Here is a 144,179-nt window from a genome sequence, read left to right as displayed (position 1 = left end):
ACCGCCGGCGCCCATCATGCCGTGGCGCGCGCAGCTGCGGAAGACCAACAGCAAGCTCAGCCTCATAGACTGAGCGACTTCCTTCCCCCCCAACTCCCCCCCCCCCCATGTGCTACTCAGATGTGACTGCTCTCCCGCTTTGGACGATTGTTCGTGTATTCACCCACGTCGTCAGCAGCATAGTGTAAAGAAAAGGGACCGCGTGATAAGATAATTATACAAAAGATTTCGATAAGAGACATCTTCGAACATAATAAATAAACCGTTAGGATCTTTGGTGATATTTATGAACACTATACAAAGGTATGTTCTGTATACCCTCTGATGTTTATTGTATGGACTATATTGTATTTATTACTGTATGCTGGTGTGAGTATAGCTGAGTTTCTACTTCGTCTCATGCTAGATTTTGTTGATAACGAGAACATTTCAGGTTATTTTCAATTTCCCCGATTTTGTTAAACAGGAAAGTGTTTCATTTTAACCATAGGTATAATAGACAGATAATCAGAAATTTCTTACAATGAAGCTAACACACCTTGTTGGAATTTATTTCAATACTAACATAAATTTATACATCAAATTAATTATACAGTCTATGTATTGTTCTATCCATTGTTACTATATTGTGCATAGTTTAAGTAAATAAAAGAAACAAATTGCGTTATCATTGAAGAGATCCAGCACATTAATTCTGCTGAAATACTGTGACTATACCATTCCAAGATTATTTTTATGTGCCTTACACTACCTTATAAGAATAGTTACTCCATACTTTGTTAGTTAATTCATTAATGTATGAGTTCTTTATTCAGTATAAATGTACAAAATTATTTGGTACATTTACAGTTTTCACATGCATTTATCAGAATGGCAGTGGTATAGGCTCTTACACATAAGACTTTATGGGATTGTGTACTATTTCAAATGACTCGTAAATAGAATCTCTAACTTTTACCCATAATAATAATAATAATAATGACACTTGGATGTGAGAGTATTAGATCTCACATCAGCTCCAAATGTGAGAATCATACCTCCACAATTATTTATTACACACTACCACTGACAGATTTTCTGAAGTCTAGTGTTCTGCAATAAACTGTAAGAGGATTCTGTGCATGCTTCAGTAAGTCTGTTTCTTTCTAACACATTTCTGAAGTATAATTTAAGCAGTTTTCTTAGAAACATTCTCATTTTGGTTTCTGTTATAGTTGTTCAACATACGAACATGACCATAAAATATATCATTTACTTGCAAATTATATGTGATACTATGTTATGTTTGGGTGATGGTGAAAAGGAAATGAGGCAAATGTATGTGAGCAGTATACATGGGAACTAACTGATATAAAGTGTAAATTTTCGTTATTCAGCATAGTAACTTGTAAAATTTCTGTATATTTTGTTGTATTGTTATAAAATAAATCTTTGCTGCATGAAAGACACATTAAACTTTTTGGCTGTTTTATGTTTCCTAATGTCAACGATCAGTAATAGATGCTGTGGAGATTTTGACAAAGTATGATGTCAAAATCGTAATACTGCCTGCAGTCACCTTTACCCTTTATTCTCAACCTGAAGCATAGTTTCAAATCAGCACAGCACTAAAGAGACATGGTCCTACTGGGTATTATATGCTCTTATATTACTCCATCCTGAGAACTTACTCACTAAACCAGCAATACAGTGAACTACAGTTCAACATGAATCCAAAACATTCTAAAGCCTTATATTTTTTCACATTCACAAAGAAATGCCAGAGGGGAACCTTTGATGTCAGTCTGATACTCAGCGGGCAACCAAACTATATATATATATATATATATATATATATATATATATATATATATATATATATAATAAAACAAAATTAAACTTAAAGTTAAATAATAGTTGATTCCACATTTTACAAATATGACTCAAAATATTTAAAGAACCCCTGAAACACACTTTTAGAAAGTAGGGGAACCTATGGCAGACTGGAACACTTTATTTTCAACAGTCATTTTGAGATTCAAAAGCTGTAATAAACCACTAAATTGGTGTAAGCCACTATATTGTAATATTAACTTTATAAAATCCACACTATATCGACATTTACTACTACCTAACTTCGCATTTTATAGAAAAATTTGAGAAATGGTAATTTTTTGTATTTTATCCCCTGCAAAAAATAGTTGGAAACGAAAATCTAACATATTATAAATATTTTACATAGCAAAATTAGATTTATCGTTTGCATTATGTGCATACATAGATAACCTCATCCTCAATGCCGACACCCACACACGAATTGTAAGCCCACTTGAGGCACACAGTGTATTGATATATGATCCTGCCCTCTGCAAGATGGTCAAGATAAAGAAATTCATCTTCTTCTTCTAATTTACCAATATCAGTGGACACTAGATTTGATGATTTTTCTGAGCTTGGACTACACTCCTTAGTTATTTTCGATCCAGTTGTAGCTCTGTTTTTTGCTTATTTCAGACTTTTCCTGTAATAATTCAAGATTAATTTTTGTAGACTTAGACCTTTTTGGCTTGGTGTTCTTCTCCATCTTATAAAAGGAAAGTGTCAAAATAACTGTCTTGGCTCTATTTTTGATTCCCTTTTGTTGTTCTGCGTTACTTTTGAATCGTTAATATGCTCGCTGGTCTGACAACCTGTGAGCTACATTCTGTAGATACCGCCCCTCCACAAGTAGGCACGTTCAGTGAATCTGGTGTAGATGTGGCTAGCTGCGCAGGAATTTCCAGCCCTGCTCTGCTGGACGAGTGTGGCGCACTGCTCAAGTTTCCTTCAGAGTTTGCAGCTCAATATCAGTGATTGTTGACGATAGGAAATCTTTAGTTCTAAATATAGTCCTGTCAACAGGCCAAATTCCAGATTTTCGAAAGCCATTAATAAATATAACATCGTTGAGGACTGTAAATATACATTGTCAAACAAGGTCACAGTTCAAAACAGTGTGATGTAAGCATGGGAAAAATCGACCGGTTAAAACCGATACCGGTATTTTAGTTCTGAATAAGCGATATTTTTTATATTTATTTGCCCTCCATTATAACAGGTGTTCCTGTTTCTCACTAATAATCGGTAAAAAACGGAAATATCAACTAGCCATAGCACCAGTGCTAAAATTTTTCGTTTTTAAATAAACCTTTTTAAAGAACACGTATTTTTTATTTTCAAATTTACATTAATTTGATTGCATCATTATAGCAAATGGCAAAAGCGATCAGTGCTGTTTTAATAACAATGCCAACAGAAACGAGCAACACACACATGGCATTAGAACTGGTACAGCATTGTTGAAATAACAATGTACATATACGTGGTACATGTGTAAATGCAGTGTGCAAGACTTGCTCCATCTTGTCTACATGGTAGTCTCTCGTTGTCGTCGTCGTCGGACATCAGTTGTATTACAGAATGGCACCATCTCTAGTCTGGAAGTATCAATGAAGTACAATGATCCATTTACTTTAAAAGATTAAAAACGAGAGGAGACACTACAAACTTATTACATATTATGAGGAGAAAACTGAAAACTTAACATTTCATTCATAGTTTATAATAAAAAACAGAAAACAGCTAATCTGCTATCTGTGTCTACATAACATGCCTTTATCGGCTTGTACCCCTTGAAAACGGACAAATTGACACGAAAAATGGAATCCAGTTATCACTCTTGTGAAATAGCTATTCGTAATAGCGGTATGATTCCCGAATACAACATGATTTTTGACCTGAGTTTAAAAAAAAAGTAGAATCAATAGAGGAATACTAATGATTTTTTGTAGTAGTCAACCACTTACCACTTTTCAAAACAAAAAACTGCGAATGCTGGACGAACTAATTTTTCTTTTATTTGTTGTTTAATTTATTACTTTGATTCTATGTATCTGAAAACTGAGGTAGTCAAAAGTTTTCGATAATTGTTCGATTTATAAGTTTAATACAGGAAAAAACGGAAATCACTTATTACAGATACCGTTTATTTTGAGTGGTTTTAATAGTCCGATTAAAGGGAGTTGGAAAAACCGATATAATCTAAAACCAGTTATTTCAGTGATAATGCTATCCCTAGCGCGATCCGAACGATTTACGAACTTTATTCTTTTAATACTTGTTAAGGGGTTCTATGTGGGCTAAATCCAATGGCTGGAGCCTGTGAAATTAGTTCCTAACTTTTTCTGTGAATCAAATGACCGTTAGAATGAGAAGAACTGGATTTTGTTTGTCACTCCAGTGAATGGTAGAAAGTGTTTGAATCATTCTAAAAAGAGCTCTTTTGTCTCTGCCCTGTTTCGTGAATTTCTCACATAGCAGCAGCTGGAAGACCAGTATGAAACTCGTGCCTTATCCGTTTCCTTGGGGAAATTAACACTGGTGGCGAGGAGATGTACAAACCAGACGTGGAAAAGCAGTTCACCACTGTCGCAATGTCGCCGCTTTCAACTGATGTTGGAGCCCCTACTTGTCAGCGCCCATTCAGAGCAAGTATTCTTGATCCACCATTAGGATTCGTTGATATTTGAGTCTCATCATCATTAAATATCCGGTTTCGGTTAAACTTCTATTCGTCAACAACATTGCTCACGAAGTCAAAGAATTTGTCAAATGGTGCTATAATATAGCCAATAGCTCGAGCCATTGAAGTAGCTTCTAGTTTCCATGAAATCAGTGGCTGACACTACCTCTAAAATCTTTTTACCCACTCTAATTCTGCTTTTCTGTCACTTCCAAATCGATGAGGCAGTATTTTACACTTAGCTAGTTCATAAGCTGATTCTCAAATTTCATTAACTGTTAGCCCAAATAACAGACTTCCATTTTAATAAAATTTCCGACTAGTTCAGCCTCCTGTTATACAGTAAAGACACAATTATAAAATTTCTTGTAGAGACCAAGTCTGTCTGTTAGGTTTTTTGTTGTAGATTCGAGCCATTCTGTGCAGGAAACAAAAATCATTCTTGCACACAATCCAAAACAATAAATAAGTAGAATAAAATGGGATGGAACAGGTACCCGTGGGACAAAAGGGGTAGCACAGCACTCTACCCTATCACTTTCTACCATGAAACCACACTTTCAGGTTACATAAAATTCAGTGACTACCATTAAACGTAACACATATTTGAACTACGCAAGAATTAAACTGAGATTAGAATCAAGAGAATGTTAATGATTTTGTTTAGACGTAACTAACATGTTTACTTATTTGTGAGATATTAACAACTGAATAGTGCAGAAAGTTGTAGGAAAATCACATCGACAGATAACAAGGGAGAACACATCACGTTATGGCATCAATGCATTGTTAGATACTTCGCCTCTACCTCTCGACATAGTTCAAACAACACCTAAGAGATGTCAGCATATCATAAGGCAAAAAACACAGTTATCTCAGTCTGCCCGACTACCCCATTCTGCCAAACTTGTTGTTTGGAGCAGGCGAACAGACTGAAGAATGACAAAAATTATTATCACGTTCCAAAATTAATAAAAAAGCGAAGCTACATCTACATCTACATTGATACTCCGCAAGCCACCGAACGGTGTGTGGCGGAGGGCACTTTACGTGCCACTGTCATTACCTCCCTTTCCTGTTCCAGTCGCGTATGGTTCGCGGGAAGAACGACTGTCTGAAAGCCTCCGTGCGCGCTCTAATCTCTCTAATTTTACATTCGTGATCTCCTCGGGAGGTATAAGTAGGGGGAAGCAATATATTCGATACCTCATCCAGAAACGCACCCTCTCGAAACCTGGCGAGCAAGCTACACCGCGATGCAGAGCGCCTCTCTTGCAGAGTCTGCCACTTGAGTTTATTAAACATCTCCGTAACGCTATCACGGTTACCAAATAACCCTGTGACGAAACGCGCCGCTCTTCTTTGGATCTTCTCTATCTCCTCCGTCAGACCGATCTGGTACGGATCCCACACTGATGAGCAATACTCAAGTATAGGTCGAACGAGTGTTTTGTAAGCCACCTCCTTTGTTGATGGACTACATTTTCTAAGCACTCTCCCAATGAATCTCAACCTGGTACCCGCCTTACCAACAATTAATAAGGAAAAAATGAGTTCCTGCTTTATTTTACTGATATTCATTTATTCCCCATTTTTTAAAATAATTTTTGTCAAATATTAATGGAAACTGTAAATCAGTTTTTGAGCTATACGTAAATGATTTATAAGGTTACATATCTCTTAGAATGGACTTTATTATATACTAAATAGAGTAATCATATTTATAAGACTGTGTTTCACTTTTCCATTCTAATTTCACAGTAAACTGGTTACCTTGATTATATCTGGCGATTCAAATGCTTCATAATGATATTTTTTTGTACTTTCTCATTACAACGTATTTTTTTAACAAGTATACATACATTATACACTGAAGAGCCAAAGAAACTGGTATAGGTGTGCGTATTCAAACACAGATACATGCAAACAGGCAGAATACGGAGCTGTGGCCAGCAACTCCTATATAAGACAACAAGTGTATGGCGCAGTTGTTAGATCGGTTACTGCTTCTACAATGGCATGTTATCAAGAATTAAGTGAGTCTGAATGTGGAGTGACAGTCATCGTACGAGCAATGGTCCACAGCATCTCCGAGGTAGCAATGAAGTGGGGATTTTTCCGTAAGACTATTTCACGAGTGTACCGTAAATATCAGGAACCCGGTAAAACATCAAATCTCTGACATCTCTGGGGCCGGAAAAAAAATCCAGGAAGAACGGGGCCAACGACGACTGAAGAGAATCGTTCAACCTGACAGAAGTGCAACCCTTTCGCAAACTGCTGCAGATTTCGATGCTTGGCCATTAACAAGTGTCAGCGATCGAACCATTCAACGAAACATCATTGATATGGGCTTTCGGACACGAAGGCCCATTCGTGTATCTTTGATGACCGCACAACACAAAGCTTTACGCCTCGTCTGAGCCCGTCAACACCGACATTGGCTGTTAATAACCGGAAACATGTTACCTTGTAGGACGAGTTTCGTTTCAAATTGTATCGAGCGGATGGACGTGTACGGATATGGAGGCAACCTCATGAATCCGTGGGCTCTGCATGTCAGCAGGGCACTGGTCAAGCCGGTGGAGACTCTGTAATGGTGTGGGGCCTGTGCATTTGGAGTGATATGGGACCCCTCATACGTCTAGATACGACTCTGAGAGGTGACACGTACGTAACCATCGTGTCTGACCACCTGGATCCATTCATATCCATTGTGAAATCCGATGGATTTGGGTAGTTCCAGAAGGACAATGTGACACCTCACACATCCAGAATTGCTACAGAGTGGCTCCAGGAACACTCTTCTGAGTTTAAACACTTCCGCTGGCCACCAAACTCCTCAGACATGAACATTATTCAACATATATCATATATGGTATGACTTGCAACGTGCTGTCCAGAATAGATCTCCACCCCCTCGTACCCTTACGGAATTATGGACACCCCTGCAGGATTCATGGTGTCAGTTCCCTGCAGCAGTACTTGAGACATTTGTCGAGTCCATGCCACGTCATGCTGCGGCACTTCTTCATGCTCGCGGGGACCCGACACGATATTAGGCAAATTTAACAGTTTCTTTGGCACTTTGATGTATAATGCAGTAGTGATTACAAGCCACAGCCACAGTGTAAACAGGATTAATCTTATTCTTCCAACACAAAATGGATGGCGAGAGAATATATTAACAAACTGCAGTATTATGTTGAATGGAGACAAAAATGAGCCGGCCGCGGTGGTCTCGCGGTTCTAGGCGCGCAGTCCGGAACCGTGCGACTGCTACAGTCGCAGGTTCGAATCCTGCCTCGGGCATGGATGTGTGTGATGTCCTTAGGTTAGTTAGGTTTAAGTAGTTCTAAGTTCTAGGGGACTGATGACCACAGCTGTTAAGTCCCATAGTGCTCAGAGCCAACAAAAATGAGATAAGGCATTGTTTCATATAAACAAACATTTCTAAGATTAATGTAAGTGTAAATGATAAATACAACTTGAAGCTTTTACTAGAATCGCATCAAGATATTCTTAAACTCATTCCTTTATATTACAGTCGGCATGGGCCATCGAGAGTGGAGTATCGATCAACATAAATACGCCACCTGGTTGGATGAATCACCTTTCTTGTTGCATTGGTCCACGGTTAACTGTTGCCATGGATGTTGACCGATGGGGACGGTATTATGCTACAGGGACATTTATATGGTCTTCCATGTGAACCACATACATACAGGGCTATTACAAATTATTGAAGCGATTTCATAAATTCACTGTAGCTCCATTCATTGACATATGGTCACGACACACTACAGATACGTAGAAAAACTCATAAAGTTTTGTTCGGCTGAAGCCGCACTTCAGGTTTCTGCCGCCAGAGCGCTCGAGAGCGCAGTGAGACAAAATGGCGACAGGAGCCAAGAAAGCGTATGTCGTGCTTGAAATGCACTCACATCAGTCAGTCATAACAGTGCAATGACACTTCAGGACGAAGTTCAACAAAGATCCACCAACTGCTAACTCCATTCGGCGATGGTATGCGCAGTGTAAAGTTTCTGGATGCCTCTGTAAGGGGAAATTAACGGGTCGGCCTGCAGTGAGCGAAGAAACGGTTGTTCGCGTGCGGGCAAGTTTCACGCGTAGCCCGCGGAAGTCGACGAATAAAGCAAGCAGGGAGCTAAACGTACCATAGGATGGTGCTCCACCGCACTTCCATCATGATGTTCGGCATTTCTTAAACAGGAGATTGGAAAACCGATGGATTGGTCGTGGTGGAGATCATGATCAGCAATTCATGTCATGGCCTCCTCGCTCTCCCGACTTAACCCCATGTGATTTCTTTCTGTGGGGTTATGTGAAAGATTCAGTGTTTAAACCTCCTCTACCAAGAAACGTGCCAGAACTGCGAGCTCGCATCAACGATGCTTTCGAACTCATTGATGGGGACATGCTGCGCTGAGTGTGGGAGGAACTTGATTATCGGCTTGATGTCTGCCGAATCACTAAAGGGGCACATATCGAACATTTGTGAATGCCTAAAAAAACTTTTTGAGTTTTTGTATCTGTGTGCAAAGCATTGTGAAAATATCTCAAATAATAAAGTTATTGTAGAGCTGTGAAATCGCTTCAATCATTTGTAATAACCCTGTACTTGAATACCTCATGTCCTCCCTGACGGCAACGGCATCTTCCAACAGTATAACTGCCCATGTCACATCCCAGAATTGTGCTACAGTAGTTTGAGGATCATGATAATGAACTCACGTTGATGTCTTGGATACCAGATTGGCCTGATCTGAACTGGATGGAACATATCTGAGATGCTATTCTACGCCATATCCGCGAACACAAGTCTCCAGCCCGTAATTTGCAGGACTTGTGTGACTTGTGCGTAGACATCTGGCGCCACAGACCTCTGGAAACTTGCCAAGGACTTGTAGGAACCCCAACACCCAGAATCGCTGTTGTATTGCCTTCCAAAGGTGGACCAACATGTTGTTAAGCAGAGGTCATTATGTTTCGCCTATGCAATCTATAAGCTCGAATTTCCTGAGGTACAATGCATATTTTCAGTAGATATGAACAAAAGTAAGTAAGGTACAAGTTGTTGAAGGTGTTGGGTGAAACGACAGCTTGTTAAGACTACATTTGCCAAAGAAGTTGTAAGCTACTTACTTTACTTTCAAATTCTATGCAGTGGACAAGCTATCTGGAATGTTGCTTACATGTAACAGTTCAACAAATCTTGAACCCACAGTGTGTTTCACTCGCAGTCAGTATGAGACAGTTTTAATTACCTAAAACTCAAGACAAAGGTGCAAACCAATGCAATTGTATATCAATGTTCGCAACACAAAAATACATTTCAGTTTCCAACAATTGTAATTTCTAGTTCTCAGAGGTCCTAAGGATGTACTTACATTGGTACTAATAATTCAAGAAAATTTAGAACTAAAAAGCATCTCAACACAATACATGATGGACACTGGTGAAACTTACCCAAGTCCAGGAGATATCAAACAGCTTCAATAAAGAACGAGTCACACTATGTAGAGACAGACAAATGATTACAACTTCAGAAAAAAATGTTTAACTTGTTCAAGAGAAAGAGCTACACAAACTGAGCGAGTCAATAACGTGTTGGTTCACCCCTAGCCCTTATGTAAGCAGCTATTCGGCTTGGAATTAATTGACAGAGTTATTGGATGTCCTGAGGGATATGGTGACAAATTCAATTCATCTAGCTCATTAGATCGTCAAAATCCCGAGCTGCTTGGAGGGCCCTGTCCATAGTGTTCCAAACATCCCCAATTAGAGAGAGATCTGGCGAACCTGTTGGTCAAGGTAGTGTTTAGCAACCTCGAAGACAAGCAGTAGAATCTCTCGCCGTGTATGCATGGGAATTGTATTGCTGAAATGTAAGGCCAGGATGGCTTACCATGATGGGCAAGAAAATGGGGCATAGGATACTGTCGACTTATTATAATGGTGCTGCGTATGACAAACAAAGGGTTTCTTACTATGAAAAAAAACGTCACCTCCGACCATCACTCGTGGTTGTCGGGACATATGGCGGGCTATAGTCAGATCGGTACTCCATCGCTATCCAGGGCGTCTCCACCACATACGTCTTCGACCTGGAATCTCATTGACTGGGGTAGAATTGTTTTCATTGATGACTCCCGCTTCGGACTAAGGCCCATGACCATCGAAGACATGTCTGGAGATGCCTTGGATAGTGGTTGGATACCAATATGAATGTCACCTACTATACTACCCGATGACCAGGAGTGGTGGTCTGACAGTCCACACCATTTCACAGCAGGACCCCTTCTGTTGCCATTCGTGGTATCCTTACTGCACAGCGGAACGTCGACGATATTTTACTCCCGATTGTGTTGCTCATCATAGCATGTCAACCAGGGTTACATTTCACCAAGATAATGTCCGCCCTCAAGTAGCGAGAGTTTCCACTGCTTGTCTTCGTACTTCCCAAACCCTACTTCGTTCAGCAAGGTCGGTAACTCTATCCCCAATTGAAAACATTTCGAACATTATCAGCTCTGTATTTTGATGATATAACACACCAGTTGTCTAGAATTATGCACGATATCCTTCAGGAGGGTATCTAACAAGTCTCTCAATCAGTGCCAAGCCGAATAACTGTTTGCGTAAGGTCTATAGGTGGACTATTGTCTTGCTCAGTTCGTGAAGCTGTTGCTCTTGAATAAGACATCTAGTTTTTCTGAAACTATAACAATTTGTTAGTCCGTACATGTACATCACATCTACCGATTGCAGCCTCATTTGGATGATTCCTTCATAGTGTGTCATTTTTTATCTTTGATAGTATAATAAATGGATCATTTTGTTGTAGCACAAATGACATCAATGTCTGACATAATTACCTTGAACAATAATGCAGAATATACAACAGTGAGTTACACAGTGAACAATAACATCTCTTAATTCCAAAAGAAACAAATGCCAGTCTTCTTACACAAATACTCTTAGAGTGCCGAGGATTTCATAATAATTGCTAAGATTTTTAAAGCATCTAAAATTACACTTTGGGACTGATGCTGGAAGTTTCATCTTGGCTCTCTATGTGGTGAGTGGTTTGCTGTTGAAGATGTTTGTTTGTGACACATGTGCTGTATGTCCACCATTGTCATCTTGAGCTATGACAGATCATCCATTACACCAGCTCAAAAACATTTATAAACATCTAAAAAGTCATCTCTGGACCTGTATGCATGCACATCTACACATGTGAAGCTTGATGTTCTGCACAACCACTCAACCATATGAAAGATTTCCCTGCTGTATGTAAGGAAAGTTCCAATAGTGGAGATCAGATATTTGTGAGCGAACAGTTTTTTACTGTGACTGAACGATAGAAAAGCGTGACTGCACAGTCACATGCTCCACAGCACACTGAAGTCTTTGTTTATCAGACAGATATTCGTGTTCAGAGTGTATTCCACCAACTCCATTACACATTATACATGCTAGAAAGTTCAGTCTGTACACTTATGATTTACATCTCAATATCAATGCCTCACCTCTTATGTTTGCTGATGATACTTCACTGTTTATTGAAAAAGAAGATGGGAAGACGTTCTAGATAGTGTCATATACACAGTAAACCACATAGAACATGCTTTCTCAAAATGCTCCTAAATTTAAAATTTCAAAGACTTTTTATACAATTTCACCCCAAAAAAAAAAATTACTGCCATCAGTATCATACATAAAAATCGAGTTAGGGGAGAAGTCAAGTCCATCACATTCTTGGGACTAAACTTGGATAAAAATATAGACTGGCAAGTACATATAGATTACTTAGCTATTAAATTTAACATTCCTGTTTTCTGAAGTGGGCATATTGTCTGAGGTAACACATATAAAAAGCAAGCAGGACATTGGTATAACACAATTGTTTTAAATCTATAATTAGATTTGGTATAATTTTATGGGGGAATTCAAGCCACATGTAACGAATCCTGCTGCTTCAAAAAAGAATCGTTAGAAAAATGGGTGCTGCACCTCCAAGAACAGTATGTCAACCATTATTCAAGGATCTAAAAATATTATCTGTCCCTGCATTGCACATTTGAGATTATTATCTTTTCTACACAGAAATACTGATCTAACTCAAGAGAATCATTTTAGACAAGTTGAAAACACTTGCAAAAAGAAAATCTTGTGCTTCTGAAACACCACTGAAAACTCTAGCACAATATACCCCTGTACATTGGAATGAATATATATAAGAAACTCAAATGCCTAGAGACGTACTGAGCATGGAGATAGTTTTACTGAAAACATACATGATCTTCTGGTGGAAAAATGCTACTACACAAAGGAGTCATTTATAGATGATGAGATGATCATTTGAACAGCATGGATATTAAATATCATAGTGTGTATATAATACTGTATTTGTAAAATAATATCTGCATAATTTAGAAACTAAGTACTGGTACATGATAAGAAAAACGTTTTCATGATGTTACTGTGTTCAACACAAAAATTTTCTTGTAAAAATAGTACTAGAAAATTAAGTAACTATCATAAAAACTGACATGTCTCCTTCACAGCATGATAACATGATCAATAATATGCATGTTGTGAGATTAATAATACACAATACAATAAAATAAACAGACAGTGAAATAATGTTTAAAACTGAAGTGAAATAAATACTACTTGACAATCTTTTCTCTTTCATAAAAGAACTTCTCAATAAATATTGTCTTTATGTGGTTGGATTAAATTATTAAATTTTATGGCAAGTAAAATTTAAAATAAAAACCCAATTATGTACTATCAGTAACAGATATGGCAAGACCCCGCCTTAGTGTTATGCTGAACTGCACAACTCTACTGTCTGATGACACACCAAGAAGACAAAATACTATCAACGTATTTTCTGTATGCATGAAGTCAAAAAACTGTGTGAATTCTGGGAGATTGCATTGTTGCTGATTTATTGATCTTTTACGTTTATCTGCTGTGTTAAATAAAATAAAAAAACCGACATCTAGCATTAACACAAATGAATTACAACTTACCATGATAATGTTACGAAAAATGTATGTTTTTATAAAACAGAGTATCCCAAATTGTCATGAATTAGCAAGATAAAATGCATCTTCGGTTTCGAAACGGTCTTTGTCTACGTTCAGTCCATATTCATATTGAAGTAGCCTTACAAGACAACCACACAAGTATGCAAATATAGCAGTAGGGCTATATGCAAAACAAAATCAAGTTAATATCTCACTTAGTGCCTAAGTTAAGTCAATACAATTGACAGACACAGAAAAAGTAGACAATAACAGTCGAGCAGTTCAGCAAGTTTTTCACCTTTAGATCTATGGGGTACAGAACTGACGTAGCGAGAGAACTTCTGGGAGAGAAGTTGTCTTAGGATTTCTTTACTGATTGTCGATCTGACTGCTGGTGACTCTTTCATATATGAGGTGAAAATCTTCTTGGCATTGAGATTAGAATGGGATACAGATACACTCTTCCACTACAAGGGCGGAAACTTTAGTGCTAAGCTAGCATATATCTGCATCAAACAGCGCTCTCTTGTTAAGACAAATAATTCACAGTGTGAGTGGTGAAGTAAGCTGCAATTTCTGCTGTAACAAGCATTCTGGACTCAACACAATAAATTTTCTGCTCTATGTATCCCTTATGTTAAATTAATTCAGATAAGAAAATATCGAGTAGACTAGTGACAGGCAGAATACAGTTGCTCAGCTGATGCGAAGTTTGAGATTGTTTGCCCCAGGGGAACTCGCCTTTTGAAGACACAGTGCTGCTGGCTGCCACTGCATTCACTGGGAACAGAAAGACCTAGTATAGGCCAATGAGCTTTAATCACATTTCTGTAACTATGCTTTGGGTCTAAAGCAGTGGCAGTCAACCTGCTTCCTACTGCTCACTACTGGACATTCCAGCTTTCATAGTGGCAGTAGGTGGTAGAGGTTTTAAAACTGTTTCATTACGTTTCCAAAATATTTTGCCATAAATTATTTGGTAAATAATTATTCTTACACGTTTTATAAATTTTATAAAAGTGAAGTTACACTCTTATTTCATTAATCACCATTCCTGTAGAAGTGGTGGGTGGGTAGAAAATTATACTAATAACACAGATAAAAAGTGGACAGTAAAAAGAAATTGACCACCAGTGGTCTAAAACATAATTACAGATTATATTCAGATACAATGACTGCAACTCAAACATCATAAATAAAGAGAAGGAAATATTATTTCAGTTGTTCTCCTCTTCTGTAGTTGACATAGGTATTTTTGTTTTCTGTCTTAAGCAGTCAGCAAACTAAAGCACTCATTCACAGGAAGCGACTCACCTTTCTAGCATCACCAGACACTATTCATGTTATGAGTAAATAACGTTTATTTCAATAATATATACTTGAAACCAATTTTCCTTCTGAATACATGCACTGGCACTGCCTCTAATACACAATAACACAAATGAAAAGCCAACATAGCACTGCTTCTAGATGTTCACATTTGGTAAACAAATTTCATATGTTGCGAATAACATACAGTTTCAAATAACGAAAGTAAACCATGCAAGGGAGATTTACGTAATAACCGAAAAATAGAAGTCACAAGCCACTAAGATAATTAAGTAATTGATTTATGGTCGATTCTAGATTTTGATGACATAAAAGGAGAAACAGTCGTGATGAGAACGTACAAGGAACAAAAACTGCAGTCAGTAATGTGTCGAATATATCATTCTTAAGAAAAACTGGCGGTAATAACAGATTTTGATGACACAACAGAAGAAGCAGTTGTGATGAGAATGTACAACAAGGCACAAAATCTGCCATCAGTAATGTGTCGAATATGTCATTCTTAAGAAAAACTACCATTAATAGTTTAAAAACAAAAGAGACAAAATATATCATTGACTCGTAATGATTACAATATAACTGATGATGAGTTTTTGTCAATAAAAGCGAGAAGCTCCTGATGAGTGAGCTTCTCAATTTTCTGAGAGTTTAATGCACTGAGGAACCAGAGTAACAGGATAAAGTTATCTAGATGAGTATGGGACAGAATTTTTTTTGGTAGTATTCCACAGTTGAGCATTTTTCTCGTAATTTATTTCCTGGTTGTTTCACATTAATGAGCCCTCTATTACAACATTGATATGGGAATCATCGAGGTGTAATTGTTAAAAGAGACTGCTGTTTTAAATACTGAGGTACTTTTGGCCAGATCCAACTCAGTGAACAACTGTAACTGTAATTGCATTTTAACTTGGAGTCTACTGGAAACGCTTAACAGTATTTTAAAGATTATCACTGTGCACATGAACTTGTCCCCGAGCCAATTGCTCATCAGCTCTTGCTTAGCCAAAAAGTTGAGGGTCACATAAGTAGGTTGAAACCAGAAGGACAAATAGACATGGAGACTAGAGAACCTCACTCTTTACATCACTGTGGAATAACTTTAAAAGTTAAGAATTGGTAAGGAAACTAATTTAGATAAAGAGAGGGAAATGAAATAAATTAACCATTTCGAAATGAAACCTTTGTCATTCTTTCTGTAAGTGCTTAAAATTTTAGATCGTCCCTGTACAACTAGCAAACGCCAAAAACGTCTAATTGAAGATCTCTTCGAGTCGTTTTAAACACTTCTGCAACTCGAGGTTGCAGTGGGGAGTGTTTACCATCTAAACTGTCGTCATCCCAATCCCAGTGCGATGCAATCTCCAAATAGCACTCTATAATTTAATCGGAAAGCTCAGGAATTATAGGGTTTGAAGAAGAGGGTCAAGAAGAGAGAATAAAAAAATCCACAAATCACTCGAAATTAAACACATCAGTGTCCACAGAATCAATACAGTTAATCTTACTTTAACAAGTCTAATGACATCATAGTAGTCTTGAGGGATGCAAGACATAATGATTTATTTCGATAGTGTTTTAGTTTCTCAAGACCGACATTTGGGGCCCATAGGGACTGGCCAGGCTATGTTTCTGTTGCAGAAATACTGCAAGAACTTCATTTTCCATTAGTGGACATGGAGCTATATAAGCAGTGGGCTGAAACTATATCTTATAAAGAGAAGCTGCAACAGGTCGCCCTCTGACACAGTTGAAACTTCGCTTGGTGAAAGAAGGGTGAAGAAAATTGACACTTACTTTGTCTTAGACGCCAATATTCAATATTTTCCAAGGAAATCACAAGGTTTCGACACTACTGAGTCAGTTTGCATACACGATGTTATACCAAGCGAGATGGTGGTGTAATTACTAACAGTATAGGCTCGAATATTAGTGCTTCATTTTCAAATTCACTTTTATGTTGTTGTTTTTTTTCCTTTTGTTATCAAGGGAGTATGTGACGTCAATGACATCAATATTTTTGTGATACTGAGAAATACAGCAGAATTACTTCCAAAATAAGTAAGCATTTCGAATATTATTAAAATTAGATTTTATCATCACAAATCGTCTATAACCGTAAGTAACTCACAGCAATTGAAAATGAAAAAAGTACAATTTCTAGTAAACCTATTTTTACTTTGATTTTTACTCTTATACTAAAGGAGAACCAGTGTACAGTATTCCCCAGGATGATTTACATCACAAAAACGTACAAAGTATAAAACATCAAAGCACTATCAACAACATGCAAAGGCTTGCATGCCACAGTCATAGTTTTTAATTTTAATACCGATTAGGAAAAGCAGTATCGTTAACATTCTAAGTATCTCGCGATTCGATGATAACTTCACGGAAAATCGAGCATATCAAAGTGTTTCCTCGAAAGCTGGGGCCTGCAATTGATTATGAATTCAGGCCTATATTTCATCGATTTCATCACTTCTAATCCTGATTTCTGTTCTCTGTGCGATGATAGCAGGGTACTTTTGTAACAGCCGAATGTAATTCTCCACTTGTCAGTGAAGCTGTACATCGTAGGGTTGACAGAATGGCATACACTTTGGCGGAAGCACTTTCAACACATTATTGTGTAAGAAGATAAAAGATCACAAAAGATACCTATAATCACTCTTTGGACAAAGTTTTGTGAACTTACATAAGAATGGAACCGGTTCTTTAGATTACTAGCTCATGTGAGGTGGCAAAGTTTATCCCTCTTTATACAATGGCCTGGTTGTCGATGAAATCGGAATATCGACATGTTTAATAAAAGTTTACGCCATTCTGTCAACCCTGTGAGATACACTTTTAGTGACAGGTGAAGAATTACACTCGCTCAGTAAAGAATTGCCCTATACCCATTGCTCAGTAAAACAAAATCACGAGGAGAGGTGATTAAATTAATGAAATATATGCCTGGATCTCAACTCAGCTGCTGACTCCTGCTTTTGAGAAAATGTTTTATCTGCTTGGTTTGCCACAACATTATTGCCTGATCGCGAAATATTTAGAACGTAAACGTAATTGCTTTTTCTAATGATAACCGCATTAATGAATATGTCTGTGACATATGTGCCTTCACATGTTGCTGGTGGTGCTAAGATTCTTTGTGCTTTGTTTCTTTTTTTATGGTAGAGATCGCCCTGTGAAATTCACTGGTTCTCTTGAAGTATAAATGTAAAAATCAAAGCAAAAACTGACATTCTAGAAAAAATATGTTTTTCATTTTCAATTACTATTAGGATACTTATGTCTATGTAAGATTTGTCATGAAAAAATTAGTTTTCATAATATTTTAAATGCTTATTTATTTTTTAAATAATCCATTGTAGTTCTTCATGTCACAAAGATATTGATTCACATACTTCTGTGACAACAACAAAAAAATAACAACATAAGGTTGGATCTGAACACAGATCACAAAAATTCGATCCAGTGTTGCTAGCCACTATGCTAGCAACTCGCTTGGTGTAACATAATGTTTGCAAATTGATGCAGTGGCATCAAAACTTTGACTGTCATTGTCTTGAACACTATTGAGTGTTGGCACCTAAGACAAATTAAGTATCCATACATTTTCACCCCTCTTTCAGCAAGCAAAGATTCGACTGTGTCAGTGGCCGACCAACCAGGACTCATCCTTGTAGGATATAGCGTCAGGAAACTGCTGATATAACTTCACACCTGCACATGGATCAGAGAGTTCTTGCACTACTACGAAACATAAAGATAGCTTGGCCAGTAACTATGAGCTCCAAATATCGGTCTTGAGAAACTGATATCGAAATTAAACGCCATGCCCTACATCCCGCAGGTTTATTACAATGTTATTACGCTTGATTAAGTAAGATTAAACTATACTTATTCTATTTCAACTGACATATTTAATTTCTTGTGATTTTTCTCCCTTTTTGACTCTCTTCCTGAAACTATATCATTGCTGAGCTTTTAGATGAAATTGTAGGATGCTAGTTTGGGATAGCATCACAGTGAGACTGGGATGATGGTTAGGTTAAATAATATGTACTTTTAGTTCCAATTGATCCAATGTGAGGAGATCCCCTGGGATATCGAACATGTCAGAAAACTGGAATACACGACAAATATTTACAAAATAAGAATGGATATGCTAATTTGCCTTTCACATATTCCAAATGAAATTGCCCTTCTGAATGTGAAATCGGTCAAAAAAAGAAATCTTAAGCACATTAACATTTAAAAGGCTATCAAACTTGTTACCAAATGTTACAATTAGGTGCAGATGATAATTCTTAGGCTATTGTAGCCACACACCATTAGATTAAAAAATAAAATGAAAATCATTTTACAGCACTTATCTACAACGATGGTATTACTGGACAAAATATGTACAGACGTCAGACTGTATTCAATATTCACGTTATGGGATAGTATTAATAACAGTGCATGCAGCAATCGGTTCTGCTAGGATATTCGTCAGTGGAGTACAAGGAGTTGGCCACCAATAAATCCTTTATGCTCTTCTCAAACTGAGCTTTATTATTAGTTAATTTTTATGGCTTCTGGCATGTAATTGAAAATGTGTATTGCTGAATATTGGTGAATAGTGGACACCTTTCTGAACCAAAGTAAGCACTTTAAATTTTTGTAAAAGTTGTTCTTATTTTTAGTGTTGATTTCATGAACTGAGCTGTTGGTTTGAAAAAGATATACTCTTAATGACAAATTTCATAAAGGAATAAATATATTATGAAGCAACAGTTACTATCCCCTGTTCCTTAAACAGCCCTCTGCAGGACTCATAACACGAATAAATCTTAGGGCACGTTTTTCGGCTCAGAAAACTTTAGTTTGGCTTGATGATTTACCACAGAAAATAAAGCCATATGACATCACGGAATGAAAGCAAGCATAGTGTTTTTTTTAAATGTCTGACAACTTTTGCATAGCAGGTAGAGATTTGCTTTGGTGGTTCTGCATTTCTGTGGTATGCACATTCCAGTTTAATTTATTATCAAGCTGGAAACCCAAGAATTTAACACCATCAACTTCTTCTGTCCGCTTGCTGTCAAATTTTCGGCGTATACTTGCAGGAAACTTTTTACAAGCTCTGAATTGTATACAGTATGTTTTTTCAAGGTTTAGTGATAGCAACCATTTATTAATGTCCATGAAACTTTCATTACCTGACTTATCTAAAGCTACACTAGATTTACTATTTATGGCAATGTTTATATCATCTACAAACAAAACAAATTTGCATCTGGTAATGTTTCTGATGAAATGTCATTGATATCCACAAAAAAGTAAGGAACTAAGATGGAACCTTGAGGGACACCTCATGTTATAAGTTCCGCATTGGATGATGTCTGATAACTTAACACATGTCTCTTCCATATTAACTCCCTTTGTTTTCTGTCAGAGATACAGGATATGAACGATTTTGGAGTATTTCCTGTTGCACCAGGATATTGTGATTTACACAGTCCAATGTCTGTGACAGATCTGTCTGGCATGTTGTGTATTTGGAGTATTTCCTGTTGCACCAGGATATTGTGATTTACACAGTCAAATGTCTGTGACAGATCTGTCTGGCATGTTGTGTCATTTCCTCACTGAAGACCCATTCGTTGCACTATCATCATAAACATTCTTTATTTGCCTATAAATTTCAATAGGCCGAAAATTTTTTGCATTCAGATAACGAATGATACTTCGCATTCGGCGCAATTTTTTGTGGGTACTGCCATTTCGAAGAGTGCAGAGCGGGGAAAGGAGATAATTGGCATGCCTGCCACTCTGGTGGTGGGCAATCGTTTTGTACTTTCTTGATGATGCTCGTACATTATCATGTGAGGTCCAGCAGTAGATTTCCGTCTTCAGGAACGTTAATCTGATATGCAGCATTGTTATGGCCCAAGCGACAAGTTTTTGCAGTACCTTCCACAGACAGGTGTGTGAGGCAGCATATAATTTCACACATGCTATCGATATTCGTGCTCATCTTTGTGCTTTTCTGACACATAGTAAAACTTTCGAAGTACGAGCCTGCATATCCATATCATTAGTTACTCCCTAATAGTACAGTTTGCATTCAACAACTACTCTGCTAAGCCGTGATGGAGATTTAGCATTGCATACAGAGAAACTGTGTGTTGCAGTAGACTTTGAAATATTTCTGTAAACCCAATTCTAGATATAACTCGACAGCTGGATGTCAAATTGATGTAGAATTCGTGAAAACAGTCACACGTCTTGTTGCAGACAGACTTTCATCTATTTCAAATATTTCTATAGCTGTGTACAAAATAGTAGATAACTATTTTCCAGAGCAATCTACTTCTATCATTTAAATACAAGTGTAAAATTCTTAAACTACAATAAACTCCATTCAGTAGATTTAGAAATTGATTACAATGAAATTATGAAAACCTTTGGATCTAGAGTATCATTTATGTAATGTAATGCTCAGTAAGTAGTGAAAACATCAATATAACTAGTAGGCTTCACTAATCTAAATGTCTTGTATCTTCATTGAAATAATGTCCTATAAACTTGGCACTAGAATCATATATTCCGCAACAATTTGTGTATTTATTAGGAAACAAAATAAAACAATATGGAATATGATGATGATGATGGTGGTGATGATATGCTGATTTCGGAACAAGAGGTATACAGAAAAGGTGGAAACTGCTAGAACTAGAGATGAGGAAGGAGATATGGCCTTAAGAGTAGGTAACTGCTTGGTAACTGACACATACAGTGCAGCAAAACATTTTAGCAAGGATTTTGTGTCTGTTCCAGGTAATGTAGGGTTATCAGGTTTAGAAAATGCTGTCCTGGAGACCAGGCATTAAAAATAACTTCAGGACATTACTATAAGCCTCACTATATGGAAGAAATAATATTCACCCTAAAATCAAAAAAATCAACGAATGGTAGTGGTTATTACAAAATATCTATAAAGTTGATTAAAAAGAAATACTTAAAGATTTGTGTCATATTAAGTTATTGGAGTAAGTAGTCCTTGATTACTAGAAAAGTTCTCATTTGAAGTGGACCTAGAATTTTTTAGGCAAAGGACAATTGCAACAGTAAAGAATTGTCATCAACAATTTCTTATTTTCAACTGTAGTCTTTATTGTCTGTGCCATAATCGTCTTTTCGAGGAACCTTCGATTAAATTACTTAGTTAAGTACTTCCTCTAAATATTACTGACAGTTCAGGACATACAACGGAGAAATGGGATGGATGAAAAGCCATTGTACCCTGTTTTCAACATCTTCAGTGTGCTGTCACCCGAAGGGATGTGGCGCGAGCATGCAATGAGGGAGCTTAGTGTCGTAGTGTTCTGCCCACTGCAGGAAACCAATATGCTAAAGCAGTGCAAAGATATGGTCTCTGAAGTGATGTGAAATGGGAGGCCATACAGCTCTTTTATGTTTAATAACACGGGATCTGCAGCCGTTAGGCTGGCACCAAGTTAATTGCCTTGTTGTTCACTCTACTAAGAAATGGCAAGAGCAGTTACCATTGAATAATGTGAAAAAAGTCTATAGTGTGAGATATGAAATCAATGTGTGTGTGTGTGTGTGTGTGTGTGTGTGTGTGTGTGTGTGTGTGTGTGTGTGTGGAGAAGGCCTAGTTGGCTAAAACATGAAACAGAAAAGATGGTGGAGACAGGCTATCCCCATTTAGGTTTTCCGTGATTTCCCTAAAATCGCTTCAGGCAAATGCCGGGATGGTTCTCTAGAAAGGGCACGGCCGATTTCCTTCCCCATTCTTCCCTCGCCCAATGTGACCGATTTCCTCGCTGTTTCATCCCCTCCCCGAAATCAACCAACCGACCACCAGAAATATAGAGAAAAAAACTTGCTTCTGGCTGAGACCACTTTATGAAACCACTTCCTTCTGAGACTCGCCAGGGGACCTTTCAACCGAGAAAGGGACTTCGATGTCGGGCTTTGAGAGAGAGCAGCCTTTGGTGCAGCCCAGATGACTTATATCTTTTAGTCATCACAGCCGCTGCTCACAGGCACTGCTAACACAAAGACACGGTTCACACTGAGACGATATGATATGCGTAACGACATGCTCCAATAAATGTTGCGCGATGCGATGCTCCTCGGTGCTACACTCGTTTTCCCACTGCGACTATACAGTATGCTATGTAACTTGCCGGATGACATAAAACAAGACAACACGGATCACGTTTCTGTTCCTGTTGCACTTGCAATCATGAACTCGTCTGAAAGGACGATTTGTGGCTTATCATTATTTAAAGCTCAAGAAATTGAAAAAGAAAAGAAGTTACACTATAAATATGAAACACTGTTCAGCTGTGGTTTCTTGTGACCGCTTCCAACACGAACACATATATCATGAGTTCTACAGAAATAATCAACAGTTTCCACTTTTAGGAGCAACTAGTATCAGCTACTCTAACAAAGCAGTGCGCAAATTCTCGACTTACTACTTCTCCTGTTGAGAAGTTACTAATTACAAAAGGTTTGAGTGATGTTAAGAAGTCACTATTTTAAGTAAGACCACCTAGTAAGGTACTTCATACATTGTGGTACATATGTAAATAATCGTTACAAGTTAATAAACCTAGGATTGTATTTTCACAACCGTTCAATTTCACGAGGTTGTATATAAATAATCTTGAGGAGTACTGAGAAGAAAAGTAGTTGGGTTTTAGACAGATCAGCCACTATCAATGGTGTAGCGGTGGGTTGCGAATTCCGCGTAGGGGTAGAAAATGTGTTTGGAAAAATGGAAGAAGCCCATAATTGTAAGGAAAATCACATATCCTTCTCGGTTTCGCCCAGTTAATCATTCAGAAGTAAGAGGAATACAGCTTTCTGAGCTGTTTCACGCCTGTCACAATGCCTCCTAAAATCAGAGAGCATTGACTGAAAGACATGCAATGGACATCAACAGCTGATTACTCCTGGAGCCTTTTTCATTTCAGTAAGTTTTTCATTTTCATTTTCGGTTTGTATCGGCAGCATACAAAGGAGAGCAACATGAGGCAGCTCCACACTCCGAAAAACAGGCCATAGCAAGCGGCAATTGCCGCGTTTGTGGCATGTAAGTGCCAACCTCGTCATGGACAATCACCTTCATATCTCGCATTTTTTCTCACGAGTTGAAAGAAAGATGTATGGCTCTCCTTACACTGTTAAAAACAGTTTCGGTATGTTAGCTATATTTTGCATGGAGTAATGTATGGGATAAAAGACAAACGTAAACTGGTCAGTAACTACATTTTTCACTGAAAACTTCTCAAGTTATGCGCAGTGTTGTGCGAGCGCTTTACTTTTAAGTAACAGTATCACTATAACTATGGACGATAACGAAAAGAGAACCAGTTATTATGTGAGTGCTTTACTTTTAAGTACCAGTATCCCTATAATTATGGACGATAAATGAAAGAGAACGAGTTATTATCAAGGCGCGATATGTGGATACAAGGTGCAGAAAACTTTTTTTTTTTTTTTTTTTTTTTTTTACCGAATAATGTCCTCAGAATCGAATGAGAAAGATCGCATAGCAGAGAACATGCGCGAATTCCAAGATTGTGGTTTTTGTTTTTGCACACGAAAAGTAAAAGTATTAGTGCAAAACAAACTACAGAGACAGATTTACATACAACTATTTTTGAGGCAAGTAGGAAGACTTGCAATTTCTCTCTTCATGTATCATACGATACATGTTATGCATAGCGCCCAGCCCGGCAAGTTGTGCTGAGCAATGCTATAGATGTACGTATCGGTGTTGTATCGCTGTTTTCCCAGTGTGAAACAGTTAAGTCGCTTCCAGTACGTTTCTATTCACTCTGTCAATGCAGGTTGCTTCTGCTTCGTACCGCTTATCATACTGCATTTCATATAGTCTCATTGTGAACCGTCCCTAAGTATGGTGAGCAACTGCAGTGTACACAAACCAAATGGTAGGATGTACATGGAGTTCTCATATTGACATCTGGGCTTCTACGTTTCTAATTAATGTATGTTTATTAGCAATTTCGAACTCAACACGTGCTCAGTCAAGATAGAGAGTGCATGTATGATTATTTCTGTAGTTCTTAATTTCCTGTCTGATTAACATTCGGTAATCAATGTGCGATATCTGGAAACTTAATTGTTCTCCCAGATGCTATGTTCACTTTAACATATTCACCTTCACCTCATTACCTGACCTTCACGGAGGTGCTGCTATTTTAATTCCGTTCTAAACTTGTTTTAATACTTAATGAACATGACGATTTCATGTTCTTGTGCATTTGTGTTTAAATTCAAGTCCACAACAAATTGTAATAAATAGGGTTTTATAATGTGCGCAGCCATAGCAGAGTGGTCAACATGACAGACTTTCATGTGGAGGAACCGAATCCCAATTCCCAGTACTGCCAAAGAATACTCCTTGGTGAGGAAGACTGGACCAGGATGCACTCAGCCTTGTGATGCCAGCTGGGGATACTGAGAGGTAGTGGCTCCAAGGTCCACAAGCTGACAACAGCCGGGAGTGCTGTATGCTGATTCCATGCCCCTCCACACAATATCCAATAACAAAACCTGAGGATGACATGACGATCGGACGACAATCAGGTGGTCTTCAGGGCTTGAATGCAGGATATCATTTTGCGTTCTTAGGGTTTTATAATGACGATTATTTCATTCAGTAGTCTGATGAAACTCCCTATTTTATTTATTTGTTAGTTACAGCTGTGTGACACCAGCAATTAAATTCACGTGGTTCTATGGGGAACAAGCTTATTATTGGTAAGGTCAACCAATACAGCTCTTTCAGACATTCCCAGAGGTATATTGATGGCTCATCCTTAACAACACATGGAAAACTGGCAAACCTGACCAGGATTTCGCCCACTTGCGATCTTCGGATTTAGCAGTCAGAACTTTTAGTTTCAGTTTTGTGTTTTCCTTAACAGTCATTGCAGTGCAAAAGAACCGTTAGTTCAATTGAAGACATGTGCGGAAAAAGGGCTAACCCTCAAATGTAAAAGCTTAGAGATAAGTGTTACTATCTGTTGTTGGGTACGGCAGCTATCAAATCTAACATTGGCCTCACCCCTAAATATCTTATTAGAATATTTAGGGGTGAGAGAAATGTCAATTTTGATAGTTCCCGTACCCAGCAACAGAAGGCAATACATATCTCTAAGTTTTTGCATTTGAGGTTTAGCTTGTTTCTCTTCAGTTTTAACAACTGAAGGATTTGGGAGAGGGAACCAAACATCTAGGTCATCGGTCCCATCGTATTAGGGCAGGATGGGGAAGGAATTCGGCCGCGCCCTTTCAAACCAACCATCCAGGACTTTGCCTGAACGATTTAGGGAAATCACAGAAAACCTAAATAAGGTTGACCGGATGTGGGTCCAGTGTGCTAATCACTGCGCCACCATGCTCGGTGAACTAAGGAATTTCAAAATACCATCAAGTTGGTGGTCCACAACTAACCCCTGTAATTTCTTTCAGCAAAGAAAAGAGAGGCACGGAGACCTGGACAATTAACCTGAAGCACATTAAAAAGTTAGAAGCTCTAGAGATGGACTTCAAAGGAGATCGGCAAGAATATCCATGAAAAATAAGATAAGGAACACTGAAATAATAAGGAGAATGGAAATAAGAGAAAGAATATATGACATAATGGATAAGAAGAAATTGCAGTGTTATGGGCATGTACGACGAATGGAGGAAGCCAGAATACCAAAATTGATACTGGAGCCGGAACCGGAGGGGATAAGAAGAAGAGGACGACCTATGACCACCTGGCTCCAAAATGTACAGCACACAATGAGGAGAATGGGCGCAGAGGAAGAGGACCTACAAGATCGAAACAACTGGAGAAATATTTTGAAAATATAGCTTAAAACGTTTGTTCTTTGTATAGTAATTTCCGAGTAAATTATTATGTTGGAGATAAGCCTCTGAAAGAGGAAAAGCTCAAAATTAAATTAGAAAAAAGATTTTTTGTATCAGCCAGTTGTTGTCCAGTTTGACGATCGTCATTGAAGTTTTGGAGGGTTTTTATCTTTGTAAATGTTTATTTTGGAGGGTTTTGCTGTGTTGTGCACGTAGGTTTATCGAATTTGGTGATCTTGTGGGCAGTGGTGAAGTGTTAGGAATATTTAAGGTTAGTTTTATGAGAGTACGCCGAACGCAACGCATGTGTGGGCGAGAAATCTAGCAATTACGACCGAAATTGGGAGACACTTGTCTGTTAATTTAGAAACAGCAGATAGTGGATTGAACATGAAGATTCAACAAGAAATTATTCAGCGGGCTAATTTTAATGCTCCAAAGGGAGAAAGCTCACAGTGTGGATCAAATATAGAAGAGTAATAGAACAACAGGCAGAACAGCAGGATCATCTTAGAAACAGAATATATGGGCGAGGATGGTGTGACAATTTATCAGGCGACGGAAGCATCCAAAGCTACCGGTCACGAAACTGCACCACAGATTGTGATAAATTGGGAATCGAATCCTCACGTTCCAGTAGCATTTGTTTTGATAACTTTTCTGATACAACAGGTAATAAGAAAATAATGGAAAGGAAGAGAGATGAACAGTTCAAAAAGCCGCACAAGTGCGATTAGGACTCACGCTCTGAGGGTTCCATAAAAGCCTACTTTGTCTATCGATGATGATGATGATAATAATAACAATAATAATTCTGAGTTTCTCAATGGCCTGGTGCAAGTCTTTCTAATGTACTGCAGAATCTTTTTTCTTGTTAAATTTTATATTTCTATATCAACAGGAAGTACACTATAGGAGTTCATGAGTGAGTTTGCAAGTATCAAAATATGTGACGTAAATGGCAATATTTTTTGATTGCCTACACTTGGAAGCTTAAACCTTACACATCGCCAAGAGGCCAAAGAACTTAGAAAGTGACACGTAATTTCAAAGTGATACATGTGCCAGTTCCTTAGAAAAACGAGTTTTAACAGTCTGACAGACAGACAGACAGACAGATGGACAACAAAATGATCATGTAAGGGTTCCATACTTACCGACTGAGGCACGGAACCCTAAAAATTAGAAGAAAAGAACAGTTCAGAGAAATATCAAAGAAGGAAGCTGAGAGGGCATAAAAGGTCACTGAATGTCTAAAAAAGTGAATGAAAAGATAGAGACCAATACAAAAAGAGTGAAGAACAGCACAAAGAAAATGTCGAGAAATTAAAAAGATTAGACAAGTAGGCTGAAGATCAAGTGAAACATTTGCAGGTTCAGTTAATGCAGAATACTGACGAACATTTGCTTGGGTTTCATAATAAGTTAGAAAGCTGGAGCAAAGCACTAAAAAGACTACCGATGAATTAAGAAAAGATGTTGACAGTAAGATGAAGAGTACCAAAACAATTTATGCATGGAAACGAGAAGTCATGGAGGAGGTAAAGGTGTTAAAGCAAGTATTAAGCAACATAACGATGAAATACAGAAAACAGATGATTAGTTGAAGTTTTGACCACATTCATAGAACAGCTGTCTATGCATAGTGATTCGTCCTCTGATGGAATCATTCCAACCAATTTGTGCAGTCGTGAAGAGATCAGAGCCTTATTACAATTTACAGAAATACAGGCTCACATCAATAGGCAGAGCAAGGAAGCGTTGGTTGTGTTACAGGAGGAAAAAGATAGGAGTGGTAACTCTGAAAACAATGGAAAAGACCGTTGATACGAGCACTTGCGGAGGTGAAAAAAGGCGGGAAGAAGAAGCATTATGAGACATAACAGACAGCCACAGTCATATTAGAAGGCTGTGTACATATTCATCTCCAGCCACAACTAAACTGCAATGAAAGCCCGTTCCATAATTTGGACAAAACAGTTTCACAAGGCACTGCTGCTGTCGTCGTCACACACTAAAAAATAAATTTTGTTTGTGCGTGTTTTCGTTAGAAGCAGTCATGCAGATGAGAGTAACTGAAGAAGAAGATTTTAAGTATGCATTCTTGAACTGGTCGAAGGCTAAACAGGGTCACGTAAAGCTACAGACTCTCATGATGGAGACAGATGTAGATTCTAGAAGACCAGATCCGATTCAGTATTTTAAAGACACTGTTAGCCATAATCAGTTTTTAGGCACACCATATGAAGCGACAGAGTTCATTAGGATATCTTTGACTAAGTTTCCCTACCGCCTACAAAGAGAGATTACGATAGCAGGCAGAAACGTGTAAGACATGAGAGCATTCCAGTACTTACTTCAGCCAGAAAGAAGTGAACAAAACAATCAGAGCTGGAGAGCAAGCCATCCATCTCGATGAAGGAGAAATTGGTGAAACTATCAGAACCAGCATGACAATGGGGCATAATATAGGCCAGATGAATAAGGAAATAACGGGAAAATGACGAACAGCACAGACAAAGAGACGAAATAGTAGAGATCCAAAACATTGGAATAATCAGCAGAATGGAGAACAAAGAAATGAACAACAGAGCTGACTGGTAACAATCATTCCAGGGAGGACTGTCTGACGTACGAGGACAAATGGAACATTCTATGTAGACTTCCAGGAGCTTCAGAAAGCATTATTAGAGGAAGAAAGTGAAGTAGGTAGTTGTCGTTATCCCGTGTGTAATGTAAACATAAATGGTAGAATAGTTCAGTGTGTGTGAGACACAGGTGTTGGTGCTAGATTAATGTGTATATTATGAGAGTAATAGGGGGTCACCATGGCTGGTGTTTAAGACAAATAGTGTAAAAATATGAGGTGCCATGAGCAGCAAAAGCGCCTACGTCAGTGAACACATTTGGATCGGTTTCATGTGTCAGAAGCAAGGATTTAGTGCAAATTCATGACTGTACAACGTCTCACAGTTGAGGCAATGCTAGGGCTCGTCTTCATGAATAAATTCGAAATGATTGTGCGTTTTACCAAAAGATACATTGTGGCGAAGATTGTGAATGAAAAAGTGAGAATGCGTCTTGATGACCATGTAGAGAGGAGTGATGGACAAGACTTGGCTATTCTGTGACTTGTGGAGACGAACGGAAGTAATATGCAAGTAATCTATTGCGAAATAGAACTGAAGGTACGACAGCTGATGCGACAGTAGGCTTAAGGAGAGTACTACAGCCACGTGCAAGCCTGTTTTTGGACACACCAGGGACAACCCGAACGTTTTTGAGTAAGTTTAGAGTGAAGAAATACAGAAAATTTTTTGTTAAACTGTTCTAATTACCATTAAGCTTAAAAGAGAAGGTGCAAAATGAAATCAAAGGAATGGTAATAGAAGGTGTAATAGAAGAAGCAGTCAGCTCATATAACAGTCTGGATATATCTGTTTGGTGGTTGTTTCTCATCAGATTAACACCCAAACTGAAAGACAGACCGATACGCTGTAAAAGGTCAAAGAATTTAAGTAGCATTTTTATGGTGCATGGATCCTAACATCTGTGGACTTGTGAGTGTATTACTGGCAGGCTGAACTGCATCCTGTGACCTGGCAATGCAGAATAGGTGGTACTCTCAGTTTAAGAAATTACCATTTGAACTAAATGTGTCATCGACTGCCTTTATCATGGGGCTGGGTTCCCTGACTCTGGAAGCACTAGAAACAAAGTTTCAGTGTATGTCAATTATGTACATTGACATACTCATTGCAGAAGAGACATGGGAAGACCATAATACCGTTTCAGATCAGTTAATGCTTTCAAGGAGCAGGAAGTCGCAGTCAGCTTAACGAAGTCAGTTTTGGACAAAATTCCTGGGTCACATAATATCTGCTGATGGTATCTGGCCAGACCTGGAAAAACTGGGGCAAGTTGGATATGGTAACTGTCCCTTTCACGAACGACTTATAAAACATGTGCCGATTGATGGGTAAGAATGTGACATGGAACTGGATTGAAGTAAAGCAGTGCGAATTTGAAGAATTAAAAGAAGCTTTGGTGAAAGCACCACTCCTGTTCCATCCAGACTTAAGCAAGGAGTTCTCCAAGTCAACTGATACATAACGAACTAAATTTGCCCATCTGTTCCAGGAGATCAAACAGGTAGTGTAATTAGTATAACAGATTATCACATTTGGCAGTTGCATCTTGAGTAATGCCAAAAGGAATCACACAGTGAATGAACTTGAGGCCTTGGCAGTTGTACGGTGATTTATTAATTTCAGTTAGTTTCTAATGGGAAGATTAACAAAAATACACAGTTATCACAAGGCTCTAGGATTCTAGATGATATCAAGACTAGCCTGTGAACAACTTAGCCGCTGAACCCTTTATCTACAAGAATTTGGGGTCTCTGTTGTGCATGTCCCAGGAACAAAAAACATTGTAGCACTTATGTTGTTCATGAGCACCCATACATCTGACACATGAGAACAATAACGAGCTAAAGCAGACTAAATTTTATGTGTTGTACACAAGGGGAGTAACATTTATGAATTTTGTAGAAACCACACTTGCTAATATTAGCAAGGAGCAGAACAAGGATCCTAGCTTGAGAGAAGTTAAGGTAAAACGGTAAGATGGTGATGCAGTATATATCCAAAACAGTTATCTAATTAGGAATAATGTACTGTTCAGGCAAACCAGTCCTAATGAGAACAGTTGACTCGTGTGTGCTTTAGGTTTCCAGTAGTAAATTAATCAGGTAAACACATCTGAATCAGGCCATGGAAGTGCTATAATAAATTAAGGGAACAAGTTCACGTCAACAACATAGATATATAAGAAAATTATTAAGAAGTTGTGTACCTTATTAGAAGGCCAAGCCTACAACAGTCACACCCAGGGGACCCATGTTTCCAGATGTAATGAAAGGATTACAAGACAACACTGCCATGGTGATCTTCATACCACTTCTAAATTTTCCTTCATTAGTTTATCATGAACTGTTTTGTAATAAGAAACTTAATAGTTTACAACTGCCCAAGGATCAGTGACTATTTTTCTTCCTGTGATAACCCAATACTTGCCATGTCTTGTTCATTATAAGATCCAGCACAGCTTTCCACATGGACATTATTCTGTTGGATGACATTAACATATTTGTCATTCTCCTTCATTTTTGCCCCTTTCATGACATATCTCAGAAGTAACTTGCATTTTTCGAAGTAATTTAGAAATTTTGCGTGGTTTCTTGTCTCTGAATGCAAGAAAGTTCCTGTTTTATATTACAAGAAATACCAATACCAGTAACTGAAGTAATCCAGTTTTCCAATGTGTCTGTACTCTAGGGAACTACTTTGTTTCTTGGATATCTTATTTCAAAGTTATGCTTGAAAATATTCAAAAACTTTTCCATCTTTATATTGCTAACAGTGCTATGATATAACTTTCCCAAGACCCTTCACTAAGTGCAAACCAAAAGTGTTCAACATATTTCAGACATTAACTCGTTTTATAGGTAATAATATATATACTGATCAAACTGAGATTTACATGTTGGTTAGTAGTTGCGAGAAGTCATTGGTAGAATGGGATAATTTTTAACATGTAACATCGAACAGGTTTTGATGATCCACTATAAGGCAGTCACCATTAGTGAGACATATCTTACACAACCTGCTGTTTGCAGATAGCGCCTTCTGCAGTATCTGTACTCAAGGCTAGTTTGTATCTTGGTACTGAACAGGAACCTGTACTGCCTCTGCCGCAATGTCCCAGAATTTATAATCTATATGTTCCTCAGTTTTGAAGAAAATATTAGATATTAGCAACATTTCAAATGTTTCTCAAATAATATCTTTTTCTTTCTGTTGACAATAAATTGAACATCATTTTAGGTTTATAGTCTATAATTTTCAATGTTATATATATACATATATATATATATATATATATACATAGTTGTGGTCGTCAGTCCAAAGATTAGTTTGATGCTGCTCTCCATGCTGCTCTGTCCTTTGCCAGCCTCTTCATGTCTCAGTAACTATCACAGCCTGCATCCATCTGAATCTTAGTGTATTCATCTCTTGTTCTCCCTCTACGATTTTTACTCTTCACACATCCATGCAGTACTAAATTGGTGACCCTTTATGCTTCAGAATGTGTCCTACCAACCAATCCCTTCTTCTAGTCAAGTTTTCCTATAGATTCCTCTTCTCCCCAATTCTATTCAACCTCTTCATTAGCTACGTGATCTACCCATCTAATTTTCAGCATTCTTCTGTAGCACCACATTTCAAAAGCTTCTATTCTATTCTTGTCTAAACTGTTTATCACCCGCTTTTCACTCCCAAACATGGCTACACTCCACACAAATACTTTCAGAAAAAGATATTTCGCTTCTTCAGAAATGCTTTCCTTCCCATCGCCAGTCTATATTTCATATCCACTCTACTTCGACCATCATCAGGTATTTTGCTCCCCAAATAGCAAAACTCATCTACTAATTTAAGTGTCTCATTTCCTAATCTAACTCTGTCAGCATCACCTGATTTAATATGAATATATTCCTTTATCCTCGTTCTGTTTTTGCGATATTCATCTTATATCCTGCTTCAAGACACTATCCATTCCGTTCAACTGCCCTTCAAAGTCCTCTGCTGTCCCCTGACAGAACTACAATGTGATCAGCAAACCTCAAGGTTTCTTCTTCCTGGATTTTAATTCCTACATCAAATCTTTCCCTCGTTTTCTTTACTACTTGCTCAATATGCAGACTGAGTAACAACGGGGATAGGCTGCAATCCTGTATCACTCCATTCTCAGCCACTGCTTACCTTTAATGCCCCTGAACTCCTACAATTGGCCTCTGGTTTCTATACAAATTGTAAATAGCCTTTCACTCCCTGAATTTTACTTCTGCCACCTTCAGAATTTGAAAGAGAGTATTCCAGACAACATTAGCAAAAGCTTTCTCTGAGTTTACAAAAATGCTATACACGTAGATTTACCTTTCCTTAATCTTTCTTCTAAGATAAGTCGTAAGGTCAGTATTGCCTCACATGTTCCAATATTTCTACGGAATCCAAACTGATCTTCCCTGAGGTCAGCTTCTACCAGTTTTTCCATTTGTCTGTAAAGAATTTGTGTTAGTATTTTGCAACTGTGACTTATTAAACTGATAGTTCGGTAATTTACACACCTGTCAGGACCTTATTTTTTTGGAATTGGAATTATTATATTCTTCTTGAAGTCTGAGGCTTTTTCACGTGTCTCATACATTTTGCTCACCAGATGGAAGGGTTTTGTCATGGCTGGCTCTCTCAAGGCTGTCAGTTGTTCCAACAGAATGTTGTCTACTCCCAGGGCCTTGTTTCGACTTATGGCTTTCAGTGCTCTGTCAAATTTTTCACACAGTATCATGTGTCCCATCTCATCTTCATCTACATCCTCTACAAGTCCGTAATAACCTTGCATGGACTCTCTATATACTCCTTCTAACCTTTCTGCTTTCCCTGCTTTGCTTAGGACAGGTTTTCCATCTGAGTTCTTGATATTCATAAAGTTGGTTCTCTTCTCTCCAAGCTGGCTGGAGTGGCCGTGCGGTTCTAGGCACTGCAGTCTGGAACCGTGAGACCGCTATGGTCGCAGGTTCGAATCCTGCCTCGGGCATGGATGTGTGTGATGTCCTTAGGTTAGTTAGGTTTAAGTAGTTCTAAGTTCTAGAGGACTGATGACCTCAGAAGTTGAGTCCCATAGTGCTCAGAGCCATTTTTTTCTTCTCTCCAAAGGCCTCTTTAATTTCCCTGTAGGAGGCATCTATCTTACCCCTAGTGATATATGCTTCTACATTCCTGCATTTGTCCTCTAACCATTTCTGCTTAGCCATTTTGCACTTCCCATTGATCTCATTTTTGATCCGTTTGGATTCCTTCCATCAGTTAAATTCAATATCTGTTCTATTACGCAAGGGTTTCTATTATCCCTCGTCTCTTTACCTACTTCAACCTTTGCTGCCTTCACTATTTTATCTCGCAAAGCTACACATTCTTCTTCTACTGTATTTCTTTCCCCTGTCCTTGTTAATCGTTCCCAAACACTCACTCTGAAACTCTCTGCAACATCTGGTTCTTTCCAGTCTTGATCCCATCTCTTTAAATTCCTGCCTTTTTCCAGTTTCTTCAGTTTAAATCTACAATTCATAAACGATAAATTGTGGACAAAGTCCACATCTATCCATGAAAATGTCTTACAGTTTAAAACCTGGATCCTGACATTCTGTCTTATCATTATGTAATCTATGTGAAACCTCCAGTGTCTCCAGGCCTCCTCCACATTTAAACCTTCTTTCATCATTCTTAAACCAAGTGTTAGCTTCGATTAAGTTATGCTCTGCCCAAAATTTTACCATGCGACTTCCTCTGTCATTCCATAGCCCCAGTCCCTATTCACTTTTCCTTCTCTTCCATTTCCTACTATCAAATTCATGTCCTCCATGACTATTAAATTTTCGTCTGCCTTAACTATCTGAATAATTTCTTTTATCACATCATACATTTCTTCAATCTCTTCATCGCCTGCGGAGTTAGTTGGCATATAAAGTTTTACTGCTGTGGTAGGTGTGGGCTTCATGTCTATCTTGGCTACAATAATGGATTTACTATGCTGTTTGTAGTAGCTTATCCGTGTTCCTATTTTTTAATCATTATTAATCCTACTCCTGCATTACCCATATTTAATTTTGTATTTATAACCATGTATTCGCCTGACGGGAAGTCTTGTTCCTCCTGCCTACGAACTTCACTAATTCCCACTACATCTAACTTTAAACTATCCATTTCCGTTTTTAATTTTTCTAACATATCTGCCCAATTAAGGGATCTGAAATTCCATGCTCCGACCTGTGGAACACCAGTTTTGTTTGTGCTGATAACGACATCCTGCTGAGTAGTCCCCACCCAGAAATCCAAATGAGGGACCATTTTACCTCAAGAATATTTTACCCAAGAGGGTGCCATCATCATTTAACCATACAGTAAAGCTGAATGCCCTCGGGAAAATTACGGCTGTAGTTTCACCTTGCTTTCAGCTGTTCGCAGTACTAGCACAGCTATAGTGTTTTGATAGATGTTGCAAGGCAAGTTCAGTCAGTAACCCAAACTATTGCCCCTGCAACTACTGAAAAGGCTGCTGCCCCTCATCAGTAACCACACATTTGTCTGGCCTCTGTATAAGTACATGATGAAAGGCCCTCAGGATGTCATAAAATTAAGATTTATTAAAAAATAAAAACTGAGACACTGAGTAATCGGAGGGTTGGCAAAGACATCAATTATGAATGCATGGTAAGGTGCAGATAAACGAAAACATTCAATTTAACGTACAGTTTTTTTTGTTTTGTTTTAGACTGACACAGTGGTCAGACTCTCTCGTATGTAGAAGGAAGATATGGATGTGCGATTTTAGAGATGAAGTATTGCGATCTCGATGTATTATATGTGGGAGTGAATCATATAATGTTAAAAAACCGTATCAAGCATTTTATTTATTGAACTGAAGAGGATTTTCGTGATCACGTCAAGAGCCGGTTTCCTGGAGTCCTCTGCTGCCTGCAGCTTCAACTAGGTCAGCGAAGTCCGATCGCCAAGAAAAATAAGATAAGCATAAACATTTTAACAACGCAACCATATTCATATTTACTTTTCAAAAAAATTTTATGCATATATTAAAACTGTCGAGCTGTGTGCCAGGACTTATGGGCACCAGTCATGAGTAGTGTTTCTTAACTATTGTTATAGTAAGAAATTTCTATGACATTGTTATGAATTATAAAAACTAATTGCCTGTATTTTCTGTTTGCATGAATCACAATGGGAGCAAGTATTACAAATAGGTAAAATCTGAGGAGAAAAATTTTTAACGAATAAGAATTGGACCCAGGCCATGTAAAATTTGCCATAGTAAGATGTTTTGTTCTGCGCAGCAAAGGAAGGATGGCTACGGAATTTGCTTGCATGGTTACGCTTGGTAGCGCCTCTTTTGATGTAGATAGAAACCTTTTCCTCATTATTTCATTCCCTGAATTTTACTGGCGAAAAATTTACAGGAATTTTTCAGCATGATACACATTGTCAGTAAAACACAAGGAATTGTGAAGCAATAGTTTGCACGTTATAATAGAAGTAAAACAGGGTTTGACATTATGTAAATTACATTTATCAAGTAGCGTATGGAATTTTTAACATTTTTGTGAATTTTCAATTTTTTGCGAATTCATATAAAATGGCCGAAAAATAGATGCCCATTGTTGATAACAATAGCAAAAATGCAATCAGCCAAGATGGCGTAGAATTGTGAGATCGAACAATTGAAGTTCATGAGCCATGCATTTCTACTCCAGAAAGTTTAAGTAGATCAGAGATGAGTGTCGCAGGAGTGATAAATGATAACGACGCTCCACAACAGAATAATCTTGACGACAGAATGTTTACAACTGACAAGACAATGTCATGCATCTCCCAGAGCGACAAACCGCTCATGAATGAAATGTCAGAGAACGACCTTAATGTGAATCTTGACAACACATTACAACCACCACTTGGCCACAACACAAGCATTAACTTGGGAAGTACAGCTGACAGCAACCACAGTAGTACAACTAACACACTGCTATGACAGTTACTATCTAACATGAACATGAAATTAGATAGTATCAATACCAATTTCAGTAATCTGACACAAGTGTTGTGGATGGGTGCCAGGAGGTGCCGTATTAAAACTCGTCCGAGTTTTTCAAATGATTTATTTTTTCCCCTACAGAGCTTTGTTTACCTCGGTCTGCATCACAGGCCCCGCATTGCTGAGGTAGCACCCAAGCGGCTTGTGCAGGCACTGTGTTGAGCCGGTCTTGTATGCCAACTGTAGAGTTCCAATTACATCAGTATGGCTGCGCTAGCAGCCGACTCAGCCACACTGTCCCCGTTGACTCCAAACTGCTCTGCCAGGAGCGGTAGGCCGACTGCGCTGCTGCTTCTTCCTCGGCTGGCATAGCTGGGAATGCGGCGGCAATGACCACTCCCATTCCGGCGTCCGAACCTGCAGCCATTACCTTGTAAGTCTCTGGCATATGTCGGAAGCTGAGACGACTGTCCGCAGTAGCGAGCTGAAGAGTGGCCCACCCTGGCTGGCTGTGGACCCCGCGTCGGCCTCAGAGGGTCGAACCAACGACCCGCCATGGACTGGGGCGCTGTCGCCCCATCTGTTGCCATGTGTCGCCGGTAGTCTGACACACCCCGCTGTCCAGGAGAGCTGCCACACTTGAATGAATCTCATTGGAAAAGAACACCTATTTATACTCGGCTTCGTGGCTCTGTTTCGCTAATGCGTCGCTCCGAGTCACGTCTGCCCCACACCCTGGTTGTGCCATTGGGCCCCTTCTGCCTATAGCTTGCGACATGTGAACCGCTGTGTTTACTCTTTTCAATGGTTCGATGGCCCCTGTGGCGTCCATTCCATTTCGCAACTGCTGGTCAGCGAATCTTACTGCAATCTGGCCCACACCTGGCTGTAACTTGTGCACTCCGAAATACTGCACCACATCTAACTTCCCTATCTTAAACTGTGGTGCCACTACACAAGATATGCACATGGTAAAACGGCGACAAAACACTGTTACACAAGATCTAAATGCAAAGTAGCAAAAGCAAAATTAAGTATTCAAGGATTTGAAGACACAGACTTAGCCAAAAATTTTCGCACTGAAATCGACGAAAAATTTAATGATATGTAAACACAAGTAAAGCATGAAGTAGTTTATGAAGTTAATCGTAACATTACGGAGTTAAAACAGAAGGTAGATTCTTTTAATGACCATCATGATCAAGTAGAGCAACAGATAAGAAAATCACAGATGCAAACACAAACATTGAGGTCACACAAAATCAGTTGTGTCCGACAGTAAAGAAGGTAACCACTGTCGTTAACAAAATAAATAGAGACTATGAAGGTGTACCTCTAGCTGTAGACGAGCTTACGTTAAGCGTAGCTACATTAGAAGTTGACTCAGCATGTGCTAAGAAGGAGAGAGAAAAGATTAATGAAAATAGTACGCTAGATAAGGGTAACACCATTGCAGAGAAGTTAGTAACCAGTGGTTAGTTATAGACAGATGTAGTAGAAAAGGCCATTCGGAAAAAAGAAAATGAAATCGTGAACGAAGTAAACATTATCCTACAAGCTGCGGAAAATAGGACTCGCAGTCATTTAGAAGAAAATATTACCGGATCTCGAAATATGAATGTGTATAAAACACAGGCTGCAGTGAAAAAACCACAATCTGTTGGTATATATTCACAAATTGTCACGAGTCCCACAGTAGGTACCAGTGACAGTTGCAGATTGCAAAATGTAAACATACCCACAACTCCAATACCTGGACAATTACCAGCCGGAATTACAGGTAACAACAATTAGAACCGAAATACGTCCGAAAATGCCAAATGTCTAACAACTATTTTTGCAGACGAAGGTTTGCTGAGACTTCGACAATTTCCTAAATTTACTACCGAACGTAAAAGAATGAATCTCGTAGTACTTATTAGTGTTTTTCGTCATGTATTTCCACGCAACTGGACGGAGGTACAAAAAATCAGATTTGTTGTGGGATATACGCAAGGTGATGTGCTCTTATGGGCAACTGAAACGGCCGAACGTTGCAGTACTTACATCCAATTTGAACGAGCTTTCCTCGACTAATACTGGTCTGAGGCAGTGCAAGAGAGACTCAGACGCGAGTTTTTCTACCCTGCACCATTCAATGGCAAATACGGTAGTCTATGTGGCTACTTTGAAAAATACCTGAACAAGACACGCTATTGGACTAGCCCAATATCACTCGTAGACGTGTTAAAAATTTTGAAAGTTTATTTACCATCGCACATTAGAGAAAAACTAGTCGCAACACCCGAGCACGATAATGAATATTTTCAGTCAGTACTCGATTCCACCCACTTAATCTATGGGGAAAGACCTGTACCCCATAGAGCACCAGAAAATCAGACACAACAATAACATAATTAAGAAAATCAGTCATTAAAACGTGATTTAAAAACACAGCAAGATTGGTACACACAACAGCACAATTACATACCCAGAGGTAATGAGTACAGCAACAGAAACGAAAAAACAAACGATTTAAAAGAAATTTCCAAAACAACAGGGGTAATTTCAACGCACGAGCGAATTACAATTCACTATCACAAGGCTCTATGCGAAATATGAATAGAAACAGTCAGCTGCAGCAGTGGCCGACGCGCGGCAACAATGCCATGCCGTATGCTATACCGTAGCCGATCTTTGGCCAGCAAAATAACTGCACAGAGCTAACGACACAAACTGGCGAAGTACACACACAGTGCAACTCACTGAAATTTCTCCAGGTAATAACTAGCTTACACTATGCCCTCGGAAAACATCAACCAATTGTAGTTAACCCCCCAGGCTATTGACCTCTCAGGGAGTGGGGGCAAGGCAGAACTACAAACCTGTTTCATAAGGTTTGACAAACGAAGTGATATCAAGGATGATTTGTATAAGTATGAGTTAGATATAGCAGATAAAGTCAAGGAATAACAAGTACAAACAATCATTAAGGTGAAAATCTTTAACATTGACACACAGGTTGAACTACCAACCTGATGTCAAATGCATTTTCTTGTGAATTGAAGAAGAGAGGCAATTTTCCATCATTTCCTGTGCAAAATTGCAAGGTGCAAACTGCTACAGGTAGTAAGACTAACTTGGTTAAGCATCAGGCACCAATTCCAGTACAAACTGAACATTTTACAGTGAAGTGCAACTTTCTTGTAATTGACAAATTTATTGTTAATTGTCTTATTGGCATGGACACGTTTAGAATTTACAAAACACAGATTGACATAGGTAATGGTAAATGCCACTTTTATGTAAACGATCAGATCTTTTCTATTGATTTAGTGAAAACACCTGATGAAAGTAAGAAAAACAAACCACAGTCAAATGTCGTAGTACAATATTCCTTTCCAGCTGTGTATTTCACAAACAAATTTGATACTGAACTAGAAGAAAACACTGAGGTTAGTTACGAAATGGTAAAGCATAAACTAAGTGAATCACAGGTACTCAATGAGATGCAATGCCAAGAACTTTCTAACTTGTTATTTAAGCATGCCTATGTTTTCAGTAAAGAGACATGAATTATCAAAGACTATGAATATAAATTTGAAGTCTATCCACATGAAACATTTTGTGGAATGTCATATCCCATTCCATGGGCAAAACGAGAGGCAGTAAGGGAACAGATCAATCATATAACTAAATGGGGAATTATACAATCTTCATTTTCATCCTGTTGTAGTCCAATGTTACCAGTAAGAAAACTAGATGGTTCTGTAAGATTAGTTCTAGGTGATAGAAGTATCAATAAGATTATAGTACCAGTATGCATAAGACCTGAAAACTTGGATGAACAGCTTCTAAAGTTTTATAATACAAAATATTTCAGTATACTCGATTTCAAAATGTCCTACTGGCAAATATAACTCCATGAAGAAAGTCGAAAATATACTGCATTTTTTTGTGGGGGCAGAAGTTACGAATTCTATGTTCTACTTTCTGGACTGAACATTAGTGCAGGAGTGTTTATATCGGCATTGGACAAGGTTTTAGGATCAGAATGGCTTAACAAAGCCATTGTCTATGTAGACGACCTGCTAATAGCCACACTCACTTGGTTAGACCATATCAGGCTCATTGAACAGGTGCTTCAACTATTTGCAGATAATGGAGTATCAGCAAGTTTAAAAAGAGTCTAGTTTTTGTAAAGAGCAAGTCATACTTTTAGGACATGTTGTGTCAGAACCAGGCATATTACCTGACCTGAAAAAAAACTTGATGCCATACGTAAATGTCCAGCTCCTAGGAATAAAAACCAACTAAAACCCTTTTCAGGACTAGCTTCGTTTTTTCGTAAATTCGTACCACAACAACTGATGAACAGTGGTGCATTGCTCAACTTGTTACGAAAAAATAGGCTTTGGTTGTGGGGTGATAAGTGTCAAGAGGACTTAAATAACATTAAGCAGACATTGGTAAATGCAAACATTCTTAGCCACCCTGACATGTCCGAGGATTTTTGTCTATGCACAGATGCCTCATCTCAAGGACTGGGGGCATGCTTATTCCAGACGCGAGAGGAGGAAGGTGAGGAAGTACCCAAGGTCATCAATTTTACTAGTCGCACATTATCTGAAGCAGAAAGATCTTACTCTGTGTCAGAATTGGAAAATTCAGCGGTAATACAGGCATTTAAAAAGTTCAAATATTTTTGTGGGGTAAGAATAACAAAGTTTACTGTGGCCACCAGTCACTGTCATTTCTTTTAAGATGTAAGCTATTGCACCAAAGATTAGCTAGGTGGTGTCTATATTTACAAGAATTCAGTTTTGAGATTGTTTATATTAACGGAAGTCAGAATGTTATTACAGACACCTTGTCTAGGCTACCACTAGGTTTAGAGGAATTTAGTGAATTAACAGAGCAAGATACAGAAACCAAAACGTTATTAATGCAAGGTACAACACAACTGTCTGATTATCATACGTATTGTAAGCAGATGAAAATTATACAATACCAAGATTGCAGATGGTGTAGTCATGCAAAATCTTAAGCAAGATCAAGGTGGAAAGGTAAGTAAATGGTATCTGGAGTACAAGGGCGTTTTGTTTCATAGGAAACAGGAAAAATCTTAACAATGGTATGTGTGTATCCTGGAAGTTTATATTGACGAATTTATAAGGCACACACATGAAGTATGGGGACATTATGGAGTAAGCAAATGTACTGAAAAAATTGCAACCCTTCGTAATTTTCCAAATTTGAGAAGGCGAGTCCTACAGGTACTAAGAAAGTGTGCAATATGACAAAAATCAAAACAGTTCACTGTGTCACCATATACTGAGCTACATCCAATACTCACATAAAAACCCTATAGATATTTTATCCCTGATAAATAGGTCCATATCCAAGAAGTAAAGGGGGAGTAAGGTACAAGGTAGCACTACACGATATTTTCATGAAACATATCAAAATGTATGCCATTAAAAATGCAACAACCACAAATATCAGAAAAAGAATTGAGGGAGACTATTTGAGAAGAGTAGGTAAATCAAAAGTACTACTAACTGATAACGCTTCATATTTCATTGGGCAAAATTGGAAACAATTTATGACCTCACAGGGGATAAAGCACATATTAGTAAGCCTTTTGCACCCAGAAGCAAGCTCACTTGAACAAGTCTTTAAAGAATTTAACCGGTTTATTAGGACATACACCCCTCACAAACATACCCAAGGGGTAGAATACGTAACTCCTTTCATGTAAATTGTCAATAATCTTCCACATTCTTCAACAGGTTTCACACCAAATGAACTGATGTTCTGGACAAAACAGACGAATGAGTGGGAGTCGCCCATACCAAGGTACCCACTACAGAAACGATACTATAATACAAATTGAAACAAGCCATAATTACTCTAGAAAACAGGGCCAAGTATAGAAAGAAAATTTATAACAAGAAACTGAATCGTTTTACACAATTTTTTAAGGGCAGCGCGTCCTCTTACAGACTCACCCTAAATTGAGAAAATTTGGCAAACTGAATAAGAAGTGGCAATTACTCTATTCAGGAGCATATGTAATTTTCAAAATATCATATCCTGGGACATACAGGTTAGTTTAGGAGAAAACAGGAAGAGACAAGTGTCTCTACCCTAACGAAGATATAAAAGCCTTTACAGTATGAGGAAGGATGGTAACATTTTTTTTATTGCAAGATAGTTGTACATAGTGTACATAATTCTAAGTGTAATTTTTCTTCTGGAGTGTGTGTTAAGATAAAGTAATGTGTATAGCCATAAGTGATTCTTTTGATTTGTAAACATAGGCATAAAATCAGCAATGAGAAGAAACACATTGCTTCCTTCGAAGCGAAAGTATAAACAAAATTAGATTATGGCTCAGCTGTCCTCGCTCAAGAATATGTGCTGACATCAGAATCAGGAGAGGAGACACTGACCTGTGTGCATACGCAACAGACTGACTGAAGACGCAACCAAAATAGGAATGCAATGTGTACTTAACCTAAATACAAAGTAAAAATACTGTGCAATTACATCTACTGTCTAAGAACTAAGGAACCTGTTGATATGTGTTCAAGAATACGAGATATGTAAGCTAAGGACTAACGACAAAATACTGTGAGAGATGTCAGATAATTTTCTTTACAGAGTAAACGATCATAATGGGTAACAGAATAAACGAATGCCTACGAATTTACACAAAGAATGAAAATGTCTGCAGACGTATGCAATGACCAAATGTATCAGTGGCTACCGAGCAACGAAATGCAATCAGTTTTAAGTTTTTTCTTTCAGCGACCAATGCATCGTGCAAGGACAGAATATGATGGTTAAAACATCAAATTTCACACTAAGCTACTTGTGAATTGAAGTAAACAGCACTAGCACATAAAGAAACAACCTGACACTTCGTCAATGATTAGTCAGTAAACTTTATTTCAATGAAGCAAAAGTTCCTTGAAACTAGTCCAAGTTTGTAGGAGTAACATTTCCTTATAAATCTTTGAATCAGTAGATGAGTATTTCCTTTCTTCCCTTCCAAACAAAGGAGGTTGTGCCAAGTGTAGTTAGGTTAGCAATGTGCAATTTTTTAGTCCTATTTCGAATGTTTTTCTCCCTCCTCTACCTAAGAAACAAATGAGCTCCCGTAAGTGATAAAAGCCTGTCTATAAAGTGAAGCAAAAATGTATCATATTCTTGTATTGTGTCATAAAATGTGATATGTAATTAATTTGTATATTGGATGTGAACAAAGATAAGTTGAAGCTAATAAACAAACTGTAGTGACAGAACCCAGTTAATGAAAATTTCATAGCGTTTTAAAATTTAGGAAATTTAAGTTCTTAATATAACCAATGGATGGAATGTCAGCAATAGGTATAAGCTATCATGTTATTTATATTGTGCAATTCAATACTTGTATGAATTTTCACTGGAAACCAAACTCTATATGAAGAAAGTGCAGTGAGTGTGTGCTTTCTTCAAAGACAAGCACAGTGTTTTGGATGCCTATATGTGTCTTTCAGCGAGTGCACGGTCAAGTGTTTTGATAGGAACATGCATGTGGAACGAAATAACTTATGAATATCGTGGCTCACAACGTTTGATATATGGACAAGTCAACGATAGTTGTTTGAGCAGGTACTCACCTCATCGACAGATGCTGTTGGTCAGGGTTCTCTCCGCTGAAAATGATAGTACGACGAGTAGTAATGATGCCTAGGCTGTAAGAGTGGAGATCTTCTGCCACAACGTCGGATTTTGAAAAATACGCACACGCTCACTGCACCCAGAATTAAGACAAACGCCACAGCAATTCTTCGGTACGTGGCACACATGTGAAAGTCTGACGTGAACACCAAGAAAACGAGTGCACACAAATGCAACGGTAGCATATAGCATGATGACCATTGGCAACTACTTCTTTCCGCCAAATCATCCAGTGTGCGACTGTGAAACCCGACAGTAAGAATGAAGCAAACTGGACATTATTGTTAGTGTGCCAAATTTAAATATGTAATGAACTCACATATTTTAACTTCTTCTAGAGCTTTAACATACATAGGATACGCTGACACGTCCATTCCACTAAAAAAATTCCTGACAGTAAAGGGCATTGACCCCTATTGTCAAATATAAGTAAAAAAACACTGTACATCTCCATAACATGTCAACATGCAGTGTGGGGGCAATCGAATAAGTACATGATGAAAGGCCCCTAGGATGCCGTAAAATTAAGATTTATTAAAAACAAAAATTGAAACATGAGTAACCAGAGAGTTGGCAAAGATGTCAATTATGAATGCGCAGTAAGGCGCAGACAAACGAAGACATTTACTCATTCAATTTGTTGTACAGTTTTTGTTTTAGACTGACGCAGTCAGACTCTCTCGTATGTAGAAGGATGATGAGGATGTGCGATTTTGGAGATGAAGTATTGCGATCTCGATGTATTATAAGTGTGAGTGAATCATATAATGTTAAAAATTTGTAAATTTGATTTATTTTGAAGCAAATGTATCACATTTATAGTCGATTTATCATATCATTTGTAGTGGACTGTGTCCTATGGGTCTATCTCTTCTTTTATTCAGATTATGCTGGTACCCCCTTTTTCTGTGTGCTATTTTTGCTTCTTTCATAGTCACTGCATACAGAAACATGATGTTTTCATTTTTGATGACTTGTACTTCATTACTTGGATTGTATTTATTTTAAATACAGTTTTGCGCTCCAGTTTTATAATAGCTATGATTATATACGGCAGAAAAGTGTGGAATTTCCATCTGTTTTTCTTTCAGTTTTTATGATGAAATTATAATATCCCACCTTAATTCTGTGCTTGTTGTTGTTGTGGTCATCAGTCCAGAGACTGGGTTGATGCAGCTCTCCTTGCTACTGTATCCTATGCAAGGTTCTTCATCTCCCAGTACCTACTGCAACCTACCTCGTTCGGAATCTGTTTAGTGTATTCATCTCTTGGTCTCCCTTTACGATTTTTACCGTCCACGGAGCCCTCCAATACTGAATTGGTGACCCCCTGATGCATCAGAATATGCCCTACCAACCGATCTCATCTTCTAGTCAGGTTGTGCCATAAATTTCTCTTCTCTCCAGTTCTACTCAATACCTCATCATTAGTTATGTGATCTGCCTATCTAATCTTCAGCATTCTTCTGTAGCACCACATTTCGAAAGCTTCTATTCTCTTCTTGTCTAAACTACTTATCGTCCATGTTTCACTTCCATACATGGCTACACTCCATACAAATATTTTCAGAAACGACTTCCTGACATAATCTATACTCAATGTTAACAAATTTCTCTTCTTCAGAAACGCTTTCCTTGCCATTGCCAGTCTACATTTTATATTCTCTCTACTTGGACCATCATCACTTATTTTGCTCCCCAAGTAGCAAAACTCATTTACTACTTTAAGCGTCTCATTTCCTAATCTAATTCCCGCAGCATCACCCAATTTAATTCTACTACGTTCCATTATTCTCGTTTTGACTTTGTTGATGTTCATCTTATATCATCCTTTCAAGACAGTGTCTATTCCGTTCAGCTGCTGTTCCAGGTCCTCTGCTGTCTCTGACAGAATTACAATGTCATCGGGTGAACCTCAGAGTTTTTATTCCTTCTCCATGGATTTTAATTCCTACTCCGAATTTTTCGTTTGGTTTCCTTTACTGTTTGTTCAATATACCGATTTTATAACATCGGGGATAGGCTACAACCCTGTCTCACTCCCTTCCCAACCACTGCTTCCCTTTCGTGTGCCTCGACTCTTATAACTGCTATCTGATTTCTGTACAAATTGTAAATAGCTCTTTGCTCCCTGTATTTTACCCCTGCCACCTTTAGAATTTGAAAGAGAGTATTCCAGTCAACATTGTCTAAAGCTTTCTCTAAGTCTACAAATGGTAGAAACGTAGGTTTGCCTTTCCTTAATCTTTCTTCTAAGATAAGTTGTAAGGTCAGTATTACCTCACGTGTTCCAATATTTCTACGGAATCCAAACTGATCTTCCCTGAGGTCGACTTCTACCAGTTTTTCCATTTGTCTGTAAAGAATTCGTGTTAGTATTTTGCAGCTGTGGCTTATTAAACTGATAGTTCGGTAATGTTCACATCTGTCAACACCTGCTTTCTTTGGGATTGGAATTATTATATTCTTCTTGAAGTCTGAGGGTATTTCACCTGTCTCATACATCTTGCTCACCAGATGGTAGAGTTTTGTCATGACTGGCTCTCCCAAGGCCGTCAGTAGTTCTAATGGAATGTTGTGTACTCCTGAGCCCTTGTTTCGACTCACATCTTTCAGTGCTCTGTCAAACTCTTCACACAGTGTTGTATCTCCGATTTCATCTTCATCTACAACCTCTTCCATTTCCATAATATTGTCCTCAAGTACATTGTACTTGTATAGACCCTCTATACACTCCTTCCACCTTTCTGCTTTCCATTTTTTGCTTTGAACTGGGTTTCCATCTGAGCTCTTGATATTCATGCATGTGGTTCTCTTTTCTCTCTTTAATTTCCTGTAGGCAGTATCTATCTCACCCCTAGTGATATGCGCCTCTACATCCTTGCTTAGCCATTTTGCACTTCCTATCAATCTCATTTTTGGGACGTTTTTATTCTTTTTTGCCTGCTTCATTTACTGCATTTTTATATTTTCTCCTTTCATCAATTAAATTCAATATCTCTTGTGTTGCCCAAGGATTTCTGTTAACCCTCGTCTCTTTACCTACTTGATTCTCTGCTGCCTTCACTATTTTGTCTTTCAAAGCTGCCCATTATTCTCCTACTGTATTTCTTTCCCCCATTCTTGGCTATCATTCCCTAATACTCTCAGTAAAGCTCTTTACAACCTCTGGTTCTTTCAGTTTATCTAGGTCCCATCTCCTGAAATTCCCACCTTTTTGCTGTTTCTTCAATTTTTATCTACATTTCATAACCAATAGGTTATGGTCAGAGTTCACATCTGCCCCTGGAAATGTCTTACAATTTAAAACCTGGTTCCTAAATTTCTGTCTTACTATTATATAATCTATCTGAGACCTTCCAATATCTCAAGCCTTCTTCCATGTAAACAACTTTCTTTTATGGTTCTTGAACCAAGTGTTAGCTATGATTAAGTTCGGCTCTGTGCAAAATTCTACCAGGCAGCTCCCTTTTTCATTCCTTACTCCCATTCGATATTCACCTACAACATTTCCTTCCCTTCCTTTTCCTACTACCGAGTTCCAGTCACTCATGACTCTTAAATTTTTGTCTCCCTTCACTATCTGAATGATTTCTTTAATCCCATCATACATTTTATCAATCTCTTCGTCATCTGTGGAGCTAGTTGGCATATAGTTTGGACTACTGTGGTAGGCGTGGGCATCTATCTTGGCCACAATAATGCGTCCTGTACTTATTGTTATTAATTAATTAACAGATAGATTTCTGTTTGTCACTTTCTTGTTTGAATATTATGTTACTTGCCAGCTTTTTTGTTTTTTTTCTGTTACTTACTAGATTACTCACTACATTACTGCACTATGTTTTGATGCTGTTTTCAACTTTCTAAGGGTTGTCGGTAGTTCGTTATAAGTGCACATAACTTTACATAAATTTTATTTTTTGGAAAATCTTCTCGCTCTTCCAATCGGTCCCAATCGCTTCCCAAGAGCTTTCGACAGAGTTCTCGTCAGACATTGTCAAGTGGTTAATGACTGCCATGTCGCCGTGGCTAGCTATAGCTATGACACACTGTATTCGAATGATCAGCGTCAACTACTTCCGAAAACTATAATAATGCATTTTATTAGCAAAGGTCCAAGCGATACCCTTTATTGGCTTTACATTAAGGAAACTGCTAAAAAAAAAAGTAAATGATGCTAGCAGTATACAGTTATTGCAGAAAACATCGTATTTTGTCCTTCATTCTCCTAATAGGAGACAATTAGCATTTCACTCCGAAGATACATAATGCACAAAGACATACATGTATGTATGTCTGTGATCTATGTACAAACTCAAAAGTCATAGAGTACATATAAAGTTCGTGATGCAGCCGAAGTTGTGTATGTTCTTTGATAATTTGAAGTTTTAAGCGGGTACTAGTTCTCGTGTTTAACCAAATGTTAGATATCAGTTGTTCCTGTTTGGGGCTGAACTGATTACATTCGCGTGAACGAATTAACACCGCCTGAAACCGTTTTCAAGCTAAACAAACTTGCGTCATGGTATCTATGAAAAATTTTCCGAATCCTGCACCTGTTGGCCATGTGACAGTTTGTGAGGTCGATGGAAAATTACAAACAATGACAATTGAAAATGCTAATTTTTCGATATTTAGCAATACCGTAAGTTGAAAATGTAAATTTGCAAATATTACACTTGTCCTGCTGTAAATGCATTGCAGTGAAACAGTTTTTTTTCTGTTACCCAAAAATCTATATTGTGGAGTAAGTGGCTGCCGTGCTTAATCAAACGAGTTTTGGAGGCTGAAATAATATGTTGCACTAGTATTAACCGAATATAAACCCGTAGTTTAACTGAGCTCTGTACTGATAAGGACATATAAAAATTCGGCCTTGTGTATGCGACATGTATATCAAGAAAAGTACGGCTTCGACGATTCACAACTTTGGCATTCATAATTCATGTATGAAAAACTGTCATCATATGGGTTAGAAGAAAATTTACACTGGTAACAGAGAAACACTGGTAATTCACGTCCATGCAAATTTGAAAGAAACATGTCTTTATCATGTGAATGTATTGATAGTCCTTAGAACGTTGTGGGAATTACGTTAATAAAAGGATTGAAATCGTGGTAATGGAACTTTTGCCGTGGTTAATTCTCAAATATGTGTTGTTGTTTCTCAGTGATATTAAACCCTGGACTTCCATGTGTGACTGTCATTACCTACAAGATGATTCATGCTTGAAATGACATGACATGGATTTCCAGATCACGACATTACACCGTATATGAATTGAAAGTAAATAGTGCCACAAAATTAAGCTTTGGTAAACTGGAGAGGTGATCTCCCATGACAACACATTGCGTTGTAGTTAATTTTAATTGTACAGGTCGATAAATTTTGGTACAAAATTTTATATAATGCAAATGTAGTAGTTATGTCATGGACAGATAAAGGAACAAGAAATGTGAAGCAGATTTGGTGAGAATTCTGACACAAACGTTATTAATTTTTTACTTGTTTTCATTGTGAATACTAATAAAAAATAGTAAAAGCAACTGGTCTTCCTTAAACTGTTTTTGTTGTGTGCCTATATTCTATTAATCATTCAGATTATGTTCCATTTCAACACACTACAGTATGTATTTGCTTTGTTGCGATCACACAATAGCAGCAAAATTGTTCAGACTAGGCCTATAAATTTAATTTGACAGTAGCTATTTCCGTGTTCTCTTTTTCCCTTACTATCAGCTATATACATTTCCTGTCATGGTTGCAAGAAATGTGGCTGTTCATGGAATCTTTGTCATGATATTCTGGTGGGAAAGGGAAATGATTCGCTAATGCTTTGAATAACTTTTTATTCTCATATAAAATTTTTGTGTGTTACGGTGACAAACAGTAATTTAATGGAAAAAAATTATAATGGCAACCTGTAGTTTAATTTTTCTTCTAAATACAAAATTCTATTTTGTTCCATTTTTCTTTCACAGTGTTTATAGCTAATATAGTTCACCTTCGTATACATCTCATGTTGCATGATAAATAGGCCTAATGGTGACAGGGCCATGATATTAAGTCTAGTAAAAATTATGTTCGTATAATGAGCCCTTTGTGCCATGTTGTGTCTTGTCCTCATAGTTTCTTTTGCAATATATACAGTTTGGTTGCTTTCTTCAGTGCCCCTCTTAATCTAGTGCTCTGTGCTGTATTGCCATGTGAATCGGCATAATAAATGACTGAGCACAAGAATATTAACACAGATGTACAGTACAGTTTCACTATAGGCCTACGCACTGTTACTGATACTGTGCGCGCTTTCAAGGCGGCTTTTGCTGAGAGCTAAATGTGCAACAGTGTTTTCATTGTGCCTGTCTGCAACTCAGTGTGTCATTTTTACAATGAGTAGCACTCTATCCTTTTTCTAATATTTTAGACTGCATTCATAATTCAATTATTTTGCTGGTTCAAGCTTCAACTTCTTATAACTGAAAAAAAGTGACTGCTGTCAATGATTTTTTTACTCTTCTTAAGCATTTTTGTGTTGGATTATTTCTTCAGTTATCCACAGTTCTTGTAGTTGCAGTAGTTGCTCCAGTATCAATTATATTGTTCTTTATTAAATTAAACTTTTTTCTTTGCAAACTACAGGCATGTTTACTGTTTTTTCCTGTATTCTGTTGGTCATGGCATCTGAAAGTTTCAGATCTGTCTTCTCGTCTGTCATGGTCCAGCTTCTTACAACTCTTGATATGTGGACCACTTAAGCATGGCCTAGGAGTAAATAACCCGATGAAAAGAGACAAGTGTTTCAGTTGAAGAGCAGTCTGATATTTCAAGAACAACAGAGCAAAAAGTACAAATTTGTACTTTCAGGACATGACGGTATACAAAAAAATTAAAAACTGTATATTTTCAGATTATTTACAAAACCTTATCCCCTTTGGAATACTCTCCATTGCAAATAATACAATTGTCACACCAGTGTTTCCACTGGTCGAAACATTTTTTGTAGTCATCTTTAGAAATGGCTGGCAGATCCTCAGCCTCCTTTTTTTACTACTTCAGTGTTGTCAAATTGGTGTCCTTTCACACCTCCTTTTCATGCATGGAAAGAAAATTTGAGAAAAGAGTCACACACAGCCAAGTTAGACAACTCTCTCTCTCTCTCTCTCTCTCTCTCTCTCTCTCTCTCTCTCTCTCTCTCTCTGTGTGTGTGTGTGTGTGTGTGTGTGTGTGTGTGTGTGTGTGTGTGTGTGTGTGTGTGTGTGTAGTTGATGGACATCCAGAATGAGGTCTGTCATCAGTTGACATGTTGCCATTTTTAAATCGAACAAACCACACGTACACTTGAGGTTTTCCCATACTGTTTTCTTGGTAAGCTTTTACGACATTAAAACAGTTTTAGCATAATTTTTACAAACTAGAACATAAAATTCCACAGCTGCGCATTGTTCACCTGAAGTTGCCATCATAGAAAACAAAACAGTGCTAGCAAAATCAATCACTGCTGATGAACAGAACAAGCCAGGCCAACAACACAGGTAGGACTGAACTGGCAATAAGTTGTGCTAAATGGACCTAGCGCTAGAAATGTGAACTACAAAAGTTCTGCCTACTGCAATGTTATTCTCTTTGTTTTGGCACCCCCTTGTATTTTGCCAAATAACTGCCTATTTTAGTATCCGTTGGACTAGCTTTGGTGGGGAAATTTGTGGCAGTTGTCTGAAAGTCAAAATTGTGTTTGATAATTTCCTTGGGTCTAAAAAGACAAACTTACACAAAAATGAAAATAATGGTGGTATGTCATTGACAGACACATTGAATAGTACCCATTTTATACATTGAAAGTTCCTTTACAGTGACTTACAGTTTTTCAGAGTTTATGTATCAAATGTTTCATTTTATGTGCTACAAGGTGATATTGTTAAAGTATAGAAATTTTCACGTCCCTTGCCACTGTTATGCAAAGACAGTTTGATTTACTCCTGTGCAAGGACAGTGTCATATTTTTGTGTGTGTCAGCATTGTGCTTTGTGTACAGCTAGTGATGAGTGAAATTGAAAAGATACACCACAAACTGATATTTCACCAGTATGGACTTAAACTTGTCTAATTTCTTCTGTATGTTGTGCCATAATATTAACAATTCTTTGCTCATTTTAAAATGTATTTCTTTATAGGTTGCATCATATCCAACAATAGTAGTGAACAGGGACTTGCTCCGCCCTTCTGTAACTTCTCATGACGATATAAATGCTGTCTTTCTGCCTGTTCGTGAAGGTTTAGTGAAGAAAATATTAAATGTGTGGTATGTATTTCTGCATTGAAATTTTTTACACACACACACACACACACACACACACACACACACACACACACACACACACACTTGCTTCATTGTGACAGCTAACTAGGAAGTGCAACTTGGCTAAGGTGAGAGATAGTATCAGGTGGGGTTGGCAAGGGGAGAAACAAGGCAGACAGAAGGATAGAGGGTTGAAGGGAGGGTGGCTGATGGCTCCGAAGGAGAGGCAGCAGGTGCACAGGCTAGGAATATGGCATAGACACCCCACCAGGTGAGCTCGTGCAGTGCACAGTGATGTAGAGTAATGGAATGGGGGAGGGAGACTGAGGGGAAGAGGGTGTGGCATTGGATGGTGCCAGTGATAGAGGAGCTGCTCCTGGGTCTGACACCAGAGAGGCAAGATGTTGCAGTGGCTCACACTGACGGCTTGGTGCTGGTTCTGGAAGAAGTTGGGGTCTGATATCAGTTGAGACTGCGGGTGTGGGCATCCTGTGTATCATCCAGATCCTTATCCATAGGGGGGATGGATGAAGGTTGGAGAACCAGGAATGCCAGGTTCTCACAGCATGGGATGTGATGTTGGTGCCCAACTGCACATCTGTTGTTGTTGGTCACCAGGACCAGTTGGAGTCCTTCATGAACTGTGATGAATCCATGTGTACAGCGAGGAGTAAATCCAAATGTGCGCACCCAGATAGGGATGGCCACCTTAAAATGTGTGGCTGCCTCTTCTTCATGTACCAATGGAGGCTGCAATAGATCTAACAAGGCTTGAGGGAATGCATACAACAGTTCTGCCCAGCTTCAGTCACAGATCAGTGTAGGCAGTATGTGGATAAAAAGGAAAGCAGTGCATAATCGATAGATGGGGATGCAGGGTCATTCCATTATCACAGTGCATGATAAGGTGACCATTTCAGAATTTAGTGATCTTTGGTAAATGAATACGTATATGTCTTAATAATAAAACTGTCAAGTAGCACAGTTCTAACTCAAACCATTTTTAATAAATTGGGGGTTAAAGACTCAAGGGCATGTACCCGGTATTAGTCGGGCACCAATTTCCCTATTTTCAGAGATCTACTAGCATACAGACCTTAATTTTTAATGCATCTAGTACGTAGGCCTCTAAGTTGAAATAGTGCATAAAAAGTAGGATACATCATATAGATATACTTTGCTTTAAATTAGTGATTCTCTTAAAAAAACATAACTTCGTACAGGAAAATAGTACACACAGTGCACAGTAACAATTTAGTATTAGTATTATATAGACATTGCCTACAGGAAAATTAAAGAGACCTTTGGAGAAATGAGAACCACTTGCATGAATATCAAGAGCTCAGATGGAAACCCAGTTCTAAGCAAAGAAGGGAAAGCAGAAAGGTGGAAGGAGTATATAGAGGGTCTATACAAGGGCGATGTACTTGAGGACAATATTATGGGAATGGAAGAGGTTGTAGATGAAGATGAAATGGGAGATACGATACTACGTGAAGAGTTTGACAGAGCACTGAAAGACCTGAGTCGAAACAAGGCCCCAGGAGTAAACAACATTCCATTAGAACTACTGATGGCCTTGGGAGAGCCAGTCCTGACAAAAGTCTACCATCTGGCGAGCAAGATGTAAGAGACAGGCGAAATACCCTCAGACTTCAAGAAGAATATAATAATTCCAATCCCAAAGAATGCAGGTGTTGACAGATGTGAAAATTACTGAACTATCAGTTTAATAAGTCACAGCTGCAAAATACTAACACAAATTCTTTACAGACGAATGGAAAAACTGGTAGAAGCCGACCTCGGGGAAGATCAGTTTGGATTCCGTAGAAATATTGGAATACGTGAGGCAATACTGACCTTACAGCTTATCTTAGAAGAAAGATTAAGGAAAGGCAAACCTACGTTTCTAGCATTTGTAGACTTAGAGAAAGCTTTTGACAATGTTGACTGGAATACTCTCTTTCAAATTCTAAAGGTGGCAGGGGTAAAATACGGGGAGCAAAAGGCTATTTACAATTTGTACAGAAACCAGATGGCAGTTATAAGAGTCGAGGGGAATGAAAGGGAAGCATTGGTTGGGAAGGGAGTGAGACAGGGTTGTAGCCTATCCTCGATGTTGTTCAATCTGTATATTGAGCAAGCACTAAAGGAAACAATAGAAAAATTCGGAGTAGGTATTAAAATCCAGGGAGAAGAAATAAAAATTTGAGGTTCGCCGATGACATTGTAATTCTGTTACAGATAGCAAAGGACTTGGAAGAGCAGTTGAACAGAATGGACAGTGTCTTGAAAGGATGATATAAGATGAACATCAACAAAAGCAAAATGAGGATAATGGAATGTAGTCGAAGTAAGTCGGGTGATGCTGAGGGAGTTAGATTAGGAAATGAGACACACAAAGTAGTAAAGGTGTTTTGCTATTTGGGGAGCAAAATAACTGATGATGGTCGAAGTAGAGAGGATGTAAAATGTAGACTGGCAATGGCAAGGAAAGCGTTTCTGAAGAAGAGAAATTTGTTAACATCGAGTATAGATTTAAGTGTCAGGAAATCGTTTCTGAAAATATTTGTATGGAGTGTAGCCATGTATGGAAGTGAAACATGGACGACAAATAGTTTGGACCAGAAGAGAATAGAAGCATTCGAAATGTGGTGCTACAGAGGAATGCTGAAGATTAGATGGGTAGATCACATAACTAATGATGAAGTATTGACTAGAATTGGGGAGAAGAGGAGTTTGTGGCACAACTTGACAAAAAGAAGGGACCGTTTAGTAGGATATGTTCTGAGGCATCAAGGGATTACAAATTTAGCATTAGAGGGCAGTGTGGGGTAAAAATCGTAGAGGGAGACCAAGAGATGGATACACTGAGCAGATTCAGGATGATGTAGGTTGCAGTAAGTACTGGGAGATGATGAAGCTTGCACAGGATAGGGTAGCAAGGAGAGCTGCACCAAACCAGTCTCAGGACTGAAGATCGCAACAACAACAACATTAAGTGTAAATAATAATAAAATGTGTTCAGCATTACAATTAATGGTTCTTACTTTCACATAAAGATAACTCCATTGGAAAAAATGTCAAATTTGGCAAACTCCGAAGTCCTGTGGGGGTTATGTAGACAACTGAATCTCATCTCGATTTTTTGCTAAAATGTTTACATATCTGGTATCAATCTTAGATACAAAAAAGAATATCCTAAGTCACTTTATTTATTGGCAAAGAATAAAATGAAAATGCCACTTAGGTGTACCACCCACATTCAACACTACAGGGAACTGTTAAATAAAAACCACGTGTATTCCTTGAAAAGCTGTATTTAAAATATTGTAGTTGACTTGAAAGTCAGAACTGTAAACAGGTGACAGCTGAAAACAGTTACCAATCAGTTTTCTTAATGTACAAGGTGTACAACTTTGCTTCTGCTGTTTTTGCTTCAACATTTGAGGCTTTAATGAAACAAATTGGTTACACGTGTATCATTCAAAGTATTTTCCATCGCTAGACACTACTTTCTCCCATCTTCCAGGCAGTGTACGAATCCCACGTCGAAAAAATTGTTCAGCTTTTGAAGCGATCTACGAATCGATCCAATTCGTGACTTCTTCATGAGATCGGAGGTGTTGGTCAGCCAGGCCATGTTCCATTGATCTAAACAGTTGATATTCAGAGGGAGCAATGTCTGGAGAATACGGCGGATGGGTTAGGACTTCCCATTTTAATGTTTCCAAGTTTGACCTCTTTTGCAATGTGGGGTCGAGCACTGTCATGCTGCAAAACCACTTTATCGTGCCTCTTGCTGTATTGCAGCCGTTTGTCTTTTAATGCTCTGCTCAGACGCATTAATTGTGTTTGATAACGACCACCTGTGATTGTTTCACTTGGTTTTAAAACCTCATAGTGCATGATGCTGAGCTGGTCCCATCAAATGCAGAGCATGATCTTGGAGCCTTAAAAATTCGGTTTGGCCATCGACGTGGAAGCATGGCCGGGATATACACATGATGTTTTGCGTTTAGGGTTATCGTAATGAACCCTTTTTTCGTCCCCAGTCACAGTGTGATGCAGAAATCCCTTCCCTTTTTGCCTATGAAGCAACTGTTCACAAACAGACAAATGCCGTTCAACGTCTCTTGGTTTCAGCTCACACGGGACCCAAGTTCCTTCTTTCTGAATCATGCCCATAACCTTGAGACATTTTGAAATGGCTTGCTGTGTCACTCCCATTAATCTTGCCAATTCATGAGTTTGACACTAAGTCTTCATTCAGCAATGTCTCCAATTATGTATCTTTGAAAACATTCTCTCTTCCACCACTATGCCGGTCTACGGTATTAAAATCACTGTTCTTGAAGCGTTGAAACCACTCACAACACATTCTTTCACTAATAGTGTCCGTACTGTATGTGCTTGAGAACATTTGATTGGACACGGCTGCTGTTTCTTTCATATTGAAACGAAACAGTAACATATCCCGTAAATGTCGAGAATGAGGCTTGTAAACTGACATTTTCAATCAAGAACAACTTTATGATGCAGACACAAATTGACTTAATGTTTGGATGAGGATATGTTGACCGAAGTCCAAGCTAATTGCCTGAGGTCTTGGATGTGTTTCTTTTGACTGCTACTACCATTGTCACCACCTATCGGCAAGCGGCAGAAGCAAAGTTGTACACCTTGTATATGTTCCATTTCACTCTTCAGTGTCTTTTCAGTGTGAAGCATTACGTGAGATAGTTTGTATGAACAAATGTGCTGACATATCGTTACTCTGTTACTGTAAATTAAAAAGACAACTTCAGTGAAATAAACAAAAAGGGGCAAGGCAATAATGAGACATACAAATAATTTTTTATACGTACATACTGATGCGCATAGACGTAAAAATTCTGCAAGGAACAGTCTCATAAACAAATTCAAATATGAAGAAGGAAATTGTATTTTTAAATCTCTTCCACCTTGCCGTATAACATTGTATTCCTTGAGATATTGAACCAAAAACAGAGTAGGTTCACTCAGATGTAAAAGATACAATCTTTCATGCCACTTATTGTCGAGTTTATATAACCGTGCACTGTGACTTTGTAATGATGGAACATTCATCTTACATATAACACTGAAGAAGGGGACCCAAACAGCATCCTTCCCATTGTACCGTGGAAGGGATTGTGATTCAGCAGGAGACATGTAATTAATTTCATGATCTTTAAATTAATTGTCAACTGGGAAATGTGTCATATGTACCAGTTTTTGTCGTATTTGAAAGTCACATACTGCCTCCATTCGTATCTATCCCAACAAAGCATTTTCACAAACAGCCATAGCAGTAGTGGTCCCATTTGCTTTTGTTGAAAGTCTGTTCATTAGAAAGGTGTTAACAGTTGTGATTATAAGTCCACGGTGAGATAATGTTCTGCGCTATACCTGTGTTCCAAGAGACCTTCATATGACTTGATCCCCTGCAAAGAAACAAAGAACATATAACAACCTGTATTTCGTAGGGTGACAATGTGAGCAGTGTAACTGAGCGTGGTGGCGCAGTGACTAGCACACTGGGCTTGCATTCAGGAGGACGATGGCTCAATCCTGCATCCGGCCATCCTGATTTAGGTTTTCTGTGATTTCCCTAAATTGGTCCAGGCAAATGCCGGGATGGTCCCTTTGAAAGGGGACGGCCGACTTCCTTCCCCGTCCTTCCCCAATTCGATGAGATGGTGACCCCACTGTCTGGTCTCCTCCCCCAAACAATTCAATCCTGAGCAGTGTAAAACATTTCTCTGGTGTAATGGAGCTCCTCACAGTGTGAAAGTTCAACTCACAGTGAACAGATTCATGTTTTAATTTTTGCTCCACCTTCGTGAAACAGTCAGAGTAGCAGCTACATTTGGTGTCGCAGCAAAAAAAGTTAAAGCCCTTAGTGGTATAATTGTTTCTCCAGAATGCAGGAATGGTCAAAATATATTACCCTGGAGCTATGAAACAAGATGTAGAGGTGTTTTATGAAAATGACAGTTTCTCAAGACTTTGTGCAGGAAGGAAAGGTTGTTTCCACCATGATATATGACAAGGATGATGACACCAGGAAAGACTTATTTTATTTCATCTTAAAGAATTGTACTCAAAGTACTGAACAGTAATAAGTTCTTTGTTTCTTTGTAGGGGATCAAATCATATGAAGTTTTCTTGGAACAGAAGACATGAGCACACCATGTATTCTAGTCACTGCTATTAACCCTTTCTAATGCAGACACTGTTGCTGTGGCAAATTGTGAAAAATGCTTTGTTGCAACAGCTACAAGTGGGGCAATATGTGGCTTTCAAATGCAACGAAAACTGATACACAGTACAATTTTTGCAGTTATCACATAAATTTAAAGATGATGATAACATTTGCACTAACTGTATATCTTCTGCTGAATGACTCTTCCTTCTATGGCACAGTAGGAAAGGTGCTGTTTGGGTTCCCTTCTCCAATTTTATATGTAAGGTGATTGCTCCATCATTACAAAGCCACAGTGCATGATTGTATAAACTTGCCAACAAGTAGCTTGAAAAGGTTGTATCTCTTGCATCTGAATGAATTTATTTTGTTTTTGGATCAAGATGTCAAAAAATTTTATTTTTATTTATTTGTAACCAACAGTGTTGAATGTGGACAGTATGTGTAAGTGGCATTTTCATTTTATTCTTTGCCAATGAATAAAGTGAGTTAGGATATTCTTTTTTGCACATAAAATTGCTACCAGATATTTCACCGTTTTTTTCCGATTGAGTCATCTTAAAATAAGGTAAGAACTACTAAGTGCAATGCCAAATGCTTTTCATTATTATTTATATTTAATACTAGGAATAAAGAGCTGCAGTGCACAATCTGATGTTTATAGGTCAAGTCTTTACTAAATAGATAATCTGTGAATATAAGGAAATTGATGCCTGATTAATGACGAGGTACGCACCCTTGAGCCTTCAAGCCCAAATTCAACAAGAACGATTTTAGGTACAACAATGCTGTTTGGAAATTTTACTATTAAGACATGCAGGTATCCATGTACCAAATATGACAAAATTCTGAGATGGTAACTTTAGGGTCCACCAAAATATCGGATAGTTCACATGATATTTGTTTTTCCAAGTGTGTTTTAAGTTTGTCCATGCCATTAGAGGGAGGCTGAAATGGAGGTGCAGTAATATGATTGATCCTGTTGTGGTGCAAAACTGTTGAAAACTGGGAGACGAAAACTTGTGCATTATCAATGACAAAATCTTGCAGGGCGCCTTCAGTAGGTGCGGGGAGGGAGGGTAGGGGGAAGTGGCCAAGGCCTTAATGGTGTTCTCCAACATAGTCATTTGTGTTTTGATGACATTATGGAAAATGACAATACACACCTATAAAAAATCAGCCACATGGCCCCATGGAATGGACCCGCAAAACACATGCACCTTACCCAATGCTGACTGGATGTACGGCTCAGGTGATAGGCTGAGAGCAATGCTGGCTGATGCATCTAATAAGCTTAACAGTGCTGAGCCATACACAAAATGTGCTCGTCAACCAGTGGCCAGTACACGTGCCATTGGGCCAGATTCTTTATTCTGGGAATGCCCCGGTGGGACTGATACAGGAGTGAAGAACATTTGGAATTCCCTTTTGACACTAAATATTATATTGATTCAATAACAGGGCACCTTTGAAAAGCTGAAGGGCTCTCAAAGGAAGGGTCTTGGCTAGCCGGTTCATATGAACTGGCAAACCAGTCTTGAGAGTGGATCCTCACATGTGACTACTGCAGCACCTCTGGAATGTTTGGGGAACCATACTGCCAACTTTTCCTGCTGTCTATGAAAATTCCTGATGGGAACCGAAAGGGAAGCGTTTAAACACGTTTGTATTTGTATTCTGGGCCAATTTACAATAGTTAATGGAATACTGATATTTTGATAAGGAAAGAGTCCAGTGTTGTAACCTTCCAGGTGTCCATTTAGGCAGCTTTGACTTAGGGCCAAATATGGGCAACAACAACTTACGATATGTGGTCAGATGAAGTTGGTTGCCATTGTAGAACTTCTGGATACCAAAGATAATTGCCAATGCCTCCTTGTCAAGCGGGGAATAATTTTCTTGTACCATTGTGAGTGTCTTAGATGTAAATGCAATAGGCTGTTCCGAACCACTGAGGTACCTGTGTGATAGAATGGTCCTGCCGCTGTATGGTGACACACCTGTAATTAACAGGAGAGGTAAGAAATGCTTGGTGAAAGCCATGCCGACCACTGAAACTGGACCCCTTTGAGTCAGTGAATGGGGTATCAATGCAATTTGGGTGATAGATCATGTATAGTATGTAATCTTGTCCATAAAAACCATCACATTCCTTAGTTTTTGGTGTAGGAATGTGGAAATCGGGTGCTGCATTCCCTGATTTCAGTTTAATGTCATCCCAGCTAAAGATACGTCCTATGTACTTAATGGAAGTCTGTAAGAAGTACTTCAACAATTTAGATTTTAACCCGGGTTGCAAAAGGATAAAAAATACTAAGCAGAGAATTGACCTCTATGACAACTACATCATCCACATAATTGACACACTGTGGAATATTGGCAATAGTTTGTTCTAAAAATTTCTGAAAGATAGGTGTTGCACTAGCAATGCTGAAAGGTAATCTGCTATATTGCTAGAGGCCATAAGGAATATTTAATATCAGAATGACTTTGGAAGTTTATCCAAAGGAAGTTTAAACTAACCTTCCAGAAGATCAGTTTTGAAAATAATTCATCAGGATGCCAAAAGGGGTATGAGACCACAATTGAGTGAGCATATGCCATATTTTGGACATCTCCACAATGACTAAAAGTGATTTTTATCTGCTATAACGGATTAGGGACAGCACTTATAACTCCTCTTTGCAATACGTTTCTACATTAACCTCATCCCACAAGTCTAAAGTTGTTGGGCAGGCTTTGAAAATGGTCAGTACAGCCAACTCTTTTGACATAATGTTGGTAAAAAAAAAAAAAAAAAAATTGGATGCCGTTTCCAGTCCTGAAGAAAAAAAAAGGGGGCCATAATGCAGACACAACTGATCTTTCTGCACATGGAACAATGTTCTGAATTACGTGGGCAAAGTTTTGGATGGAAAATGCATCACGGCCAAAAATAGTTTCTGCTGAGGGGTCAGCTACTACAAGGAAAGGAAGGATTCTGTTTACTTGGTTATACGTTAATTCCAGAACTGTCAGTCATTGTCTTGGAATTTCGTGATGAGGGTGAGTCCACAGCTCAGATGCTACTGATCATAAATGAGACCACCTTAACTGGACTTATGTGGCTGATTAAAATTGAGACTAAGGCCCTTGTATTGAGAAGAGGAATACAGTGAACCATTGCTGACAGCGTAAGACAGTGGGCTGCTCTCTTTGGCTGTGTGTTGTTTATTTACAGCAGTGCACTCTGCTACTGACTGTTCAGCTGGCTCGGACAAATGTTGTTATAGTGTGGGCAGGAATGTTAAGCAGGTGCAGAGCAACAGTCAGAAAAACTGGGAAAACTGTGAAAATTTTGCCATAGCCAGTTGGAAAAACTGATACGTTACTGGAATATCATCAAATAAGGAAAAAATAGGTTTCTACTCACTGTATAGACGACATGCTGCAATTACTAGTTTTCAGTTACACAGAACTGGGATGGAGTAACAACTGGTCATGGCTGTTTTTCTGCATGTTATGCTGTGTGCCAGGCACACTTGATCAGATTCGCACAAATGATCTAGTTTAACATTACTGTTCGCTGTAAACCTGAAATGACAAAGGGCTATCAGAAATTATATTGTCCAATAATTTTCTGAAAAATGTCCTAAGCTGTCGAAAAATTTCTTTATTGAGGGGCAGACTTACATTTAGTTCAAGGTGGAATTCAAATTTGTCCAGGTGTTGTTATGTCCAGGCCAAAAGTCCAACAAAAGCAATTAATTATTTTCTGGTAAGAAGACATTTCAGATGTAGTATTGAAAAGTGTTTTTCTTAATTTTTCAAGGTTTTGCTGCATCGATTAAAAGATTTTTGTATCTGAACAGTCTTTTTTTAAGTTTTGGCTCTAATTTGTCTTGAGTTTCCTTAAGACAGACATAAAAAAACAAAAAAAAAAACTGGTACTTAACACTGGCATTGTTTTATACGAATGTGTCATATCATTCATTGACTACACAAGTGAGTCTGTCCTTTTTTGCACTTGAAATGATAATCAGCAGTTTGCACTCGGTTCTTGCATGAAATATGACTGGCTGGTTTTAAACACAGCATTTTGGGGAATAGCGAGAAACAATGAATTTGTCAATAGTAGTACCTGTTAATGACATCTCATCTACACATAAGTAAACTCCATAATTTTGCCACTTCCTTTTCTTTATAATTCTTTGAATCTGTTTGACCAAGTTGAAGAAGCACGGGAGTCAGTAATGTTCATCTTACTTGCAATTCAGATGGCCTAGTCTAGTAGATCTCCCTTGGTAACTGTGCATAGACTGTCATAAGCAATTCTAAATCTTTTGAATAGTTTTTCCTTCACACTTTTGCAAGTTTCATTTTGGCCCATATTTTGTACTGCATGTAAATCTTTCTCCCATTTATACACTTCATGTTCAGAGTTTACAGAATGAAACTGGCTTTGCTGACAACTTAATTTTAAACTTCTTTCCCTCCGTCATTTAACCAAAAAATTTACAGCCTTCCTTTGTCACTGAAAACTCTCCATGTTTTCTTTGGGATAGGAAGGTACTGTATTTTTTCCATGGGTTTTTAGTTGTACAACAATCATCATTGGAACCACAATTTATGGAATCATTAGAGTTATGTCCTCTTTCTTCTAATGTTTGCACAATTCCTAATGAAATGTCGATATCATTCAAACGAATGTCCAAGAAATTAACTAACAACTCATATGTAAGTCTTCAGGAGAAGTAGATGATTTCAGTTGCAAACCACATTCTTCTTATTCTAACTTTGTGAGGTTCAAAACTGTAATTTGATATCATGGTATTGTGAAACCCTGAAACCTGCACAAAGATAGATGCTGTTAGGAAGCATATACGAGTAAATTAATTCAGTTTTACCTCCATTTTTAACACATATATAAGCAAAAAGTAACTGTGAATAACTGTGTCTGTGAAACTACCAATGAAAACTGAATTCTCTTGAGAAATTGCAGTTGTGAGCTGTGTTATTTGCTTACTGTGTTGCACATGTGCTGTCTGCTACAGTTAAAGTGAGGGGTATACATTTCACCATCCACATGTTGACTTATTATTTTGGCAGCTTTCAACATTTTTTTAAAAAGTTTATCTTAGCAGCTAAAATTTTGATATAGTGTTTCTTTTGATGTATTTTTCATGCATAAAAAGCTTCAGAAGAGGCTTTTACTAGTCATATTGGGGCATTCCCTTATTAATACATGCAACATACTAGTCAAAGATTGCTTGTCACTGCAGATGTGTCATCCATGGGTGCACAGACATGTTTAATTACACCATTGTTGAATCCCTCTATGAATAAGAGAGCAAGAGATATATCAGTAACCAGCTGTCAATTTTACACATTATTAGGTTGGGGATTTTCTCTGCCCAGGGACTGGGCGTTTGTGTTGTCCTCATCATTTCATCGTCGTCATTCATGACAGTGGCTAGATTGGACTGTGTAAAAATTGGGAATTTGTATGGGCGCTGATGACCGTGTAGTTGAGCGCATCCCCAAAACTCATAATCATCATCATTTACACATTATTAAGGTACTGGTGAGAATCCTGTATGCAAGAGGAGTTGCATAACACTCCCAAAATAGAATTTCCAGTTTATCGCAGTTTGAATTTTGACTAACAAACCGCAAAATGCAATCAATGCATGGAAAGATACACAAACATTTTTGGTATTTTGTACAACTAGTCTAAAGCACTGACATGTGGTTTTCATAGTTTTAGAAATACTCAATTATTATGGTCGTAGGAATGTGGTACGGAATGGTTTTTTAAGCAGTTCTGGGGGAGTGTATACTCAGTGAGAAATTGCTGTTGGTCAGCCAAGCTCATTTTCGTTATTGTTACATGTAAATTTATGCCTGAATACAAGGAGAAGTAAGTGACACATTGTAGAAAATTGGGAGTTGATTCTGTGTTCTTTCTGAAGCTAGCGAAATACGTTTTGTTTAATTTGGTATCACAAAAAATGTGGACTTCCTTTAACAGTAATATGTGAGGAAATATGGATAAATAAAATCCACTTGGTAAGTTATTTGGGTGAGCGTGTTGAAAAGTACTTAAAGTGAAAATGATTTACAGACCTTAAATTCTGATGTGGTGAGGTCAGAAATTAGCTTAATTTTCTGTTTTTATCCATTAATGTCTTAATTATGGCATCATAATTTGAAACAACTCATTATAATGAATGTAATTTATTCCAGAATGAATTTTTCACTCTGCAACAGTGTGTGCACCATTATGAAACTACCTGGCAGATGAAAACTGTGTGTCGGACTGAGACTTTTGTGAAGTTTGGAAGGTAGGAGATGAGGTACTGGTGGAAATAAAGTTTCGAGGATCAGTTGTGAGTCGTGCTTTGGGTAGCTCAGTTGGTAGAGCCCTTGCCCGCACACAATTTTAATCTTGCCTGGTAGCTTCATGCAATTTATTAATTGCTTAGTCTCTTGGAATAAGGGTTTTATATTGTCTAGCCTCCAACATCTTGTAAGCAGGAATTTTTAAACAGCTGCTCATGGCAACAACAGCTCTACGGTACATTTATTCACTTATGAGATTTAATGTGACCAAACTGTCAAACATCTCTATCACTAGAAAGAATAACAACCTACTCTGTATCTCAATCAGTGTTAACATGAAACAAATAAAAGTGAACTGTGTAGATATAAAAATCATTTACAACTTAGCCACTGATCTGAAGGATCTTAGGTAATAAAAAAATTTTAAAAATTGAATAATATCTTTAGTTCCTTCTATTCCTTAAAAGAATGTTCTATAGGTAATCCTTTAGTGCAAAAAGTTTCAAAACTGGATGAATAAAAAAAAATAAAGAAAATTTAAGATAGTAGTTTTAATACTTCAGGTATGCTACATAGTCTACCCCTGCTTGAGTACAATGCACAGAACATTCATACATGCATATGAAATGGTCAGAAAAGTTTGTCTTTGGGATGTTGTTCTATTTGCATCTCACATTGGCTTGAATGTAAGTTTCGTTGTCAGATGACCTTCATGTGAATATCTTTAGTCTTTTGGTGGAAGGTTCATATTGATAATCATCTGTGATCATTTTCTTCAGAAAAGAATTGTCCATGTTTTGCATTTCAATTAAGTTTTGGCAGATATCAACACATGATTGTTTTTCGTTCAGGTGTCAAAGTGTGGAGGACATGCTTTGCATGTAGTATTCTATTCTTAAAAACATTATGGAGAATATTTTTAACACTCAATTTAGAGATGTTGCTCCATTGCAATTTGTGTCACAACAACTGCCACACTACAACCACAAGTCCACTGCTTAACACTGCCTGCTCACAACTGACTGATCAAATGCACATCTGTTGTTTAGAGTTATTAGTTCTAGCTGCTACCATGGCTACTGCCCTGACATCCCTTATAAGCCAGGAATAAACCAGTCTAAACTCTTTGGATGGACAGTGTATACACTGATCAGATATAATATTGTGATCACCTGCTTGATAGTGTTTTTCTACCTTTTGATGCAATACAGCAACAATTCTGCATGGCATGAGTGTGACAAATCCTTGCCCTGTTTCTGGAGGTATGTGGCACCAGATGTCTAAGCACAGTTGTTGCAACTCCTATAAATTACAAGCTGGTGATTTTTTGACATGGAGCTGGTGCCCAATGGTACCCCCAGATCCACATGTGTTCCATTGGGTTCAGATCAGGCAAATTTGGTGGCCAAGACATAAACATGTGTTCAGTATCGTGCTCCTCAAACTACTGCACCACAATCGTGGCCTTGAGATACATATATTTATCGTGTTGGAAGTAGTAAATAGAACGGAGGAAATGCACTGTCATGCCACATGTTAACACTGTTAATATAGGGCAGGTGGCTTTCCTGTAAACGTCAAACAACTCTCTCAACAGAGACTCATGTTGGATGATTTTATTTAATTGGGTAAGTCTGTTGAAATTCTCAGTGGTGTTTTTGTTTACAGTGTTGTATATGAACACTGAATATAAAAAGCTTGTTGTAACAAAGTAACTTAGATCTTCTAGTTACATTTAAAAGAGAATAATAATAATAAAAAAAAAAACACACATTTCATTCCAACCTGCAGATGGAATTACAGAGAAAGTAAAGTCTCAGGTCTCAAATGGAATTTTTGAAATGGCTGAGAGAAATTCTGTAAAAGGCAGATATCTAACTCAATTGTTTTGTGTAAAATTCTCATTTCACAGAGGAAACTGTAAAGAAAGCAGACTTGTTTATCATCAACGGTAAGCAGGTTGAAATTCCAAGAGAAAAATTGTTTCTAAAAGCAGGAGCTCTTTCTCATTTAAATCTCAGTTTGCCAAGAAAGCCTATTGAAAATATTACAGAAAGATAATCTCCAGCAAAGTGTAAAATAGATCATGTCACAGAGTATGTGATACACCAGAAACTGCGGCGTCTGCCAGTATTTCTTCTGCCCAAGAAAGTGTACAGGTTGAACTTGTACTGGATGCAGCAATAATTAAAAAGCGTCGTTGAGATGTGACAAACTAGAAGTTTTGTGATTACAAAATAAACAGAGAATAGCCCGTTCCAAAATAACTTACAGTAAAAGCAGCTCTTAGAAGGAAAGTGTAAAATTCTTCAGAGAATTACAAGCTATAAGACTGTACCACACACACACACAGAGAGAGAGAGAGAGAGAGAGAGAGAGAGAGAGAGAGAGAGAGAGACTGCTGCATGTGGTTTTTATTTTCCTTCCACTGTGTGGCATGACCTTCCGGTAGGGAGGAAAAGCATGTGTGGGCATGTGTAATTGGTGTGTATGAGATAGCACGCTTGGCTGCTTTGCGGTTAGGCACTAGATGGAATCATTGATAAGGGATTATTAATATTCTTTTGTCAGAAACATACATGAAAATTGGGCATACCCTGGGCTTCAAGAAATAACGGCTAATCCTGTCACATGAGAAACGTCCATATTCATAAGGGATATGAATGGTTTAGTGGAGACACCTTACTCTTTTTTCCTAAAGCACTTTGTACAAAAATTCAGACACCCACAGAACAATAATGAAATCTATAGTCATCCTGCCAATAAAATGAACACCTTGCTTCAGAGAGAACTTAGAGTAATTGTTAAAAGTAGTTTATAATACCTAAATAACTGTAGAAAAAGAATTCAGCTATTTTCTGACGACAAAATTTAGTCAGGCTTCACTTGCCTGTAATTTCACATTATGTGATCTCTGATCACCCATTGCGTCAGTTTGTGCATGCGTTCTCGCTTCCCACGCCCGAGTTCGATTCCCGGCGGGGTCAGGGATTTTCTCTGCCTCGTGATGACTGTGTGCTGTGTGCTGTCCTTAGGTTAGTTAGGTTTAAGTACTTCTAAGTTCTAGGGGACTGATGACCATAGATGTTAAGTCCCATAGTGCTCAGAGCTAGAGTTTGTGCACGTTCCTGTAATTTTTGTGGATATCATATCTGAGCCACATGTTGACGTTAATAAGACTTTTAGCAAAAGAACTGAGAGTTTTGGAACTGGAAAATAGAATTAAGAAAATGCTGCGTGTTCCAAGTATCGCCGCAGAAGCTCAAACCAATACACAACTGTCACTGTAGATTTTTGAAAGCAACTCAGCAAAGGAATGTTTGGTCTTCCATCTGGCAGGTTATGTGGTTCATCAAGAGAAGAATTGCAACATGCCCTTTTAAAGTGAGAATTCATCTGATATGTCACTGTTAACTATGTCTATTAGAGGTTGTGGCTCGACTGCAGGAAATACATTACTCATGTAGTCACTGAAAAGCGTGTCCGATAATCGCATGCAGAAGAAAATGTCATATTAAAACGTGTATCAACAGTTCTGAAAGTCTAAACAATTTGGAACACATTGATGTTGAAAATTTTGCCATAGTATGTTGTGAAGATCATGTGATGGGCATTGTTACTTAGCTGATTTTCATTATATTAAATGCCGTCATTCTGCCTTTGATTACTTCTGCAGGTCCAATGGAAGCCCAAGCAAAATTTATTTATTTATTTATTTTACTATTTTATTTATCCACCCACAGACAATAAATATGTTATGGATGTCGCTCCCAATAGCATAATACTGCCTGACCGGGCTGCGTCCATGGCATAGTTCGTGTTCAGAGTAATCATTTGCCTGGATGTTGGCATATCTGTATGTGACCATTGACTTGGTGCATTAAGGAATGTGATTCGTCCTACCAGGCAACGCGTTTCCATTGATCCCTGGTCCATATTGATCATCCCATGGCCATTTCAGTCACAATTCATAGTGTCACTGGGTCAGCATGGGAACACTCGTGGGTTGTCCCCAGGGGGGCCCCATGTTCATTAATGTGCACTGAACAGTGTGTTCCAAAACACTTGTGCCTCCACCAGCATTGTACTTAGTCTTCAGATTGGTCATAGATTGCTACCTATCCTGCTTTACAGAGCAGACAAGCCAACAAGCTTCACATTCTGTGATGAGATGTGGATGTCCAACACCTTGTTACCTGCTTGTTGTTTCACCATCCTTCCGCCCCTTGCCATTAGACACACACAACAGTAGTAAATGAACAACTGGCCAGCATCTCTATTTTTTAGATGCTTGTTCCCAGGTGCCAGACCAACAGAATAAGCAGGACTAGAAATCGCCTTCAAAACAAAAAAAGTCAGAGTAAGGTTACAAGATAGACCCCACATTTCACTCGAGAGATGTTTGTAATAGAAAGTCGATATAAATACAAATATTCATAACTAACAGACAGCAATATGGCCAAAATACACATATGACTAAGAAATATTAAACATAAAATCAGTAAAAAAATGAAGGTATCACGAAAATGGAAAAAAAAAAGTATTAGATCAATGCTGAGAAAAATTGAAAGGCAGGCGTAACTGCACATTTAAGCAATATTTGAAGACAAGACAAAATACTGAAAGAAAATTAAGAAGGAAAAAAAAGAAACTGAATTGGTGATGCAGTCTTGCAGGCACTGTAAAGGTAACTGACAAAGGAACGTCATCAAATGAGCCTCATATTTTAAGAAGGAAAAAAAAGCACACTTGCAAGACATCAGTTCCAGTAATTGATCTCTCACAAAAATGTAGACCATATTTCTGATAGTACCCAGTAATTACTTGAAAATACAATTTGTAAATTGCTGTGTGAAACAGTTGTTCGTAACACCACTACAGCCAGTTAATGCTCGAATGCCAAGTACTGTACACTGGAGTGACAACCAGAGCTCTCCTATTTGTGAGAAGAGAAGGGGTAGCAGTGGTCATGTCTGCCCATTGTGTTTTGAAATCCTGGTCAAAAACACATTATTTTATGCAAAAATAGTAAGTAAGATGAGTATGTAATATATCAACCTGACCCACATATATGTTCAGCTTTATTTTAACGATGTTCTCGTACTGATATTCTGCAAAATATATATATATATATATATATATATATATATATATATATATAAAAAAAACAAAGATGAGGTGACTTACCGAACAAAAACGCTGGCAGGTCGATAGACACACAAACAAACAAACACAAACATACACACAAAATTCAAGCTTTCGCAACAAATTGTTGCCTCATCAGGAAAGAGGGAAGGAGAGGGGAAGACGAAAGGAAGTGGGTTTTAAAGGAGAGGGTAAGGAGTCATTCCAATCCCGGGAGCGGAAAGACTTACCTTAGGGGGAAAAAAGGACAGGTATACACTCGCACACACGCACATATCCATCCACACATACAGACACAAGCAGACATATTTAAAGACAAAGAGTTTGGGCAGAGATGTCAGTCGAGGCAGAAGTGTAGAGGCAAAGAAGTTGTTGAAAGACAGGTGAGGTATGAGTGGCGGCAACTTGAAATTAGCGGAGATTGAGGCCTGGCGGATGACGAGAAGAGAGGATGTACTGAAGGGCAAGTTCCCATCTCCGGAGTTCGGATAGGTTGGTGTTGGTGGGAAGTATCCAGATAACCCGGACGGTGTAACACTGTGCCAAGATGTGCTGGCCGTGCACCAAGGCATGTTTAGCCACAGGGTGATCCTCATTACCAACAAACACTGTCTGCCTGTGTCCATTCATGCGAATGGACAGTTTGTTGCTGGTCATTCCCACATAGAATGCGTCACAGTGTAGGCAGGTCAGTTGGTAAATCACGTGGGTGCTTTCACACGTGGCTCTGCCTTTGATCGTGTACACCTTCCGGGTTACAGGACTGGAGTAGGTGGTGGTGGGAGGGTGCATGGGACAGGTTTTGCATCGGGGGCGGTTACAAGGATAGGAGCCAGAGGGTAGGGAAGGTGGTTTGGGGATTTCATAGGGATGAACTAACAGGTTCCGAAGGTTAGGTGGACGGCGGAATGACACTCTTGGCGGAGTGGGGAGGATTTCATGAAGGATGGATCTCATTTCAGGGCAGGATTTGAGGAAGTCGTATCCCTGCTGGAGAGCCACATTCAGAGTCTGGTCCAGTCCCGGAAAGTATCCTGTCACAAGTGGGGCACTTTTGTGGTTCTTCTGTGGGGGATTCTGGGTTTGAGGGGACGAGGAAGTGGCTCTGGTTATTTGCTTCTGTACCAGGTCGGGAGGGTAGTTGCGGGATGCGAAAGCTGTTTTCAGGTTGTTGGTGTAATGATTCAGGGATTCCGGACTGGAGCAGATTCGTTTGCCACGAAGACCTAGGCTGTAGGGAAGGGACCGTTTGATGTGGAATGGGTGGCAGCTGTCATAATGGAGGTACTGTTGCTTGTTGGTGGGTTTGATGTGGACGGACGTGTGAAGTTGGCCATTGGACAGGTGGAGGTCAACGTCAAGGAAAGTGGCATGGGATTTGGAGTAGGACCAGGTGAAACTGATGGAACCAAAGGAGTTGAGGTTGGAGAGGAAATTCTGGAGTTCTTCTTCACTGTGAACCTCTTTCCTCATCACCTTAGCCAGCTTCATCCTGACCCACAACTTCTTCACTTTTGAAGGCCAGACATACCAACAATTAAAGGGAACAGCCATGGGTACCAGGATGGCCCCCTCGTACGCCAACCTATTCATGGGTCGCTTAGAGGAAGCCTTCTTGGTTACCCAAGTCTGCCAACCCAAAGTTTGGTACAGATTTATTGATGACATCTTCATGATCTGGACTCACAGTGAAGAAGAACTCCAGAATTTCCTCTCCAACCTCAACTCCTTTGGTTCCATCAGTTTCACCTGGTCCTACTCCAAATCCCATGCCACTTTCCTTGACGTTGACCTCCACCTGTCCAATGGCCAACTTCACACGTCCGTCCACATCAAACCCACCAACAAGCAACAGTACCTCCATTATGACAGCTGCCACCCATTCCACATCAAACGGTCCCTTCCCTACAGCCTAGGTCTTCGTGGCAAACGAATCTGCTCCAGTCCGGAATCCCTGAATCATTACACCAACAACCTGAAAACAGCTTTCGCATCCCGCAACTACCCTCCCGACCTGGTACAGAAGCAAATAACCAGAGCCACTTCCTCGTCCCCTCAAACCCAGAATCCCCCACAGAAGAACCACAAAAGTGCCCCACTTGTGACAGGATACTTTCCGGGACTGGACCAGACTCTGAATGTGGCTCTCCAGCAGGGATACGACTTCCTCAAATCCTGCCCTGAAATGAGATCCATCCTTCATGAAATCCTCCCCACTCCGCCAAGAGTGTCATTCCGCCGTCCACCTAACCTTCGGAACCTGTTAGTTCATCCCTATGAAATCCCCAAACCACCTTCCCTACCCTCTGGCTCCTATCCTTGTAACCGCCCCCGATGCAAAACCTGTCCCATGCACCCTCCCACCACCACCTACTCCAGTCCTGTAACCCGGAAGGTGTACACGATCAAAGGCAGAGCCACGTGTGAAAGCACCCACGTGATTTACCAACTGACCTGCCTACACTGTGACGCATTCTATGTGGGAATGACCAGCAACAAACTGTCCATTCGCATGAATGGACACAGGCAGACAGTGTTTGTTGGTAATGAGGATCACCCTGTGGCTAAACATGCCTTGGTGCACGGCCAGCACATCTTGGCACAGTGTTACACCGTCCGGGTTATCTGGATACTTCCCACCAACACCAACCTATCCGAACTCCGGAGATGGGAACTTGCCCTTCAGTACATCCTCTCTTCTCGTCATCCGCCAGGCCTCAATCTCCGCTAATTTCAAGTTGCCGCCACTCATACCTCACCTGTCTTTCAACAACTTCTTTGCCTCTACACTTCTGCCTCGACTGACATCTCTGCCCAAACTCTTTGTCTTTAAATATGTCTGCTTGTGTCTGTATGTGTGGATGGATATGTGCGTGTGTGCGAGTGTATACCTGTCCTTTTTTCCCCCTAAGGTAAGTCTTTCCGCTCCCGGGATTGGAATGACTCCTTACCCTCTCCTTTAAAACCCACTTCCTTTCGTCTTCCCCTCTCCTTCCCTCTTTCCTGATGAGGCAACAATTTGTTGCGAAAGCTTGAATTTTGTGTGTATGTTTGTGTTTGTTTGTGTGTCTATCGACCTGCCAGCGTTTTTGTTCGGTAAGTCACCTCATCTTTGTTTTTATATATAATTTTTCCCACGTGGAATGTTTCCTTCCATTATATATATATATATATATATATATATATATATATATATATATATATATATATAAATAATTCCACGTAGGAAATATATATCTAAAAACAAAGATGATGTGACCTACCAAATGAAAGTGCTGGCAGGTCGACAGACACACAAACATACACACAAAGTTCAAGCTTTCGCAACAAACTGTTGCCTCATCAGGAAAGAGGGAAGGAGAGGGAAAGACGAAAGGATGTGGGTTTTAAGGGAGAGGGTAAGGAGTCATTCCAATCCCGGAAGCGGAAAGACTTACCTTAGGGGGGAAAAAAGGACGGGTATACACTCGCGCGCACACACACACACACATATCCATCCACACATATACAGACACAAGCAGACATATTTAAAGACTCGGCACCATTAAATATGTCTGCTTGTGTCTGTATATGTGTGGATGGATATGTGTGTGTGTGCGCGAGTGTATACCCGTCCTTTTTTCCCCCTAAGGTAAGTCTTTCCGCTCCCGGAATTGGAATGACTCCTTACCCTCTCCCTTAAAACCCACATCCTTTCGTTAACAGCACCAGTTTGATAATTCAAAGAAAATAATCCACAAAGGGATATTAATAATTAAGTGGCACAATGCCACTGTTTTTATGACATGTTCATTTACACTGCATTTATGTATTTATTGCAACATAGAAATGATCAAAGCAAGGAGATCTTTGGCACCAATCAAAGGTTAGAAGCTGTGCACTTGGGCATAATGACCAAAGCATGCTACGAATCTCAAAACGGTGTTTCATAAACTTCTTACTCACTCCACTGCACACTACTTAACACTCAGGCATTAAGCGGCTGCAGTGGGACAGAGCGAGTGACAATTAGTGTATGTGTATGTTTAAATGCTGTACATGCAGAATATCATAACTGCATATTACCAGAATCATGGCCCAAATTTTCACATTGGATTAATTATTTAGGCTGATATTTTGAAGTGTTTTTCCCCTTAAAATATGAGGACAAATTTGTGAAGTTTCCTCATGAGAGATCCAGACTTGGTCTTAAATTGTGTATAATGAAAGGTGGTGCTATATTGTATTTTTAGAGCAAAAATAGGGCAAATATTTCTAGGAATAAATTTGAAAATTCCTCATGCATATTTGCATATCTTTTTATGCAGTAAATGATATATTGGCATCATAACAGATTAACACATTATTATATATTATTAGTAGTACAGGCTATTGAATGTTTCCTGAACTAAACTTAACTAAGCAAAGACCTCATCTCTTTGTTTATTATTTGACCATCCCTCCTACGTTATTGTTTACACATTTACCTCGGACTTAACAGTCTGGAGGAACATCATTTGTCATAATTTCCATTCCTTACATTACGATATCTCTGTGTGGAGTGTCTTTGTTGACTATAGGTTCTCTCTCTTATTTGCTACGTATTCCCTCCCTCCTTCCAACTGTTCCCTCACTCCTCCATTCTAACTAATTTTTCTACTGGACTACTACTTTTTCCCTACTGTAAACTGATAAAGGAAATAAATTGTGGATTTGAGATCTCCAGTTAATGAAAATCTTAGGCAGCCATATGCTGATTATTTTTGTCTAGTGTTTATTGTGGTCCTGTAAATAGAGAAGTGCATCCTTGGTGAAAAGGGAAACAGAATTAAACAAGAGGGAGAAAGACAAGGAAATCAAATGATGCAATTTTTTAATGTTAATCATTTCGGAATCAGAATGATATTGAGTGCTTACAGTATTCATGCACTGCAATTAATCTGTTCAATATTTGTTACAGGTATGAACATGGACTATTGGAGGCATTAAATTTGATGGCGGACCAAAATGATCCAAACATACACCCCACGGTTCGGTATGCAGCATCAAGTATGCTGAAACTTTCTGATATTATAATTCGCCTCAGAAATCGTTTTCACCCACGTCTGACTGTGAGTTTACCTGAATAGTGTGGTGCTTTTATTAACTTCAGCACAGGGGTGTAATGTTGTTACAAATGTTAAGAAAACTGACTGGAGTTTAAAATGTAGAATTAATTTTTTGTTAAGTCACAACAAAAGGTTTGTTCTGGATTACTGTAGGCAACACTATTATGTAATCCTTTTCAGACATTAGCTTCATAGCTTGTATTTGAGCCATTGATCTGATTCGGGCTATGTTATTACAAAAAAACTGCACTTAATCACAGTAATGTTAAAAAAATGTGGCAGAGACTTATTGAATCTCATTTGAATGAAGAAGGAGGATAAGAAAGAAAAGGATCTTGGTGTGTAATTAATACATGATTATCTGATTTGTTAATTAATAGTGTTATACATTTGCAGTATTTAGTTTGTTAGCCACTTTTGTTCTTTTTCTGTCTTTAATGTGCAGGAGAGTGGAACAAATCTGATTGCTGCTGTGTCTCAGACAAGAGACTGGAGTCGCAGTCCTGTCAGGTGTCTTGCTTGGCACCCACACTGCACGAAACTAGCTGTTGCAGTTCGTGATGATTCAGTACATATTTACACTGCAGGTTCAAAGCATAAGCCTTTCCTCAAATATAAGAATCAAAAGAATATTTCATCTCTGGCATGGAGGTAATTTTGTGTCCATTGGCTTCTTCTTGTTCTTGTACTTGCTATTAAAACCTCTCTCTTTATTTTGAAAAACTCATGTCATCAAAGTAAAAAAAAAAAAAAAAAAAAAAATTGTTTAAATGTTCTATATTAACAAATATTTTCTTTTATTATCCAGACTGAAGTGTGTTAAGAAAGAGAATATTTGTTTCTACTAGACTTAAACCATTGAAATTCCCAAGAGATAATATGACTAAAATTATTGCCATACAATGTTTCTAAGGTATTGGTACCACTTGTAATTCAGAAGTATACATGTCTTACATTGAGTTGTAAAATATTGACTAATTTATTTTTAATTTTGTTTTTGAGCCAAGGCAAAGTTGTAAAATTGTCTAGTGTATATCTACCAGCCATCTTTATTTTTATAGATAGAATTATTTAGTTCAGCGTGTAAGATGGAAATCAATATAGCTTGGGGAGCTTATAATAATGCCATTTTTCTGTTTCATGTGAGAAATTTTAAAGGAATGTAACTTCATATTACTACTTTACATTCACCGAGCCATACTTTCTGTCTTTGGTCCATGCTCATTTAGGTAGCACTTTGCTTCTGTTGGAGCAGTCCACGCACTTTTCCTTTTACTTATTGCTTCTTGCTTGCTGCTGCCACAATTTTCACATAGTTTTATGTTGACAGTCTGGAGTGTCCTGTGACACTATAGATTGTACTCTGAGAGATCTGCTTCCTGCAAGATCTCCATAGACTGAAAAGATAATTGACGTTCTGCTCATCTGTTTCACTGTTTTACATTGAAGTGCCACAGACACTGGTATAGGCATTCGTCTTCAAATACAGAAATATGTAAACAGGCAGAATACAGTGCTGTGGTCGGCAACACCTATATATGACAATTAGTGTCTGGTGCAGGTGTTAAATCGGTTACTGCTTCTACAATGGCAGGCTATCGTGATTTAAAGGCGTTTTAATGTGGTGTTATAGTCAGTGCACGAACGACGGGACACAGCATCTTCGAGGTAGTAATGAAGTGGGGATTTTCCCACATGAACATTTCACGAGTCTACCCTGAAAATCAGGAATCTGGTAAAACATCAAACCTCTAACATCGCTGCAGCTGGAGAAAGATCATGCAAGAACAGGACCAACAATGATTGAAGAGGATCGTTCAACTTGGCAGAAGTGCAACCCTTCTGCATATTGTTGCGGATTTAAATGGTGGGCCATCGGCAAGTGTCAGCATGTGAATCATTCAATGAAGCATTTCTGATATGGGCTTTCAGAGCCAAAGGCCCACTCTTGTAGCCTTCATGATCGCGTGACACAAAGCCTTATGCCTTGCCTGGCCTGTCGACACCAACATTGGACTGTTGATGACTGGAAACATTTTGCCTGGCCAGGCGAGTCTAGTTTCAAATTGTATCGAGTTGATGGACGTGTACCAATATGGAGACAAACTCATGAATCCGTGGACCATCCATGTCAGCAGGGTACTGTTCAAACTGGTGGAGGTTCTGTAATGGTGTGGGGCGTGTGCAGTTGGAGTGATATGAGACCCATGACACATCTAGATACGACTTTGACATGTGACATGTACGTAAGCACCTTGTCTGATCACCTGCATCCATTCACGTCCATTGTGCATTCCGACGGACTTGTGGGCAATACCAGCAGGACAATGCAACACCCTACATGTCCAGAGTTGCTACAGAGTGGCTCCAGAAACACTCTTCTGAGTTGAAACACCTCCAGCACTACTTCAGACATTAGGTGAGCCCATGCCATGTTGTGTTGCCGCACTTCTGGGTGCTCGCAGAGCCCTACACGATATGAGGCACTTCTGTGTACGGTAACTTAAATTCTCCATGTGATAACTGTTGAACATACAAATCAAATCTCAAATTATTTTATTTCAATTTTAATTGAATATTTCAGCTTAAAAGTACACAAGTTATATTATTACTGGTTTTACTGATCACCAAGTCATTATCGTATTATCTTTTTTGAAAGATGGTGTTGTAAGATGCTAGGAAACTAATTTGCTTAAATACACAATTGTACATCCAGTGAACACTATTAAACTTTTCAGGGGACTTTAAAAAATTATGCATGTTGAAGGAAAATGTAAATTGTGGGAATTATATTTTTTAAGCAAATGCACAGGTATTACAATTCATTAACACATTGGTAGTTCATACTTTTTAGTGAAAAATCCAAAATTATAGTGTGCTTCAGTTTCCTCTGGTTTCTTTTTTATTTTTTGTCTGGTTTTCTAGTTGATACTCGTATTCAAAAGTTTTGATGTGCGCACGAAAAATTTAATCAGACGTGCAAAAGTGATTGCAAGGCCTGGACCTAAAGTATGTTATGTGCTTGTATACAGCTTCAAACTGTATTGGCCTGCTGTAAGTATATCTATGACAAATCATAAAACTTGATTTATCAGTGCCAAAAAATGGGTTTTGAAGAAAACTGTGTGAAGTACTGGAGAGCAGCCAATGATGGTTGGTGTTGACTGATTATAAGAGATGGCAGACCCAGTGACAGAATTACATTCTGTAAATGTCATAATGAAGTTAAATGTGGTGGATGTGTGGCAGTATAATGAAATATAATTCTGTAAGACATGATAAGGAGCAGAATGTGCTTCTAAATTTTAGTTGTGTGGTTAGATCCAATCCTAACCAACACATTAGAAATCAGAATGTATTCTGAAAGAGGTGCCAAAAGTGTGTAACAATTGTGACTGTATTTAAGTTGTTTCAGCTTTGCTATTATCTCCCAGCCCAACCAATACTTTGGAAATCGCTATATATTCCAAAAAAACTGTTCTCCATTCATCACTTTGACATCTTGCTGCAAACCAAAGTTAATACAGTTTTCTTTTTTTTTACGAAATAGTATGCCAACGATTCCATATAGGCACCGCATTTGAGGCGCTAACATAGCTCCGATTTTTCAGTGACAACTTTTCTTGTGTTCGAGCTAATACTGAAGTTTTAGCCCCACCCAACACTTCATTTGATAATGCGACTATGAACAAGAATACACGCAGTATAGTTGTTGTTAGGTGTGTAGTGTTAGGAGACAAAGCACTAGTGGCACATGTTGTTCCAATGTTTGGCTTTTGCCAGAGCAGAAGTAGGGAGAACAGAGCAGAACAATTAATTGCAGAGTGTTTGTAGACATTGCTTGAAAGCCAAATTATATCTCAATTACACCCCATCCCCCTCCAGTAAAGTTACTTCATTAAGTGTAAGTGTTGGGAAATTTATGATTATGATAATCATTCTGAGCATAGAGATCGAGGAACCAATAATACGTATCATAAACAGTCAGAAAGGATTAAATCCAGGAATATAATAGTGGATTTATATTTTTCTTGAATCTATTACATGAAGAACTCTGCCTCATTGTACAAATTTAGTTTGAGAATCACCAAACTTTTGATCTCATGTAGTAGTTGTGAAGTGCACACGAAAGCCATGTAATTCGGAATTGGATGCTGCCCACAAAACAAAGCAATTAGTGGTAATTGACAATGCTGTAGTGCACTGGGAAGCCAATCTTTGATTGAGTACTAAGTATCATAAAATTTCACTGGTATAATGATTAACTTTTAAAATCATTTTTAATTTATTTCTAGAGTGTCACCGATAAGTTTAGTGGAATGTGGGTGAGTTGACATTTTGATTTTTCTTGTGTGGTATAATTGAGCTTTGATTTGATTTTATAGACCCTTATCTGCATCGGAACTTGCTGTCGGATGTGAAGCTGGTGTTTATGTCTGGCACATAGACCCTAATTCTGTTGTTACAAGGTTATCTGCAAATTGTGCTACGTTTCTAGAAAGACCAAACCATTCGCCTATTACTAGTGTTGCCTGGAGCCTACAGGTGAGAAAAAGTAATTTGAGAGGTTAACATCGTATATCCTTTCCTGTTGTAGTTTGTTTATTTGCCAAAACTATTTTTGTGCAAACATAACATGTAGTCTCCCCCCTTTCCATGAACCACAGACCTTGCTGAGATGGAATGACTTCCCTGCTTTGGTGATACATTTAGCCATACTGTAGATGCAACCACAATGGAGAGATATCTATGAAAAGGCTAGACAAACCAGGTTTGAGGGGAACCTTCATAGTAGTTGAAAAGGACAACAGTCTGGATGATTGAGTGATCTGGCCCTGTTATATTAGTCAATGTGGTCTTGCTGTGCTGGTTTTGCAAACAGTTGATAGCAAGGGAAAACTACAACCATTATTTTTCCTGAGTACTTGCAAATCTACTGTATGGTTAAATACCCCATCTGGGTATAATAGTCCCCCATTCAGATCTCTGGGAGGATGTCATCACCAGAAAAAAAGAACACTGGCATTCTGTGTATCAGAGTGTGAAATGTTAGATTTTTTAATTGGGTAGGTGGATTAGAGAATTTAAAAAGGGAAATGGGTAGGTTGAAGGTAGATATATTGAGAATTAGTGAAGTTCAGTGTCAGGATGAACAGGATTTAGGTGAATACTGTCGCTGAGGAAGTGTTTTAGGAGACCAAACAGCTAAGGTTATCAGTTTCCTATTCACTCACAGTACGAAGCAGTGCACACTAATATGTCTGCGAATAGAATAAATTCTGTGTGCATGTGTCAAAAGAGTTCTAAATGTTTGCGTAGCGTGTATCTGAGGCGGAGCATGAGAACAAATCCAGTATTACCTAGTAGGGTATGGGAAACTGCATGGAAACCAAATCCAGACTGATCGGCACAGTGACCCTCTTTTTTAGTCCATTGGGCAGATTTGATCTGGGCCCATCGTATCTCTCCTTCGCAGAAGCAGTCACATTAACATACTTGGTTACATGGGCATTTGTCAGTTGAGTATGGGTTACTGTATGCAAAATCAGATAGGGGTAATGCAGAAATAGGTCTAATAATGAATAAGGAAGTAGGAAAGCATGTAAGCTGCTATGAATAGCATAGTGAATGCATTATCTTAACCAAGATAGATACAAAGCCAATACCTACCTTAGTAATATAAGTTTATATGCGAACTACAAGGGTGTGCTGAAAATAATTTCTCTGAATGTTTTTTGTGTGAAAACTCTTATGTTTAAATAAAACAAATATTATTAACGTTCTACATCTTTATTCTTCATGTATACATATTTGCAGCCTCTTCTGCTAGAGGGCTCCGATTTGTAGTGCGTAACGTGGCAGCATGCAACGCAACTACAAAGAGGACCAGAAAAATGCACACAGTCTTTGATAGGTAACATCTTTGGAACAAAATGACAGATCATTGGAATTTTACACTGTAGTTCAAATGGCTCAAATGGATCAAATGGCTCTAAGCACTATGGGACTTAACATCTGAGGTCATCAGTCCCCTAGAACTTAGAACTACTTAAACCTAACTAACCTAAGGACATCACACACACCCATGCCCGAGGCAGGATTCGAACCTGCGACCGTAGCATACACTGTAGTATAGTCCACATTGTTCTCAACAGATCTTGGTGTGCACTTTCCAGCAAATGACAGTGCAGCAACGAATGTTGTAAGATTGTCATTTGAGCAATGTGAGGCCGTACTGGAAGTACGATAACTTGATGGAGATCCACAGCAATGGTGTAATGTGTACAGAACTCAGCCACCAACACATACAACAATTTATCATATCCAGGCTAAATTTGAAGTCAACGATACTGTTCAGGATGTGTGTAAGGAGAGATCTGGCCAACCAAAAACATCAAGAAATCCAGCCTCCAGCACAGCTTTGTTGCAACATTTTATTAGGTTACCTCAAAAATCTGTGAACCAGGGTGCATGTGAAAGGGAGGTAAGCCAATCAAGCTTACAAAAACTGCTTAGTGGAAAGCATACATTCCAAGATTGGTGTACACTATGAATGAAGATGACCCTGATTGAAGGATGGAGCTGGTGGTTTGAAGGCATGCTCTGCGAGGATAAACCATTTGCAGAGATGGTTATCTGGTCTGACGAAGAGCAGTTCAGGCTGAATGGTACTGTAAACCACCACAACTGCATGTACTGGGCTCCTGAAAATCTTCACTTTATCGTTGACAAACATGTCACTCTACTGGGTGTTAATGTGTGATATGGTCTGTCATTGTGCAGTTTGACTGACCCTTTATTCTCTGAAGGTGCCGTAACTGGTGAGGTGTATTTTCATATGCTGCAAACATTGATTTTACCTGTCATCTGAAAGGTGTTTGAAATTGGAAGATTCTATCTACAACAGGATGACACTCCACCTCAATACCACAAAGATGTTAGAGCCTACTTGGATGAAATTCTACCTGGAGTATGAACGGGTTGAAGAGGAGCTGTAGAGTACCCACCACAGTCTCCGGACGTTACACCTCTTGGCTTCTACCTGTGGGGGACCATGAAAAATGAAGTCTATCACCAGATGCCAGCTACACTGAACAAGCTACAAGAAACCATCAAGGCGTCCTGTGTGGCTATCACACTAGCAACACTGACAGCCATAGTTGGTCAACAATACTACAGCATCGACATTGTTTGGCTGCTAATGGGGGTCACTTTGAACACACAAAATAACTTCCCTCCTCCCTGCCCCCCTTGTGAGAATTGTAACACAAGCCATTTTGTTGCATAATATTAACTATCAAATAGTATCTACATTTTTTGGGACACACCTGTATGTCGATGCGTGAGAACTGGAATCGAGTTTAGAATTCGAAGAGTTTGTCCACACATGGAGTGCCCTCTCCTTCAGTATGAGACTGCAAGACTACACGCAAGTGCTGCGACATCTACAATAATCTGATGTCATGTGCTCTCTTATGTAAGAAATGAAACACCTATGGCCATCCTTTTGATGTCATTTATTGTATGGCTGCCAGTTTCAGTGCTTCAGTGCACCACCTTCTTGCGTTAGGCGATGGCAAGAGGGTTAACACCATCCTTACACAAGATATATCAGAGGCCAACATCTACAAATGGATTTTGCAGGTTACCTGTAACCATAATGTTCTCTCTCTAACCGTCAATTATCAACTCGGAGACAAAATTTTGGTTACAGATAATCTGCGAAAACCAGTTATAAAGATGCTGCCCTTTGATAAATCATATATACAGATGCTGTTAACCCTCTCAGCATCAGCTAAGGCCTGGATACGGTGCACTGAAGCACTGAAACTGTTAGCCACACAATAAATGACATCATAAGGATGGCTGTTTTTTTTTCTTTACGTAAGTGAACAGCTGAAGTCCCTCTGATCTTCAGTCACGAGTATGGACATACAAATACATAATGTTTTCTATATCATCAGTCATCCTCCATAGAGTCCCAACTTTACCTCATCCAATTTTCATCTGCTTCAAAAACTTACGAACACATTCGAGGACTTCACTTGATAGTGATGAAATGCTATAAGCTGAGGTGAGGTTGTGGCTCCATCAACAATATCAAACATTCTACAGTGGTAATATACAGAAAATGATTTCTTGTAGGACTTGCTGTGTTGAGAAATAAATAAGTAGACAGGGAAAATATAGATGTAGAGTGTTAATAATGTTCCTTTTATTTTAAATGCTTTGAGTTTTCACATAAAAAGTTTGGAGGCAGTACCTTTCAGCATGCCCACATAGCTCCACAAATGTTGAAGAGATTGAAAAAAAATTATGAGATAAAAGAATTTATTCAGATAGTTAAGGAAGATAATTTTTTTTATAGTGATGGGTGACTAGAATTCAATAATAGGGAAAGGAAGGGAAGGAAGAATTGTAGATTAGTGTAGACTGAGAATAAGGAATGAACAAGGAACCTACCTGACAGAATTTTGCACAGAGCATAAGTTAATCATCGCTAACACTTAGTGTAAGAGTTATGAAATAAGGTTGTAAACATGGAAGAGACATTGCGGCTCTAAAGTGACAGATTGGTTATATAATAATGAGGCAGAGATTTAAAAACCAAATTTTAATCTGTAAGACTACTCTAGTTGTATGTATGGACTCTTACAATAATTTTTTTTTTATTATGAACTGCAGATCAAAACTGAAAAAATAGCAAAAAGATAGGAAATCAAGGAGATATGTCCTGGATGAACTGAAAGAATGAGAGGTTGTTGAAAGTTTTAGAGAAGCGTTAGGTAATGTTATACTGAAATATTGGAAAGGAATGCAGTTGAAGATGATTAAGTAGCTTTGAGAGCTAAAATAGTGAAGGCAGTAGAGAATCAAGTAGGTAAAAAGACAAAGCCTAGTGGGAATCAGTAGGTATCACAGGAGATATTGAAGTTAATTGATTAAAGGAGAAAATATAAAAATCCAGCAAATGAAGCAGGCAGAAGGGAATACAGGCATTTCAAGAATAAGATTGACACAATGTGCAGGAATGCCTGCAAGACAAATGAAAGGCTACAGCTTGTACAATAGGGGAAATATAGATGTAGCATTTACGAAAATTAGAGAGTTTGGGAGAAAAGAGGAACAGCTGTATGTATTATCAGGAGCTCAGATGGAAAACCAGTACAAGGTAAAGAAATATAGTTGAAAGGTGGGAGGAATACATAGAGCAGCTATACAAGGGAAATGAGTGTGAAGGAAATATTATACAAAGAGAAAAAGACGTGGATGAGATGGGAGATATGATATGGCGAGAAGAATTTTACAGAGCAGCGAAAGGCCTAATTCGAAACAAGGCCCATGGAGTAGATGACATTCCCTCAGAACTATTGATATGCTTGGGAGAGCCAGCCATGAAAAAATTGTTGTACTTGGTGTGAAGATATCTAAGACAGGCAAAATACCTTCAGTCTTCAAGAAGAATGTAGTAAGTACATGTCAAAAGAAAGTAGGTGCTGAGATGTGTGAATATTGCCAAACTATCAGCTGAATGAGTCACGATTGCAAAAATTATGCACAGAAGAATGGAAAAACTAGTAGAAGTGTACCTCAGGGAAGAGCATTTTGGTTTCTGGGTAAATATACGTACATGTGAGGCAATACAGACCCCATGACTTAACCTACAAGATAGGTTAAAGAAAGCAAGCCTATATTTATAGCATTTGTAGATTTAGAGAAAGCTGCTTACAGTGTTTACTGAAACCCTCTCATCAAAATTCTGAAGATAGCTGGGATAAAACACAGGAAAAGAAAGGTTATTTATACCTTGAACTGAAACCAGATGGAAGTTACAAGAGTTGAAGTGCATGAAAGGGAAGTAGTAGTTAAGAAGGAAGTGAGACGGGTTGTATCCTATCACCAGTGTTATTCAGTCTGTATATAGAGCAAGCAATAAATGAAACTAGAGGGGGAAAAAATTGAAAGAAATCAAAATACAGCAAGAAGAAATATAAACTTTCACGTTTGCTAAAAGTAGTTGATGAGTTTTGTTATTTGAGCAGCAAAATATCTCATCAGGTATAATTACGGGAATGTGAACGATAAGCAGCTCACACAAGAAGAGAATAGAAGCTTTCGAAATGTGATGCTGCAGAAGAATGCTGAGGATTAGATGGGTAGATTCTATAATTGAAGATGAGGAACTGAATAGAACTGGAAAAAAATGAAATTTGAGGTACAACTTGACCAAGAGAAAGTATCAGCTGATAAGAAACAATCTGACACATCAAGGAATCATCAGTTTAGTATTGGAGGGAAGTGTGTATATGGTGGGGGAAGTGTAGAGGGAGATCAGGAGATGAATAAAGTAAGCAGGTTCAAATGCATGTAGGTTGCAGTAGTTATTCAGAGATGAGGCGACTTGCACATGATGGAACAGTGTGAAGAGCTGTATTAAACCAGTCATCAGACTGAAGACAACTACAAAAAAAAGAGGGGGGAGGGGAGAGAGAGAGAGAGAGAGAGAGAGAGAGAGAGAGAGAGAGAGGAGAAGCATCACATTACTAACCTTAATTTATGAATGCTTTTAAGACACACAAATTTCTATGAAATAGCGGTATAGGATACCATTTTCAGAATCCAGTTTTAGTGCAATTTTATGAAAAATTGAGATTGTACTTCTTGCAAATAATTCACATTTTACTAAAATATTTTTTTTAAAAAAATAAGCTGAGCAAAAACCTATTGTTCACCATTTTGAACCTAGGCAAGTACTTTTTCTTTTATTTGTATTGTTTCTCTGAATCATCATCGTAATGTAATTATTTGTAGTTTGTTCTCTTGTGTTGTGTAGATAATAAATAGCATAAATAACCTATAAGTAAAAATGAAAAGAATGTTAATGAAAAAATAAGATTATTGTGTGTGAAGAATTACATGAGTTAATGCTATATCATATGTTACTCTGAGGTAAGCAAAATTGAAAACAGTCTTTAACAAGGCCACCTGCATACATACTGAGAAAACCAGTCATTGAAACAGTCTTGGACTCGAAAATGATTTCAGTCCATTTTATGGACAACCTCACAGTACAGTAGCTGGAACTTAGTCTGAAATAAAAATTCAAAATAATTGCCTATTTATGGATAGTCAGGAATATACTATTGCAACACTCAGAACATTAAATGGCATCATGTGTGTCCACATCTGTTGCAACAACTCAGTGCAGGCCATTGAACACTGTGGGTGGAGCAGAAAGATGAACACAATGTGGCCGGAACACAATGCTCAGTCATAGTTTCATTTGTGCTGTTGTGCTTCTTCTTCTTCTTTTTCTTCTTCTTCCCATTCACATTTTTTTCTTTTAAATTAATTAAGAATTCCTAATTGTTGAATTGTGACTTCTTATGTGATTGATTGCCAAGATTTCCAGTGCAGAATATGGTGAAAACTGCTGTATAGGTAGATCTTAAGCCCTCTACTTAATAAACTTTCTGTATCATTCATTTACATCGTTAATACTGACAAATCTGAAGGATTTCTGGAAGTTACCATGACAAACTGAGAATAGGAACATGCACCAGAAACCGATATCTTAATAATGCTACCGAACGTCGAAATTAGATCAACTGGTGATATATCATTGTTCAAACTCAAATTTGCTTCTGAATGAATGTCCTAGTAGTAGGTAATTTTCCCTATAACGTGAACAATGTATTATTGTTGGATAATGTTTCCAGACATGGGTTCATATCGTCACTTTGTTCCTTAAGATATTCTCTACAACTATTCAAAATTTATTGGTATTGATTTGTTATATCTTGTATATGTAGCATGATATCAGTTATTAATAAATGGCTTTATGGTTTCATACTCAGATGTTTCTGTACCATCCTGTATGTTTCTGTATAATGTGGTGTACTTAATATTATTGTACAAAATGATCCCAAGATAAGTGAAAATACTACCACTACTCTTGCCCATTGTACTCTTTATCACCACCACCACCGTCACCACTACAACTATGACTGTAACTCGTATCTGGTGAATAAACAGAAAACCATACGTCACGTTTGGTTTACTTTATGGCTCTTCTTGTTAAATGCAGATATTACCACTTTAGTGGTTTGCAGAGTATGCATGTAGATGTTTTAAACCTTGAACATTTTTTTTGCCAGGGAGACGTTTTGGTGACTGCTTCTGCTGCAGATACTGTGATGTATGCTTGGGATCTTGCTATGGAATCGTACTCAGCCATAAGGAAAACACACGGTGGTGGTGTGAGCTTTATAGCATGGTCTCCTGAAAAGGTCTTTTCAGCAACCACCGGTGTCGTTTTCAGGTACTTATTGATAATGTTTCATTTTAGCAACTGTCCTGTTGTACTTGTTTGTTAAATCATTAAGACACATCTTTGTTCTGGATGAAGTCGGAACTTGAAGGATAATTATATCATTAAATAAATGAATGTTCTCACACTACTTACCAACTCTTCAGATGTGTTGAGATACCCACAAAAATTGTATTGATTGGTGTAACCTTTCAACCCAACCTAGAGGAATTTGGGGTCCTGCACCATTTTTGTTGTCTGAATTGTATGTACTAGTACAGTGAGCAACACAAAGCAGAACCCACAATGAAATATGTTACTAGTGTTTATTGTTGCTGATCGTCAGATGGTTGTGTGTCAGTGCAGTATATGCTTCACTGCAGTGCAGTGCTGTGAGTGGAGTTTTGTTTATGTAAAATGCCTTATTCAGTCCAGGAGAGAATAGCTTTATTTGAGCCTTATATTCATTTCCAGTTGGTTGAAGAAACACATCAGATGTTCATAGAAAAATTTCCCGGTGCTAATATCCTAGTGGAGAGTAGCCTAAACAATTTAGTTAAAAAGTGGCATATGGAATGAAATAAGTACTCCACAGGCTGTTGCCAATATTGAAAAGAGAATTACTGCCAGCCCAAAAATAAAATAAAACTAGTGTTCAAAGAATTTTGTGCACCATTAACTGATGGTGATGAATTCTCATGAGATATCAAGCATCCACTTGAAAATAAGAAAATTGGTGTTTGGTGTACTGTTTCTGTTAATGTTATAGTGGGACCAACATATTTTAACTAGACTGTCAGAACACAAGTTTATGTAACAATTTTCAGAGAACTTTATGTGGAGTTAACTGATAGTGAGCAGAATACAGCTTCTTTCAACAATATGGAGCAATGTGTTCACTTCAAATGTCTCACTGAATCACATTTGTGCAGCTTTTACAAATGAGGCTTGTCAGGAGTGGTGGATGGTGGCATCAGCATTCCCCAGACCTGTCTCCTTCCGTTTTTTTTTTTCTTTCATTTTTGGCTATTGAAGGGAGAGAATTTATACATCTAATCCTCACAGTATTGACAGACTGAAGGACAACATTCAATGGAAAATGAATGCAATTGAAAACTACATTTTTGCATCAGACAACTCTGTATATTATCAGTCGAGCACAAAAATGTGTTGATGCCCAGGGTGATCCTTTTGGACATCTTTTGTAACAATAATGTTAATAAATGCAACATTTATGTTACATTGAATCCATAAAATTTCATACCAACGTAATCTACTGATTTTACAGTGATTTCGTTATGGGTTCAGTTTTATGTTGATCGCCAGCCTCAGAGCTTCGACATCAAATTGCTCTATTACTGTTGGGGCCTCAATGCTGAATGATAGAAAGAGTCAACAGTGGAGTGGCAAATACAGAAACATTCTTGATGATAGTTACAATAATGTGAAATTTTCCTTTTATCTTCCTGAGCAGCAGATAAATGATCACCCATTTGTGCACATTAGTAGCAGGGCTGACAGAAAAATAAAAGAAAGACAGATAAGATATCTGTGTAATATTATCTTTTATGTCTGTGTGATGTGTTACTGTTGCACCTTCAGAGATGTTTATTTAGGGCAAAAATTGCTAAAAACCTGACTGTCCCTTGCTTAAATAACAAGATTATTGCTTAAAAGCAAACTGTTTTTGTGCAGTCATTCTTTAAGGAAATCAGTGCATAGTACAACAGAGTAGTGTATTTCAATGAAAGCATGCAGCAAATATCTTACTTCCCTGCAAGGCTACCCTCCAGAAAAGTTCCTCCAGAAAATACTTCGTAACACTTAAATTTGTATTTGATTATAACAAATTTATCGTTTTGAGAAAAACTTTTCTTGCTATTGCCAGTTTGTATTCTATACTGTCTTTACTATGGCCATTGTCAGTTACTTTACTGCCCAAATAGCTGAACTCATTGCCCACTTTTTGTGTTGCATTTTGTAATCTAGTTCTGTCGGTATCATCTGCTTTAATTTGACTACATTCCATTACTCTCACTTTTACTTTTGCTGAAAATTCAGCATTCATTTCTTTTCAAGACGCTATCCATTTCATTCAACTGTTCTTGCAAATCATTTACAGTCTATGACAAAATTACAATGTCATTGGAAAACTGCAGAGTTTTTTCTACCTTTTCTCTGAACTTTCATTCTTCTTCCAAATCTCTCCTTGGTGCCCTTTACTGCTTGCTCAACTTACAGATCAAATACTGTCAGTGAGAGGCTACAGCCTGCCTCATTCTCTTCTCAACCACTGCTTCCCTTTCATGCCCTTTAACTCATTTAATTATAGTCTGGTCCCTGTCCAAATTATAGAAAATCTTTCACTCCCTGTGTATGTTTCTGTTGCTACCTCCAGAATTTCAAAGTGTGTTTTCCAGTCAGTACTCTGTAAACCCACAAATTCTATAAACATAGGTTTGCTTTCTTCAGTGTATCTTGTAAGGTAAGTCGTAGGTCAGAACTGCCTTATGTTCTTAAATTTCTCCAGAACCCAAACTAGTCTTCACTAAGGTTGGCTTATACCACTTTTTCCATTCTCTGTAAATAATTCTAGTGAGTATTTTGCAGTAATAATGTATTAAACTGATGGTTCTGTAATATTCACATTTATTAGCACCTGCCTACTTTGGAGCTGGAAATATTACATTCTTCTTAAAGTTTAATGGTATTTCGCCTATCTTGCACACCAGTTGGAATAGTTTTGGCATGACTGGCTCTGCCAAAGATGTGAGTAGTTCTTAGGGATTGTTGTCTACTACATGGACCTTGTATCATCTTAGGTCTGTCAGTCCCTCCTCCTCCTCCTCCTCCTCCTCCTCCACCACCTCCTCCTCCTTTTCTTCTTCTTCTTCTTCTTCTTCTTCTTCTTCTTCTTCCATTTCAAGGAGAGGTTGTTGGCCTGTTCCAAAAACAAAAGGACTAGATAAAACTGTTGTCCCCATCTCTTCATTCTTCATTGTATATTTCATCTTGCAGTTTGGCTGAAATGATTTGCTTGCAATCACAGGTGCTCAGGTGCCATCTTTTTGATGTGGGTATACCTTTTTTTCTGCTTTTGTCATTTTGATGTCTAGTTGCTGTCTTAAATCTTCACTCCACACTCTGCCTCTTAATATTAGTTCAAGAAGTGATCTCAAAAACTTAATTTCAGGTGCTGCAATTCTTCTCTTTTATTAGACTCCAGTTCTCACTGCCATTCAGAATAGCAGGCTTAGCCACTACTTTCTGTAGCTTTAATGTGAGGTCTTTTCTCATAGTTCTGCCAAGATACCTCCTTAACCAGCCATTTATAGCATTGTATTTAAGTATTTTTAATCACATCTGAATCAGTTTAATATATTTATATCTCTGGCTTGAGATATTTAAACAAATTTACATGTTCTATTATTTTTATCCTCCCCCCATGAACCATGGACCTTGCCGTTGGTGGGGAGGCTTGCGTGCCTCAGCGATACAGATAGCCGTACCGTAGGTGCAACCACAACGGAGGGGTATCTGTTGAGAGGCCAGACAAACGTGTGGTTCCTGAAGAGGGGCAGCAGCCTTTTCAGTAGTTGAGGGGCAACAGTCTGGATGATTGTCTTATCTGGCCTTGTAACAATAACCAAAACGGCCTTGCTGTGCTGGTACTGCGAACGGCTGAAAGCAAGGGGAAACTACGACTGTAATTTTTCCCGAAGGCATCATGCAGCTTTACTGTATGATTAAATGATGATGGCGTCCTCTTGGGGAAAATATTCTGGAGGTAAAATAGTCCCCCATTCGGATCTCCGGGCGGGGACTACTCAAGAGGATGTCGTTATCAGGAGAAAGAAAACTGGCATTCTACGGATCGGAGTGTGGAATGTCAGATCCCTTAATCGGGCAGGGAGGTTAGAAAATTTAAAAAGGGAAATGGATAGGTTAAAGTTGGATATAGTGGGAATTAGTGAAGTTCGGTGGCAGGAGGAACAAGACTTCTGGTCAGGTGACTACAGGGTTATAAACACAAAATCAAATAGGGGTAATGCAGGAGTAGGTTTAATAATGAATAGGAAAATAGGAATGCGGGTAAGCTACTACAAACAGCATAGTGAACGCATTACTGCGGCCAAGATAGACATGAAGCCCACACCTACTACAGTAGTACAAGTTTATATGCCAACTAGCTCTGCAGATGACGAAGAAATTGAAGAAATAAAAGAAATTATTCAGATAGTGAAGGGTGACGAAAATTTAATAGTCACGGGTGACTGGAATTCGGTAGTAGGAAAAGGGAGAGAAGGAAACGTAGTAGGTGAATATGGATTGGGGCTAAGAAATGAAGAGGAAGCTGCCTGGTAGAATTTTGCACAGAGCACAACTTAATCATAGCTAACACTTGGTTTAAGAATCATGAAAGAAGGTTGTATACATGGACGAACCCTGGAGATACTAAAAGGTATCAGATAGATTATATAATGGTAAGATAGAGATTTAGGAACCGGGTTTTAAATTGTAAGACATTTCCAGGGGTAGATGTGGACTCTGACCACAATCTATTGGTTATGACCTGTAGATTAAAACTGAAGAAACTGCAAAAAGGTGGGAATTTAAGGTGATGGGACCTGGATAAACTGAAAGAACCAGAGATTGTACAGAGTTTCAGGGAGAGCATAAGGGAACAATTGACAGGAATGGGGGAAAGAAATACAGTAGAAGAAGAATGGGTAGCTTCGAGGGATGAAGTAGTTAAGGCAGCAGAGGATAAAGTAGAAATCCTTGGGTAACAGAAGAAATATTGCATTTAGTTGATGAAAGGAGAAAATATAAAAATGCAGTAAATGGAGCAGGCAAAAAGGAATACAAATGTCTCAAAAATGAGGTTGACAGGAAGTGCAATATGGCTAAGCAGGGATGACTAGAGGACAAATGTAAGGATGTAGAGGCTTATCTCACTAGGGGTAAGATAGATACTGCCTACAGGAAAATTAAAGAGACCTTTGGAGATAAGAGAACCACTTGTATGAACATCAAGAGCTCAGATGGAAACCCAGTTCTAAGCAAAGAAGGGAAAGCAGAAAGGTGTAAGGAGTATGTAGAGAGTCTATACAAGGGCGATGTACTTGAGGGAAATATTATGGAAATGGAAGAGGGTGTAGGTGAAGATGAAATGGGAGATACAATACTGCGTGAAGAGCTTGACAGAGTACTGAAAGACCTGAGTCGAAACAAGGCCCCCCGGAGTACACAACATTCCATTGGAACTACTGACGGCCTTGGGAGAGCCAGTCTGGATTCCGTAGAAATATTGGAACACGTGAGGCAATACTGACCTTACGACTTATCTTAGAAGAAAGATTAAGGAAAGGCAAACCTATGTTTCTAGCATTGGTAGACTTAGAGAAAGCTTTTGACAATGTTGACTGGAATACTCTCTTTCAAATTCTAAAGGTGGCAGGGGTAAAATACAGGGAGCGAAAGGCTATTTACAATTTGTACAGAAACCAGATGGCAGTTATAAGAGTCAAGGGACATGAAAGGGAAGCAGTGGTTGGGAAGGGAGTAAGACAGGGTTTTAGCCTCTCCCCGGTGTTATTCAATCTGTATATTGAGCAAGCAGTAAAGGAAACAAAAGAAAAATTCTGAGTAGGTATTAAAATCCAGGGAGAAGAAATAAAAACTTTGAGATTCGCCGATGACATTGTAATTCTGTCAGAGACAGCAAAGGACTTGGAAGAGCAATTGAATGGAATGGACAGTGTCTTGAAAGGATGATATAAGATGAACATCAACAAAAGCAAAACAAGGATAATGGAATGTAGTCGAATTAAGTTGGGTGATGCTGAGGGAATTAGATTAGGAAATGAGACACTTAAAGTAGTAAAGTAGTTTTGCTATTTGGGGAGCAAAATAACTGGTGATGGTCGAAGTAGAGAGGATATAAAATGTAGACTGGCAATGGCAAGGAAAGCGTTTCTGAAGAAGAGAAATTTGTTAACATCGAGTATAGATTTAAGTGTCAGGAAGTCGTTTCTGAAAGTATTTGTATGGAATGTAGCCATGTATGGAAGTGAAACAGGGACAATAAATAGTTTGGACAAGAAGAGCATAGAAGCTTTCGAAATGTGGTGCTACAGAAGAATGCTGAAGATTAAATGAGTAGATCAGATAGCTAATGAGGAAGTGTTGAATAGGATGGGGGAGAAGAGAAGTTTGTGGCACAACTTGATCAGAAGAAGGGACCTGTTAGGAGAACATGTTCTGAGCCATCAGCGATTTAGTATTGGAGGGCAGCGTGGAGGGTAAAAATCATAGAGGGAGACCAAGAGATGAATACACTAAGCAGATTCAGAAGGATGTAGGTTGCAGTAGGTACTGGGAGATGAAGAAGCTTGCACAGGATAGAGTAGCATGGAGAGCTGCATCAAACCAGTCTCAGGACTGAAGACCACAACAACAACATTATTTTTATTATTACTTTTGCTCTCCTTATGTGTTTCCCTTCCATTGCAATTACTCTTTTTTGCCGGCCTAGCCATTCAATAGGTTTGTGTAAGATGTTATTCAATTTACACACATTTTCTTGTAAAGGGCTTTAAATGAAAATGTGTTTAAATTAAATAACATTTTACACACTTACCAAATGGTGAATCCGCAACTAAAATAAAAGTATTGGCAACGAAAAGGAAACACATAAGAAGAGCAAAATATTGTTCAACAGTAAGATAACTATACAGGTAAATTCATTTAAATGTGTCTATTTATGCTCTGGCAAATTCTTCTTGCAATATCATACTTCCCATCTCATCACTTTAGGCCTTTACCCTTTCTATAATACTGCCGTCATTCATTTCCTTTGTAAAGCCCCTCTGTGTACTTCTTCCACCGTTTCCTTCTTTGCTATATACTGGTTTTCCATCCGAGCTCTTTATATTCACACAGCTACGTCTCTTTTCTCCAAAGGTATCTTTAATTTTTCTATAGGTGGTATCTATCTTTCCCCAAGTTATTTATTTTTCTCTAGCTCTGCATTTGTTGTCTTGTAGTTTTGCTACCATCAGTCACTATTTCATCTCTGAAAGCTACCAATTCATCTTTTACTGTATTCCCTACCCCAGTTTCAGCCAGACGTTTAATGATGGCCACTTTGAACCTCCTAACAACCTCTGGTTCTTTCAACTTGTCCCGTCTTCATTCTCCTTAACCACCTATCTTTCTGTAATTTCTTAACTTTTGCGTAACTAATGGTTGTTGTACGCTTCATTGTATAAACTACTTTAAAACATAAACCTCTGAGCCGATATTTAGGTTGTATTACAACGGCCTTCCTCATGGCAAGACTGGTTTTACGGGAGGAAAGGTAACCCTATTTATCACAAACAATTAGTGTCAATATGTCATATTTGTCGAACTTTATTGAACCTAGTATATAATATATCTAAAAACAAAGATGCTGTAACTTACCAAACGAAAGTGTTGGTATGTTGATAGAGACAATAAAAAAACACCCAAACACACACACACACACACACACACACACACACACACACACACACACACACACACACACACACAGATTTCAAGCTTTTGCAACCCAAGGTTGCTTCATCAGGAAAGAGGGAAGGAGAGGGAAAGATGAAAAGATGTGGGTTCCAATCCCGGGAGCCGAAAGACTTACCTTAGGAGGAAAAAAGGACACACACACACACACACACACACACACACACACACACACACACACACACACACACACACACACAAGCAGACATTTGTAAAGGCAAAGAGTTTGGGCAGAGACGTCAGTCGAGGCGGAAGTACGGAGGCAAAGATGATGTTGAAAGACAGGTGAGGTATGAGCGGCGGCAAATTGAAATTAGCGGAGATTGAGGTCTGGTGGGTAACGAGAAGAGAGGATACACTGAAGGGCAAGTTCCCATCTCCGGAGTTCTGACAGGTTGGTGTTAGTGGGAAGTATCCAGATAACCCGGACGGTGTAACACTGCACCAAGATGTGCTGGCTGTGCACCAAGGCATGTTTAGCCACAGGGTGATCCTCATTACCAACAAACACTGTCTGCCTGTGTCCATTCATGCGAATGGACAGTTTGTTGCTGGTCATTCCCACATAGAAAGTTTCACAGTGTAGGCGGGTCAGTTGGTAAATCACCTGGGTGCTTTCACACGTGGCTCTGCCTTTGATCGTGTACACCTTCCGAGTTACAGGACTGGAGTAGGTGGTGGTGGGAGGGTGCATGGGACAGGTTTTACACCGGGGGCGGTTACAAGGGTAGGAGCCAGAAGGTAGGGAAGGTGGTTTGGGGATTTCATAGGGATGAACTAAGAGGTTATGAAGGTTAGGTGGACGGCGGAAAGACACTCTTGGTGGAGTGGGGAGGATTTCATGAAGGATGGATCTCTTTTCAGGGCAGGATTTGAGAAAGTCGTATCCCTGCTGGAGAGCCACATTCAGAGTCTGATCCAGTCCCGGAAAGTATCTTGTCACAAGTGGGGCACTTTTGGGGTTCTTCTGTGGGAGGTTCTGGGTTTGAGGAGATGAGGAAGTGGCTCTGGTTATTTGCTTCTGTACCAGGTCGGGAGGGTAGTTGCGGGATGTGAAAGCTGTTTTCAGATTGTCGGCGTAATGGTTCAGGGATTCCGGACTGGAGCAGATTCGTTTGCCACGAACACCTAGGCTGTAGGGAAGGGAGCGTTTGATGTGGAATGGGTGGCAGCTGTCATAATGGAGGTACTGTTGCTTGTTGGTGGGTTTGATGTGGACGGACGTGTGAAGCTGGCCATTGGACAGGAGGAGTCCCAAACTTTGGGTCGGCAGGCCTGGGTAACCAAGGCGGGTTCCTCTAAGCGACCCATGAATAGGTTGGCGTACGAGGGGGCCATCCTGGTGCCCATGGCTGTTCCCTTTAATTGTTAGTATGTCTGGCCTTCGAAAGTGAAGAAGTTGTGGGTCAGGATGAAGCTGGCTAAGGTAATGAGGAAAGAGGTTTTTGGTAGGGTGGCAGGTGATCGGCGTGAAAGGAAGTGCTCCATCGCAGCGAGGCCCTGGACATGCGGAATATTTGTGTACGGCCAGCACATCTTGGCACAGTGTTACACCATCCGTGTTATCTGGATATTTCCCACTGACACCAACCTATCTGAACTCCGGAGATGAGAACTTGCCCTTCAGTATATTCTCCCTTCCCATTATCCACCAGGCCTCAACCTTTGCTAATTTGGAGTTGCCGCCGTTCGTACCTCACCTGTCATTCAACAACATCTTTGCCTCTGTACTTCCTCCTCGACTGACATCTCTGCCCAACCTCTTTGCATTTACATATGTCTGCCTGTGTCTGTATATGTGCAGATGGATATTTGCGTGTGTGTGCGAGTGTATACCTATCCTTTTTTCTCCCCCAAGGTAAGTCTTTCCATTCCCGGGATTGGAATGACTCATTACCCTCTCCCTTAAAACCCACATCCTTTCGTCTTTCCTTCCCTCTTTCCTGATGAAGCAACCTAGGGTTGCGAAAGCTTGAAATTTGTCTGTGTGTTTGTGTGTTTTTTATTGTCTCTATCAACTTACCAACGCTTTCGTTTGGTAAGTTACAGCATCTTTGTTTTTAGATGTATTTTTTCTATGTGGAATGTTTCCCTCTATTATATTCATATCACTAGTATATAATATGCTAGTCATGACGAGAGACACTGGGTCGGAAGGAGGCTATTTGTGGATGACTGGCAAGAGTCTGCAAACTGTCTGTCAAACTGTTTGCAGACTGTTGCCAATTGTCAACAAGCCAAGTAGTTCATGAATAGCCAGCCACCTTCCTGTCCTCTCCTCCTTGCCATGACTAGCCTGTTATATTCTAGGATCAGTGAAGTTTCACAAATCTGACATGTTGACACAGACTGATTGCGATAAATAGGGTTACTTTTCCTCCTGTAAAACCAGTCTTGTCATAAGGAAGGCCATTGTAATACATCTGAAACATATTTTGCACAATGACACAGAAGAATTTTAATCATTCCTCAGTTTTGATTTGCATTACATAATGAATAAATCATGATCAGACTGCTCATATGCCCCGGAAAATGTTTTGCTATTTAAAATCTGTTTTCGAAAGCCTACCCGCCCACTTCAGCGAGACCCATGTTTTGTGGATGGAAGGGCTTACATGGGGTTATCTTTTCTCACTTCATTTGCTTCTATTCCATCCTTTGTTGCTGTCTCAGAGTGCTAAATTTATCTGTGTTTCATAGTGTGTATGTCTCTTGTTTCCTTTTGTATCCTTCCTTACATGTACATGATTTATCACCCATTTGCAACATTCTCAACTATGCTGCATACATTAGCTACAACACCTTGGTGTAATTTTGTGACTGCATGAACTGCACAGTTTGAGTCTGCCTGTCACAGCAGCTGGTACAGTTCAGTGTAATGTGTCTTCATTAAACTTCGCACTCCATCCTACAACATTTTCCAATTGTTTTTGACACACTGTTGTGCATCTCATCACTGTAAATACAGGGTGGCACAAAGTGAACACATAGATTTGAACTTCGTGTTAGAAGTAGAGCGTAGTAGTCGGTTACCTGTGGAGCTGTTATTTTTTCAGTTAGAGCATCCAGTTTCAGTAACAGTGGCACAATGGACCGTTTAACATCGTGTTCTCACTGCTGAACATAATTTTAAAAGTAATGAATCTATTATCACTGTTCAACAGCTTTTCTGTACACATTTCAATGTTGCGCATAGTGGTTTGATACCTGATCACAATGCAATATTCTGTTGTCCTACTTCTTTTCAGACAACTGGATCCATTATGAAGAAAAAGTCGACTGGTCATCCTAGTACGGCACGAATTCTAGAAAGTGTCAGCAGAATAAGACGGTCTCTTCTTCAAAGTCTTGCTGTGCTCAAAGTTTTGGCATATCTTGTTACTTGTTTTATTGCATCTTGAACTGTGAGTTACAATCCCATCTCTATAATTTATGATCATACAGGAACTTCACGAACATGATTTTGACTAACAGAGACTGTTTTGTGAGAATGCTTTATGTTCTGCTACTGACAATGTTTTGTTAATGATGAGCAATGAAGCTCACGTTCCCTTGGATTGTTTTGTAAACAAGCTGATGGCACAGTGATTAGCAGACTGGACTTGCTTTCAGGAGGAGGATAGTTCAAACCTGCATTCGGTCATCCTGATCTAGGTTTTCCGTGATTTTCCTAAATCACTTCAGGTAAATGCCGGGACATTTCCTTTAAAAGGGCAAGGCCGACTTCCTCCTCTATCCTTCCCTGTCTGATGTGACCGATAACCTTACTGTTTAGTACCCTCCCCCAAATCAACCAACCAACCAACCAACCAACCTAAACAAGCAAAACTATCATCGCTGGACAGCAGACAACATGAAAGAATTGCATCATAAGTCACAGTACAATGCTAAAGTGACCATGTGCTGTGAAGTTTCCAAAGTAGGGATCGGGCATCATTAGGCCTTATTTTCTTTATTGATGTATTTATTTATTTTGAAGAAGGTGGCACTAGTGTTACAGTAAATCCTGAACTTTTTGTCGCAGTGCTAAGCAATTTTTTGTGACCACAACGTGAGCCTTTGGGGATTAACATGTGGTTCCAACAAGATGGAGTCACAGCCCATACAGCTAATCCATCCATGGCAGTTGTTCGAGAATTGTTTTCTCAACACTTGATCCCGAGAATTGTTTTCTCAACATTTGATCTCGCATTTCGGCAATCTCCAGTGGCCTGAATGATTATCAGATCCATCAGTTTGCCACTTCTTCTTATGGGGTCATTTGAAATGTGAAGTTGATTGCTGCAAACCTCATTCCCTTGACAATCTGAAGGTTGCAAAAAATGAAGAAATTGCTGCTGTTTCATAGGACACTTAGAAAACAGATAGGCAGAACTTAAAAGAAAGACTTTTAATGCGTATGCGTGACAGAACACCATCTTTCTGATGTTATCTTTAAAAAATAATTGCAATTCTTAAAATGGGTAACTGACAGGTTGTACTGGTGTAAACACATTTTATATATGATCAAATCATAGTACTTTGAAATTCATGCGTTCTTTTTGTGCCACCCTGTATGTTACATAATTTTCCTGTGTCATCGATCACATCTCATTCTTTGCAAGCTTAGTCTGCACATACAAGCTCAAAATATTTTCATAAAAAGAAATTACAACTTAATCAATTCTTTCGCATTACTCACCAAAAGAATAGTTATTATTTTTACTATTATCCAATATCTTTCCTTATCAAATAGTTTTGGAAAATAGTTGAAAATAGTTTTGGACAAGTCTTCTGCTTGTAAAGTCCCAAACTGACAGCAACACTCGACATGCAGCTCGCACCCCCCCCCCCCCCCCCCTGCTCCTCTCTCTCTCTCTCTCTCTGTGTGTGTGTGTGTGTGTGTGTGTGTGTGTGTGTGTGTGTGTGTGTGGGGGGGGGGGGGGTAATGTAAGTTCATATGTTGAGCTGCAGTGTCTCAGTTCTTATGCTATCCATTCCTCAACAGTTCAACTTTTTCAAACATTTCATTGTGTGTAGGGTTGTAATTTTCCTTCTAATAATTGGCATCGTTATACTTTTTTCTAAAATTTAATACATGTTACAGCCAACATTATTTGCTGTTAATTTGAAACAGTAGATTATGGATAAGGAAAAGAATGTGTGGCTCAGTAGCCTGGTACAAGTCTTGCAGTTGGGTTTGATTTGCATATCCCTAACTTACTTTAGGAATCATACCAGGAACTGGGGAAAAGCGATATACAGTTTCTCTTGCATTGGTGCTAGGAGTAGGTACATAGGTGTTACAGCTAACAACTTTTTCATTACTGATTCTTAAAATTTATGATAGAACACAAACAGAAAATTGATATTTATTTTCTGTAGTATTCTTTTCCATTATTTCAATATATTTTCATATATTATAGATTAGATTTTGCATATAGTATTTATATTGTCTGCAATTTTCTGTTAATGTATCGTCCTGTTATTGGTTACAGAGTGTGGGAAACCAACACATGGACATCTGAGCAGTGGACTCTGCCATTTGGACATGTTAAAACAGCTTGCTGGAGTCCTTGTGGATCTGTGTTGTTGTTTGCAACATCTCATGAGACTGTCATATATTCTTTATCATTCACAAGAGCTGTGACAGTCTTCTTGGCTGATGCAGAGAAAGCTAGTAGAACAGCCATACCTGTTGCAGATGTTACACCTAGTGAGACAGACACTACTGGTGATAGGTGAGTTTGTGTGTGTGTGTGTGTGTGTGTGTGTGTGTGTGTGAGAGAGAGAGAGAGAGAGAGAGAGAGAGAGAGAGTCTATGGCTGCTAAGTCCATACTGTGAGCAGCAGCACATGATGGGAGAAGCAACTGAGCGGTGGGGGTAAGCAGGAGGCTGGGGTGGGGATGTGGGGAGGGATAGCGGAGTAGAGGTGGGGCAATAAAGTTCTGCTTGTGAGAGCATTTAGAGACAAGGTGGAGAGAGGGTAGGGCAGCTAGGTGCAGCTGGGATGTTAGACATAGGGCAGGGTGGGTTCGGGGGTAGCAGAAAAGATGTAAAAAAACTGGGTGCATTGGTGGAATAGAGGGATGTGTATTGCTGGATTGGGAACAGGGAAGTGACTAGATGGGTAAAGACAATGGCTGACGAAGGTTGAGACCAAGAGGGTTAGAGGAACGTAGGAGATGTTTCAGGGAGAGTTCCCACCTGTGCAGTTCAGAAAAGCTGGTGTTGTTGAGGAGGAGTCATATGGCACAGGCTGTGAAGCAGTCGTTGAAATAAAGAATGCCATGTTAGGCAGTGTGCTCAACAACGGGTTGGTCCAGCTGTTTCTTGGCCACAGTTTTCCTGTTTCCATTCTTGCGGACAAACAGCTTGTTGGTTTTGATGCCCACATAGAATGCTGCATAGTGGTTGTAACTTAGCTTGTAGATAACATGACTGACTTCACAGGTAGCCCTGCATTGATGGGATAGGTGATGCTTGTGACCAGATTGAAGTAGGTGGTGGTGGTGGGAGGGTGTACAGGACAGGTCTTGCATCTAGGTCTATTACAGGGATATGAGCCATGAGGCAAGGGGTTGGGTGCATGGCTTGTATAGGGATTGACGACGATATTGTGTAGGTTCAGTAGGAGATGGAATAGCATTTTGGGAGGGCTGGGGAGAATAGTGGGTAGGACATCTCTAATTTCAGGGGACGACAGGAGGTAGTCAAAACCCTGGTGGAGAATGTGTTTGTTGCTCCAGTCCTGGGGGTGGTATGAGTCATGAGGGTGTATCCCAGATTTGTTTGAGAGGTAATGCCTTTAAAGGAGAAGTATTTGTCTGCTCTCATAGACCAACACCTTCAGCCTGTTACCCACAACCTAGCCTCCTATATAAAAGATACCAATCATTTCCTTTACCAACTCTCCACAGCTCCTGTTCCTTTATCTCTTCCACTGACTCTCCAAGGCTCCTGTTCCTTTACCACATGGTGCCCTGCTTGTCACAATTGATGCCTCCTCCCTTTACACTAACATTCCTAATGATCTTGGCCTTACCACAACTGAACACTACCTTATCCGATGATGATGATAACGACGACGACGACGACACAAACACCCAGCCGCGGGCAGAGAAAATTCCCAATCCGGCCGGGAATCGAACCCAGAACTCAATGATTCAGAGGCAGCAATGCTAGCCGCTACACCATGAGCTTCAGACACCTTTCCCAATGCCCGATAGTTTTCAAACTTATAACCTCCTCCCTAGTGACCAGCAGGACACCATGTGGAAAAGGAACAGGAACTGTGGAGAGTCAGGGGATGAAATGGTTGGTATCTTTTATAGAGGAGGATAGGTTGCAAGTGATAGGCTGCAAGCGTTGGTCTAAGAGAGCAGTGATTTTCTCAGTGGGGACACAGTAACCGATAACAAGGGGGCAAACTGGGTGGTTAGGTTTATGGACAACTAGTCCCCTACCAAATCTACACAATTCCCTCATCCATTCCTACACAACCCATGCACCCAACCCCTTGCCTCATGACTCATATCCCTGTAATAAACCTAGATGCAAGACCTGTCCCTTACACCTTCCCACCATGACCTACTCCAGTCTGGTCACAAGCATCACTTATCCCATCAAAGGCAGGGCTACCTGTGAAGCCAGTCATGTTATCTACAAGCTAAGCTACAACCACTATGTTGCATTCTATGTGGGCACGAAAACCAACAAGCTGTCCGTCTGCATGAATGGCCACAGATGAACTATGGCCAAGGAACAGCTGGACCAACCGATTGTTGAGCACACCTCCTAACAACACGTTCTTCATTTCAATGACTGCTTTACAGCCTGTGCCGTCTGGCTCCTCCTCAAAAACACCACCTTTTCTGAACCTCATATGTGGGAACTCTCCCTACACTATCTCCTACGTTCCTCTAACCCTCTTGGTCTCAACCTTCGTCAGCCATTGTCTTTACTCATCTAGCTCCTTCCCTGTTCCCATTTTAGCAATACACAGCCCTCTATTCCACCAATGCACCCAGTCTTTTTACTTCTGTCCTTTTCTGCTACCCCCCCCCCCCCCCCCCAACCCACCCTGCCCCATGTCTAACATCCCAACTGCACCTAACTGCCCTACCCTCTCTCCACCCCATCTCTACTGCTCCCACAAGCAGTACTTTACTGCTCCACCTCTACTCTGCTGTCCCTTGCCGCATCCCCACCCCAGCCTCCTGCTTACCCCCACCACTCAGTTGCTTTTCCCACCATGCGCTGCTGCTCACCGTCTGGACTCAGCGGAGATAGCGGTCACGTGTGTGTGTGTGTGTGAGTTGCGTCTGCACGTGCACACGCCTGCCTGCCTGCCTGCCTGCCTCTCTCTCTCTCTCTCTCTCTCTCTCTCTCTCTCTCTGCGTGCGTGTGTGTGTGTTCTGATGAAGGCCTTGTTGGCCGAAAGCTGACTTTCTGACAGTCTTTTTGTTGTGCCTATCTGTGACTTAGCATGTCCACTTTATGGTGAGTAGCAAACTGCCCTTTTCATAATATTGTTACATTCCACCCTGGATTTTTCATTGTTTTATTTCGAACTTTATCTTTGGTGAAGCAGTTTCAGACCCAGTCCGTAACGTGGTATAAAGCTTTATTCTCGCTTTTTTATATGGTTAAAAGGATACTCAGGGTTGATCACTTTGATGCAACTTCATTTTTCGATGGAAGTAACTTTTAAGTTAGAAGAGATTTCTCTTTTGGATGTAAACAATTTGTTACATAGTTGCATCATTGATCCACATAGTGTATTGTTACAGACTTGAAAAAAGCTGATATCCAGGTTGCATTATTTGATGGTGATAAGTGTAAATTACACCTATTAATTCCAAACTAAGATCTTTGTATGTCCACTATAAGATGCATGCAGCAGTAGTTCCTTTCTGGAATGGGTAAGAGACAGAATCACATCCTGTTAAACAACATACTGTAATTTTTACACTTGTCACCCAGATTATTACAGGATGCCTAGCAATCTTTGAAAACCAGGAATTAGCTGTGAATCTTACATAACCTTGAAAAGCCAGGAAACAAAACCAGGAAATTCAAGTGAAGTCCTGGAATTTAAAACATTCTACTCTGTTATTGCTGTTATATAAAAAATAATAAAGTCAATATTTTCTTTTCTTATTAACATTTAGCAAGTGCCTGACAATATTACGGCACTTGTGGGGGAAGCGAATGTGCAGGCAGACATTATATTATGTCAAGCCAGTTACTATGAACAAATATTTGCAGCTTCCGCAAACTTAAGTAAGGTCTACATGCTTTGTAGTTTCTGCTGTGATTGCTAGATGGCAGTAGTGGTATGTGCAGAAAAATTCTTCACTTTTGAAACTTTTTTTAATTGCGTTTTGTTTGGTGGATATTAGCTGACATTCAAGTTGTCTCTTTTTCAAGCCTTTTGTTCTGTAGAGTTGATTTTATTTCAAAATGTACAGTGGGTAGGAGAAAAGTTGGGAGCAAATAATTTACAAAGCCCTTGACGAGTCTGCAGATGATGGAAAGGAAAGATTTGATGATGATTCAGATTACATGTCATCTGAAAATAGCAGTAGTTCTAGAATTTTTGAAGATGAGTTGCTGCATACGTTTATCATATTATTTTCACAGTTGTGTTGTTCTGAAGGATTCTCGGCAGATACATCGGGAACTGAATCATAGAATTCGAGTCAAGTAAATGTAAAGTTGGACTGCGTATCTCTCAATGTATCAATTTGAAACATATCGTACTCTACGAACACTAAATTTTGCTTTGAACTTATGTTTTGTGTGTTTCTGTAGATGTAAATGTGCTGTAAACTAAATTAAACGTAAAGATTGCGTATTTCTATATGTATTTCAATACTAGAACTTTTTTACAATTTTTTTTTTTTCTGCAAAAATTACTGTAAAATTTAAGTTTCATCTGTGTAATCAGGTTTAACAGTAGCTGTACTGAAACATGTTTATTTAAAGTAAAAAATACAATAAATCTAAAAATGTTGTAAAATTCCAACAACATATTAGTACACACGAGTTGTAACTTTGGATAAATCACATATTTTAGCCAGTCCACAGGTAACAGTAGCTACCTACGAGATCAGCACCATATGGATTAGGGAGAGACAGTAATTATTACTGTGAACTCGTGAGATGTAAAAGAAAATATTGTAAAAAAAGAATACTGGGTACATTCTCTTTGAAGTGGCAGGCTAATAAGTGGAAAGTTTTATACAATGTTTCATAGACTTTGACAGTATCCAAATAATTTTTTTCAATATTTTCGAATTAGTGACGAAAATTTTGATCAATTACTTTGCATGTTAACCTTATTAACATATGTTTCATTCAAATCACTGGAAAGGTGTACTCAATGGACAATTATGGAATGGACATCAGTGTGTTCTGCAAGAGTTGCACTATGTTTCGAATTTAATTTTGGGTGCAGCAACAAATCATTAAGGTGACATAAGGACAGTTTACGGAAATGCTGTTTCTGATGAAGCAGGAAACTTTTTTTGGTATAGGATTTAGAGGGACACACAATGCAAATGAAATCTTAAGAATACATCACATTTTCATCTACTCCAAACCAGAATTGTTAGTTTTCTAATACGAGATAATTTCAGTTAAATATAATGCGACATTGTCTGCTCACTAAGCGGTCGCCCATGCAGTATTGTTATGAGAGACGGGTCTCAAGCTTTGTAATTAAGCAGTTATTAATTTTTCTAATGTTCTTTCACTCAGATGAAATATATTCTCAGGCACGCCTTACTCATAAAAAAATCAGAGAATAAAGTGCATTCTTCGTTTTATTCATATGACCTACTCTGCTGACTGTTGGCAACCAAATGGGATTGGAGAATGCGTGGAAAGTGGCAGTTTGGTCATGTGGCGTGCAGCTATCAAATCCTAGCAATGCTGTGACAGTTTTGTCTCTGGCTTGTTTGCTGGTTGGCGATCAAAAGTGTCACCTGATTCTCACATCGTAACATGAAAGTATCTCCGTGTATAACCGCAGACTAGACAAGGGTAACTGATAGAAATCACTGTGTGCACTAATCTTAAGCATTAAAACAGGAGCAAAAAATGTTCTTCTGTGTTTTTGTTGTTTTTCACAATGCAATTTCGAAAGTTGACCAAATGTAGCCAACTGTGATGTCAATAATAGGGCATGCAGCAGGGATGGGGCATATTTATCTTAAAATTACCAGTTTCTGGTTATTCAGCATACCTGACTGATGTCTAAAGGGCTAATGTCAAATAATTTAAGAGAGTTCATGATTTTAAAAAGGGCCAATGTCCTCTTAAGTCCTTTAATTTTGAAGTTGAAAATTCTAGAAATTTATTATTTAAAAATAAGCTTTAGTTACAGTGATTTACTATAATGATAGTAACAAATAGCCCAAAATATACTGTTAATAGTTGTCAGAAAATGATAAAAAAATATTCAGAAGCTTATAACTTAAAACTAAGACTCTTGACATTGGCCCTTTTAGATGGTTTCCCATCTACTTAAGAGTCGTGGCTACAGTTTCTCTTGAGGTTTCAAACCTCTAGTGTTATTCATTATTGCAGTATGTTCAGCATCAGAGAACTGCAAACACACTTTAATTATTCCTTATTGCTTCAGTATTCCTCTTCTTTCTCTCAGTGGTTCTTGTGGAGAATTCTCTTCAACGTTCATCTACTCTTCTCATTACTAAATTGTGATATGCATCAATATCCTCTCTTGGGTATCTGATTTTGGAATCCCTGTCTCTGTATATAATCCAGTTGGAATCGTCCTGTCTCTCCAGGCCTCTTCCTATTATACCACATCGTCTTGCGATTCTTGAACAATGTATTCACAATTACCCGCTGCAATTTATAGCAGAACCCAATTAGTTTTTCTTCTCCTTGATTTCTATTACCAAACACATATTCTCCCTTACTCTTGCTGCTTTCCCTTCTCCTACTACTGCATTCCAGTCACCCAAGAGTATTAGATCTTCACACCCCTTTACATGCTACATTCCACATTTGATGTCCTCACATGTTCTCTCTCTCTCTCTCTCTCTCTCTCTCTCTTCCCCCCCCCCCCCCTCCATCTGTTGTTTGTGACTTTGGCATATATACCTACACCATTGTTGTTGACATTGGTTTACTGTTGAATCTGAGAAAAATAATCCCATTCACAGTTAACTTACTCTTCATGCAGCCTTCCTATTTATGATAAATCCTGCTACTGTTACATCATTTTCTGGTGCTGCTGATATTACCATATATGTGTGTGACCAGAAATCATTACCTTCTTTCCATTTCATTCAGTGATAATCCTTAAACCCCCCCCCCCTTTCCCACCACCATGCCTATATCTAAAATGGGTTTGCTATTTAACATTTTTCTCATGGTCACATCAGCTTTGGCATACCTCTCCTGGGGATTTGAATGAGGGAATAATATGGAATATTTTTCCAAGGAAGATGCTCATGACACTGTCCAATTATAGGCTGCTTGTCATGTGGTTACATGTTGTGTGTATTTAGAGGTGCATCCACACAATGCCTTTTTCTGTTAGGCTTTGGGCATGCGCATATATTTCCAACAGCACAACTACTCGTGTGCATTTGTGCATGTTGAATTTCTTGGAAATGGAGGCCGTGAGTTAAGTGCATTGCTTCCTGCCTTTGATGGAAATCTTTGTTCATTTTAGCAGATGACACGCAGCTGGGGCCCATGTGTGTTTCATTGTGTTATGTTGAGGTTATGTTGTGAAGCTTTTTATGTGCAATAACGACTGTTGATTCCAAAAGAAGCATGCTTAATATTATAGAAAAGTTGTAATTAATGCTGCTACTAAAAATTATTGCCCTGAGCATCAAGTATGAGATAAAAGGTCTACACTCATATTACTATAAAGAATGAGATACCATAAGTTTTGAAGTAGGGAAACAGAGAAGAATAGGACAGAAATATAAGAAAAATGTCCATCATGAGTGGAGTTTCTATCTATCTGTTCTAGGTAGTTTTCAGAGAAGGCATTTAGTAAAGTTTCACATGATGTCTTATCGCGCACACTGCTAACAGAACTGTAATTTTCCCAAGTAATTGTTGGATGGTTAAAGTCTCCGATGACTGGGAAACTTACGTACAAGTGAACTAAGGTTTTCTCTGAAGTTTACCGTTCCTTCAGGAGATGAGGACATCGTTATCAGGAGAAAGAAAACTGGCGTTCTACGGATCGGAGTGTAGAATGTCGGATCCCTTTATCAGGCAGGTAGGTTAGAAAATTTAAAAAGGGAAATGGATAGGTTAAAGTTAGATATAGTGGGAATTAGTGAAGTTCGGTGGCAGGAGGAACAAGACTTTTGGTCAGGTGAATACAGGGTTATAAATAATAAATCAAATAGGGGTAATGCAGGTATAGGTTTAATAATGAATAAAAAAATAGGAGTGCAGTTAAGCTACTACGAACAACGTAGTGAACGCATTATTGTGGCCAAGATAGATACGAAGCCTACGCCTACTGCAGTAGTACAAGTTTATATGCCAACTATCTCTGCAGATTATGAAGAAATTGATGAAATTTATGATGAGATAAAAGAAATTATTCAGGTAGTGAAGGGAGACGAAAATTTAATAGTCGTGGGTGACTGGAATTCGAGAGTAGGAAAAGGGAGAGAAGGAAACATAGTAGGTGAATATGGATTGGGGGTAAGAAATGAAAGAGGAAGCCGTCTGGTAGAATTTTGGACAGAGCATAACTTAATCATAGCTAACACTTGGTTCAAGAATCATAAAAGAAGGCTGTATACATGGAAGAATCCTGGAGATACTGGAAGGTTTCAGATAGATTATATAATGGTAAGACAGAGATTTAGGAACCAGGTTTTAAATTGTAAGACATTTCCAGGGGCAGGTGCGGACTCTGACCACAATCTATTGGTTATGAACTGTAGATGAAAACTGAAGAAACTGCAAAAGGTGGGAATTTAAGGAGATGGGACTTGGATAAACTGAAAGAACCAGAGGTTGTACAGAGTTTCAGGGAGAGCATAAGGGAACAATTGACAGGAATGGGGGAAAGAAATACAGTAGAAGAAGAATGGGTAGCTCTGAGGGATGAAGTAGTGAAGGCATATTGAATTTAATTGATGAAAGGAGAAAATATGAAAATGCAGTAAATGAAGCAGGCAAAAAGGAATACAAACGTCTCAAAAATGAGATTGACAGGAAGTGCAAAATGGCTAAGCAGGGATGGCTATGTAAGGATGTAGAAGCTTATCTCACTAGGGGTAAGATAGATACTGCCTACAGGAAAATGAAAGACACCTTTGGAGAAAAAAGAACCACTTGTATGAATATCAAGAGCTCAGATGGAAACCCAGTTCTAAGCAAAGAAGGGAAAGTAGAAAGGTGGAAGGAGTATGTAGAGGGTCTATACAAGGGCAATGTACTTGAGGACAATATTATGGAAATGGAAGAGGATGTAGATGAAGATGAAATACGAGATATGATACTGCGTGAAGAGTTTGACAGAGCACTGAAAGACCTGAGTCGAAAAAAGGCCCCGGGAGTAGACAACATTCCATTGTAACTACTGACGGCCTTGGGAGAGGCAATCCTGACAAAACTCTACCATCTGGTGGGCAAGATGTATGAGACAGGCTAAATACCATCAGACTTCAAGAAGAATATAATAATTCCAATCCCAAAGAAAGCAGGTATTGACAGATGTGAAAATTACCGAACTATCAGTTTAATAAGTCACAGCTGCAAAATACTAACGCGAATTCTTTACAGATGAATGGAAAAACTGGTAGAAGCCGACCTCAGGGAAGATCAGTTTGGATTCCGTAGAAATATTGGAACACGTGGGGTAATAGTGACCTTTTGACTTATCTTAGAAGAAAGATTAAGGAAAGGCAAACCTACATTTCTAGCATTTGTAGACTTAGAGAAAGCTTTTGACAATGTTGACTGGAATACTCTCTTTCAAATTCTAAAGGTGGCAGGGGAAAAATACAGGGAGCAAAAGGCTATTTACAATTTCTACAGAAAGCAGATGGCAGTTATAAGAGTTGAGGGACATGAAAGGGAAGCAGTGGTTAGGAAGGGAGTAAGACAGGGTTGTAGCCTCTCCCCAATGTTATTCATTCCGTATATTGAGCAAGCAGTGAAGGAAACAAAAGAAAAATTTGGAGTAGGTATTAAAGTCCAGGGAGAAGAAATAAAAACTTAAGAGGTTCGCCGATGACATTGTAATTCTGTCAGAGACAGAAAATGACTAGGAAGAGCAGTTGAACAGAATGGACAGTGTCTTGAAAGGATGATATAAGATGAACATCAACAAAAGCAAAACAAGGATAATGGAATGTAGTCGAATTAAGTCGGGTGATGCTGAGGGAGTTAGATTAGGAAATGAGACACACAAAGTAGTAAAGGAGTTTTGCTATTTGGGGAGCAAAATAACTGATGATGGTCGAAGTAGAGAGGATATAAAATGTAGACTGGCAATGGCAAGGAAAGTGTTTCTGAAGAAGAGAAATTTGTTAACATCGAGTATAGATTTAAGTGTCAGGAAGTCGTTTCTGAAAGTATTTGTATGGAAGTGAAACGTGGACGATAAATAGTTTGGACAAGAAGAGAATAGAAGTTTGCGAAATGTGGTGCTACAGAAGAATGCTAAAGATTAGATGGGTAGATCACATAACTAATAACGAGATATTGAATAGAATTGGGGAGAAGAGGAGTTTGTGGCACAACTTGACAAGAAGAAGGGACCGGTTGGTAGGATATGTTCTGAGGCATCAAGGGATTGCAAATTTAGCATTGTAGGGCAGCGTGGAGGGTAAAAATCGTAAAGGGAGACCAAGAGATGAATACACTGAGCAGATTCAGAAGGATGTAGGTTGCAGTAAGTACTGGGAGATGAAGCAGCTTGCACAGGATAGAGTTGCGTGGAGAGCTGCATCAAACCAGTCTCAGGACTGAAGACCACAACAAGAACAACATGAGATGAGAGGTAGCGATAGAAGGGTCAGATTATTGTTTTATGGCCACCCCTCATACTGAGTCTTGCCCAAACAATCTCACATGCAGCTTCAATTTCTATCTCAGTGTATTTGAGTTTTTTGTCTACTGTGAGAAATACACCGCCTCCATTTTCCATTTGTCTACCCTTTCAATATATATTTCAGTTTTCCCCAAAAATCTCATTGCTATCAATTTCAGGTTTCAACCTGCTTTCTGTACTTAGTATTATGTGAGCTTCACTGCTTTTCAGGAGCACTTCAAACTCTGGCACTGTGTTGCGAATTATTTGGTAGTTTACCATTAGGATTTTAATACTCTCACCTGTGGGAGGCATTTCTTCCAATCTTACATTGATGCTTCTGGGTTTTCTACAGCTTTTGCATGGATTGGATGGAGAGTTGGCTAATCTAAAAATCCCTACTGTGTACCCCACGTACAGTCAGTTACCTGAGTAGCAGCCTCTGATGTGTAGTGCGCACTGGACCTATTTAGGGGGACCCTAGTGTTCTCAACCCTATGGCACAAGTCCAGGGAGTCGCAGCCTAGCTTGTAACAGAACTTTTGAAGTCTCTGGTTCAGCCCTTCTACTCAACTGAGAACCAAAAGGCCACGATCAATTCTGGGGACAATGCTGCAAATTGTGAGCTTCATTGAAACTCCACTCACAAGGCTGGTCTTGTCAACCTTCTCTGCCAGTCACTGGAATGATCCAGGAATGAGTTCAGAGCTCAGACGACAGACCTAGTTTGTTCCAATATGTGCCACAGTTTTCAGTTGGTTACACCCTGTTCCCTCAGTGGCTGCCGGAATAGCCTCTTCACTATGTTGAATGAGGCCCACAGGTATACACACTGAGTGCACCTCATATCCTTTCCTGTCCCTTTCTGCCATTTCCCTAAGGGGCACCACCATTTGCCGTGTGTTCAATTTGCTACTGATTAATATACCCCCTACCCTTTTGAGTTCTACTTCCTGGCACCGTACAAAACTGGTTTCCCCAAAGCGGGTGTAGTGAGTCCCACTGGGTCAGTTTCAGTGAAAAGCAGCACCTCAAACTTTGTTGGTTAAGGGGAACGGTACAATGCCCTGAGTCCTCCCCGGTCCCCATTCATCCCTGGAGAGGACGCCTAGATCAACCATTGACAAGCCACACACAGTCAAGTGGAAGGGTAATGACAGACCCTGTACTTTTTGCAGAAGAGACAGGATCCACAGGAGAGGATAGTATTTCTACCTCTCATGCAGGTATCACACATACACTACTCTCAGGAGCACACTGACTTGTAGCATCTGTCAATCGTTTGACAGTAGTCGGGTTGACTTCCAGCTGCTTATGAATGTCAGCCAACTCATCCCGTGTTTGAGAACAGCTTTCACAGTGGGGCTGCATTTTGGCTTATGCAATGTATTACAAGGAAGTGAACGAAGGACTTAAAATTAAACCTGCTGATTATCTTTTAATTTGTTGAACTAAAAGTTGCTAATTCCCTATAAGAATTGAAGCAGATACACAAAACCACATTTCTGTTAAGGCAACACAAAAACCTGTGGTAAAAATTATGTTTCCTAAAACATTTTGATGTTAATTATAGTTGTTGGCAAACTCAAAAACAGAGTTAACTTGAAATAAATGCAGATAATATATAGAGCTACCCCTCTTTAACAGAAAACTAGATCCAACACAAAATGTTAGTTAAAAAATCTGCTACAGTAACTAATGTGTGACTGATCATGAGCATGAATTCCACACACAAAGGGGTCTGTACCAGATTAGACTTACAGAATAAATAGACAAAATTCGAAGAAGAACAGCATGTTTTGTTACAGGTTCATTTAAAAAGTGTGAAAGTGTCATGGAGATGCTCAGGCAACACCAGTGCCAGAGGCTGTAAGTGTCTCCTCCTGCAGCTCTGTGTTTCTTACTATTAAAGTTCCGAGAATTTACACTCCCAGAAGAGTCAGCAAATAAATTGCACCCTTCTACTACATATATTTCATGAAAAGATCGTAGAGGTAAAATAAGGGATTCAAGCTCTATATGCGTCTGACATTTGGCAACAACCCAAAAGTCACGAAAGTTTCATTGTGCCCAATGTGTGAAAAATACTTTGTGAACTCTATAAAATGAAAGGATGATATAATCTTATCAATAATAGCCAGTGCAGCAAATTGATATCATTCAAGAAATTTATCATGGCTGTGAACCCTGTAGCAGACAGTCTTAGGCAGTAACTGACTGTAAGAGTGAAGATAGATTCCCAACACTATAGGTGAAAGGGCAAATAAAATAAATAACCAAGTGTCATAATAGTATGCCAAAAAATTGTACAAGTGCCACAGTGAAGAATTGTCCTGTAATCTGAAGAACTGTTTTTTGAGAATTTTACAGGCATGTGTGATTAAAATCAATGTCAGTGATGAAGGCAAATGTTGTCGTAGGCAAAATACTGTGTCATTTAGTGCTTCAATGCAATTTTCCTGCATTTTAAAAGCAAGAAAACTCATTGTAATTGGTTTAAAAGAGTGATACGTTTGTAGAGACTTTTTTTAAAAAAACGTGGTTATTTAATTTTCGGCATTTGATCAACAATAGAATTATTCAATGTATGGATGTTATATGATATTCTTTTTTTTTTAACTTCCCGATGCACACTTAACACTTCTTTTATTTCCTGCTACTGTGACTAAAGGATTGGAGGACTACCAGTTTCAATTGTGTGGGATGGTCGTGGCCAATATGTAGCAGTACTATTCAAGGAAAGCAGGCACATTGCTGTCTTCAAAAGTAAACTGAAACCAGTTTTTCAGCTGACACCATGGTATGTACATTTTTCCTTCAAGGTTAAACACAAATGCATTGGCAGTAATTGTTTTTCAGTACCTTTGATGGAACATTCGTCTTTCCTTTCCATGTTTTATTTTTTTAGCATGTGCAGTTTAGTATTAAATCTGGTGGGTAATTATGTGAATGTGCCCATCAAACAGATCTTAACTCATTTTCTCCAATTAAAACTCTGTCTTTAAGCCATCTCCAATCAATTCAATAACCTATTGACATTGCTGTTTTATGTATTTGCTTTGCTGGCATAACTTCTGATTTCCTTTGTGTCTTCTTCAGGAAATGTTTAATAGTATATAATGTTGTAACATTTTTCTACTCGGATACAAATGGCAAACGTGTTTTAAGATTCTTGAGGCAAGAGTTAACATACAAAGTGAGTTGTGAGAGTACATCAAAATGCATGCATTTGCTGTTACATTAAATATTACTTATCAATTATTTCACCTCTGGCCAATTTTGTTTGTGTGAAATGTGCCGAGTTGCACCATAGTTTAGAAGTCCATGTTGAACTGTATGCCAACTTATAAGTGGCGGTGGAAGTCACTTTGGAGGACAAAGGAAGGCAACAGCAGACTATCTCCAACAGGACCATGCCTAATAAAGGTTTTTTTTTTGGGGGGGGGGGGAGGGGGGGGGGGGCTTATGATTGCTGTAAACTGATGCTGGTCTGTAGATCCATTGCCTGGAAGTCAAGAGTCCAAAAAAATGTCAGGCTCATTATCTTGTGTCCTGGAAATTCCAATGGCATGACTATAAAGTTCTCATATGAGTGAAGTAGCAGAGCCCAGGACTTTTCAGAAGTAGGTTGCGATTATACATGTCCAGGAAAGATGAACTGGACAACACATCATAGACCCAGTTCACAGTCGAACCATAGTAACTTCACGGAGCATGAGAGACTTTGACTACATTTTAAGAGATTCCAAATTTCCTATAACTGTCAAGTCCTGTTCCTTATATTTACTCGCTGAGCAAGGTCTGCTCCAGTCCCTACTAACTGTGTACCCCAGATCACTGTTGAAATCATTATACTGTAATCAAATCTTGAATGCTCCTTTTATAATCTAATCTCAGTAACCTGTCAAGGTTCTCAGCTTTTTAATTGTGAATCCATCATCTACACACTATCCCACAAAGATTGATTTGTCCAGCTTATTCTAGTTTGTATGGTACCTATGTTTAATGCAGCACTTGATAATAGTACAAGCAATATGCCTCACACAAATACCAGAGAATACTGCTTCCATTTTTCATTTGAAGGCATAAGTTATGTGTAACAGTCTGTAGTATATGCCAAATATTTTGAGTAGGGCACAACACTAGAGCCCCAACCTGAACCTTGGGAGTACTTGCTATGTTATGCTCGTCATTGTGCTTCACTAGAGAAGAAATACCTACGGTATATATTTACAATCTCTGCAGTAAGATTATACATGTACACTTAAGTTTTTTGATAAAAATTGGATTATCTTATTTTAGTATAATAGTAATTTCAGATTCGTAAAGTATCCAGAGACTTGAGACATTCACGCAGCTAGCAGTGTGTAATAATCGCTGACTTTCCCCCCCCCCCCCCCCTCCCCCCTTCCTCCCCGCCCCCCTCCCTCACCACCCTCTATTTCTTTTCCTCTATTTCTCTCATAAATTATGCAGTTAAAATGTTTCTAATTTCAAAGGAAGAATAATCGTGTTACTGCTATCTTATAAGTTTCCTTTAATTTACATCTATGGTCACAAACTTTTTGTTAACAAATCACCGGCTTCGGTCTGTAATGACCATCATCAGATCTGTTTTATAAAAACACAGTATTAATGTACTGCAGCCATAGTGGCATCGTCAAATGTTAAATGCAAAATCGCACCAGCATCATCAAATATATATAAATAACATCATTCGCACGAGTCATATTGTCAGTAGCACTACTGGTTTTGAACAGTAGTGCTACTGACAACATGACCCATGCATATGATGATATTTATATATATTTGACGATGCTGGTGCTGATTTTGCATTTAACCTGTAGTACTACTGACAACATGACTCATGCATATGATGCTATTTATATATATTTGACGATGCTGGTGCTGATTTTGCAATTAACATTTGAAAATGCCACTATGGCTGCAGTACATTAGGACTTTGTTTTTATAAAACAGATCTGATGATGGTCATTATAGGTCAAAACCGGTAATCTGTTAACAAGAAGTTTGTAACCATAGATGTAAATTAAAGGAATCTTATTATATATATGGGTCACTGTTTTATTCGCGACAATGTCGCAGCTTGTTATTGCTATCTGTCTACACATAAATTAACAGTACTACATTAATAATTTCCTATTTTCGTGTAGAATGGAATATACAGGATGTAACTAAATTCTCTCTGTAGATTTTGGGAACTTGCAGTGGGAACCAAGTTTAGTATTGGAACTCATGTCTGGAAAAGTACTGTTTTCTTGCTGCATGTAAAATATCACAACACATGTTGCTCTCTTGACTCCTGCTGCTTGTTATCTGGATCCACTAACAGGTAGGGCTCGATGTAGTGACTATCAATGTCAACAGAGATATGGTTGCTCTGTACCATGTTTTGGTACACACAATCACCAGTTCCTGGTCTTCCAGCATCTACCACAGCCATAAACCGAGCCATCCTTCAATGCCACAGGGGTCTCATAAATCAAGGATTTTATGCGATAACGTGGGTAGTAGTCTAGTGGGTTCAAGCTCGGAGAACGTCCATGCCAAGTAATTGGGGCATTGTGACCTATCCACTGTTGCCCATATTGTTGGTCCACGTGATGTAAGACTACATGTGAAAAATGAGGTCGTGTGCCATCGTACTGGAACCACGTATTTTGTCACACACATTTTGACACACATGCACTGACACATCTTCCAGAAGCCTATGCAGCACATTGTTATGGAATTGCAAGTACGTAGCACCCATGAGATGTGGTGGAATATGGTATGGCACAATCACACGTCCATCTAGGAACTGCCCAAATGTTCAGACTGTGTTGTTCCCAAGGGGGCACACAGCGTGCAGGTTTTCATCCGCCCACACATGACTGTTGTGGGAAATGAGAACTCCTTCCCTGCTGAACTTGGCTTCAGCTGTGAAAAGTAAGCACTATGGGAAGTCGGGCTCATCCACACAATAGTGCAAGAACCATCTGCAGAAGTGAGTTCATGACACAAAATCCTGTGGGGGGGGGGGGGGGGGGGTTATGGGTGTAGCTGCTGCTCATGCAAATCACATTTTCATTATGCACATTCAGTCCACCTGCAATGTTTGTGGTACTCATCATTGTGTTCTCTTCTACTGCATGGGATGCAACATCTTTAAATTCAGTGTTTGGAGCCAACGTGGAGCACCACAGTCGGCCCTGCTGGTGGTGAATGTACTGGTCTCTGAGGCCCGCTGGTACACTGTAACAAAGAGGGAATGCAAAGGTATCTGATGGTGAGTAAAACATTGCACATACAATTTGATGAGAAACCTTTCCATTGCACCAAGCTTCACCATACAGTAACATCTAGTCGGTGTATTATGAAAACATGTAGTTCACTGTGATCACCAGCAACACACTAAAAATGAAATGTATGTAAAGCTTACATTCTGTATTGTAGTCACTGATTACTAAAATGTACAGTTGTTCATTATGAACAAAGACCTCAGCTGCAACAGCAGTTACAGACCTCTACCAGCAGATCACAAACTCTGAATGGCATGCAAACAAACATGTAGTGGGTGTGGGACATCGGGTGATTGGTGAATGACATATGTAATACCCTAGTCAGTTGCAACGAAAATGCAGAAGTTTTGAACATGTGTTGTGGCATATTGTGTGTAGTGGAAAAATCTTACGTTTCCAGATAAGAGTTCCTAAGCTAAACTTAATCATTTTGGCCCTCACTACAGATCCTCATCATCTGTAAAGAGAATTTAGTTATACCCAGTGTTTGCACCTTTTTTGTGATGAATTAGAGTATCTCTTGCTTGAAATAATGCTTCTTAATATATTTTCTGTTGAGCACTATCTGCTGATTCTTTGTTTATATGCTCAATAAGAACTATTAGGTAAACTACATTCCAGATGGGACATAAAACGATAAGCCTTAACTTCATTTTTGGGACCGTAACGAAAATACCATTTAATCTTGTTTCCTTGTATAAGAGTCAGTCAATGAGACAATTGAAAACAAAGTAACTAATATTTCAAAAGTAATCACTATAACTGTTAATACATTTATGCCACTGAGAGACAAGATGGTCAATGCCTTCATGGGAAAATGTTTGTGGTTGCCTACAGAACCATGATTGTACCCATTAATGCATCTCTTCATCCGAAGCAAAACGACAGCCGTGATATCTCTCTTCAGGGCTCCAGAAATATAGAAATCATATGAGGAGAGATCGGGACTGTATGGAGGATATGTAAGGGCTTTCCATTGAAACTTCTGCAGTGTAATTGTAACAACTTTAACAACATGGAGCCAGTCATGGAGTTGAGTAAGAGTAGAAAGGGTATAGTTATCAAATGTAGCAGGAAATAACTCTCCCTCCCTCCCTCCCTCGACCAATCTGCCTGCCTGCCTGCCTGCCTACCTACCTACCTACCTACCTACCTACCTACCTACCTAGCTACTTACCTATTAGGCTTATTAACTATAGGGAAGGTGTTCATTAGCTAAAGCTATTACGAAGTATATGACAAACAGTTAAGAGGATCAATATATTTAAAGGATATTTCTGCTTTAGTGAGATGTACTGGATATATTATATGAAAAGCTTTTGTATGCACTAGATGAAACACTACAGTGCTGAATCCTCAGATAATAATAACAGTGTTTTTAAAAGGTTTATTTGCTTTTATACAGTTCATTAGACGTGCCAGTACTTGGTATTAGAAATTAACCTGCAATCAAGTTCTGTGATCAACTAACATGTAAGGTGCCAGCTGTAGACATGAGTTTGGCGATGTCTGACTCAGTCCTCATTTCTTCGTTTTGAGAAGGCAACCATAAATCTTCCACAAAAATTATGATCGAAATGGATAAGCACTTGTTTGTATTCGTTACTTCTTGATAACACCATGGGCCACCAGCCATAGAAGTATGTGTCTGTGCAACTCGGAAACAGGACTGACACACAAGAAATGTAGTCTTCACTATGATACAGCTTCTTAAAATAGTGGCTTCAATTCCGTCTTGCAAAGCCTTTTACCTAAAATTTAAAAAAACCTGGAGTCTTCTTAATGTGGGTCACATAAAACCAGCATAGTCCCAAAAGTTGCAATTTTCGTAAAACAAAATGCCTTCACTATTATATCGATCATTAAATATTCTCTCTGGTATCAATAACAGTTTATGTCATGTGACTCTAGATTATCATAAGTGGATGATTCATCTTCTGAATTTAAAATAAATGTCTTCAATTAATGTGAGTGTTCCTGTAATACAGTTCTGCTTATCTTCAGTCACAACTTAAATACGAACCATAGTCAGAGATATTAATACTCATAGAAGTTCATCCATATGTAATGTCATTGCATTGATTAAAATGGCCACTTCACACAGTGTACCTAGTGATTACTGAAAAGCCTTTCGAGATTACATAACTATCAATGAAGTCTGTTATATGTAATACTGAGTTAACACTTCCCAGAAATACTGATTCATAATGTAATTGCAATGCGAACACATTGTGAACAGACTCGTGAAATTGCAGTGTTGCGAGTTATTTCAATCTTCTTGATTGTTTCACCATATTATTCACAGTTTAAGTACAGTGCATGATTCCACATTACAGTTAAAAATTCATCACCTTCATTTCCAAATATACTGTTTATAGTCAGAGATGATATTACTATATGTAACAACCACTTTATCCCATTTTTATATTGATGACATACATTCTACTTTTCTGAATCTCGAATTATCTTCTATGTTGAATGAACTTCGAATGAATTAGAAAGGTTAACCTCTACAGAATATCCAGTTTCAAATTGCTGAACTTTCCAGTTTAGGTCCTAATAACTTCGGAATACTCTTCAGAAATCATTTAAAAAGCTTCAACTTCGTTAACAGTATAAAGTGACACAGACTGAATGAAACACACACATTTTTATATTAACAGTCTGAACTTCTCTACAGAAGTTGTTGCAACATCGTTTATTTCAACATTTTAACAATGTAATAAAAATGTCGGCAAATCTTCCAAGGCATCCTCCCATCAGCAGGATTTCAAAAGGACTGGCACTGGCCAGGGTCATGATAGCAGCACACCTCTGGAATAGCTTGCCACCCCCATAGTTCTCACAAGAAACAAAACAAAACAAATACACTGCTATTAGGTAAAACATGAAAACAGCTACAACTGCAACTAACATTAATAACCTACCTGATAGTGCACAGTGGAAATAACCACATAGGGTTTCACGGCTCTTTTTGAAACACTACATACTGTTTAGTGCATGTATGGCATATATGGCATATATTTTATTAAACGTAATGTGAGGGACATTCCATACTACTTGGGGGGGGGGGGGGGGGGGACAGAATAGATTTATTGAATTGTCAGATAACATATATTAGGAGATGGATACTTACTGAAGGTATAAAAAAGACAAAACAGATTCAAATTGAAAAAAAAAATCATTGTTGACAGATATGCATGATCTTAGATGAAAAGGGATGCAGTTTATAGTTAAATCTACTTTTAGAAATCATTTTTATTGCTGGTATCAGTTTCATTGTGTTGCACATATCAAAGGAAAGTATCTTCATTGATATTTTTCTTCCTTTTTATAAAATTTTATCATGTATGAAATGATGATGGCTGTTATTCTTTTACAGTAAACTATTTGTACATCAGGGAAAAAATGCTGAAAACTTACTTTTGTGTTACTTTTTATCTATATCTTTCAAAAATATGTCACTGAAACCCTGAAGTAATTTTCTCTCTTTTCAGTTGCTTCATCAGTGGAATTTCTGATGAATTGCCAAATGCTATATGTTTCCAAAACAACTATGAGGAAGGTGCTTTACTGACAATTGTAAGTACTTGCTCCATTTCATTTGAAGTTAACTTAGATATATAGTCATGTTGTTAAAGATGCTGATGTGTAATGAAATCTACCTCCCCTCAACCTTCAGATTGATGCTCACTATCTCCTCGCATGGTGGTAATGCAAAATACACCCTTCATATGAGGGGTGTTGGAAGTAAAAGGTAGAGAACAAGACTATAGGTATAATTGAAGTCTTCATTCAAAAGTAATGACCAGAGGCCTGAACCCAAGTATCCCAGTTTCACAAGTCAAAAGATTCCCAGTTTCCAGAGTTATTGTGGCCATGACAGGAACCAGTCCTCCACTGTATCCTTCAGTTCATTTTCATCCAAGTTGAAGCACTTACCTTTGGGATGCTTTTTAGCAGACCAAACACATGGAAGTTGGAAAACAGTCCAGGCCCTTTGCCTTTGATGGACTTTTGTAGGCTACAGAGTATGTCACTGTTAATGGTTTTTCTGTCCTTGTGGAAATTGACTAGTATTGGACCTTGGATGTCGGAAAAGTTCATGAATATCACCTTGCCTGCTGGTGATACAGCTTTGAACTTTTTAGGGGGAGGTGATGACACTACATTCATGTCCCTAGATCTCACTACATTATTGAAATGAGGCATATGCAAAGTTCAACCAGTTTGGTTGTTACAACATTTCGTACCTTTTCATTTGAACACCCCTTATATTTTCAAATGTGTAAAACAATCAATTCTGAATAAAGAGTTAATTCTCTTTTTACCAACTGATTGTTGTAATTAAGACACACTTTTCACAAAGTATAGGAAATAAAAGATTTTTGCATTAAAGAATTAAACATGTTGTGATGTATGTTTTTAGTAATGGCTACATTTATTTTGCCATGCTTATCAGGTGTAAGATATTCATTGACTTCTGATGTATACAGTGATTTGCTCTTCAGAAAATATTTTCTAGCAAATCATTAAGTCTTGGCATTATAACCCCCTCACATCCATACACCTTTAGAAATGTGGCTCTGTGCGACTCTCCTCTAAGATTCATAAAATTTACCCAGTTATTAAAAATTCATGCGCACTTGAAGCATGTTTAATGACAAGTTTTTAAATTTTTCCATTATCATCAATTTTAAGCAACAGTTAATAATGTGGTTTTGTTTCACAGGCATGGTCAACAGGACGAATTCAATACTTCCCATTTATCAACTCGAGTGCAGGGACCAAGGATGCAATGAATGTAACACACTTTTCAGGACATCTTGATTCTACATCGTTCCATAGTCCAACAATTCACAGCCTTTCAACATTCCGTAATGCTTCCTTTGCTTCTTTTTGATTGAGATTTTAAATTATTTTAAATCAGTTAATAAACTGGGCAGTTATTTATTTACACCTTTGTTGGAGGTGGTGCGCAGTGAAATTAGTTTGATCAATGCAAGTTTTCCGAAACCTATGTATGGACAATTTGGCATGGATGTGTAATTGTCTTACTTGTACTTCTACACCACTCTTGTATATTATATCAGTTTTGTACATTACTGCTTAATTTCTTGTAACAAGAGAGAGCCAGTTTATCAAGCAAGTATTGGAGCATTGTATAGGAACTGATTTATTTCTTGTAGCAGAGAATTGACTTCTTTCAGATAACAGAAAGTCTGAAAAATTATACAGAATTGATATTTTAATTTGTGGGTATCTCAAGTTACTTTGATATACCATACATAAATAAAAGAAATATTACAAATGGAACAGAAAGAGTCCTCACTCATCCAAAGTATTTCACTGTAATTAAAAATTCTCAGAATGTGGAAATAAATTTTGTTAAATTACAGGTTGGAAGAGCTTGGGACACTAGAGGATTACTAGTGAGAAATCATAGCTCACTGTGTTTGCTTTGTGACCACATTGAAAAAAAAAATAGATGTGGTATTAAAGTAGGTTTCAGAGGATAGGGAATTTCTTGAAGGTAATTAAAAAAAAACTTGAGTTTAATAGCCCTTTCTTGGATTACAACCATTAACTAATGATTGTATTTGAACAATTTAAGGAGTATAAAATTTTACCATAGTTTGTAAAGAAATGTAACACTGTTGGCAGTTGTGCTACATTTATAGTAGAGTTGTATATATAATCCAGATGATGACTTGTTAAAAATGTTTATTCAGCAGACAATGTACTTTGGTTACTTTGTACAGTTGGTTGGCTCGGTATTCATCCTGTAATGTGGAGCGGGGTTATTTGGTCAGTTGACTAAACAATTTTAAAAACAGCAAAATCAGACCAGACTTTAGTCACAACTATTTTGTGCGTCATGAAAATGAATTTCCATGTGGAACTTTTTTTTCCATATGAAGCACAAAGAAACAATATTGTAACATGTATTCACTACTGAAGTGAAAGAAAAATGGTTTCTGGTTAAGCTATGCTCATGCAAAATTCTTTGCAAACTTCCTCTTTCATGTAAAATATCAATTGTGAAATGCCAAATTGGATGTAACTTTTATCAGATGTTCTTAAAGGAAACAATCAAGTTCAGTGTCATTTTGTGTCACGAGAGAAGACCAATATTTTGTTGTAAATATATTCTTGAAATCATTTTTATTATACTGAATTTTGTAGTCTCTAAAACAACATGCCCTCTTCAGACTGCTGCTACCACATTCTTCATTAAACAAAACAGCATATAAGTATGTGCAAGTCACATGCATGTATCAAGAAACTGTAGCCTGGTCAAGAAGATGTAGCCTTTGCTAGTTTCATTCTGTCTGTGCCACAAAATAGTTGTCCAGGACATTACATGCAGTTGATGAGATGTAATATACGTGCACCACTGTAGAGCATCTAGGAAAGCTTAGGCTCTTGGGTATGGAAAGCAAAATGTCAAAGCTGGGTGATTGAAAAGCTATGATGAAGTGTATAATACTCACCTCTTGTATTATTGTAGCTAGTTTCTGAGTTTCCATCACTATCAGTATGGTGATCGTGGATTAACTTTTCAAGAGACTAGTGCACACACAGTAAGTTATTCATGAGTAACTTTTCAGCAAGTAGATCTTTGTATTTTAAAGCCCAGGATAGTGATGAAAGTACACAAATAGTTCAGTAGGCTGATTTCTGTCTAGTAGTTCCTTGAAAAATTAAGCTGATTCTTCTTGTATTGTTGATTGCGTTTACTTAAAGTTATGGATTGACTTTTTTCAGGTTCATGAACATTTATTTTTATCTATTATTACTTTTATATTGTAATTTCATGTACTGACACATCCCATGACCTTGGAGATTTGCTCCTACAGAACTTGAGTATGAAACAAAATGGAAAAGCTGTCATTTGTTTATTGTCCTCAGCTTAATTAACCAGAGCTGTATCAGAGAAGTACATACACTGTTGAAGGCAGATTTCTTCAGAGGTAATGACCTTATTTTATTGTTTTTAGGAAGACCCTGTGGTCAGGGAGCAGTAAAATATGTATTGTATGTTAAAACCAACAGCAAGAAGGCAGTAAACATAACAATTATGTCCTGCAACTGCTGAAGAAACGTGTGTTAGATTTCTCACCTTGTTGATAGGCATCAGACTTGTGAATAAACAACTGGTTTTCGGGTTTATGCTTTCATCGCCAAGGAAGGTCACAACTGAGGTGGAGTCCTTGTTTAGTTCATTGGTTAGGATGAGAGTGAAGTTTTATTATAGATTTTGGTTTGCCTGTTTCCAGATCACTTACAATTACAAATTACTATTGGACAATGATTTTATGACAATTCTCAGCTGTCATTTGAGGTTATATTAGTTTTGCTTTTCTCACAGACCAACTAATGATTGTGGGTCTGATGTGGGTGGAATCTGCTGGTTGGGTGGCATAGGTGTGTGTTATATCTGCAGATTTCAGGTTATCTGTGAGCCAGTCATGCTGCAAACCCTTACTAACATACTTGAATGATGAGGCCGATGATGAAAAGAGTTTCAACTGTCAACAAAAAATTGTTCCTTTTTCAATTGCAGCCCGTATCTTTACTAGGGTGATCCCCCATCTGTGTGTGCTCCGTTTATACATTTTTGTTACTGCATCAAGTGTCCGTAATGCCACCAGGTGCATCCAACGTTATGTTAAGTATAAATTGGTCTAGATTTTTATTTAACAAAGTGAGACTGATAATTGCCTTCAACAGTGTATGTACTTTTCTGATACAGCTCTGGTTAATTAAGCTGAGGACAATAAACAAATGACAGCTTTTCTATTCTGTTTCGTACTCAAAGTTCTGTAGGAGCAAATCTCCAAGGTCATGGGATGTGTCAGTGCATGAAATTACAATATAAAAGTAATAATAGATAAAAATAAATGTTCATGAACCTTAAAAAAGTCAATCCATAACTTTAAGTAAATGCAATCAACAATACAATAAGAATCAGCTTAATTTTTCAAGGAACTACTCAACAGAATACAAGTGACCCATGAGGAAACTCTTCAATTTTGATTTGAAAGTGCGTGGATTACTGCTAAGATTTTTGAATTCAAGTGGTAGCTTATTGAAAATGGATGCAGCAGTATACTGCACACCTTTTTGCACAAGAGTTAAGGAAGTCCTTTCCAAATGCAGGTTTGATTTCTACCGAGTACTAACTGAGTGAAAGCTGGTTATTCTTCGGAATAAGGTAATATTGTTAACAAGAAATGACAATAAGGAGTATATACATTCAGAGGCCAATGTCAAAATACCCAGACTTGTGTACAGAGGTCGACAGGAGGTTCGTGAACTCGCACCACTTATTGTCCGAACCACCCGTTTCTGAGCCAAAAATATCCTTTTAGAATGGGAAGAGTTACCCCAAGACAAATTTTATATTTGCTGGGTGAATTCTCCAATGTTGAGTAATCACAAATATATATATGTATATATTTTAAATTTATTGGTTGTTATTTTGAAATGGCAGCCAGATGTTAAAAAATGCATTTTTGACTTGTGTTTGTCATTTTTTTTTTTCCATAACTTCCTGTTTAATCTCAAAGTTGAAAATATACTGAAGTTTGATATCATAAAGGTCCATTAACTGTGAAATTTTCAGCTTTTTATCTGGTCCCCCAACAAAGATATTGCAGGCCACAAAATTGAAAAATGAAAAAAATCCATTTTTTAAAATAGTGTGTTTTTTAAGTGTAAGCTGCTCACCATTGATACTCCATGAAAAGTAACTATACCATACAGTGTAATAGCAGAAAAAGTATTGAAGCTGATAAATTAATCTTTCTTTGGAACACTACAGTTCAAAAATTGAGTTTTTTAATTTGTGGCTGATAACTTTGTACTGTTGAAAATATATTAAAGAATACATTCAGCTAAGTGATAATGATGATAATTTGTAGCTCAGAATGTGTTGAACTAAATTCATTTTATCTCGAAGGCTTAGGACAATCCACTACTGAGTAATTGTAAAAAATGTAGATGCTTGCAAATACGAAAAATGCCAACCTGGAACAAATATGGCCACCATTTCAAAATAATAAACAATAAATTTTTTTAAAAATATTTTTGTGACTACTAAACATTGGGGTATTCACCCAGCAAATATAAAATTTTTCTGAGATTGTCAAGCAACCAGTGCTGGACCACTTGGTATGGATTGACCCAGTATTAAATCTTTGAACAGATCGTGAATGGGCTTTCCACAACAGCTTACTATCTATCTAAACACCTAAAAATTTGAACTCTTCAGTTTCAGTAATCAAATGCCCGTTCTGTGAAATTAAAACATCAGGTTTTGTTGAATTGTGTGTTAGAAACTGTAAAAACTGAGTCTTACTGTGATTTAGTGTTAGTTTATTTTCTGCAAGCCATGAACTTACGTCATGTACTCAGGGTGTATACGACCCGGGAAATCCGGGAAAAACCCGGGAATTTTTCGGAATTCCGGGAATTTTTCATTGTTTCAGCTATCAGTTAAATTTTTGTAATTTTGATTCTCTAGCAAAGAATGTCATTGTATCCTGCTACTGGAGAATGATACTGCAGCAATAAAATATAAACGAGAGGGATAAAAATAAAACTTTAGTGGCAAAGGAAGTGTGCAATTTACAACAACAAAAAACCGTGCACGCACAAGCCTCTGCAAATAGCAAAAATATGTCAAAGGCCGTAGGGCACAGACTGTAATTCTTCGTAACAATAAACTGCTTGCTATGAGCATGACGTCACAACTGTTCACATTAGGTTCATTTGACCAATTGCCAGTGGTCTGTTGCGCATGCGCATTTGATTCGCGTATTAAGCTGTACCTTCTCCCGCTACTTGAAGTTTGGCTGTTAGCTGTATCGGTAGTAGCAGGAAGCAGCCAGATGCAAAAGAGAAAAATTTTTCTCGCGCGCCCTAGCTGCCAGATTCACGCTTGCACAGAGTTGTCTGAATTGTAGTGGGGAGGGGGTTAACATCCACGTGACCCGTGTTTACGTTAAGTGATTTCGCTGCTTCTCTTCGTGTACAGCTCCCACGTCAAATGAAAACAAAACGGATTTCTGTGACCGGGAGCTATCAAGTGAACTAAAATACATTCACATAATTAAGGAGGGCAAAAATATATTATTAATTTCAGTTTTCTGATTTTACTTTATTTCCAAGTTAGTGGCAGTCAAGCATTAATCGCCTTGCAGAACAATGAAGTTATTTTTGCAAGTTTGCTAAAGAAATTTGGCTTTATTAATCTTTCCGACGAGGCAATCATTTTATTTGAAACGAAGTGTTTCATTCTACAGTATTGGCTAGTTCCAACTGTTCGCTGAATTTCAAGTGCAATTTCAAGTGCACGTTATCATCTTCTGCCATATATGGCATTATGCCATAATAAAGAACCAAAAATGAGATCGTAGAGTACTGGTACTCCAAGAAAATTTGCATCCCAAAAACCACACTGACAAGCTTAATATCAGATGGGACCTACTTCATTGTCAATCTGGAAAAAGCCAATTTGCACTTCAAGCCGAATTATGCATTTTAGAATGGTTTACGAAATTCCGATGCTCTTTGGAGTATCCTCTGATGCACCGTTTCTTTTATGGTGTAATGTAAGCTCTCTTAGTGCTTTATACGCACGAACATGCGGGCTTCCTACGCCACTGCAGTTGCACACACACAATAACGCCTGTTTTCTGGCGCTCTCTGGCAACTGGTAAATCGAACCTATTTCTAATAGTCTCCGAATAGTATTGCGAACGGTAGTTAGAAAAGCGTTACTTTCAAAGTAAATTTCGTTCTACGCAAGATGAATTATGTTACGTGTGAGCAAGTGGGATGGATATCTAAATCACAGAGCGTTCGAAACTGAACAGTTTGAGGACCAGCCACTTCCAAGAATTTGGAGCCGAGACATTTATGTCATAATTTTAAATTTACTAGCACATTTGTTTGATGTGTCTTAAAGTATAACACACGCAAAAAAGATCAATATTACATGTGAAAGCTTAGCTTATGTTGTAGCGTGTTAATCTTAGAGACCAACATTATATGTGAAAGCTTAGCTTTTCTTGTAGATATACGGTATTGTGTACATCAATGTAAACCGTTAACTTTTCCTCTTGGGTGTTCGCGCTATGAAACCAGTGATCTTGCTATTGGCTGACTATAACACGTGTCCTATGCTCTGAATAGCTGCTGTCATCGGCTGACGAGATCTCGTGGCTTGAGATATGACTCGCTTACAAAAAGACATCGCAACCTCGGTTTCAACGCTCCGGAAACTAACGCGCTGTGTTTGGTGCAATTCGAATTTATACTTTCGTAATACGAAAATATGCAACGTGTATGTTGCTGCAAATCAAAGGTCTTTCCAAAACTTCTCTCCTTTTTTTTTTTTTAATTAAAAGTTCTTCCAAAACTTCTTTGCCCAGCCTTTTCTTTTTTTTCCGGGAAGTTCTATGCGATTGTATAAAACGTTAACCATTCACAAGATTGATAAGTTTTACAGTTCGGAGGGAAAATCTACGGAAAACCTACTGTCACTTAGCACAGAAAAAGTGTATTTTCGCCCGGGAAAAAACATATTTTTTAAACAGGATATCCGGGAGAAATCCGGGAATTTTTTTCCTTGTCCCCGTATACACCCTGTCAGTACTGCACCATATGAAACCGAGCCATTGTTGCACACAACATCCTTTACTACCAAGCTAGTGTCATCAGCAAACAGAAATATTTTAGAGTTACCTGTAATACTAGAGGGCATATCATTTATATAAATAAGGAACAGGAGTTGCCCCAACACTGATCCTTGGGGGCACACCCCACCTGACAGTACCCCACTCAGAACCCACACCAGAGCCGTTATCAACTTGGTGAATAATGACCTTTTGCTGCCTGCTGCTAAAGTAATAGGTGAACCAATTTTGAGCTACTCCCCAAATTCTGTAATGGTCCATCTGGAGCAATATTTTGTGATCAGCACAATCAAATGCCTTAGTTAAATCAAAAAATATGCAGTGTTTGAAACTTTTTGTTTAGCTCATCCAGTACCTCACAGAGGAAAGGAAATAAAGCATTTTCAGTTGTTAAACGACTCCTAAAGCTGGACTGTACATTTGATAGCAAATCATGTGATATAAAATGATCAATTATCCTAACATACACAGCCTTTTCAGCAGCTTTTGCAAACACTGACGGCATAGAATTAGGTCTATAATTATCTGCATTACCCCTTTCTCCCTTTTTATAAAGCAGCTTTACACTGGGTACTTTAATCGCTCAGGAAATTGACCAATCCTAAAGGAAAAATTACAAATATGGCTAAATACAGGGTTAACATGTGCAGCACAGTACTTGGTTATTCTGCAAGGCACTCCATCATAACCATGAGAGTCCTTAGTCTTCAGTGATTTAATTATTGACTCAATCTCCCCCTTGTCTGTATCACAGAGGAGAATTTCAGAGACCATTTTCAGATAGGCATTTGCCAAGAAAGTTACATGATTTCCTGTAGAAACTAAATTTTTATTTAATTCATCAGCAATACTCAGAAAATGATTGTTAAATACTGTACATATATCTGATTTATCAGTAACAGAAATATTTTTGCTGCGAACTGACTTTATATCGTTGACCTTGTGCTGCTGACCAGACACTTCCTTCACAACTGACCATATGGTTTTAATTTTATCCTGTGAATTAGCTATTCTATTTGCATACCGCATACTCTTTGCCTTCCTATTAACATTTTGAAGCACCTTACAATACCTTTTGTAATGGGCTACTGTAGCTTGATTGTTACTGCTTCTAACATTTTGATATAATTCCTGCTTTGTTCTGAAAGATATCCTTACCCCACTAGTCAGCCACCCAGGCTGCCTGTTACTGCTGGTACCCTGTTTAGAACATTCTAATGGAAAGCAACTCTCAAAGAGCGTGAGAAATGTGTTAAGGAAAGCATTGTATTTATGATCTATATTATAGGCACTATAAACACCCTGCCACTTGTGTTCCTTGACAAGGTTTAAAAAAAACACTCTATTGCTGTTGGATTAACTTTCCAACGTAGTTTGTAATTAAATGTGACATTGGTTTGAGTACAAAAGCCTTTTAATGTTAAAATTTGTGCATCATGGTCTGAAGGCTATTCACACTTTTACTAACAGAAAGCTCATCTTGTAATGAATGAATAAAAATATTGCCTATGGCTGTGCTGCTGTTCGCCTGCACCCTAGTTGGAAAAAACACAATATGCATCAGAACATATAAATTTAGGAGGTCTACCGACATCGTTTTTCTTGCACAATCATATACAAAATTAATATTGAAGTCGCAACATACACATAATTTTTCATATTTCCTATAAAGTGAATCAAGAACCCTCTCTAGCTTGAGCAGAAATGCTCCGAAGTCGGAGTTAGGGGTCCTATAAACAACAACAATTAGAAGTTTAGTTCCACTAAACCGCCCCTGCACAACATTCAAATATCTGTTCAGTGCAGTGTGGTGATACGTGTATGGACTCAAATGGAATACTGTTTTTATGTACATAGCCACTCCCCCACCGCACAAGGAACTCCTTGAGAAACAGCCATCTAATCTGTAAGCTAAACTGAAAAGATCTTTTTTAACAAAACTGCAATGGCCCCTTTTTTCTATCAGGATCTTGTGCATAGTTTTTTTTTCCTCTCTCTTCAATCTTTTCGTTAATTTGTTTACATACATTTCGTTATTATGATGTAAGTATCTTTACTAACGACACTACTTTTGTTATTTATCATTGAAAGTTACACAGTGAAACACTAAACGTTCATCACAAATAATTAATGTTGTAATATACCACAATTAAGTCAATGCTTTAAGCATTTACCTAATGCTACAAACATGAACAAACAATTATGAAAGGAAAGATCGTCTATGGTTAAATCGACATTCAAGCATTTCATAAGATTTATTAGTTCACCTCGCAATTCAAATAGATTGTTGTTCGGAACTACCGTCTATATTGTTATTTTTATTTTATTTCTTTCGCTTTGTTTTTCTAATTATATACGAAACACACGAATATGTTGTTATGTGCACAGACAAAAATTACGTCTTTTGATCGTTGCAGACGGATAACATTATTTACAATACAATTACGGTAGTTGATATGATAATGTGACGTTTTGATGAAACCGAAGAGCTGGAACTAAAAGTAATCAATAACTAAACTAATCCACTTACAGAAGCTGTTAGTGGCCTTTCCTGACTGGCCATTGCACACAGTTGGGCTTTGAAAACACACTACACACTGTTTGTGACATAGATTTGCGTGAAGGAGTAGCAGAAGGGGGTGCTTTGCGTTTCTGTAAGCACACAGACTGTACTACATGTCTGTCAAAGAAGAAAGTCGCTTCACACATGGGGCAAGATCAGCGAGCATGCATTACAACGAGGATGCAACACAAGTTAACGCGAACGCCGTGACTGTGGTCAGCCGGCCCGCTATTTGCTAGTTGGCTGTGAGCTGTGTTTGTTTTGTCAATCTACGAGCAGGTGTTACCTCAAAACCGTGTGCTGCAGTTTTGTAGGAATCTCGAAAGTCTAGAATTTGCAAAACCTGTTGCAAGGAGGGGTCTGGGTATTTAAGAATCTGTCCCTCAATTCGGAGGTCAGCAACGTTGTGAGTGATGGTATCACGAATCACTCTGTCACTGTAGTATTTGTCACAGTCACATTTGAATCTACACAATCTTGTAAGGCTTTGCAAATCAATCGCCGGCCGTAGTGGCCGAGTGGTTCTAGGCGCTTCAGTCCGGAACCGCGCGACTGCTACGGTCGCAGGTTCGAATGCTGCCTCGGGCATGGATGTGTGTGATGTCCTTAGGTTAGTTAGGTTTAAGTAGTTCTAAGTTCTAGGGAACTGATGACCTCAGCTGTTAAGTCCCATAGTGCTCAGAGCCATTTTTATGCAAATCAGTCACCCACTGAAAGTACAGGGGATAGGCAAAATTAAGTGAACAGTGTTTGACAGTCAACAATACAGCTAAGGCACATGTCGTACTGGACAGGCATCAGTCCAGGTTGTTTGCGAGTAGTGCACATTTCGTATTTGCGTTCTGAGGCAGAGGTTGACGTGCAATGAAAGACCTAACGGAGTTCCAAAGAGGGTGGATTATGGCGGCCTGATTAGCTGGAGCATCAGAAACCAAGGGCCAACTTATCGAGTGTTTCAGGAGTCATGACAGCCTACACAGAACATGGAAAGACGTCATGGTGTAAACATAATAGTGGGCGCAAATCGAAACTAAATGACAGAGATCGTCGTACGCAAACACTAATTGTGTCAAATAGTACAAACTAACGGTGGCTAAAGTGATTGCAGAGGTCAGTAACTATCTTAGAGACCCTGTACCTATTGATACTGTTCGCCGAGAACTCCATAAAGTCAATGTTCATGAACGTGCTGCTATACCGAAACCATTAGTGACAACAACCAACACAAAGAAGCGTAAAACATGGTGTAAGGAGCATAAATCCTGAAAGACTGATCAGCGGGAACACGTCTATGGTGTGACGAGTCAACGTTTTCGTTATTTCCAATATTGGGCTGGGTTTACGTCTGGAGAACACCAGAAGAAGCCTACAATCCTGATTGCTTGATTCCACTGGTTACGCGTGAAGGTGGAAATGTGATGGTGGGTGCAGTCATTTCACGGTATTCTGCTGGTCTTGTCATTACTCTCACAGGCCGAGTTACAGCCAGCGATTATATGCACAATTTAGGTGATCAGGTGCACCCTATGATTCAAATGTTGTACCCCAACAATGCTACCATATTTCAGGATAATAATGCACCCATTCACATAGCCAGGAGAGTACAACAGTGGTAAGAGGAGAATGCAGCTGAACTGCAGCGTCTTCCCTGGCAAGCGCAGTCTGCAGACTTGAACATTATTGAATCCTTATGGGCGGTATTGGAGTGCAGACTCCGGAGCAGATTTCCACATCCTTCATCACTACTGGAATTAGAAGACATACTGATCGAAGAGTGGCACAACGCTCACAGGAGACTATACAATCATTATATGCCAGTATTCCAAGAAGAATCACAGCTGTATCATGGGCAAATGGGTGTCCAACCCATATTAATAAACCATTCCCATATAAGTACAGGTGTTTGCATTATTTTGCCTATCCCCTGAATGTCTATCCTTGTTGCTTATGCAACGTAAAGAATTTGTAACAGGCATCTGACACTTGTACCCTACCCTCATAATAATTTGTGAGCACCCATAATAGTTACTCATATTTTACATATTCTGGGCGCGAAGTTGGAAAACGTTTAGCGCGCAATCTATAAACAGTCACTCCTATCATGACCGAGAAATATGAACGTTTGTCAGTACTTTGTATATGATGTGCTGGGATGTGTGGGTTGAACTGCATGAGGTATCCATTCCAGTCTTACTTCGCCTTGTCAAAAGCACAGAATGGCAGTGCACATACAGGCGGTGAGGGTGGTGGCACGCTGTCATTGGTTCCGGTGTCGTTTACGAACCTGTCTGCACCGTCACCAAGCGATTCATCACTTCAAGCAGGTGCGCCATTTGTTGTGATCCAGACCAAATGCAGGCAGTGCAGCAGGCGATTGCTGCATGGTAATAGTGCATAAACCCGCGGAAAACAATACAAAATAGTACAGGAAAAAAGTGGGTGCAAAAGCAGCAACCTGGGAACATGGAACATAAATAGCACAAGCAAAGCAAATACAGAGAACACAGTATACAAGGTCCCAATAGAAAAGATAGCAACCAAAAAGACGACACTAAAGTAAAAAGTGAACAAGACTTGTAGACTGCCACACGTGGAAACGAAAGCATCTCAATACTGTTTCTTGTGTACTACTTCGTACACAATGGTTAAGGGAACGTGGGCTACAGAGTGATGCGGTGGAATGATGCATAAATATGGGAAACAGAAGTTTTACTTAACTTGTAACTTTTTCCAAATATTGTGAGGAACCTTTACAAAAGAGCAAACAGCAATAAAATCTAGCAATTACAGGAAGCAAACTAAAGATCATCGTTCAGTGTGCAGCTCCCTCTACTAATGCACAAGTGAACGGCAGAAGCTGACAAAGACTGAAAACTGTTAAAAGATTGTGACAAGACAGGTCAGCCCACTGCGAGTTCGGGGGCTAGAATAGGCCCGTGGTATTCCTGCCTGTCGTAAGAGGCGACTAAAAGGGGTCTGAAACATTTCGGTCTTATGTGATGGTCCCCTCTCGGGTTTGACCCCCCTCTTTCTAAATTCTTCTGAAGAGCGAGCCAATTGGGGAAGGGCGCCTTACATGGTGCACTGTATCCGTTGTGCAATGAGACCTTTAGCCGACTTTCTCGTCGTCACAATGCTGCCCCGCTCGTTTTCCACCTCTTGGGGGTGGATACGTTCCTGGGTGCGATTACAGCTATGCACCGTGCAGTGTTGCTTTTTGCTGAGACGATGACCTTGGACATTTTAGCACCTAAGATCCATCACGGTAGCCAGTCCATTGTGGTGGGGCCGCCATGTACCCTGTTGGTTGTAGACCCCTGACAACACAGGGATCGCTCTACTGATGCCTGTGCTGTTAACTCCCCACGTATGCCAAGGAGTAGATGCCTATCCTTCTGGGGTATCGGGACTCCCAGAAATGGCCATCCTGCCAGGTGGCCCTTGCTGAGGCTGGGTGGGGCCTGTGGGGAGGGCCCGTGGTCAGAGTAGGTGGCATCAGGGCGGATGACTCGCAATGAAGCGTGGTACATCATCTCTCACTGGTGGCCAGCCGCCAGCAGTCTCTAACCATTTTCGGGCTCAATTTAATGCTCAGAAGTACGATCCAAAAACGTTCCCCTCCCTGGACACACCATGGGAGGAGCGTAAGTCTCAGGATGGCAGTAACAGTTATTCGCCCCAATTCTTAGTTTGTACGAGAGCTGATAGGGAGTCTTTTCTATCCACAAAGCTTCAGTTCTTCGTTGAGCATTTAGAGGACAAGTTTGGGGAGGTGGAGGGTTTGTCCAAAATGCGCTCTGGATCAGTACTGATACAAACGGCATCCTCTGCCCAGTCACGACGGTTACTTGCTTGTGACAAGTTGGGGGATGTTGCCGTTATGATCACACCCCGTAAGAGTTTGAATATGGTCCAGGGAGTTATTTAGCACAGGGACCTTCTTCTGCAGTCTGATGACGAGCTGCGCGCGAATTTAGAGCGCTGAGATGTACATTTCGTCCGACGCGTTCATTGGGGTCCGAAGGATAATCAGATTGCTACCGGCGCCTTCATCTTGGCCTTCGAGGGTGATACATTACCGGAGAAGGTCAAGGTGATGGTCTACCGGTGTGACGTCAAGCCCTATATCCCTCCCCCAATGTGGTGCTTTAAGTACTGGAAGTTCGGCCGTATGTCTTCCTGCTGCACTTTCAGCCTCACATGTCGAGATTGCAGACGCCCATCACATCACAATACTCCATGTGCCCCGCCTCCCAACTGTGTCAACTGTGGAGAGCATCATTCACCTTGCTCGCCAGACTGCAGAATCTCCCAGAAAGAGCGGAAAATCATGGAATATAAGACCCTGGACCGACTGACCTATACTGAGGCCAAAAAGAAATATGACCGACTACATCCTGTGAGAATGACATCCTCCTACTCCGCTGCTACAACAACTGTGCTAGCCCCATCAGTTTCGAGAATTCCGACCGGATCAATGAGCAGTACAACTCCTCCTGCCCCCTTGCCCAGGGGGGGCTCTACCTACCCGGTTGCTCCTGCGCCACCTACCTCAGGAGCAACACCCTCCCACCCATCGGGGACATCTGTCCCCGCTTCTCAGCCGGAGAAGCCTCCAATTTCTTCGGCTACTCTCACTTGTAAGGGGTCCCTTGGGTCCCTCCCTTCCCAGGCTTCCACCAGCGGGAAGGATGATGCCAGACAGTGGCATAAGTTCCCACCATCAGCTGGTCATAGGGCTTTGCGATCCTCCTCCGTCCCGGGGACTGAATCGGTGGAGCCCTCCCAGCTGGTGAAACCCAAGGTTCAGCGAGAGAAGTCCAAGAGAAAGACCTCTAAGGCCAAAGAACTTGTGGTGGCACCAACCCCACCGCACACTTCGAGCTCTGCATCTGAGGATGAGGTCGAGATCCTGGCGTCCGCTGAGGACCTAGATCTCGCCAGTCCCTCAGACACCATGGCTAGCACTTGCACAGGTGCTCAATCGGTGGCAGCAGGTGACCCAGCGGCGTAATCTGCCTCCCCAGTCCCTTCCCGCCTTTCTCAGCCATGGAAAATGTCATCCTCCAGTGGAACTATGGCGGTTTCTTCCACCATCTTGCTGAGCTCTGACAACTTCCCAGCCTTCACCTTTTCTCCTGCATTGCTCTTCAAGAAACTTGGTTTCTGGCAATGCGAACCCCCACCCTCCGTGGCTATCGGGGTTGTTATAAGAACTGGGCAACTTATGAAAGGGTGTCTGGTGGCGTCTGCATCTATGTCCTTCACTCTCTTCACATCGTGTCTGTCCCTCTACAAACAGCTTTAGAGGCGGTCGCTGTTCGGGTGTGGATGCCACAGGCTGTTACTGTCTCCACTCTCTATCTTCCACCGGATGATGATGTCCTGCAGCATGTCCTGGCGGCGCCGATAGCCCAATTGCCGCTACCTTTCCTGTTACTGGGCGACTTCAACGCCCATAACCCTCTGTGGGGTGGGTCAGTGGCAACAGGTCGAGGCACCACCGTAAAGAATGTATTGACACAGCTCGACATCTCCCTTTTAAACGATGGTGCCTTCACACATTTCAGTGTGGCACATGGCATGTACTCCGCCATCAACCTTTCGATCTGCAGCCCTAGCCTCTTACCGTATGTCCAATGGAGTGTGCATGACGACCTGTGTGGTAGTGACCACTTTCCGATCTTTCTGTCACTGCCACAGCGTCAGTCTTCTGGGCGCCCTTGCAGGTGGGCTATGAATAAGGCTGACTGGGACTTTTTCTCCTCCACTGCCGCTATTGAACCTGTTTCTCATGAAGCCATTGATGTGGTGGTTCACTCAGTCACCACCGGCATCGTTACTGCCACAGAATATGCCATTCCCAGTTCTTCTGGGTCCCCTCAGCTGAGGACAGTGCCTCGGTGGTCGCCAGCGATCGCAGAGGCGATTAACGATCGCAGGCGGGCGCTCCAGCGTCACAAGCGGCATCCATCTTTCGAAAACCACCTCGCCTTTAAACGGCTCCGTGTGCGGGCCCGCCGCATCATTCACCAACATAAGCAGGAGTGCTGGGAACGGTATGTTTCCACTACTGGCCTCCATGTCTCTCCATCGCAGGTCTGGGCAAAGATTAGATGCCTCTATGGCTATCGGATTCCTGTCAGCGTCCCTACGCTCTCACTGAATGGGGCAATTTGTACTTACTCCGACATAATTGCCAACCGCTTAGCAGACCATTTTGCTCTCAGTTCCGCATCTGTGAATTACCCACTGGCTTTCCGCTCCCTTAAAGAGCGGTTGGAACGTCGGAGCCTTTCATTTCACATACGCCATCCTGCATCCTACAATGTCCCATTCACTGAGTGGGAGTTCCACAGTGCCCTAGCCGCTTGCCCTGATACAGCTCCCGGGCCAGATCGCATCCACTGTCAGATGCTGGAACACCTCTCAGTGGACTGCCAGCGACGGCTCCTCGACCTTTCCAACCGTATTTGGGTCGAGGGGGAGTTTCCGTCGCAATGGCGGGAAAGTATTGTTATCGCCGTTTTGAAACCTGGCAAGAACCCATTGGAGGTGGACAGCTGCCGCCCCATTAGCCTCACCAACGTTCTGTGCAAGTTGCTCGAACGCATGGTGAGCCGGCGGTTGAGTTGGGTACTCGAGTCTCGGGGGCTTCTAGCTCCGTCTCAGGGTGGGTTCTGTAAAGGCCGCTCTGCCGCTGACAATCTGGTGAGCCTGGAGTCACCCATCCGTACGGCCTTTGCCCGCCGTCAGCACCTTGTCGTTGTCTTTTTCGACATGTAGAAGGTGTACGATATGACATGGCGCCATCACATCCTCTCTACGCTTCATGGTTGGGGTCTTTGGGGTCCACTGCCGATTTTCATCCGAAATTGTCGCATCCTACCTTCCGCATGCAAGTTGCGGTCTCCTATAGTTCCCCCCGACTTCAGGAGAACGGGGTACCACAGGGATCTGTTTTAAGTGTCTGCCTGTTTTTAATTACAATTAACGGGCTCACTGCGGCAGTGGGAACGCCTGTGTCTCAGCTTCCTTAAATGCTGACGACTTCTGCATCTACTATAGCTCCATTGGCATTGCAGCTACTGAACGTCAGCTGCAGGGCGCTATCTGTAAGGCGCAGTCTTGGGCTGTCACGCATGGCTTCCAGTTTTTGGCTGCCAAGACCTGTGTTATGCATTTCTGCCGGCGACGAACAGTTCACCCTGAGCCACAGCTTTATCTTGCCGGCGAACTTCTTGCTGTGGTGGAGACACATCGCTTTTTGGGTGTGGTTTTTGATACCCGGTTGACTTGGCTCCCACATATTCGGCAGCTTAAGCAGATGTGTTGGCAGCATCTTAATGCTCTGCGATGCTTGAGCCACACCAGGTGGGGCGCTGACCGCTCTACCCTCTTACAGCTCTACCAGGCATTAATCCAAACCCGTCTGGATTCTGGGAGCCTGGCTTATGGTTCAGTATCCCCATCTGCGTTGCATGTGCTGGACCCAATTCTTCACAGCGGGATCCGACTTGCCACTGGTGCTTTCCGGACCAGCCCTGTGGACAGGACACTTGTGGAGGCAGGTGTCCCTCCACTGCGGTTACGGCGCCAACGTTTACTGGCCACTTATGCTACGCATGTTTGTAGCTTGCTCAGGCATCCTAACTATCGTCTTTTGTTCCCACAATTGGTCATCCATCTCCCAGAACGTCGGCCCCGGTCGGGTTGCACAATTGCGGTCCGCGTCAGAGAGCTTCTCTCCGGGCTTGGGGTTTTCCCTCTTCCACCTCCTTTCCGGGCCCCCCAGCGTACACACCCATGGTGTGTGCCCCGCCCTTGCCTTAGGCTCATATTGGCACTGGGCCCGAAGGACTCAGTCCCTCCGGAGGCCTTCTGCCGCCGCTTTTATTCCGTCCTAGCCACGTATCAGGTCTCTGGCGTGTTTTACACCGACGGTTCGATGGTTGCTGATCGTGTCGGTTATGCTCTAACTCTAGGGGACCATTACGAACAACGATCCTTCCCGGCTGGCTGCAGCGTTTTCACTGCTGAGCTGGTCGCCATCTTTCATGCCCTAGAGTATATCTGCTCCTGCTCAGGTGAGTCCTACGTTATCTGTAGCGACTCCCTGAGCAGTTTACGAGCTGTTGACCAGTGTTTCCCTCGCTCTCGTCTGGTGATGGCTGCCCAGGAGTCCCTCCATGCTCTTGCCCGCTGCGGCTTCTCTGTAGTATTTGTGTGGACCCCAGGCCATGTTGGGGAACAAGTAGACCGCCTGGCGAAAGAGGCCACCAGTAAACCATCTCTGGACATTGGCCTCCCGGCGACTGATTTGCGGGCAATCTTACGCCGCAAAATTTTCGAACTATGGGCCACTGAATGGCGCAACCCGACCACACCAAACAAACTTCGTCCTATCAAGGCGACGATGGATGTGTAGCGGTCGTCCATGCGAGCCTCTCACAGGGACTCAGTAGTGCTTTGTCGGCTCCGCATTGGCCACACCCACTTGACACACAGCCATTTACTGCGCCATGTGTACCCGCCTCTATGTCGCTACGGGTCGGCTTTGACGCTGGTCCACATTTTGTTGGCCTGTCCTGTCCACTTTTAACTGTGCCCAGGCAGACGTTTGCGCTCTCTGATACGCTCCCTGCCCTTTTAACTGATGACTTTGCTATGGCAGGCTTAGTTTTGCGTTTTATTCGGGCAGGGGGCTTTTATCATTTGCTCTAAGTGTTTATCTTTATTTAGTGTTTAGTCTGGCTTTTGGCCTACGTTTTTGGATTGAGTTTTTAATATGTTTCTTGGTGGTTGGCTTTTCCTTTTTTTTCTCGTTGGTCGGCCAACCACCGTCACACTCTGTGTGATTTTAATTCGTTTTGTCTGGTCTTTGCCTAAGTTTCTCTTGTCCTGTGTCGTCTGCCATCTTTTCCTTGTTCGCTTTTATTCTGTGTGGGTGTTTATAAGTTTTGGAAAAAGGGACCGATGACCATAGCAGTCTGGTCCCTTTCCTCCCACAAACCAACCAACCAAGACAGATCATGTAGCTGCTGCCGGCCATCCTATATCGTGGTGGCAGAAGGCGCTAGTAGTCGGAGCAAGTGATGGCGTGGCTCACGTGGCGCATGTCATTGGATCTGCCGGATCCTCAGGCAACCACTACCAGCCTCTGTCGCAAATGTAGCTTTCCATTGCCAACTGTGAGACACAGATGAGGGTGATATCGATCTCTTATACCACACTCACCTGCACGTTCAGTCCATCATATCCCAATGACTGGCCATAGTCAGTGACTTACGGAGATTCCTGCATTGTGGAGCATCTAAATAGGCATCCATGTAAATCTTTGATCATCTCGTTGGGGAAGAAATCAAAGTAGACACTGTCTGGGAACCACTTGCCCTGAAGTTTACTTGTAACAGCTGAAGAGTCATGGTCAGGATCTTAGACTACAAGTGAATGTATTTTCACCTCGATCCGATCGTCCATGCACACAAACCTTAGCAGTGAAGTATGTATAACTTTCTTTTTCTAAATAATTTTGAAGATATCCTTCAGAGCCTGTGGAATTGCTCTTTTTTCGACCACTGTCAAGAACTTTGCTCCAGTATTCCAGTGTGAGAGGGTACACAAGTATGTCACTGTTTCCTGTATATCTGCAACATCATTGCCAAGGATGAAGATGTAAGCAATAACTTCACATTTACCGAAAGAGGTCGTTGTTGCTTTTAGATCGCCAGCTTTAAGAAACATGACTGTCTGAGGCAACGAAATGATGGGCAGTCGAATGTAATCAGGTGAAATCAGTACTACGAGATTCAAAGGCCAAGTCAGAACATTTTGCAAACAGATCCAAAGTGACTGCTTTGTTTCACATGGTTGGAGAGACAGCTTTTACATTCACCAGACAGATAGTGGCGATACCCGTAACAGTCATTACAGTGAGTTTACATTTGTCACTACTTAAATGGTAAATCTTCTGTTCTCTAGTTGTTAATTGCGTAGTTAAATAATTCAGAAAGTAAGGAACATTTCACCGGCCATGGTGGCCCGAAACTCTATCGAGATAGGAGACCATGATAAACTGTGAGGGCTGCGCGGTATTAGCCGAGCGGTCGTAGGCGCTGCAGTCATGGACTGTGCGGCTGGTCCCGGCGGAGGTTCGAGTCCTCCTTCGGGCATGGATGTGTGTGATTGTCCTTAGGATAATTTAGGTTAAGTAGTGTGTAAGCTTAGGGACTGATGACCGTAGCGGTTAAGTCCAATAAGATTTCACACACATTTGAACGTTTAAACTGCGAGGGGTGCTATACCAGCACTCTTATGTTATTGAAGAATGGGCGCCAATAGACCTCCATTTCAGCATAAATTAAACTGGAAATCATAATTTTGGGGCTTTGAATTGGTAAGTGGCTCGCACATGTAGCAGACTAAATATGTCTCTAAATGCTACAAGGTCAAATCAGCTAGCTTTGTCCTAAGAATAACGTCGCTTATTCACTGAGAACCGCCCACAGAAATATTGATGGAATGGTTGTGACAACACAGCAGCAGTCTGATCCTATAGCGAAAATAATGCAGGCTATGTAATGTTTCTCTGTGTATGGCAGATCTGCATGTTGTGTCCAGCTGATGTTTCCATACCTCAGTCTGATGAAACTGTCTAGTAACCAACTATCGTAACTGCAGAAGGGAATAATTCATCAGTTCATAATCGACTAGAAGGATTAAAAAGCTAGTCTGATTACCTGGGGGCGGAGGAGAGTTAACTGCTTCTTTAAGTGGATTAGTTCAGTTATTGATTACTTTTAGTTCCCGCTCATCGGTTTCATCAAAACGTCACGTTATCTTATCAACTACCGTAATTGTATTGTAAATAATGTTATCGGTCTGCAACGATCAAAAGACGTAATTTTTGTCTGTGCACATAACAATATATTAGAGTGTTTCGTATATAATTAGAAAAACAAAGCGAAAGAAAGAAAATAAAAACAACAATATAAGCGGTAGTTCTGTACAGCAATCTATTCGAATTGCGAGGTGAACTAATAAATCTTATGAAATGCTTGAATGTCGGTTTAACTATAGACGATCATTCCATCTGTAATTGTTTGTTCATGTTAGTAGCATAAGGTAAATGCTTAAAGCATTGACTTAATCGTGGTATATTATAAGATTAATTATTCGTGACGAGCGTTTAGTGTTTCACCGTGTAGCTTTCAATGATAAATAACAAAAGTCGTGTCGTTAGTAAAGGTCCTTATATCATAAAGACGAAATGTATATAAACAAATTAACGAAAAGATTGTAAAAAAGAATGATGCACAAGATCCTGAAGGAAGAAGGGGACCTTCGCAGTTTTGTTAAAAAAAATCTTTCCAGTTTAGTTTAACATTCCTCAGTCGTTGCT

At 39.3% G+C, this 144,179-nt stretch overlaps 2 protein-coding genes across 3 annotated transcripts in view; both read left to right on the top strand.

The window, feature by feature from the left end:
* Window positions 1-1,434, top strand: part of LOC126456039 (espin-like) — a 448,202-nt gene extending 446,768 nt beyond the window's left edge. The window contains exon 13 of the mRNA XM_050091795.1: window positions 1-1,434. This exon is cut by the window's left edge and continues 162 nt beyond it. Within this exon, the coding sequence (XP_049947752.1) occupies window positions 1-73 (73 nt within the window). The 3' untranslated portion in view covers window positions 74-1,434.
* A 48,137-nt stretch (window positions 1,435-49,571) lies between these two features.
* LOC126457290 (aladin-like) lies at window positions 49,572-124,633 on the top strand. 2 transcript variants are annotated; one of them, XM_050093462.1, is made up of 10 exons: window positions 49,572-49,870; window positions 53,398-53,525; window positions 76,154-76,304; window positions 76,747-76,952; window positions 80,687-80,846; window positions 88,460-88,623; window positions 101,652-101,894; window positions 114,880-115,008; window positions 122,008-122,092; window positions 123,243-124,633. In XM_050093462.1, exons 1-10 carry the CDS (start codon window positions 49,748-49,750, stop codon window positions 123,411-123,413), a joined length of 1,560 nt encoding a protein of 519 aa, XP_049949419.1. In that variant the 5' UTR covers window positions 49,572-49,747; the 3' UTR covers window positions 123,414-124,633. The 2 variants fall into 2 exon arrangements, with proteins under 2 accessions (XP_049949419.1, XP_049949420.1); XM_050093463.1 differs by lacking the exon at window positions 114,880-115,008.
* Window positions 124,634-144,179: the final 19,546 nt, after the last annotated feature.

The sequence above is a fragment of the Schistocerca serialis genome, chromosome 2, assembly GCF_023864345.2.
Source record: "Schistocerca serialis cubense isolate TAMUIC-IGC-003099 chromosome 2, iqSchSeri2.2, whole genome shotgun sequence".
Classification (NCBI taxonomy): Eukaryota; Metazoa; Arthropoda; class Insecta; order Orthoptera; family Acrididae; genus Schistocerca; species Schistocerca serialis.
The sequence above is the reverse complement of the archived record's forward strand: the minus strand, read 5'-3'. Positions and strand labels throughout refer to the sequence as shown.

Coding starts and splice junctions, on each gene's coding strand:
- LOC126457290 (XM_050093462.1), top strand. CDS start 49,748: ATGGTATCTATGAAAAATTTTCCGAATCCTGCACCTGTTGGCCATGTG. Junction 76,953..80,686: donor ATTTCATCTCTGGCATGGAG/GTAATTTTGTGT, acceptor TTGATTTTATAG/ACCCTTATCTGCATCGGAAC. Junction 115,009..122,007: donor GTTTTTCAGCTGACACCATG/GTATGTACATTT, acceptor CTCTCTTTTCAG/TTGCTTCATCAGTGGAATTT.